The following is a 102,446-nucleotide window of genomic DNA, read 5'->3' on the forward strand; positions in this document are numbered from 1 at the left end:
CCAGTCTTTGGAATGTTTATTTTCCATTCCATGTATCTATGTTCTAAGAGACTAACTAGATATCAATACATCCTCGAACATGAAGGGAAGCAAATTATCATTTTTTTTTTGAGCAGTGCATTTTGAAGGGCATCAAACAATTATTCACATATTGAAATGTACCTACAGGTAACAATAACTCTTCGGACATCCGATTTCATGCTGCCATCTCAGTCTTATACAGAAAAATTCATCAGATCTCTGTAGTTACCGTAGTGAAATTCAAACCAAATTCAATAAATCCGTTTTTCTCATATTTCATGTGTTTTTCCAGGCCGGCCACGCCGAAACAACGAGGAGCAACAGGCGGAGAGAAGCAGAGATCACGTTTCATAGCTGCGGGAGGCCGTTGCGAGATTGTTGCAGCTCTAATCCCTCGGGAACTCTGATACATCAACCTAAAGCAGGCACTTCCTACGGGCGGCGTTTGCGGTCTGTCTCCTGCTCGGAATGGGATGTTGGGTCTTGTTCGCCTTGCAGATTCCGTGATTTAGTGGGTGTAAACGGATTCTGGCTTAACTGTACAAGTGTTTCCACGCCATAATTTCCGTAGAAAACAGATTTCTGCGTTGCACTTGCGGCGTAGACATATCCTTCATTCAATTTTATTTTAGCAGTCGGTTGGCCATGGAAATTTGACACATTTCACTCTGTATAGTACGAAAATGTGAGGTTATGACGCTTGTCAAAACATTTTTGGGTTTTAAATCAACGCTATGTTGCCCGTTCTACGTAAAAGTTTCTGTTATTACGTATTTTATCACAATGTCGAATCTCTTCGGAAAATATGTGACGAACATAATTGAAGTTTATACAAACTGATTGAAGGCATACCAAATCCAGTTATTTGCATGGAAAATACAAGAGATCAGTATAATACCATAATATGCACTAGCTTGAGGAGAGTTAATGTTCGTTATCTTCTTTGGATTATATCATTCGTAGATTTCAAAAATATTTACCCGAAGATGCATATGATGCAGTGGTTGGGATGGTTATCTCCCGAAGGAATTAACAGATAATTACAAGAATGTTAAATTCTTCAACAAAAATCATCATGCATCAATATAAGTAAAAGGAAATAAAGGAAGTTTCAATCAAGAACTTCACCTTTGAACAAAAATATCACATGAATAAACAATTAGCAGGACAACTGGCGCGTATTTGTGGCTGTTCATCTTAACAAATTGATGTAATAATAATAATTAGGTATTTATTAGTACCTTAAGACATTTACATTGTATAGGACAAGTCAAATGAAAAATAGAAAAATCCATTTTAGGGAACTTATTCTCCGATAACATTTATCGAAAATCCTGTAGTAAACTTTTCGCATTAATTCACTCAAACATAAAATTCTCAAATGCCACCACTTCTCCCAATAGAAGGAAATTCTTTGTCATCCTCTTCATTCACAATCTTTCTGATTGTGGAAATATCCATCTGAAATATAAGTCGTTTAGATTCAGATGAAACATTATAAATTCTCTTACATTGAATATGTTCGCTAGCGTCTGACGTATTGTGGATTTCAGAATATCAGGGTATAACTATTAGAATGAGCGGACCTGAATTCTAAATAGCACTTTCTGAAACCCTGTTTCATTTTTCAATCACTTTTGGCATTTTCGTAATAAAAATTGATATTAGTTGTGGCAACGGCGTTATGACATTAACGACATTTCATGAGTGCCAACCTAACTTCGTTCTAGTTACAAAAACTTGAGAAAATTATTTCATGGCCAACCGACTGCTAAAATAAATTTGAATGAAGTATACGTAGTGTTCAGTTGTATCTTCTCTCGGCGAATGATTCCCTATATATATACAGGGTGTCCCAAAAGTAGTTACAACGTTAGAGTGGACCAAATACTATCGAATGACACCAACATCAGTTCAGCGAAAATGTACCGTTTCCAAAATAATTGTAATTTTATAAAAATACCTAAAATTGCCGATTTTCGTACTAGTTTCTTCAATCACAGGGTCAGTTGGTGATTAGGGAGAGCGATTTTAGCTCATATTAATCCTAGATTTTTGCAGTAAAGTAGATTATCGAAAATTTCAGTAAATGTGAATTAAAACATTTTTTTCTCTACACAATTCTTATTACGTAGAGTAAACCCTCCCTACAGGGGTGATAATACAATAATCTAGGATTAATATGGGCGAAAAACGCTATCCTCAATCGCAAATTGACCCTGTGATTGAAAAAAATATGTCAAAAATCGGCAATTTCAGGTTAGGTTAGGTATTTGGTCTACTCTGTCATGGTGTGACGTTCGATTCACTAGTTTTGGGACACCCTGTATATTCTCTTGAAAAGGAGCATAACGATTTTCACTTATTTATCCCAGAAAAAATCCATTCCTTCCTGTGAGTGTAGTGGATTGTAAGAGATGAAACTGTTAACAAAATGAACTGAAATATTTTATATTGAAGGGCATCTCGCACTGCACAAATTGATCCTTTCTTTGAAGAAAAAGAAAATCCAGGGAGTCTCCCCCAAGTTACCAGAAAATGTTATCTGAAATAGTAAAAAACAATAGCAGAAAAATGTGAGCTAATAAAAGTATTTTCTATATGTCAGATTGATCTGAAATTTACAACCCAATTCAAAAAGAATCGAAAACAGCTTGAATAGCCCTAAAAACATCTTGATATACCTATATAAATAGAACAATGATTAACCAGATGATTTATGGTTTCTTCTTGTTCCCCACATTCACAACTAGGGCTCTCAACTGAATTCCATCAGAAAAGCATACTATTGCAACGTCCGTGACCTGTTCTTATACGATGCAGAATACAAAATATTTTCCTGGGAAGATCAAAACCAGGAACTCTATTCGAGGAATCACTAACTAATTCTTGATTGACAATAGTGCACGTATTCCATTCAGACTGCCAAATGTCCTTGTCCTTTAGGCCCGTTTGTAACAATTTTCTGGTGAATTCTCTACAAAATCTTAGCAAGAATACCCCAAGATTATTCTGTATGCAACTGGAAATATTTACCATTACATGCACACTTTCGGTAGAATTCTCTGTTCAGTTGCATACAAAATAATCTCTGTCGTTTTTTTGCGAGAATTTTGTAGAGAATTCTCCAGAGAATTTGCAAACGAGATTTACATTCGAATTGAGAAAAGGGTTGGACCATAAGGGTTTACGCGATTTCAGTCTTGGAATCGTTTTTTCTGGAATATGAGACATAAATGGGAATGAGTCAGGAAAGGATAATGAAAAAATGAGTGAAAATTATTCCAAGAACACTCTGTCTACGAATATGGGGCCTTACAATGTTTAAAAGAACTGGTAATCATTGAATATAGGTGAAGATCTAATAGTTCCAGTAATAATTCTCACAGAAAGATTCAGCTGTTAACACAAACAGTGCAACAATATTCAGCAGCCGAAAAAACCAAAGCTATAGGGCTGCCCTTCGAAAATGTTCTCATGAAAGAAATACCACCTAGTTTATGCAGGATATTATTCCTAGTTTTCAACTATAAATATAGGATTGAAGTTATTGTTCATACATAATGTCTCTAAAAAATTATTTATTTATTATTTTATTTATTATATTATAATTTATTATTTATTTATTTATTTTTTACTGAATGAAAGATGCAAGTACAACATTTCTCTCGATTTCTCAAAGAGTATTTCTCCTAGTAAAAAATCTCGAAATTTCATCGACCACAGTGCAATCGTTAGGTATTGACGAATTCTTAACTAACCCCATCTTTTTGGGTATTTATTCATGAAATTTTTCAAGGCAAATAGGTCAGTAAAGGTGGATTTTCTGGCCTTAGTAGGCATATTTATCTGGTAGATTCCAAAAAAAAATCTACAATCAATTCGGCGCTTTTTTCTCTTCGTCTCATTTCGTTTCGTTCACCCCACGCCGAATATCATTAATCGCCAAAATTAGCCCTCCAAAGGCTGCCGCAACCCCAACCCCTTCGGCTATCTCACACGTAATATCTCACTCCCGTTTTGAGTCCAGAAAAGGGCATTAATATAATAACGGCTCGTGGGAAAAGTAATATCGGGTTTAATACAGTAGAACACGAACATTTCTGGCGTATTACGAAAAAAGCGGCGTATAGAACTAGAGACAGGAGACATTAAGTAACCGCCTATATATCGATGCACGATCATTAACATAATGGATACGGGGTTTCGTGTTCTCTGGGAAACAACCGATGGACGACATATATCCGTGTTGGTTTTTCCGCTTTTCCTCTGGATACTCGGGAAAAATTAGGCGTTGTTAATGAAGGACGTAGGGATATTGGCTAGGTACGGAGGAGGGTAAGAATTGTTTGATCTGCGGAGGGATTGAGGATAATGCATCATTAAAAATGTTATGTTTAGCATCACTATTCTATCGATTATAATACATGTATATAGATAGGTCATATTGAGAAAATAGATTCTGTAATAAACGAAATATATCAACTGTCTATAATCTATTTTTTTCTTTTATGCCTATTGATACTCTTTGTCTGTATTATATTTATGTAATATATCTTAATTTGTATGTATGGTAACCCTTCAACTTTTTGTCACAGTGCAGAAGAAAAAGTTAAGTAAAAACGTATTATGAATCTGAATAGATTCATTCGTTTTTTATTCAATCATTGTGTTCCAGAGAGCTTACTACCCCATCTCAAATAGTTTCCTCATTTTTAATTTGATCTTTCCATACAAAATGATAAAAAATGAAGGAACGATTTTTCTGAAAATTGTGGATTTTTCATACCTGGCATAGAAATATGCATAGCTATTCAGGAGTATTCATTGACTATTCAGGGTTGAATACTAAATGAATTTGACGTATAAAACTATATAAAAATATGACGTATAAAACTATATAAAAATATATTGACATCATTAATCGAAAACAAATCAATTCCTCATTCATATTTTTTAACCGAGTCAAATCATCTGTTAATGCTTTTGCTTTAACCAAATTTTTTGTGACATGAACATGTCAAACAGAATATATATTTTAATATCGTCAATTTGAGCATTTTTTTATTATATTTCGAAAATGAAGAGCAAGATATTCAAGAAATGTATCTCAAAATTTTAATCCTGAACAAAAGTATTTATTACTCTCAGGAGGATTACTAGATAAAATGAAAAAATAACTGAAGAATCAGTGTAGCCCATCTAAACACTGAAATATTAGTTTAGGCAAGGTGGCGTCATCTTTCGACCGTTCATCAAACTTGGAACATAAAATACAAAAGGTGGGGGATAGTTCTTCCTCTCGATACGAATAGATGTCCCCACCTTCGTTCTCTTTGCCATTAAAAAGGATAGATGTCGCATCCGTCGTCAATTTGAATGTAGAATTTCACAAAATTACAGTTTTATGAGTATCACCCTTGTATGAAGGCTAACTTTCAAATATAAATTTCCATCTTTGAAATGGCATCTCCCTTCGTTCTGATTTTAAACTCTTAAAACCATGCCCTGCTTTATAAGCACGTTTTATAGCTGAAAATTGATGAATACGACGAAAATTACACATCTCATTCAATAATACGTATATGAGAATGAAATTTATAGATTCAAAATTGAATTACTCAATAAATTACAGCGCTTAGCTTTGAATATCTCTCAAAAACTGAGAGGACCATCGTCTGATAGTATATAGACGCTTCTTCTTTCAATTCCAATCAATACCATTTCTTTGAAGATTGAATCACATAATTTATAGACTGAACTATAAATACGATGATTTTTCATTTTTACAGCTACATATCTCTCTCAAAACGATTTCATATTCTGATTCTCTTACTTTTTTCAAAGGATGTTTAAAATTATGATAAGTTCCAAAACATTTTGATGAATATTATTGTTTCACAAGGGAAAAAATATCCAGAATTTCAGTATGAGTAAAAAATATATTCAGTGCCGAAAACAACACAATACAAACATGTAATAAAGGCTATCCCATATCATGCACATTTTCTAGTACAATCATATATTAAGGGTAAAAATGTTGAATTTGAAAAGCGAATATCAATATGGTAAAACTGAATTACAGATATTAAATAACAAATGTTATAATGTCAGTAGAAACCAGCAAGAATGAAATTAAAACAACAAAAATAAGTATATATTATATGAAAATGAAGTGATGCATTTAAAAATAGAGCTGTAGCTAGCTACAAGCCATATCCCATGACATTTAGCTCCTAAAAATAGTGGATGATCTGTGAATCTGAAAAAAATGTAGCATAGGTAGGATTTCATCTCGAAATGTGATTCTTCATTGAAAATCACAATAGGAAATGAAACATATTTTTCAATTATTGAGCTGAATCAACCGCGGGGAAAAGTGTATCAAAAATATAGCAGAAAAAAACGCTATATCGTTTAAAATTGAATGAAAATGTGTTAAAAATTGAGAAAAGGACGTACCACTTTTGTACTACTAGTTGTTATGTATGACTGTACCGTGTTTTACTTTTTTTCTCTCTTTTTCTTCTCTTCCTCATCATCATCTCTTACTGTAGTGTTTATGGTAAGGTTACCAGCCAATGCCTGCGCCAGTATCTGATGGATAAGAGCCTCTGCGTAAAATTTTTGTTGTTCACATCGGATTATTCTGAATTTCTCAGCCAAATTAATGCCCATATGTTCGTATCGATCACAAGTTCTCATCCTCTCAGCGAAACAAGAATGCTTTCGTTGGGTGGTATCTTCTGGACCTGTGTATGTCGTTTGTGTATCGGCAGTATTAGTATTTTCAGATTCCTAAAAAATCTACTGGTCAGTGTCCCATTCACTAGCTCAATTATGACGTCATGGAGTATTTAATAAACTTAAAATTATTATTTGCATTTGAAAATTTCTTGAATTTTAATTATTCTTTTCCTAGTGTTGATTCTTCAGTGTAGTTTTTATCAGGGGAACTAGGAATACAATGAATATTTTCATCCAATAAAGAAAATATGCCTAAACGACTATTTCTTCAACAGATATTAAAGTAAGGATTATATTATCTAGAATCTAGTGATACTTGCCTTTGTAAGCGGTGTCAGCACGCTTACAGCATTAGATGGAGTTGCAGTAGCGGTTCCTTCAATTTTGTTAACCTGAAATAGAATGATTTTGTCGTTCAGATTTCTTCATATATTTTTTTATCATATTCAACAGGCGTATTTCCAATATCAGGGCTCAACAATAAAGAACCAAGAAGTATCCCACATTTGGGAAAGTAAGAAAAATGCCGCATTTGAACTGCTAAATATTTTCCGTATCTGAAAAAATAAATAATGAAAACCCGCATTTGGGAAAGGAAAAAAGAAGAAAAAATAAAAATACAAAATTTTCTGTTGATATCCACTTGATTGTCAATTGGAAAAGGCATATTGACACAAGGTAAAGTTGATACATGCTAAATAAGAGACAAAATTGAAAAAAAATCAGAGTTTGGAATATCAAAAATAAATATTTTTGATATGGAGGAAGAAAATTAATAAAAAATAAAAAAAGTCATTGATACTCACATTTCCTGTAGATTCAGGGGGTACAGGGGTATCTGATGATGAAAAGATCACTTGGCGAGTCTGAAATAATCCATTTTTTAGTTCGCCGAGTGTGATTTTTGGTATTCTTACCACGCGAGTTAAAGAACAAGAAGAGGTAGGTCTGTCATCATTAGAGATGCATATCTTCAAGGATTCAGTATTCCCAGGCACTGCCGTCCCACTAGTAGAGGCACCGATATTTTTGGATGGAGAACATACTATCACACCTTTATGATCATCCTAAGAAGTTATTAATGTGTTAAAAAATATATTCTTTTAAAGTTTTCTCGAAAAATTTTCATATCGTAAATAATGCTAGGGATTCAAGTTTTTAAGTTCTCCGACATGTTACTGAACGAATAATATATTACTACAAGCAAACTAAGCAAGACAAACAAGTCTAGATACGGATTATCAACATTCAAAATTTCATAGCCAATTTGGCGACGAATATAGGATACCCAAATAAAAAAGCAAAATGTAGGAAAGATGTACATATGTATTAGAGTAGATTAGAGATCATCAATTAATTATAGAGATACATTATTCCAATTAGACACATGTGAAAGATATATATTCACGAACCTTTTTTCCAGACGGTGGCGTTGATGTGGGTCTGGTCAAGGCTTGTAACAGAATTGGACTTCCAGTACCTACAGTTTGGCTGCCGCTCGGTTCGGTTATCTCAATTGGCTTAACATCAGAGACACTTTCCTGAATTAATGGAAATACAATAAGCACAAATGAACAGGAGGAATTGAAATCAATCCAAAATGGAAGATTGTAAGCCAATGTTTAGCGATAATTTACAACATTTCAGTAAAGAGGGAATGGCAAGAACATAATCTTCCAAAGTAGTTGCTTCCAATGGTTTTGGTCTTATTTGACCTCACTAGAGCCATACAACTCCCACCTCTATGAAAAGAGGAGCGGAATTGACTGACATCCAATACGAGGTGGCACTAGAAAGTACTGAAAACACACCCAGCAGATGTCGTTTAAAATATAAGTATTGCATCCCCAATTCCATGTATAGTAAGAAAACCACGAGTTTTAAAATCTGAAAAATCTTGATTCTCGTATCATAACTATAGTTATAATACTTACTGTAGATCGGTTTCCAACAGACCTGTCTTCGTTCGATTCGGAAGGGTCCAGGTACTGAAAATGTTGTCAAAATTAATGACACTATTAAGTTACTACGAAGATTGGTTGGGCCAACGGAAACTTTTCACTTCAACTCTGATTTTTCGAATGTTTTACTGAAAAGTCAATGATTGAATGATGGCCAATGAGATTTGTACTTACCGCATCCAGGTCATCATCTACTGAATTCTCAGCCTCATCGGTAGTTTTTTCTTTCGTAGAATTGGCACTGGCTCGCTATAAAGAGAAAAAAATTCATAACTTGTTAAAAAAAAGTTTGGTCAGTTTCAAAAATGACAGATTTCCGCACTAGTAGCATTTGAAGGTCGAGGTTCTAAAATAGATCCATATAACATGTCATGAGACTTTAAATAATGTGAAGTTTTTGTGCCCATTACTGTAAACGAAATACTCGTATGTTTATTGAAAAAAATTATTTTCGATTTCTTTTTTCGCTCAAGAAGTTGTTCAGCAAGATATGTTCATTGAAAATAATGACTTCATCGTACAGAACTGAAAATTTTACTCACCCTTGTACTCTTCCTCCTTTCCCATTTGTTCTTGGGCGTCTTGGTATGAGGTTTATTTGGCTTCGGATTCTATGGTGATAACGACAAATTTAGGTGCATTACTTATGTAGTTATCAATTTTTCAATAAAATTTTTGAATTCTGAAGATGCTCTCGAAAAAACAAAACAATAGAATAAATAATAAATTTCATTTATATAACAGTTTATTAATTATTCAGAATAGAAGAAGATGAAATGAATCAATTATTTGATAATTTAAATTTATTTTCAACAATTTCCTTATGTACCAATGTATTTTTATTGGTAAACATGACAATTTTGTGTTTTTATAAAATTATACACAGTTTTTTTTTTGTACAAGACAAATTGAGACTGAAACGGTAATGCCTCTAAAGGTATTTGAAAAACTCACCATGTTTAGACGTTATTGTACTTTTTTATTTTCTTGATAGTATTTTCAATTGTTACAAATTCGAAGAAGTCAATTGAACCTTGACCCACACAATGAAAATAGACGATCAAAACCGACAACAATTAATAGACGTCAATAAAAATATAACAAAGAACACGAAACTATTCATCTCCTAGGTATGGAGAAGAGAAGTGAAATACTGAAAGAAAACAATAAAATATGGGTTATGAGTGAAAAAAATTCAATATGAAAAAGTTGCTGAAGATAATACCAATACGACCTTCATGAAATTATGCACTTTCTGCTACTGAAAAAACAAACAGATATTCTGTGAAACCTTGAACGAACAGCGAAGTCAAAAATATTGTTGTACAATTCTTCAGATGAGTTATTTGTGGAAATATCATATTTTAATTTTTCAAATCGGCTGACAATTCATTATATTCGTGAAATTCTCAAATATGTCAAGAAAACTTTTCTCGGAGTTGTTCATCAGTTTCCCAAAGTGATGATCACCACTGTGTCAAAATCTAGAAATAAAATGATGCATAAGCATATTTTATCAATTAAGTCGTAATAATTCAATAAATAAGTCGGCTCAAGGCCTTTCTGCGCCCTGCATAGTACCACCATTTGGTCAGGAAGTTACAAATGATTATTTATCCCTAAATTCTTCGGAATAACCTAATTTGAAGGTTCGAGAAAGAAGAAAAAAATATTTTATTCAAATTCTCATTTATTCTCAAGAATTTAGGCTTGATCACATAGAAATCTACCAGAACTGTTGATTCAGATTGGTTTTGTGATTTGTTTTGATCCTCCAGCGTATATTGTTTCATAGTGTTTCCAAAAATGAATAGGAAATGAAGTCTAATTTTTCGTGAATGCTCTGTCACGATTGTTCTTAGTGGCTGGATAGCTTGAAAATGGAGGTATTATGTATGCATCTCTGCAGTAATTCATATTCAACAGGTTAGAGGGGATTTTTCAGAAATCAAACAATTTTTTTTTTTATTTTTTTTTTTTCTGATTCCACATTGCAATGTGAGTCCAACAATTTCGATGAACAATAAAATACAAATCATTATATTAGGTAAAAACATTTTTTCTTTACATCATTGCTCATTGAAGGAAATAATGATTTACATGATTAAAAACCTAATGAAGATATCAATATACTGAAATATTAACATACAATTAAACAAAACACAACAATCTCAATAATCACAAATTATTTAAAATATATAGAAGAAGATAATTAGAATGATGAATATTCGCATTCAACTCGTTGTAAACATCGAACAGTGCTCGTTATACTATAGTGAATCTCGGCCATATTTCCTCTTAGATTTCGAAGACCTATCCTTTTCCTCTTTCTTTTTTTTGCATTCTGACTTATGGGTTATAAACCTTTTTTCGAATTTGTAAACTTTACCACAGGTCTCACAGACGAACTGAAAAAAGTATAAAAGTATATGTAATCAAACCGACTAAGGAAAAAATTAGAAAAATATTCAAAAAAGTATATTCTGCTAGTACTGATCCTTGGAAATGTTCCACTTACATTGTTGATGTTTTCTTTCTTTTCACTATGGCTCTTTCTTGGACTAGTTCTCCTCATAGATTCAGCTGGACCTGATTGACTCCTTCTGGAGGAATCGGTTTTGGTGGAACGACGCCGTCTGGTGTTCTCTTGAAACAGAATCTGGTAGGGCTGATTTATTGGGTGAAAAATTAATAAATGGCACAGAAAAATAGGTGGTTTCTTATGTATAAAGTCTATAGTCAACAAATTTGGCACAGTTGGAGATTACGCATTATATTTACCTCGAATTCAAATTCGTTGGAATTTGAGATGAGTTAAAAAAAAACAGCCTTGGAAGATTGTAATAAACACCTACGACATACTCACTTCTGGTATATTGCTCATTAAAGGAATAGACGTTGGATGTGCTTCCTGTACTGGCTCATGCAGTTGGTACATTTGTGCAATTTCGGGATTTACATAGCTTGACAAATGTACAGCTTGTCTGGATGATTGGGTAGATCTCTGGCTCTCCTAAAATACATTTAATTCGGAACTTTTTACTTGAGCTACATGCAATAGATTCAAATGAATAGTTCAACACAAGAGATGTTTCCAGAGAAAGTAATGCACTCATTTTTTTTGTGAAAACAGACGATAACACAAAAACTACTCTGTAGATATGGTTGAAAAAGTTACCGCTTCATAGGAAGCGAAAAAGAACGATAACCTAAGTTGAAGAAATATCTTTTCTGAATATTTGATCTTACCTCAAGATTATGTTGTTGAGCATTATATTCTTCTATGGGATATTGGTAATTGGTCGATTCATGAGTATTAGAAGAGAAGCTTGTTGAAGGTCTGTCTCTACTCGTATATGAACTGACATTACTTTCAAGATCCTGGAATATGTGAGATGACTATCAATTTCATTTCAAAAAATTTGCAATATCGGACAGATGATTTATGAAAAAATGATCATATACTATTCAACATTTTTTAATTGATCTGTGAAAATTGGAGAAATCAAGATCGAAGAGGAGAAGTAATAAGTTTGATTGAAGAAGGCAATACGTACATAGGTATAGACAAGACTTCGGAGATGTTGTGCCTGAAATAAATAAATGAAAATCCAGTTGAAAATCCGATAAGAAAAAACATTGGTAGGTAAATTATTTTGTTGCTCACTTTTAACACTGTTTTTAACACATTGTTTCAGTTTAAAGAGAAGTCATACTTACAGTCTCGTCTAGGTAGTTTTGAAGGTGTTGTGCCTGAAATAAATGGATGAAAATATAAATTGGTGTACAAATTTGAAGAAAAAAATCGGAGGAAATAATTTGGACATTTTGAGCAGTGTTAAATACTTTGATTCTGATACAAAAAAATTGCCAGCTTTGAAGTGATCGAGGAAAATAGAGATCAAAGTGAAATTGATACTTATCGACAGCTCACAGCAAAAAATTTTAATAAAAGATGTCCAAAAAATCTCTAATTTTATTTAATCCAGCTAGATTTGATCCTTCAGAAAAAAAAACTTGAACAGACTTTCATATTGCCCTGTCCATAGCAATCCATTTTCATCTTACAGATTATACAGAAAAAAGTTAATTTAATTATCAAAAAGTGGCATATAAGGTAAATTATATTCCAGTGTAAATCTGTAAATCTTACCGGAGTTAACTGTGTATTACTAGCTAAGTCTGCACTCTGTGTTCCATATATGTTTGTATCGAACTCAGGTGGCATGACTGTTGTGGCAGTGGCCTAAATTCGAGAAAATCTAAACTCAGCATAAAGACAAGAAAGACAACAAGTTTATACGTCAAAATTGACGAGAATTTAGAAAAAATACAATTTGAAAAAACACTTACAACATGGTCCTGATAGTTTTGAAGGTATTCAGTCTGAAATAAATAGATGAAAATCAAGATAAAAATCCAAAATCGACAAATCTCAAAAAAAGTGGCAACTTTTAGCACTGTTTTAAATTAAATGGATTATGTTTGCTCGAATAAATATAATGAACTGAACTATTTGGATATGAGTAATTGTTTCTGCGAGGATAGTAAAAGTCCAAAAAAATATTGCAAAATGTGAAAAAGTTTGATCAAGTATCAACAAGTCGCCTCACCGGAGCAATTTCCATATGTGAAGCTTCATCTGCTGTTTGTATTCCATATAGGTTTGTGGCTACCATTGTGTCGATATCAGGTTGTACGACTATTGTAGTGGGAGGGTCCTGAATTTGAAAAATATAAAATTAGCAGAAAGAAAAGGTAGCCAACAAGTTTATATCTCGAAATCGACGAAAATCTAGATGAACATCCAAATTAAGGAAAAGTTCCTAAGCTATGTGTTGATCACTTTAACCTCTGACTTCCTTTCAGTTAAAAAAAAATAGTACTTACAGTCTGGTCGAAGTAGTTTTCTTGGTGTTGTTCCTGAAATAAGCACATGAAGATCATATTCCAGAATGCAAAAAAAAATCGAAAATTATAAGTTAGTCAGTTAACCTTTAACATAAATAGGGTTATAACATTGATAGCTTTGGAGTATTAAGAAATGAACATAGTTTCCTTCAAGCAAAGTAAAGAAATGAATATAAAGAATAAAAGGTAAAAAAATGAAGATTATACATAAAAAAAGTTAACTTGAGAATCATCAATATAACCACTTATATTTAATTCTAAATCAAGTTATCTCACCGATGTTAATTGTGTATTGTTAGGCAAGTCTGGACTTTGTATTCCATGTATTATGTTTGTGGCGACTCCTGAATCCAAATCAGTTGTCATTGCTGTATTGGTTGCAGGACCCTAAAGAAAAGAAAATCTATTATAAAATCAGGCAAAAGAGGGGCAACTAGATTACATCTAAAAATCATTTTGGCAAACCCAACAATGAGTTTTCACTCTGACTTGCAACTTGAATGTGGAATAATGTATAATAATTGCATATCGAATAATACTAATGGCTAATATACGAAATTGAACGCATTCATCTTACCGAGGTGATTTGCGAGTAAATAGTTTCTTCTGCTCTTTGCATTCTAGATGTGTCTTCTGTAACATCCGTATCAAAGGGTGCAGTCGACGAACCTTGACTCTGCAATTTCAAAAAATCTTCAAGGAAGAGCCGAACTAATGTATATTGTTTATTTTCTTGAGAGTTTCAGAAGATGAAGAACATTAGCCCATCATTCAGCTTCAAGATATTTTAAGCCCCAATTATGCAAAACTTAATTAACACAATACTTTGCTATGAGTAAGATGCCATATGATTCAAAATAATTCACCCAACGTAAGGGTTCTAAGCGCTTTCCTAGCTTAGTTGTATTTTGGATGATGTAGAACAGCGCATGGTTGAAAGACTTGGATCTCTCGACTAGCGCATGTCCTAGCTAGATCATCTCATCACGAACAAGTTTGTCAATCGAATAAAGGCGCAGTCACTAAGGACGCAACTATCTCACCGCAATCGTTGGTTCATGCGTGTCTTCAGTTGAACTTCTTCTGGAACCAATACGAAGATCTAAACCAGATAAACCTGGTGTTGGAGCCTGAAAAATAGTTCAGAATATATAGAGAGAATAGAAAAAACAATGTTTTTACATAATTTCACTCTTTTCCTATGACTAGAAAATAGTTTATTAAATACCATAAAGTTTCAGAACAATGGTCATAAAAGACTGATATGAGATGAAAATAAGATAAATCTATGTATCTCACCGGGTTTAGTCGCGGGTTATTGGAACTATGTGCAGTTGGTATCCTAGAAATACCCGCTGTATAGGGTGCATCTGACATGATTGGTGAGTTTGAGTAACTCTGAAATAAGATCAAATTCACAGTAAGAAAAGAAAATGTATTTTTCAAAACATAAAGAAAAAAACAATTTGTGGAAAAGAGATACACTTTTTCATGGGTTATAATTCATTATTGGGATATACAATGACAGTGTTAAATTCTCCATTTTGTTCAATGAATAGGTTACAAAATCAATATGAAGTCATTTAGACATGATCTATCTCACCAGAGTAGTATGAGTCACAGAACGCCTCTGATTGCTTGGTGTTCCACAAACAAGATGAGGTGAAAAACGCTGAAAAAAAATCCATATCAATATGCAGAATGAACATGGTACCCATTTCGGAAATTGAATAGTATAAACCGATACATAACAGACATAACACCCGCGGGTTGAAAATTGGAAACACCAATTCAACAAAGTTCATCAAGTTGAGATTAGGTGCCAAATCCTGGTTTAAGTGCCAAATTCATGATGTCCATATATACACAACAAAACCAATTCGATCAACTGAGTTGAAGTGTGTAATGGTTAATCGAATATTTTTAAATCTGTCTTACCGTGATTGGTTTACGACTATGCGTGCTTGAAATTTTCAAGCAGCATGTCCTCCTGGGAACAGCGCCTGTTGATATTGTTGTGGGCACTGAAGAACTCTGAAAGCATCAAAATAAAAGTCTGTTAAGGAGATACCATCAATTAAGCCTCTCACAAAGACAGAAAACAGTTCGAAAAAAAGATGATATTAAAAGGGTATAAGTATTCTCTAAAGAACGTAACTATTATTCTACAATTAATCAAATGATCTCACCCGTGCCCTATTTGTACTTTGGGATCTAGATGTGCTTGCTGCACCACTTCTTGACAAGTGTGCAGTGTCTGATCGTAAACCCTAAAATTCGAATTTCAACTTTAATGAGAACAAATACCGAATATTTCGATCCTGAAATTTATTCTTTTTTTCTCAGGGTTGTACTGAGTTATCACATGATCTCAAGAAATTAAAATAAGTACAACAATTCAAATAGCTTTTCAACTCTCACCGTAACAGACTGCCTAAGGTTTTTGTTTTTGTCCCTCTCATAATTAATGAAATAATCATTCACATAAGCTCTCAAATCCTACAAATAAAAACATTTCAGTTGATCTAAACGAGGGGTGGGCTCAAAAGGAGTTCTTCAGTCAAATTTGGTATATAATTTCAACTCACATCGTACGACATTCTTGCTACTTTTGCATAGTTTGTGGAACCTAGATCTTCAGTAGTCAAAATTTTCTCCACCTGGAAGAGGGAAATCCAGGATTGTAGTGGCTTAGAGAAGTAATCTATTTGGACGAACTACTTTCAATTTTCATTCATATATTTATAAAAAATTCCTTCATTCAGGGTACTTACGAAACTTGCACGATAGCTGCATGGTACTGTTTCCTGAACAAAAAAATGTATACAAAGTCAGTAAAAAATAACCCACATATCTTCGGTGTTCACAAATTCTTAAAAAATGCTCGAACATTTACTGCAACCACAAAACTTACCGGGTCGAAAGGCGAAATAGGTACACTGGTCAGACAATCAACGAGGGACTGTGCTCTAGATTGACCGTCATTTTCTGGAGGATTTTCATTCTGAAAAATTTTGATGAAAATGTCAACTCTCAATCTGGATCTAATTCAATCTAATCTGTCGCAGAATATTCAAAAAAATTACATCATCGGGAGACCAACAGAAAGTTAACACATAAATTTTTACTCATCATGTCGAATTTTCAGCTTACCGGATTGTCTTGCACTAATGCAAATGGTGCAATCTGTTCCAGGACTGGACGAGGCGTCACAGGACGCAGATCGGAATCCTGAAATACAGAATGTTTAATTTTTTTTCAATATGATCTTTCGAAAGCCTTGTTGATGATAAGCAATGAGCTTATTTTTTTAAATATACGAAAATGCAAAGAGTTTAGCTATCTTCACGTTAATATGAACAGACTTTGTTATTTTTGCCACTAATCTACTACATTATTTTGGATTTTATTTTGGTTTTTCTAGAATTACCTACCTAGATCTACCTGACTATTTCGCTGTCAGAGATCATAATTCTACATGTGTATTTTTATGTGGAATATTTGAAATTTCAGAACACGATGATTTAATTTTTCATCGATTTAAATGTTCAAAAAAATATACTTACAGTTGTTTGAGCTAACATTCGACGAATGCCCATCTGAACCGCCCTTGTCTGAAATCGGTAAATTAGACAATTACATCAAAGTTCGAGAGTCGCAACAAAAAAGCATAACATACATTATATAGATGTGCAGGCAGTTGACATTTGCATCTGGGAGCTTTGTTAATAAAGCTTCTAGCTAGTCCAATGAAATGCTGAACTGGCAGTCTCTGCAAAATAAAGGAATATAGTTTGAGGAATTGGGAATTTATTCAATATGAAATTTATGAAAAAGGACATATGTGGAACATAAATTTTTTTTTCGTCAAAAAAAGAATTAAAAAAAAATGGCCAACTGCTCACCCTAAGCCTATTAGTTAGTCTGAGAGGTGCCCCAAGTGGTGGAACATAACTCAACGCTACCTAAAATAATTAACTAGGGAATTATCTGTCATTAAATTTAATGGGAAAAAATTACATTTTTCAGATAATATGGTGGTTCATGAACTTCAATGCCAGGAAAACTCATTGTTCTTCTCATTCCAGGGGGAATCTGCAAATATCATTTTTTAGTGCAACTTGATTTTTCTCTTCGGTGTCGTAATTAAAACTGATAATGAATAAAAAATTTTTTTGTAAAGTACTATCGATAACTTACCTCCATATGATCCGAATTATTAATTGGCAAACTTCTTCTCCTCCTTCTTCTTCTTCTTTGAGGGGTCTACATAAAGAAAAATTATAATCAGAGTTAATTCGACATAATTTTGGGTTTAGTCTTACATCTGGAACTTTGAATTCCGTAGAAGCCTGTAATTAAAAAACAAATTTCATTTTTTCCTCATATTTTATTTATTTATTTATTTATTTATTTATTTATTTATGATATGATACGGAGATTCGTTTTGATTCAACAGTCTGACGACAAACTCAATTAAAATATGAGTACGACTAAACTTATGATATACACATTTTAATTTTTCAAATATTCCTAGATGAACATGACCACAGAAATGTCACGAAAAAAATTGAGAAAAAAACCGACTAACTCACCACTCGTGAAGGACCAGGTCGACTCTGAAAAATTCAATAGAAAACAAAGATCATGAAAAAAGTTGAAATATGAGAAAAATGAAATAATTAGCTTTCAAATGATAACACCGTTCATAATCTTTGTATCCGAATTTTGAATTCAAGTGAATAGTTTATTATTTTGAGTTTTTAGATACTTCAAAGGATATCGGAAATAGTAGTTGGTACACTGTGTTTCACGTGGATTTTGTGACTTATCCATTCAAGAAAATTGAATATTGAATTATCAACGTCTTAGACTATTTAAAATTTTGCTCATTGTGTAAGTTACAAGATCCCTAAGTGAACCAAGCATCTACTAATCAATAAGTACCTCAAACATCTATATTACAATATGATAAACATTTTAAATCCTCTGTCACAAAGTCATCCAAATATTTTGCTATTTTATATATGTGTAAAATATTTACGTTTGAATATGGAGATACGTTGCAACTGGTACTACCCGATGATCTAGGATGTACTCTCTGGAAGAAGATATGAAAGTATATTAAAAACAAATTTTAATAAAGAAGTTGAAAGCCTACTTCTTGATGATCAGGTTCCGGTGATATTTCCATGTCCATACTTCCAGCAGTAGAATTCGCGCTGCTCTGTGAAGGGAAAATAAAAATATAATAAAAATAAAAAAAAATGTTTTTGGGAACAAGTTTGAACTCACATGCCGCTGATTCTCTGGAGAAATATCCATCATTGCACTTCCGGCAGAGGGTGGTGTACGAATCTAAATTCAAAGTAGATAGACGTAAAATAGGATTATGCTAATTGAAGAACATGACTTACAATCTGATCAGATAGTGGCGAAATATCCATGGGTACACTTCTAACAGAAGAAGGTGAAGCCACCTACAACAAATCAAACTATTTCATCAAAACCATTCTTCAGTGCAAAAAGATGATAACACTCACATTCTGCCGATCTGCTGAAGATAGATCCAAAGGTGTACTTCGAGGAGAAGCAGGGGAACCACCCTGCAATAAAAACGAATTCAAAAAATCCCTATAATGCCGATTTCAAATACATACAAGTTGAAGATTTTCGGAATCTATTTCTATACTTCTACTGGTACCAGAAAGTGGTGTAGAAACCTGCAATAGGTCGAAAAAACATAATTTTCAGATTCAAGGTTAAACAGAAAGTTTCGAAATTCATAACGTACTTGTTGCTGCTGTGCTGTCGAAATATCCGTACTTTGATCAGAGACGGGCCTGATAATCTGTAAAAATAATTTTTTTTAACGAGAGTAGAGTACAGGTTTCAGGTGAATACTTTCTACTTACAAAATGCTCGTGCACGATGATTCTGGGAGCATTAGTTGTGGCAGAAGGGGGTGTTGAACCACTTTCAAAATGTTGTTGCTCTGGAGGGCACTCAACCTGAAAAATTTACAACAATTTTATTCGTCAGGACCTAAGCAAATGTAATCAAGGAAGGTCTAGCACTGAAAAATGTTGAAATTTTTTTTTGCCTTTCTTACTAACGATACATACAAGGTGGTCCCAATACAAACAATGGTGGTTCAGTTAGAAACAAAACGATGGTGCATGAAAGGGACGAAGTGAGGGACGTGGCTGTCTTAGGTCATGTAGCTATGGGTTTTATACTTACATGTTGCTGCTGACGCTCAATGTCCACGGAAGTAGCTCTAGAAGGAGGAGGTGTACAAACCTGCAACTAATTCACCAATAAATTACATGCAGAATGAAATCTTCTGTCAATTTTACTAACGTTATTTTGTTGGCCCTGCGAATATTCGTAATATACACTAGATGAACCAGGAGTATCAAACTGAAAAAAATGATTGATTCCATTACAAAATCTTATGTGAATTGAACTGCAATACATACTGGTGAATGATATACAGGCTCTTCAACAGTGTTTGCAGGAGAAAATGGTGGGAATGTCTATAAAAGAAATATAAATTAATGGTACATTAACGCGAAATGAAATCAGTATTGAGTGAAATGGACTACGTACATGAAGCTCTTGTGGTGGTGAATTGATCCATTCATATATACTACCAGCCAAAGCAGGTGAGCCAACCTGAAAAACGAAAGTTACTCTGGATTGAAAGGGATCTGACACAAGCAAAGTGTCTACTAACATGTTGCCCATCTGCTGGAGGGATTCCAATTGATGAAATTTGTTCATGAACCTATAAAGAAAAGAGAAATTATATATAGGACGTGAATTTTCATACTTTATAGGAGTTACGAACATAATACTGCCGTTGAAATTTGAAATATCGAATATGAAAAAACATTTGAAATTATATTAACAGATTAGGAATAACTTACATGATGATGATTCGTTGTAGGTATCTGATGTGTTGTAGGCATATCATATGCTGTAGGCATTTGATATGTTGAAGGCCTCTGAAATGTTGTAGGCGTCTGATATGTTGTGGGCGTCTCATATGTTGTCGGTATCTGATAATAATATGTTGTCGGTATCTGATAATAATATGTTGTCGGCATCTGACAATAACATGTTGTCGTCGGTATCTGATAATAATATGTTGTCGGTATCTGATAATAATTTGTTGTAGGTATCTGCAATGGAGCATTTCCAGTAGAAAGAAGGTTGGGATCCTGAAATAAATGAATTATTGTCATGTGCGTGAAATGAATCCAGCAATTTCAGATTTTCGAAAAAATATTCTATGCTGAATTTGTGCTATTTCGTTCTTTTTCTTTATTTCAATGGCACAAAACATAGGCTAGCACAATCCAGCACAAAAAAATGCCGGGCCAACTTCTCTGAAATATCAACGTTTGAAATAATGAAGCCACTGCATGACAAATGCATGTTGCTGTTGCATTGAAGAAAAATATATTCTTACACTTCTAGAAAGAGGAACTCTGACAAACTCTGAAATTCAGTTTAGGTTCAATTAGGCTAATTTATACATACATATTGCTGTTGCTGTGCTGATCCACTGGTTTTCTTCGACTTGATGATCATTTCGTACTGCAAAGATTTAATTATAGTGTTTGAACTTTGAAGAGACAGTTGATTATGATTTACCAGTGCAAGGCCAAGTCCTTCCATCACAACTTTTACTGTTCCTGGAGGTGCTTCTTCGTTTTCGTTTACTACCTGCACAGACCGTCAATATTAATATCAATATCTATCAACAATCTGCTAGAAAAGTGTCGGGTTGTTTCAAAACTACTCACGTAGTAAAAAGAGTTAGAAGAATCGTCCATGTCTGCATAGGTTCGGTCTGATGCCGATGTTCTCAACTGTAAAATGAAATACCATAAGAATACCAGAAATTCCAAGACAACAACTCTTAAAATTAACTAAATTAATACAAGTCTGTTTAAAAAATTCATAGATATGTATTGTCACTGATTTAGCTTGTTATTCTGTAGGATGGCATAGCTCATTATGAAAACTCAAAATTCCTTAGACCTCAAAAATCTACCGCTATATAATAAGTCAAAGACTCACCCTGTATATTGCGAGGTATATTGAGGATCAAAAAATTTTTTCAGCAATCATCAATTAATATCCTCTGTAATTATTCAGAGTAGAACACTTATACCGAAGCAACATCGGAAAATTCACAAACTTACCGGTGGTGATTGTCTTGTTTGATGTCTTGGAGGGGTGCTTCTTGGAGTACTCGGCACAGTCTGAAATTTAGAAAATTGTATAAATCACCGGAATATCATCGTCATCATCAGGTTCTACTTACCTGAGATGTCTGCTGTGGTGTTTGCCCCTGGAAGAATAAAAAAATATGAATATCTGCTCTATAATTACGTTATTCGTTCAATAAAATCTTGGCACATTTTCAAATATCGCACATCATTGATATCAATAATATTGTAGAAGAAATAAAAATCAGCGATACTTACAGATTCTTGTCGTTTTTTCCTGTTTTCCAACATTTCTGCCTGAAAAATAATATCGATAATCAGCTCAGAGGGTTAAAAAAAATTAAATACTCACTAATGCCGCAGCAAGACCTTCATATGGTGGGAAAATGGCCGTTTGGTGATTTGTGGACTGTAATAATGATACTATGTATATAGGATTTACTGAAGAAAAATCAAATTTGATTTCAGAAGAGTTCATTGTTTTTCTCAACTTGAATTGAGATATAACTTACTGTTGAGGATTGTTGAATCTGCAAAAAAAAAATTAAAATCTTTATTCACGGTTACAGAATTCAAAATATTCATAACGCTCAGCTTTATGAATTTTATAGGCAATATACTACTCAAAAATTGAAATGGTTGATCTTGTTCTTGCACTTCAATCAAATTTTCAGTATTGCTGTACCTATATCTCATGTAATATTATGATATTTAGTGAGCATATGCTACTTGATGCGTCATATCGGAAATTTGGTACATGTTCTATAACATTTTCTAACATAAATGAAACGCAATTTGACCAAACTATTAACTATAAGGTGTTAGCTCCTTATGTCAATTGTTTACCTCCGTTATAAGGTTCTTGAATCTTTTATTCATATGGATTTAAAATCAAAATTTCGAATTTTCAAAAGTCTAGAAAATATTTCAATCATCAGTTTCAAACTACTTCAGTGAATTCCAAATGAAGATATACTACTATTTTGAAGGGAAACAGCACCATAATCGAGTTTGATTATAAATAAGAACCATTCATACTCACTGCTAGTGTCCGATGTTTTCGATGTTCTTCTTCCAAACAGTTGGCAGAAGTTATTCCTGAAATTTTCAAGTATTATTTATCTGATTAATTATTACCGACTAATTTCATAGTGAGATTTATGAAAACTTCGAAAGCGAAAATCACACCAGGTTGACATGACAGTTTTTTATGACTTCTTCTTGTATTTTCATCAGTAAAGTAGTAGAATCTGATGATTAAAATATTATTAATGTGTACTAAAAATTAACACTCACATCAGCTTCATTCCTATGTTGACTTCCTGCAGCAGAGGAACTTGGGGTTGGATTCTGAAATCGTACAATAGTTAGAAAAAAGAAGAAAGAAAACGTATCGAGAAAGAAATATTTATGTTGAACAATCAAAATATTTAAAAGAGAATTTTACGAAAACCAATACTCATTTTTTAAATGAGCATTCCATCATATCTTATGCTTGCCTCGAAGTGAATTCTAACAAACCTACAATTGTTCGCAAGTAACAAAAGTGTTCTTCAGATCAATTTGTCTCAGATGAATTCATGATGAGTCTGTGATATTAATGTTACAAACTAAAATGTTAATTGAGATAAAATTTTAACACGTACCACTCTTGCATCAGTTTCTGATTGACTATGTGTTGTGGGTTGTTGAGTAACCTCCTGAAAAGATATGCATTTACTGTATATTATTTTAATTGTTGTTCGAAACGAAAATTTTGTTTTAAAAAATTTGAAAGAAATTTATGGGAGAAATATATGGATATGGATGTATAAATATGTTACCCTAGAGGTTGATAGTTTTGAGCAAATCATTATGGCGATGATAATCACATTGAAAAGTGAAGGCCTACCTGTCTTTCTCCAGGTACTGGTTGACTTTCTTCACTGACTTCTCGAGTGGGATGCTGAAACAGATTGGTCAGTATCGAATGATATTAACAACATAACTGTATTCTTCAAAATGATCAAATTATTTCTTTATATTCAAGAATTTTCAGAAACTGTTAGGTTAAGATTTTGAAAATAGTGCTCAGTATGAAAGATAAATACATACTACTCTTCCTGCAATATTTGATTCATTTCCAACGTCAGGAGGATGTTGACTATGCTCCTGGAATTAGTTCCCAATTATTCATAAACGGAAATTAAAACTAGGAAATATAAGTTTAATACCAACTAAACAGGGCACAAAATGTATAGAGGAATATTCCTGGCTTCAAAATGATTCAAAGTATAAGAAAAATTGCAAATCTGCAAATATTCCCGGTTCTCAAAGTAAAAATACTGAAATACATATCATACATATCATACATAATATTGATTAAAAAATGAAATGAATACCTACCTGTATTCTTCCAGGTTCAGATTCAACACTATCTCTTATAGGTTGCTGAGTGCTTTCCTGAAATGGTTACAGTTGATGAATTAATGAACAAATAGTAATAAAATAATTATTTCAGGATTAGAAAAATGATTCTCAATAATCATTATTCAATAAGTCTTAAAAATTGTATATCCAAAACCAGAATATTTTCGATATCATCAGGATAGAAACCTAAAGAGCAAAACATTATTATCTTTTCGTGTGTGGAATTTTTCGGATGTTTCAATAAATTGATCAAATGTACACAAGTGTCAAGAAAGTTACATTGAGCTGTGGAAGCCATTCCATAGAAATTATTTGGGGTCAAATAATCTCCAAAACGTTTTATGCCTGTTTTTTTTTTTCAAATTCTTTAAACTATTCTCTCTTTATTCCACGAAGAATTTTTAGAAATGAGAGGAATATTCAGGATTATACTGAACAAGCAAATGATACCTATATAAATTAAAGAAAATAGACACAAATTGACCACTTACCTCTGTTTCTGTCCTTGATTGATCCCTTTCTGCAGATCTTTCAAGGTTCTCCTGAAACGTATCAACTTAATAGTATAATTACTTTAATTTAACACTACAGCTTTCCAAAAATATCATCTTCTCAGGTGATTCATAATAATAGCTCTCAAATTATATCATATATGGTAGAAATAGTAAATTGAGATTAGTCACTTATTATTATCTTCACCTCCTTATATGTTCGATATGTCTGATTTTAGTGTGAATGTTGATAATTTACCTGCAATTCGAAATCTTAATTACCTGAGCAAGGGTTGACAAACGTCTGACCAATTCTGGATATTGTTGTTCATTCTGGAAAAATGAGAATAGAATAGAATAGAATATGAATTATATATATTCATATATAATGTACGAAATTGAATATATATGGAATTTATATCCAGGGTGTGGCGAAATGAATGGATAATATGATACCACTGAGAGGACGTTAGGACATCTCAGAAAAATAATTTTCTAAGTTCAGTAAAAGTTCCTGGGTTTTTGAGATATTCGACATTTTCGAAAATAGAAAAAATTACACTCTTTGCCACTCTTTTAGGTGAAAAGATTCCGAAAGAAGTAATTTGAGCAATCTGTTTTTTGAATAGTATTCCAGGATAGATGCGCTATCGAATGTAATTTATGATTTTCGAGAAGCATGCATATTCTTTTTTGAAAAAAAGATCAATGACCTATTCACTACTCTTTCTCTCTCTCAGGATGTTCCATTAGTGTCTCCATATCCTAATATAGAATGGATAGAATTTGTTTTGAAGATTTTAGAAAACCAAACAGTTGATGATTCAATAGAGAATTGCACTCCAGAGGGCTCTTCGAAGTCAACTCGAAAATGAAAAGTGAAAAAACAAAAAAAATAATTTTCTCCTAAACTAGGCCAGATATTTGAAATTTTGGTATGAAAATATAGGTTTTCGAACACGCTGAATCTATTGCGAGCAATTCCGAAAGCTTATCTCGCTTCGTTTAGATTTTCGTCTCGGAATTTTTCAAAAATTGCAATTTTCAATCTGCGATATCTCCTGTTATATTCGTCTGATCCAATTGGGATTTCTGGTTTTTTGATCAGCATTGCCAAGGCTTCTACCCAAGCACAAAAACTCGATTTCGAAAATCTTGATTTTTGGGGTCAAAAATGAGCAAGGGATTAGACCCCCCAAAAATGACATATTTGCTACTCTGTCTGAAAATCAGGATGTTCTATTACTCTCTAAGGATATGGAGTGCATAGAATTTGTTCCAAAGATTCTAGAAAATCAAAGAGTTGATGATTCAATACAGAATTGCACTCCAGAGGGCTCTTTGAAGTCAACTCGAAAATGAAAAGTGGAAAAACAAAAAAATTAATTTTCTCCTAAACTAGGCCAGATATTTGAAATTTTGGTATGAAAATATAGGTTTTCGAACACGCTGAATCTATTGCGAGCAATTCCGAAAGCTTATCTCGCTTAGTTTAGATTTTCGTCTCGGAAATGGAATTTTTCAAAAATTGCAATTTTCAATCTGCGATATCTCCTGTTATATTCGTCTGATCCAATTGGGATTTCCGGTTTTACAATAAGCATTGCCGAGGCTTCCATCCAAGCACAAAAACTCGATTTCGAAAATCTTGATTTTTTGGGTCAAAAATGAGCAAGGGGTTAGACCCCCTAAAAATGACCTATTTACTACTCTGTCTGAAAATCAGGAGGTTCTATTACTGTCTCAGGATATGGAGTGCATAGAATTTATTCCGAAGATTGTAGAAAACCAAACAGTTGATGATTCAATAGGGAATTGCACTCCAGAGGGCTCTTTGAAGTCAACTCGAAAATGAAAAGTGGAAAAACAAAAAAATTAATTTTCTCCTAAACGAGGCCAGATATTTGAAATTTTGGTATGAAAATATAGGTTTTCGAACACGCTAAATCTATTGCAAGCAATTCCGAAAGCCTATCTCGCTTCGTTTAGATTTTCGTCCCAGAAATAGAATTTTTCAAAAATTGCAATTTTCAATCTGCGATATCTCCTGTTATATTAGTCTGATCCAATTGGGATTTCCGGTTTTACAATAAGCATTGCCAAGGCTTCCATCCAAGCACAAAAACTCGATTTCGAAAATCTTGATTTTTTGGGTCAAAAATGAGCAAGGGGTTAGACCCCCTAAAAATGACCTATTTGCTACTCTGTCTGAAAATCAGGAGGTTCTATTACTGTCTTAGGATATGGAGTGCATAGAATTTGTTCCGAAGATTCTAGAAAACCAAACAGTGGATGATTCAATAGAGAATTGCACTCCAGAGGGCTCTCTGAAGTCAACTCGAAAATGAAAAGTGGAAAAACAAAAAAATTAATTTTCTCTTAAACTAGGCCAGATATTTGAAATTTTGGTATGAATATATAGGTTTTCGAACACGCTGAATCTATTGCAAGCAATTCCGAAGGCCTATCCCGCTTCGTTTAGATTTTCGTCTCGGAAATGGAATTTTTCAAAAATTGCAATTTTCAATCTGCGATATCTCCTGTTATATTCGTCTGATCCAATTGGGATTTCCGGTTTTACAATAAGCATTGCCAAGGCTTCCATCCAAGCACAAAAACTCGATTTCGAAAATCTTGATTTTTTGGGTCAAAAATGAGCAAGGGGTTAGACCCCCTAAAAATGACCTATTTGCTACTCTGTCTGAAAATCAGGAGGTTCTATTACTGTCTCAGGATATGGAGTGCATAGAATTTATTCCGAAGATTTTAGAAAACCAAACAGTTGATGATTCAATAGGGAATTGCACTCCAGAGGGCTCTTTGAAATCAACTCGAAAATGAAAAGTGGAAAAAAAAAAAATTAATTTTCTCCTAAACGAGGCCAGATATTTGAAATTTTGGTATGAAAATATATGTTTTCGAACACGCTAAATCTATTGCAAGCAATTCCGAAAGCCTATCTCGCTTCGTTTAGATTTTCGTCCCAGAAATAGAATTATTCAAAAATTGCAATTTTCAATCTGCGATATCTCCTGTTATATTCGTCTGATCCAATTGGGATTTCCGGTTTTACAATAAGCATTGCCAAGGCTTCCATCCAAGCACAAAAACTCGATTTCGAAAATCTTGATTTTTTGGGTCAAAAATGAGCAAGGGGTTAGACCCCCTAAAAATGACCTATTTGCTACTCTGTCTGAAAATCAGGAGGTTCTATTACTGTCTTAGGATATGGAGTGCATAGAATTTGTTCCGAAGATTCTAGAAAACCAAACAGTGGATGATTCAATAGAGAATTGCACTCCAGAGGGCTCTTTGAAGTCAACTCGAAAATGAAAAGTGGAAAAACAAAAAAATTAATTTTCTCTTAAACTAGGCCAGATATTTGAAATTTTGGTATGAATATATAGGTTTTCGAACACGCTGAATCTATTGCAAGCAATTCCGAAAGCCTATCCCGCTTCGTTTAGATTTTCGTCTCGGAAATGGAATTTTTCAAAATTTGCAATTTTCAATCTGCGATATCTCCTGTTATATTCGTCTGATCCAATTGGGATTTCCGGTTTTACAATAGGCATTGCCAAGGCTTCCATCCAAGCACAAAAACTCGATTTCGAAAATCTTGATTTTTTGGGTCAAAAATGAGCAAGGGGTTAGACCCCCTAAAAATGACCTATTTGCTACTCTGTCTGAAAATCAGGAGGTTCTATTACTGTCTTAGGATATGGAGTGCATAGAATTTGTTCCGAAGATTCTAGAAAACCAAACAGTTGATGATTCAATAGAGAATTGCACTCCAGAGGGCTCTCTGAAGTCAACTCGAAAATGAAAAGTGGAAAAACAAAAAAATTAATTTTCTCCTAAACTAGGCCAGATATTTGAAATTTTGGTATGAATATATAGGTTTTCGAACACGCTGAATCTATTGCAAGCAATTCCGAAAGCCTATCCCGCTTCGTTTAGATTTTCGTCTCGGAAATGGATTTTTCAAAAATTGAAATTTTCAATCTGCGATATCTCCTGTTATATTCGTCTGATCCAATTGGGATTTCCGGTTTTATAATCAGCATTGCCAAGGCTTCCATCCAAGCACAAAAACTCGATTTCGAAAATCTTGATTTTTTGGGTCAAAAATGAGCAAGGGGTTTGACCCCCTAAAAATGACCTATTTGCTACTCTGTCTGAAAATCAGGAGGTTCTATTACTGTCTCAGGATATGGAGTGCATAGAACTTATTCCGAAGATTCTATAAAACCAAACAGTTGATGATTCAATAGGGAATTGCACTCCAGAGGGCTCTTTGAAGTCAACTCGAAAATGAAAAGTGGAAAAACAAAAAAAATTAATTTTCTCCTAAACTAGGCCAGATATTTGAAATTTTGGTATGAAAATATAGGTTTTCGAACACGCTGAATCTATTGCGAGCAATTCCGAAAGCTTATCTCGCTTCGTTTAGATTTTCGTCTCGGAAATGGAATTTTTCAAAAATTGCAATTTTCAATCTGCGATATCTCCTGTTATATTCGTCTGATCCAATTAGGATTTCCGGTTTTATAATCAGCATTGCCAAGGCTTCCATCCAAGCACAAAAACTTGATTTCGAAAATCTTGATTTTTTGGGTCAAAAATGAGCAAGGGGTTAGACCCCCTAAAAATGACCTATTTGCTACTCTGTCTGAAAATCAGGAGGTTCTATTACTGTCTTAGGATATGAAGTGCATAGAATTTGTTCCGAAGATTCTAGAAAACCAAACAGTTGACGATTCAATAGAGAATTGCACTCCAGAGGGCTCTCTGAAGTCAACTCGAAAATGAAAAGTGGAAAAAGAAAAAAATTAATTTTGTCCTAAACTTGGCCAGATATTTGAAATTTTGGTATGAAAATATAGGTTTTCGAATACGCTGAATCTATTGCGAGCAATTCCGAAAGCTTATCTCGCTTCGTTTAGATTTTCGTCTCGGAAATGGAATTTTTCAAAAATTGCAATTTTCAAACTGCGATATCTCCTGTTATATTCGTCTGATCCAATTGGGATTTCCGGTTTTATAATGAGCATTGCCAAGGCTTCCACCCAAGCACAAAAAGTCGATTTCGAAAATCTGGATTTTTTGGGTCAAAAATGAGCAAGGGGTTAGACCCCCCAAAAATGACCTATTTGCTACTCTGTCTGAAAATCAGGAGGTTCTATTACTGTCTTAGGATATGGAGTGCATAGAATTTGTTCCGAAGATTCTAGAAAACCAAACAGTTGATGATTCAATGGAGAATTGCACTCCAGAGGGCTCTCTGAAGTCAACTCGAAAATGAAAAGTGGAAAAAAAAAAAATTAATTTTCTCCTGAACTAGGCCAGATATTTGAAATTTTGGTATGAAAATATAGGTTTTCGAACACGCTGAATCTATTGCAAGCAATTCCGAAAGCCTATCACGCTTCGTTCAGATTTTCGTCTCGGAAATGGAATTTTTCAAAAATGGCAATTTTCAATCTGCGATATCTCCTGTTATATTCGTCTGATCCAATTGGGATTTCCAGTTTTATAATCAGCATTGCCAAGGCTTCTACCCAAGCACAAAAACTCGATTTCGAAAATCTTGATTTTTGGGGTTAAAAATGAGCAAGGGGTTAGACCCCCCAAAAATGACCAATTTGCTACTCTGTCTGAAAATCAGGATGTTCTATTACTCTCTAAGGATATGGAGTGCATAGAATTTGTTCCAGAGATTCTAGAAAATCAAAGAGTTGATGATTCAATACAGAATTGCACTCCAGAGGGCTCTTTGAAGTCAACTCGAAAATGAAAAGTGGAAAAACAAAAAAATTAATTTTCTCCTAAACTAGGCCAGATATTTGAAATTTTGGTATGAAAATATAGGTTTTCGAACACGCTGAATCTATTGCAAGCAATTCCGAAAGCCTATCACGCTTCGTTCAGATTTTCGTCTCGGAAATGGAATTTTTCAAAAATGGCAATTTTCAATCTGCGATATCTCCTGTTATATTCCTCTGATCCAATTGGGATTTCCGGTTTTATAATCAGCATTGCCAAGGCTTAGATCCAAGCACAAAAACTCGATTTCGAAAATCTTGATTTTTTGGGTCAAAAATGAGCAAGGGGTTAGACCCCCTAAAAATGACCTATTTGCTACTCTGTCTGAAAATCAGGAGGTTCTTTTACTGTCTCAGGATATCCAGTGCATAGAATTTATTCCGAAGATTCTAGAAAACCAAACAGTTGATGATTCAATACAGAATTGCACTCTTAGAGGGCTCTTTGAAGTCAACTCGAAAATGAAAAGTGGAAAAACAAAAAAATTAATTTCCTCCTAAACTAGGCCAGATATTTGAAATTTTGGTATGAAAATATAGGTTTTCGAACACGCTGAATCTATTGCGAGCAATTCCGAAAGCTTATCTCGCTTCGTTTAGATTTTCGTCTCGGAAATGGAATTTTTCAAAAATTGCAATTTTCAATCTGCGATATCTCCTGTTATATTCCTCTGATCCAATTGGGATTTCCGGTTTTATAATCAGCATTGCCAAGGCTTCCATCCAAGCACAAAAACTCGATTTCGAAAATCTTGATATTTTTTGGGTCAAAAATGAGCAAGGGGTTAGACCCCCTAAAAATGACCTATTTGCTACTCTGTCTGAAAATCAGGAGGTTCTATTACTGTCTTAGGATATGGAGTGCATGGAATTTGTTCCGAAGATTCTAGAAAACCAAACAGTTGATGATTCAATAGAGAATTGCACTCCAGAGGGCTCTCTGAAGTCAACTCGAAAATGAAAAGTGGAAAAACAAAAAAATTAATTTTCTCCTGAACTAGGCCAGATATTTGAAATTTTGGTATGAAAATATAGGTTTTCGAACACGCTGAATCTATTGCAAGCAATTCCGAAAGCCTATCACGCTTCGTTCAGATTTTCGTCTCGGAAATGGAATTTTTCAAAAATTGCAATTTTCAATCTGCGATATCTCCTGTTATATTCGTCTGATCCAATTGGGATTTCCGGTTTTATAATCAGCATTGCCAAGGCTTCCATCCAAGCACAAAAACTCGATTTCGAAAATCTTGATTTTTGGGTCAAAAATGAGCAAGGGGTTAGACCCCCTAAAAATGACCTATTTGCTACTCTGTCTGAAAATCATGAGGTTCTATTACTGTTTTAGGATATGGAGAGCATAGAATTTGTTCCGAAGATTCTAGAAAATCAAAGAGTTGATGATTCAATACAGAATTGCACTCCAGATGGCTCTTTGAAGTCAACTCGAAAATGAAAAGTGGAAAAAAAAAATAATTTCCTCCTAAACTAGGCCAGATATTTGAAATTTTGGTATGAAAATATAGGTTTTCGAACACGCTGAATCTATTGCGAGCAATTCCGAAAGCTTATCTCGCTTCGTTCAGATTTTCGTCTCGGAAATGGAATTTTTCAAAAATTGCAATTTTCAATCTGCGATATCTCCTCTTATATTCGTCTGATCTAATTGGGATTTCCGGTTTTATAATCAGCATTGCCAAGGCTTCCATCCAAGTACAAAAACTCGATTTCGAAAATCTTGATTTTTTGGGTCAAAAATGAGCAAGGGGTTAGACCCCCTAAAAATGACCTATTTGCTACTCTGTCTGAAAATCAGGAGGTTCTATTACTGTCTCAGGATATATAGTGCATAGAATTGGTTCCGAAGATTCTAGAAAACCAAACAGTTTATGATTCAATAGAGAATTGCACTCCAGAGGGCTCTCTGAAGTCAACTCGAAAATGAAAAGTGGAAACACAAAAAAATTAATTTTCTCCTAAACTAGGCCAGATATTTGAAATTTTGGTATGAAAATATAGGTTTTCGAACACGCTGAATCTATTGCGAGCAATTCTGAAATCCTATCTCGCTTCGTTTAGATTTTCGTCTCGGAAATGGCATTTCTCAAAAATTGCAATTTTCAATCTGTGTTATGTTCGTCAGATCGAATTGGAATTTCCGGTTATAATCATACTTACCCTTTGTTGCATTTCCTCTTCTTCATTGACCTGTGGAATACCTTCTTGCTGTTGCTGAAATTGCGAGAATTAAATTACTCGCAATGAATTTATGTCTTTTCAAATCTTACCGGAAGATTTCTCTGCTCTGGACTTCTCTTCTCTCGACTTTGCGAACTCTGAAATTTCAGATCATTATTGGACTTGAATCTATTATTGCGAGCAATTTCGAAAGCCTATCTACTTCTTTCAGATTTTCATCTTGGAAATGGCCTTTTTCAAAATTGCAAATTTCAATCTGATGTGATATCTTCTGTTATCTTCGTCTGATGTAATTGGGATTTCCGGTTAAAATCAGACTTACCCCCTGTTGCATTTCCTCTTCATCATCGTCCTTTGGAATATCTTCTTGCTGTTGCTGAAATTGTAAGAATTAAATTACTCGCAATGAATTTATGTCTTTTCAAATCTTACCGGAAAATTTCTCTGCTCTGAACTTCTCGTCTCTCTACTTTGCGAACTCTGAAATTTCGGATCATTATTGGACTTAAAAAATAATAAGTATTATTCGGAAATTATGTTTATTATAAATATAGCTTTCCCAATTAATAAGTCTCATTTAGTTACCTACCCCTGCTGTTGGTTGTGGTGGTGGGCATTGCTGTAGGGTTGCAGTGGATGTTGCCGTTCTCTATAAAAAATTAAGTATAAAAGAAGGAGAAGAAAAACGAAGTAGAGAAAATAACAAAAGTAAGTATATTTCATTTCGGATAATCCTCATATTTTGGAGAAAATATCAATCGTTATAGGTACCTATATTATTTCAGGTTTTTCTCGGCAACCTCAAACTTTTAAATTTGAACAAATTTATTTTTGTGTATAGAACAAACGAAAATATTCGTTTTAAAATACGCGTATTTACTATGAATCTAAAAGGAAGTCAATTGATTTTTATCGAAAATTACAAAAAAAGTTGAATTATATAATATTCCAGTGAGAAAAAATGAATAATTCACATCTTCCAACTTTCGACACTTTATGGGACAAATCAAAGAAAATATAAGAAAATCTCACATCGAAAAAACATTTTCGATTTTCTCCTAAAAATTTTCAGAATTGAACAAAGTATTCTCTGTTTGTTCAAACCGTGATGCAAGAAGTTTCACTAAAAATTCAACCACATGCAACATATGACAAAATAAAAATATTAATTCAGATTTAGGAACTTACCCTTGGGGATGCTTGTGGGGTTGGCTGTTTCTGAAATAAAAAAATTTGGTGTACAAAATTTTTTTATTTTACTTATACGGAAATTGTCAGAATCGATTAATGAAATCGTAAACTAGCTTCAAAACAATTGAAGGTTTTACTATAATACTTTGTTTGATGTTCCTCTATAACTTTATTTTGAGTAGATACTCACCGATTTAGTTCCTCCTGTACTAGGATCTTCATTTTTCCTTTTCCTTGAAGAAGACGGTTGTGACGTATTCATCTGCAAGAAAATAAGTGAATCGTTATATCTATCAATACATAAAATTAGTGTATGCATCATTATAAAGGACGTCGAGTCAAATCCAAAGATTAACTTGAGCATTATCAAAGAGAAAATGTGCTATAGTAATACTACTACCACTACCATTACTTTTTTATTTCCTACTATTAACTGAAGCTTTTGAAAGCACCCCCGTATATAGAAACACTTAGTTAATATAATGAAATCTTGGAGTGATTGTCTTTCAAAATTGCTTACATTCAATTTTCATAAGAGATTATTAAACTTACTGTTGTCACAGCATTATCTCCATCTGTCGGCTAAATAAAAGAATTAGTTTAAAATGAGCACCTGGACGTGAAATAATTTTTCTTACTTGTACATATCGAACTCTGATTCCTGAAGCCTCCTGGAAAAAAAAATTATCATAAGACTCTCGTAATCGAGTGAACAGATTATCTTAAACAATTTCATTGGTGCTCTTGCAGTAGCATCAAAATGAGCAACTAGTCTTATTTTCTTTAAATGCGGTTTTATCTCAAGGGCCAGGAGTTTCTGGACCTCAGGCTTGAAGGACTGTCTCTCTTTGAAAGTAAAATTTTCTGTTTAGATGAGCAGTATTACTTCATAGCATTACCAGAGCTTTCATGAATTCTCCTAATGAAAATGAGTTAATATTTTCCCCAGAATGGAACTTCGGGGTTCTTCAATGTCACATCAGCATATGTAGATGTTCTTTCTGGAGTTTGCTTCACGAATATTCTCCAGCGTGTAGATAAGAACAGCATACAGTTCATTCTGCACTGAGTACTCTCCTAGGCTGAAACGAACTTCCATAATCTCCACACCAGTGCTGGTGGTCATCAGAGAGTCATCAGTCAACTAACTGGAACCATCAGACACGAGAAGCCTGATCTCTATCTGGAAAATTACTCTGTAGGGTACAATAGAATCATCCAGCTTCTTGGGAGCTCTCTTGTACTCCCTAAACAGTCATCTGTCACGCCATTGTCTCCTTTCGTAGACTATCTTCATAGCCACCTCCGCAATGGAGGGGTGTACAAGAGGTAGACCTAGCAGATACTCCATTGCTGCCGTAGGGGTAGGTCTCAGAGCTTCCGTAGTACTCAAGCAGTATTACACTGCCATTCAGTCATAATAGCCCATCATGTTATTCAATCCAATTTTGTTGAAATGAAATGCTACAATTTCTCAATAGTGCCTGCTCTTCGACCTCAGTCGAGTGTAATACTTTATTATTGTTTACGTTTGTTATAACTCTCTGTTGTTGAAAAAATTCAATGCGGTGTTCATTATTATTATCTGTATAAACTTACATACGAAAAGTTTCCTAATCTGCGTTTGGCCTGAAATAAGAAAAATTATTCAGAAAAAATTCATTCACAAAAAATACAGTAATATTCTTCTATACAATTTCATTCAAGTTTATTATTTTTTTACGTTTCACACATCTTCTACATTCACTAAATAAAATGCGGTTATAAAAATTATCATCTGTACGGAACTTACCTCTAAATTTAAATACGCCTGGGATGGACCACCCTGCCGAGCCTTGAATAAAAATAATTGAGAAATATTTCATAATTTAAGTTCACTTGAACGCATATAGATATATTGCTGAAGAAAAAATATTACCTAGTTCTTCGAGTTGATTTTAATATGATGCGGGTTGAAATTAATTATTGAAGAACACGAATTATCAATTCTGATAATGGATCACAAAATATATAACAAAGCAATCACAAAATATTTTTACAGAGCCATAACAGGAAACATATTCAAATATAATGTTGTTCATTGGAAATATTTCAGAATTTACATATCCACGAAATATTCAGTAGCGAATTTAAAACAGAAGAACACACCTTATCAACATATGACGAGTATTTTTTTGAAAAAACTTCAAAATTCCACCTAATTACGAGGAAGGTATGTTGATCATTTCTACAGTCTGGCAACGATGCTAATAAACGATTCATGATGTTAGTGTCTTCCTCAAATAATCAGACAATGCCGATTGAAAAATTTTCAAATATATCAAATAGAAATTACTGTCATCAAAAGCCAGAAATCACGTACCGACTCATCATTTCAAAAGAAAAACCACACTATGAAAGTCTTTATTCTTAATTCTTACCTTGGACTTACAAAATCTTGGTGGGTTCGTTCTTCGTGGCTGAAAAAAGTTCAATTGACTATTAGTTAAAATGGCCGACTGCAAAAAAATGCCAGCTTGATATACAGGGTGTTCCTAAATTGGAGGTACAAACAAAGAGGGGAGGTTCCCTCAATAATTTTTAGAGAAAAAGTCTCATAAACATGGGATCGCAAACGTTTCGTTTCTGATTTACAGGGTGTTGAGGTTTGTTTCTCAGGGTATCTACACTTCACAACATATTCAACTGGAATTTGGCATAGATATTACAATTGAGAGTTAATCTTCATTCACCACATCTTACTAAATGAATTTTTTATGACAATTTGGATTTTTCTGAGGATTTCGAGAGAATCAGTAGCAGATACGACAAAACTACTAGCTATCATAAAGTTAAGTATAACAGCAAAGCTTCATTTCGGCATATCACAAGGTGTAAACGATTAATTATTATATTTACGCCAATTTCAGTTGAGAATCTTGCAGAGTGTAGATGCTATTAGAGAAAAACTTGAAAAATTGAAAAAACTATACAGGAACATCGTGTATAGAATTTTGCAAAATACAATTTCTGAGAGTTGATCTAAGAGCCTCATGGGAACAGATTTTCTACACAAAACAATAATAATTTTCTCCATTATCATCTACGAATCTTTCGTCAACAAATCGAGAAAAAGAATGTTCCAATATTCACTCATATTGTGAGTAAAATTCAGAAATATGCAACGATCTGTTCTGCTCAATCTAGCAAACAAACAATTTCACATTGAACAAAAATGATTCAATTGAAGAGAAGCTTTATAGCCATTCGTTTCAGACACAAAAGCAGAAAAAAAATAAGAGAAACAAAAAAAAACGAAAACCTCCACTGATTGAATCAATTTATCTCTATAAAATTTTGTTTTCTTTTCTTTGTTATCCCATTGGTCCTGCAACATAGTTCTACTAATTTCGATTACTAATATTTCCGACCATAAAACACCCATTTTGACAACAAAGAGACCAGTCACCAGTCAAGCAGTTTATTCTATTTGAAAAATAACTTACCTTCGGAATGGTAAAAGCTGCTGGGCTGTCCTGTAAAAAGAAGACTAGATCAATCCATATGAAATATAAGGGCACTAATTGACAAACGTTAGTGAATCAAATGGTGTATTTTTCAGTTTTCAGACTTACCCCTGCACTGCATATTCCTAATCGATTCTTATACTGAAATATTAAAAATACTATTGAAATTCGAGAAAAATATTGGAGCTTACAAAAAAATATTCAGAATTCAAATAGGTCAAGGAAAGAAAAAATAATTTCTGAGTTCCAGCTTACGTCCAGGTTTGATTTTAATGAATGAATGGATGAAAATAGTTATTTTCCTATCAAGTGCGGAAAGTGATACTTGCCCGCACGAAACTGCCGTTGCCCGAACGATGCGAAGCAGAGTTCGGGTAAGCAGTTGAGTGCGGGCAAGACACTTTACGCAAGAGTTAGGAACAATATTTTTTTCTACAAGCGCTTGAAATATATAAATATATCCATTTCACGAAACAGATCATATCTCATTTGATTAATTCATATATAATGACAGACGTAATTCTGCATGTCATTACTATGGGTTTCTCATCGTTGACGTTCTGTGCATAGAAACATGATTGAATTTAATTTATTCTATAAGATTTGCGTGCGGGAAAAACCCCTGCTAACCCATTCCCGCACGCAAATGCGTGCGGGAAAGAAATAGCAGGCGTTTTTCCCGCACGTTTTGGGAAAGTGAGTCTTTGCAACTTGGAATGCGTGCGGGAAAAAGGTTGAACGCGCACGCTTGTAGAAAAAGATTTATTTTCTAGATGTTGGGATGCAAAAATTGAATGTTATTTTCACAATATCATCAGCTTTCAGTCGTAAATGAAACAGTTATGGCAATTTGAGGGAGGGAAATAACACAACACCCAATATTTGATTTCAAAACTCACCTTTGGATGGACCTTAGAAGATCTGGTCTGAAATGAAAAAAAAATTGACACCTGTGCGGTCATATATTTTGAAGATACCTGAACTTACCGGACTACTCAGTATGGAAGCTGTGATAGGGTGTCTCTGCTGAATAGGAGTCGACTAAAATGGATAAAAGCAAATTAACAACATAGAAATAGAAGAAATGGGTGCACAAAATATAATTTTATTTTCCTTTCATTACTCACAAAAACACGTGGCGTTCGGGCCCTAACATATGCCTCTAAATTCTGCGAAAATAAGAGGAAAGTTACTTATCAATAAAATCATGATCGATTGAACAAAGTTACCATTCCTTGGTTAGGTGGTTGAGGTCGGGGAACAATCTGTACCTAGAGAAGAAGATCAAAATTTTTAAACATGCTTTTCGATACATACAAATATAAGGGACAAGATATCAAAACATCTTGTCTTCAGTAAGTTCGACGAAAAAAACCTGATGAATATATTATTATTTCAGATAATTCCAATTTAATTTCAATCCCTTTTAGTTTAATCGTTTTACTTACTCTAACTCGATTAGCTGCAAGGCGCTGAAGTAGCTGTGGGTCCTACAATGAATCAATTATTATTTTGTATATCGTAGCTCATAAACGTAAACATAAATAGATAGTTATGTCTGAATTCTTCAACAGGTTTCTCATGATGGAAAACCTCTTTTTATTTTATGGTAAATGGAGGGTCTTTCAGACGCTTACATATATGTACCTAACAGTTCTTGTCATGGAATGAAATGACGATTTCATAATTTATTCTAATTAGTAGGAAGGTACATTTTTCTCTATTTCCAAACATTGACACTATGAAATGATGATTATACCTTTTTAACAATTTTCAGCATACTTACTCCATATGAATAATGAATGGGATTAATTATTCCAATAATTAATATTAAAATTGAATAAATGATAACTGAGAGTACTCACAATTATTGAACTGAGACTATCGAGCGGTAGTCGAGGTAGTTGAGGCCCCTGGAGTATCTGATAATAATACAAACATTGAAATTAAACTTACATTAAAACCTCTCAGATTGTGAAAAAAATTTTTTTTATTATAAATTGATTGTTAAGGATTACTTACAGGTATATGGCTCCGTGGTAGAGGATGCTGAAACGACCAATCTTACTTATATAAACAAGTTCCAATTAGATGAAGAGGAAATTGGTTTAATTGTACCTACATCTTCAGCTTGTTGAAGAGCTGGGGGTATGATGAAAGGCTGCAAATAAATCAGATTTTAGGATGGTTTGAATCAGAACAATCTAAAGATTAGGAGGCTGTGATTGAACGCTAATTATTATCTAATACAAACAAGGCGAGCCAATGGAGCTTTGCCATATGAAATATAGAGACTCGTACAAATATTTTAACAGTAAATTCTCAAGGTCAAAAGAAACACTTTTTCTTATACCATTTTGTCCAATTCGGTCCTGATAAAGAAATATAGCCATTATAATAATGAGCTGAGCCATCCCTGGAAAAACAAACCTTCGGAATAACCAGCTAAATATGTGACACTACACATCTGTGGATCTTTTAACCGGAGTTGCATTCAGCCGAAGTCACAAATTTTCTAAATGTCAGAGATATTTTTTATTTTTGGATATCAAATTGCTCGAAAACGGCACATTGTATATTATTAAACGTTCAGATATTCATAAGATAGCGTCCAACTTAGTTTCAAGAGTTGGTTTCTTTGAATTTTAGGTATTTTTATGGTACGTAATGTCATAATGAGAAATATGGAAGACGTGGATGATATCTTGGGTTCGAAAAAGATTAATCACATAAATTAAAAACTGTATTCCGAAATTCATTTTATTCGATAAAACCGTTTGTGAGATAGAACGAAAAATAATTTTTTATGTTTTTTCAACAGCCTGCATCTTTCAAACCGAGCCGATTTGGGAAAAATGGTAAAGGAAAAAAGTTTTTCTTTTGACCCCAATAATCGATTATTAAAATAGTTTTACGAGTCATTTAAGTAGTGTTTTCTTAAATTTCTGTTTTATTATAACTATGAGATTATTTATCGATTCTATTGAAAATTTGTTTTTTGTTCATTTTTTTTTTAAATCAATACACCATGATAAGTTTATATTTTTATTCAAACTCAAAAAAAAACGCGTATATAGTTTTTCATTCATTATGATTTATTGTAAATTTATATTCATATGCAATATAATGCCAACCAAGCAATTCAATTTTCTGTTATAAATTAAATCAAAGGGCGCATGGAAAAATAATGATTAGATTGAACTGCTTACCTGTGTACTTCCAGAAGTGCTAGGTTGTGGTATCTGAAATTGTTCAGGTTGTTTAATGCTTAGTATCTATTTAGGACAATATGAATGAGTTAAAAAATAATTCTGGTACCTACATTTTCGGTATTAACATGAGTCTGTAGTGGGGTAGGTGCCTGTAAAAAAATACATGTAGCGGGAGAATAAAAGAACACCAAAACTCACATTCGCAGATCGGCTCGATACTAGAGTTGGTACTCGTTGATCCTGAAAAAAATACGGATTTTTCCTTAATTTTTGAACAAATGAAAATTTTACCACTCACCGTTGTTGGAGGCGTGTTTTCATCTGAGAGGTGATGAACCTGAAATTATATGTAATATGGATTGGATGAACTTCCACATCAAAATCTTCATTACTTCAATGATGTCCTTATTGATTTATTGGGCAAAAATGTTTTTGAGTTATTGTGTTCGCAAAATAAGACAAAATATATAGTGAATTGTAGATAGTAAACATCAGTATTTACAAACAAAATGGGGTTTACTGAAATATGGAATAGATACAGTTGTATTTAGTAATACCGAATTTAACTGTAAGTTCAAAGGAAATTCACAGTATAATGAGCTTTCTTGAATCTTCGCGTTAATCAGATTTCTATACCTATCTATTCCTGGGTGGCTTTGAAAAATGATAAAATAGGGAAACGTGAAAACAAAACTCACACTACTTGCTGCAGAGCTTGTTGCTTGATTTTGCTGTTGTGGACCCTGAAAAAAATCGTGGAAATTATTATTTGTTCAATTTCCCAAGAATCTTCAAGTGGGGTAAATCTCATCTAACTCACACATCTTACAGTGGTACTTCCAGCCTGAATGAAACTCATCTGTAATGATAATATCGACTTGAAAAGCATCATTCTGAACCCATTTTCATCTTCAATACCCGTTTTAATACAAATAATTTCAACTCCACGTTCACAAATCTATTAGATATTTATTCAGCTTACAATTGTTGAAATTGCATCAAGTTTGTGATATTCTTGAAATACCGAGTATTTTCTTCCAGATAGTCAGATTTTCTGGCCTCTGGAGAGGTTGAGATTCAGAAAAATAACCAACAGACAATCCTATGTGATGAATAAATATTGAAAAAATAGTTTGCGAAAAAAATAATTTAGCGGATGACTGCTTATGGACAAAGTTCTCATTCTCTAACCTTTCAACATCTCAGAATTTCAAGTATACTTCAATTACAGGATTTGATGCGTTTATATGCTTCTCTCGTTTCCCAAAATTTTTTTCCAATTATAAATCGATTTCAAGTGATAAACAAGGCATTGAAATCCCTTTTTATTTCAACTTTACTTACAGCGGCATTAATTCTTTCTCTAATAAATGCGGCAGGATGAGTCTGAAAAAAAATATATCACACTTTATATTCATGCTGAAATAGTGATCATCATGCTTACCCTTATATTACTTCTTGGATAAGGTAGTCTGCTCATCTGTAATGATAAAAATTTTACTCATCAATTGAAGTGAAAAATGGAAGATGTTCATAAACTTACAAATTCCATCATTTCTGCTGTTGCTCTATCTTGCTGAAAAAATGATTTTATAGAAACTGAATATAAAAGTACGCATTTATAACAACGACTTTTCTCCTTATACTATAAATTCACTTACATAAAAAAGATGGTGTCGAACTTGCCTATTTTCTGATACCTGGGGAAGGAAAATTTAACTTCAGGATATAAAATAATTGAATTCTTTCGAAAATATTGTTCATTCATAAATATATGCAGCATACTACAAGCAAGTAATTTTTTACACAAGTTTACTCACAGAAGCTTGATTTCGCTGAGCTGTGGCATTTTCTTCGACCTGAAAAAAAAACCTTTTCTTATAGAGAATGGTGGGAAATAAAAATTCCTCATTATCTGCATATTCTCTGACTTATTTACTTACAGGACTTTGATTCGCATGGGCTGTAGTATTTTCTTCAACCTGAAAAAAAAAACTTCGATTTACCTACAGAAAAACTTGAGAAATAACCATTTTCTGCTGTATTTTCTATAGTATTCTTCCAAAGGATTCACTTACAGTTGTTTGACTTTCCTGTGCTGGGGTGACTTCTTGCACCTAAAGAGTGAATAAGTTTAATAATTAGATAGTTCATGGCCATTTATTTCATTGAAAATTCTGAGTAATAGTCAATTCATTATTCTTTGTTGCTTTCATTTAATTTTTCATATTGAGTTCACTTACAGGTGTTTGATTTTCCTGGGCACAACTAATTTCTTCCACCTAAAAAACAAATTTCAATATACTCAGAATCGGAATTCATATTTCATTCTTATTGATAAGAAAATCTTTCAGTCTGAAATTTTTATATTTTTTAGGCATTGAGAACTGAGTGTTTCGCAGAACTTTATTTTTCAAATATTTTTATTGGGAAATTTTTTACTCTTTTGTTTGTAGTGTACTCACCTCGACTTTGCTTGTATCTTCTGTTTCTCCAGGCGGCTGAAATTTAGATGAATAAACATTATCCGTTCAAAAGTGTATTGAATTAGATATTATTTTCGTTTTTAGTAATTTTTTCAAGGAATTATATGTTGATGAGCTTTCATATATTCACAATCATTTTCGTTTAGTCTTTTTCTCTTTCTTGAACATCTTTGAAAATAAAATAATCTCTTTGTCTTCGTATTATCATCTCCGTTTAAAAAATTAATTGACTCTGTAATACTACTGGGTAATTTTGCTAGATGATTGTTTCGGCCTTTTTTAGAAAAAATCGTATTTAAATAGTATATTTCAATGATATCAATTCAGATTTAATGTTCCTATAATCCAGATTCAGTTAATTCAAAAAGTGTCTGTTGTACTTGATATTGCTTCCACTACAGTTGTGCTTTTGAATGAATAAACAATTCATACCGTTTCTGAGATGCCAAGTCCACGTTGGGCCTAAAAATAAAAAGATAATTTATAATGAATGCTTGCAATTTCTTTAATGAGATGCGTCTACAACTTGAATGATATTTCGATCTCATTACAATGTCTAGCACCCTTAAATGTCAAAATGTAGTTATGAACCAATATGTCAGATGTTCTAAGGCTGATTTCATCAAATACAAAATAGAAATTCAAGGTAAGAAAACACGAAAGTATGAGATTTTCAAAAACGTTTCCACTTTCGAAATCAGGGACACATTTTTTTGGTGATAAATTGATTTTGACCGTCGTTTTCTGAATTGTCATTACTATTTTTGAAATTACCTCATCTTCGGAGCTCTGTTGATCGTCTGTGGACTCCTAAAATGTAAGAAATGCTGTTTTAGTTTCAGATAAAATTTTATATATTTTAACTATACCAACCCTTCTTTGAACAGGTGTCTCTTCTGTCGGTGATTCCTGAAAAAATTCATAGTTTTTCAGAAGTTACATTATCGGAGACTGAATGTCTTGGAACATTCTGTTCAGAATCGAAAGATACTTACGGGATTAGTAGGACTAGTAGGGGGGTTAGTAGGGGGACTATCAGGATTTTCAGGACCTCCCCTTATTGTCACATTGTACACTAGGTAGCTTACAGGTTGATGTGGTATTTGTTTCGGAAAGTAGTCTTTCTGGAAAAATTATCCGTAATTTCCTAATTAAATGACCAGAATATTCTCACCTTGGGTCGATATAGGTCGAGTAACTCAAAATCTGCATCCTGCAAAAATTGAAATGCCATAGATATACAGGTGACTGTAAACAAATGCGAAGGATTCAGGGAGATGATTCCTCGATGAAAATGAGCAGGGGTGGTTCCTATAAATTTTTTTCGAAATCGACCTCCCTTCCAAGATACAGCCTTTAGAAGGCGATGACGAATTGACCGTTTTAAATTTTTTTTACGCTAAGTCTTAAAACTATACATAATATGAAGCACTACGTAGATGTTACTCACACAATTTTGTTAGATTTCATAACTTTAATGTTAGGGGTTGAAAATAACAAGCCCTTATGATTTTCCTTCAAAAATTGTTTTCTTGGGATATATTTTCGAAAAATATTATTTTTCATCGAGGAATCATCTCCCTAAGTCCGTCGCATTTGTTCAGACAGCATGTATATTTTGATTCAATCCAAAGGGTACGATATATTTGAATTCCAACACTTTTTGAAAAACTCCTGCAGAAAGTTAAAAGCACTTACACAATCATTCCAATACTTCGCCAACAGAGGTTCAAACTTCGCAATTATTTTTATGACCTGAAAATTTTGAGTGAAACATCTGATTTTTTCACCGATTTTGAAAACTCACTCGATATAATATTTTATTTCGTACTTTTTCCTGAAAAATAAGAAGTGGTTTTGTTAACATGCAGAAGAAATATTCGTTGAAATAATGAGATAAATTTCTTGACTGAAAGTATTTATTAACAAGAATATTCGAATGGAGTTTGTTTATTATTTCAGTTATTTTTAGTTCCGATGAACGACTTCACTATTCTTGAGATTGAGAAAGCCGTTTTTTTCAAATTTTCCGGTTGAATAATTTACATCCAATTCATTTATAACTTAATCTCCACTATAATTTGGTTTTATCATTGAATTGTATGTGATCTTCCGCCTCAAAAATTTTTCCAACATATTTTCTTCCAGTCACAAAAGTATATTTAATTCTTATAAACTCACCAGAATTGGGTTTTCCACATCGTTCCGAATTCTTGCGTCCTATTTGAAGAAAATGTGTGGAAATTATTGAAAATGTTAGAGGGCTAAACAATTTATAGTTTTTTGACTCTACTATTTTTCATTTAAACCGAAGAAAAATAATGAAGAAATATTACCAGTTCCTTCCACTGTTTAGCTAGTTTAGGATTCACCTTCTGAACTATCTTGTATGCCTGAAAATATGAAATTTTTTTTGCTCAAAAAATTCAAGTGATTTTTTTTTTCTGGCTCATATATTATAGCATTTAACTTACCTCATCTAATATAAAATTCCTCGCTTCTGTCTGAAATGAAAATATAGTTGGGTTACAGTGCTCATCATTATTAAAGTAATATATATGTAAAATAAATAGAAACATTTGCGCTTATAATCAGGAATGAAATATTTCCAACAAAATAAGTAGTTCTGCTACCAAAGTTTATTTCTTTTGTTGATAGAAAAATGAAACTTACCAATGCCTTTATTCTTCCCATGTTGAGTTCAGCTACTAACTGAAATTCAAAATTATGGCCTCTGATGAGAATGTCTACTTGAAACTACGTAATTTATATTATTAAGAACTATTCGAAAGTGTTTGAGGATATACAATCAAAAATTGTTGTTTGTTTTTGTTATCTGGAACATTTTCTATATATGCGTTCTTTTAGGAAAAACTGAAATATTTTATGTAGTTTTTTTTTCACTTTATCAAGCTCCTGCCCTATGAGATTAAATTTAGTAGGCTGCAGATGATGTCATAAAAACCCTATGGTATTTGTTGCAAAACCTGCTGAAACTTTCTCTTTTGAATGCTTAAGTTCGATTTAATTGACAATTGAAGAAATGGAAGGCATTATAGATACAACAGTCATGCCTCGAAAAAAAAAATGTTTGAGACGAGCTCGTGGGCGACCAAGCAAGTACTAGCTTCAGCCGGAATTTCAATTTTTTTTTGCTGTTATTCAAGCCTATAATTTCCATTTTTTTTTCTGTGTTACTCTTCATTTTTTCATTCTCATCTAAAAAAACAGAAATATCCTCTAAGCTGACTCTAGTATCTGATCAGAATAAACATGTAGAAGCGAAATGAAGGTCAATTTTTGAGCATTGTATTATTTAAACAATTTTATGACATAGATTCAAACGCTCAAAAAACAATGCCCTTTCAAGTAGGTGAATACAATCGAAAGAATTTCTTTCGATTTGTGATTCGTATCATCGGCAACAAGCATTCTGGAATATTATGTAGTTTTATACTCACAGATAAGAGAAACTTCCACTCTGGAGGCTGTAAAAAATATGTGATTATTTATGAGAGTGCGAATAAATAATTTCTTCATCTTACAGGAGTCGTAATCATCGATGTTGTAATTGGATTGTTCAGCATTACTGTTGGTGTTTCTTTCTGAAACATCAGAATCGAATTGAGTATTCAGTAACCTTGTTAGGTCTCATATATTAATTACAGATATTTTGTAAAAATTTGCCTAATGAAGAAAAAGCCTTTTGGAATAAGAATCATTCAACTTACGATTAGGTTCAATAAAGCACTCAACATTGGATTTTTCTTCTGTAGGTTGGACTAGGAAAAAAGTATCTAGTCAATATGTATATCTCTTTATTTCGAACAAAAATATAGTCTTGAGAAATGATTGAAAGAGGAGTGTAGATTTTCAATACAAAAAACCACAAATAATCAGTTTCCACCTACCTCCGATATATGCATTTTTACCTCACTTCCTGGTGGTACATGCTGGAAAAAGTCGAAAAATATTACATCTGATAAGGTTTTTGAAAGAAATCTCATCAATTAGGTAGCGTTATTATAGGTTTAAATATTTTCGTATAAGTCAGTGGTGTCCCCAGCGTTTTTCGGAAAAAATTTATTGGAAAAAACCTATGTACAGCAGATTCTGTATCCGCAAGTCACTCTAGTAGTATGAATTCTTGTGTTGCTTAAACATCATTTTCATAAAATTCAGCCAACTAACGAAGCAAGTTAAGAACATGATCATGTGAGTAAAATATTCTTATGATCGTTTATTTATTGGTTAACCTGAATATTCGAATGAACTGTTTTGACGATATTGTTTCCAGTTACGTGCATAATAAAAAATTGCAAAATATTAATAATTTTATGGTTTCGAATGTTATGAAACGTTCTCTTACCAATGGAAATCCACCAAGCTTGTTTACATAAGACTTTTCTGAGAAATCCTAAAACACAAACACTTCAATCAGAACTAAGTATAAGCTCCCTGTGCAAATTTATTACAAAATGATCAAATGCAGAAAGATATCGATAAAACTTTCAATAATTCGAAATGTCAAATTTTCACAAATGAATTGAATTATTTGATAGGTAAGACAACAATTTTATTCAATGATTTTCTTCTTATCAACCACATGAAAAATAAAAAAAAAATTATTTTCTAATTTCAACACCACCTATAACATACAAAATATAAATATATAATGATATTGATAATGTGAAATGAAAAATACCGAAAAATACGCATTCGATTATTTATAATCAACTTATATTCAACTCAGCAAATCACTCAGAGAAATCACGGAATTTCGCTTTTAAAAAATTCTCAAAGTGCCACCTATTTTGGCTATAGACCCCCTTTCTTACTATAGCCCACAATAACTTTGGAACCAGTAAACATTAACCTATTATTTAAAATCCTTGAAAATTGATAAATCGTTAAAAAGCTGATTCAATTGAAAAACTGTATCATGATAATTATCCAGAAAAAAATGTCTTACCAATGGAATGACCAAGCGTCCGATAAATTTCTGAAAAATTATCAAATTTCTATCAATTTTTCTGCAAATTTTTTTTCTCAACTTACGATTTCCTCCGGTAAATGCAAAGCATGCCCAACCTGAAACGAAAATTCAGCTAAAATATCTACAGGGATCAAAGTGATTCGTATCAACTCACGGTCGTTAAGTCTTCTTCGCTTGGCTTGAACTCTTTCTGTTTACCGTTAGTATGTCCGTTGGAAGGAGTTTTCTTATGTTGATCGGTATCCTCCCAAAGAAAAAAATAAGGAGCGCCTCCGGCATCAGGAAAGACTATGTGGAAAATCTAAAACAAAAAACGTATCGAATTCATTTGAAAAAAATCAATCGCATCCAAAGGTTGTCCGTTTTTTAATGATTTTTTCCTCCACTCGAAAGTTAAACTTACCCCTAGATCTACTAATGGTGATAAGGCCAAAGGTATAACTGGTCTTGTGGTTCTATCATTCTGCAATTTAAAGAAAAGTCACACTCATTTCATAAGATGATTTTGCGAATAGACAAGAAAACGGTTCACATCAATTTGATATATTTTTCTACTCAATACAACAATATGACGATTCCTAAAGCTTATGAGGTCCTTTAAAATTTTTTCATAAAAATTATGATAGGTTAAAAGTGTATCTACATTATGAGTTTTGATGCTTTGCTGTATGAAGAGGCTCAGTCTTCCTTACCTCCACTGAGAAGCTTCTATTGAGAACAAAATACTTCTACTTTTTGTGAAAGTAATAAATACAAATCTTAATACATACCGCTAAGCGATAGGCGTTTTTCCTAATTCTTTCCACAATATTGCCAGCATGCCGGTAGAGCTGTAATCAAAGGAAAAATTCCTGAGAATTCTAAGATGGTTATAGTTCCGATGGATTATACAGGGTAAGTCATTACTCGTACGAATACTTTAACACATCAAAAGAAACACTTCTTTCCCATACCATTTTTTCTGATTCAGCCCAGATCTTTCAGACAGAGTTGTATTCAGCCAGAAACCCAATTTTTCGAATATCACAGACATCAAATTACTCAAAAATGGCGCATTAGACAAGAAAATATGGCGTATACTTTTATTTCACAAAACTCTCAAATATTCATTAGATAGCTTCGAACTCAGTTTCAAGAGTTGGATTCTTTGAGTTTTGGGTATTCTATAGTACGTAATAGTCATAATGGGAAAAGTGGAACACTTGGGTGATATCTTGTGTTCGAAAAAGATCAATCAAATAAATGAAAAACTATATCATTCGATAAAGCCCGTTTGTGAGATAGAAATGAAAATAACATTTTTTTTATTGTTTTTCAACAGCCTGTATCTTTTAAACCGAGCCGATTCGAAAAAAATGGTAAAGGAATGGAGGGTGTTTCTTTTGACCTCTAGAATCTACTATTAAAATATTTGTACGAGTCAGAGATTCACCCACTATAATTGAATACACAAGAAGTGGAAATTTGTTGAAAACTTTACTACTACGAATGTGTAAAAATCACGACGCTGACGCTAATGTGAATTTCGAGATGAGATGATTTAACTAACTAGCCCGGTAAAGTATCCGTTAAACGCATAAAAGCCAAAAGTCACACCCTTCTCATCACAAATTGTGGTTTTTCATTCAAAAATAGAGAAACAAAATTTATCAGTTCTAGTAGGCTGGTGTCAAAAAATAAAAACAATATTCTTCCTAATTATTTGTTTTTATTGGTTATATTTTATTTTTTCAATCTAATTTTTTTGAGTTTTTTGATCTCATAAAACATCATAACACAATTTATTATTGATGATTTGTTCATGATTCGCAATAAAAAAAGATGAATCTATTACCTTGTCAGTAACGTATCATTACAGAAAATAGAGATTCTATGTACATGTATGACAAAAATTATAATTGAATATTACAATTACATATCATATAATTAATACAATTTTACGTCTGAAGTTTGTGGTCCTCATCTTCGGCAATCTTTTTATAATATTATTCTTGAAAAGGAACTGTAGATTCATTCATCTCTAGCATAAAAATGAGGAACCCTAAAAAACAAACATAAATATAGCGAGACCGAAAGAGCTATTCGATCAATGCATAAAAAATTAAACGTTCCTCCATATTTTACATTGATTGGTCTCTATGTGCATTTCATATGACTTGTAGCCTTCAGAAATATGGGATAAATAGTTAGCATCTCAACAGTCAATATCCAATTACTACCAGAGGGTTGAAGTTCTCTTCTATTCAAGCGTACTCTTTTCCACACCACCCTTGAGGTAGAGCACAAAGCGCGTTTTTTTTATTGTGGTATCCCCTATAGGCCTAGTCCACATATTTCAACCTTCTACCAAAATATTTAGAAAAAAGGAAATCTACTAGTTGTTTTGAGCTATTCACACACGTCTCATATACTTCTTCGTGAAATTCAAATTTCAATAATTAAAGGGTTCCCTCACATAGTAAATGACATATTATTTATATACTTCAGTGTCTCCTTCATTATATCCGTTAACTTCCTAATATAACTGATAACTCTTTCAAGACACAATCTGAAAGCTACAATTCAATGAAATCCACATTTCTCTTCATATTTCGATTGACCACATACGTATTCAAATAAGACTCACCTACAGACAAAATTTTTCATCTTCTGATTCGGAAATTTCTATATGAAAGACAACCTCTTCATCTCAGATGTTCTCGAACAGATTATTCCTTCAATTTATTGCATTCAGTCGAAACGGCAAACACATACTGAAAATTCAATTGTTTCCCTAAAATTTCAAAAGAATTATTTCACTAGATTAATAATTTCAAGAAAGTTGAATTGAGAAGCCAAATTGTGTTTCACCTGAAATAAAAATTTTGTCTCATAGACAAATAATTATCATGATGAATACCATTTTTTTGAATGAGTGGACAATTCGTTCCATGTAATAAAATATAATTTTCTATACTTACTATTTCCTTCATTTTAAAATTAAAGCACTGAGCACTTAGATATATTTTGACTTCGATAATTTGCAGCTGTCAGAATTATTAGGTGATGTTGTGTTAGTTTAAATTTATCGAGATCTTACATTGCGTTACCAAAAATAATTGAATAATTTACAGAAATCTGTGTATTTTAACGTATGGAATCTTGAAAATAGGTATTTCAATTTGGTAACGCATATATATCTTCGTTTTCTGTAGGAATATCGTAATATTGAATAACACTTACCGTTTTGGTAATATCGCAATGTCTGAAGTGTGTCATACCTGATTCCATGAAAATAGTGGACCCCTGAAAAAATATATAAGATAAGTTACAAGAAAAATTAAGTGTCTATAGGTTCGAAATTCTCCTTTCTTATCGTTTGAATTATGGACAAGTAAACTTCTCTTTGTTACTATAAAAAAATTTCGCGTTCAATGATTATTGAAAAATAGTAATTTGCTAATCAAATTTCTTTTTATTGAACCGATCATTCACTCAAACTTTCTCCTCATCCTATTGTGAAGGACACACGTAATAATATTTGTATATTCCAATTAAGTCAAAATAGGTAATAATAAAGCATAGTTCACTTACTTTTTCGAGTGGTTGCTGGAAGAAGGAAAATATGATATATTAAAATCAATTCAAGAAAATTCGCCATTGAAATTTTATACTACATCGGGGCAAAATTTGATTCCAACAGTTTTATGTCATTTTTTGAGATATAAAGTAACCATCAATTTTATCATTCTCAAAAACTCAAGAATGTTAAATCATTCTTTCCCATCATTCACAAAGAAATAACATAGTATAAAAAATTCTCTGGTGAAAAAATTAAATCGAACGAGTCAGTCACAAAAAAATCTATTTAAGCCAACTCACCTCTCTGGGGATTGAATTATCCTGAAAAAGTATTTGAAGTAAGTATTTCAAATGGACATAAATTATGGAAAATGAATACATATTATGAGTTTTTTGAATCACATTTTTTTTAAATCTTATGAAATTATCGTTTTAGATTTTTTTAATTATTTGAATTCAACTCTATTCCCATATCTGGTTTTATTTTTTCTTGAAATGTTTTATACTCGTGATATGAAGGTATACTTACAACTTGTTTGGCTTCCTCATGTTTCTGAAAAACAAAGAAACCAGTTAAATGATTGACGCATCCAAATAAAAGAATAAAAATTCAGGAAATATACTACATTTCTCCTTTATGTTCATTACAAGAATGTCAAAATGTCAAGAGACCTACCCTGCTAGCCGTCAAACAGAACAATTGCATATTTTGTAATATTTTTTTGCAATTACGCGTTTGGTCTGTTTTATTATATTTCGATTCAAATTTTATTAAATTTTTCTATTATTATTACCCAACATCATTTCCTATGCCCCCTCAAGATTTATTCCCGCATACGTCTGTATGTAGCGTAGCTTGATAATGGATACTGGATTATTTCAATAACTAATTACAGTTCGAAAAAAAAACTTACCTTCAAGAGAGCCTCATAAAGATCCTGAAATATCAGAATATATTAGTTAGCATGAAAAGAATTTTAAAAATAACGGTTACAAAAGAGTATTTCTATAATAACGGTTAAAGACATCAGGTAACAGTGTAGATTTTTAAAGTTTTCGTTACACCTATTACTATGATGATCAGACCAAAAATAATATGCATTGACTTTGTGAATAACGTCTATTGACTTCAATGGAAATACGTTTGATATTTTGAATTATTGAAAAAGAATATCTACATCGAAGGATAGCAGATGCTGGCACTTGTTTCGTACTTTTATTCAGAGCAACGCCAAATTTTGAAAATAATAAAATATAAAAAATATTAAATATATTGATATCTACATTGAAGGAATTTTCGCCTAAATTCAGCACTATTACTCAAAACTGAATTGAAATATTAGATAAAGAACTCACCCCCTTGTCGCCTTCCAATACCTGAGAAAAATGAAAAACAAATGAGAGAAATAAAAAGAGATAATTTGAAATTTATAACTCAAATGCAAACTCCAATTATTTTCAGGAGAAATTTATGAAAACCATGGTAAATTAATAAATTTTATGATGATACTTACAACATCGTCAGGAAAATTATCATTCTGGAAGAATATATAAATTTCAGTAAAACATATTCATCAACATGGCATTAAATCAAAAAATATCTGATATTTTTACTTTCATGAGGCGAAATTGTTGAAACCCATAAATATGTGCCTCCTAAGAAAAGTATTCTGTCTTGACAGATGATAAAACACATCGGAATAAATGATTTCACCAAAAATCCCTCACATAATACATTCAATATGGCGGGCTTATCATCTTTCAAAATCGAATACGATTCTGCGAAATTTCGTATGTGGTACTGGCATATTTTACTCACTTTTTCTAACAAGCTGGCCAACATTGGGTTGCGTTCTACAGAGTTCTGGAAAAAAATTATAAAAAAATTAAATTGATGTTTGAGCATTTGCTCATTTTTCAGATGAAAAGCCAGGATGCGGTGAACGTATAAGGTACAATATTCATATACTAGTTTAGGTACCCGCACTAAAACACATCACTCTTGTTTACTCACAAAATTGATTTTTCAAAATTTTATAGCCTCATGATAACTTTTATTTAGGCATATCTCCACTTGTATATGAATATTGTATTCGGCATTGATTTATCAAAAAAACAACTCACCGGAGATAGAACATACCTCGGTGCAAACTGCAAAATAAAGTATAAGTTAGCTGGTTTTGTTCCTGAACACAATTTTCTTTAAACATTTCTCTATTTTGGATTACATATTGATTATTTAGGAAGTACTCTATAAATATCAGTACTCACCATTGCTTCATCCGTTACGGGAATACTCTGTAAGCAAAACGCATCTTTGGAACAATTTTCGAGCGATTTTTGAATATTTTTTTTCAATTGGTTTTATGAAACATGAGTCACACTCATACTAAAAATAAGAAACGTATTCGAAGACTAGTCGTATACTCACCACAGTACCATCGCTTTCTCCCTCGCCTTCAAGTGACAGGAGCTGCAAAATATATTTTCAATTAGCACGGTTTCAGCAGATGTTAATGGGGCCAGATATTTGACTCAAAAAAATTATTAATGCTTTCAAAAAATAGAATCCACCTACTTTTGGACAAGTGAATGGACCTGAAATTATTACAAGAATGCCAAATATTCTCACCTGGATGGTTGTTGCATCATCACGATATCTAAACCGAAGTTCCTCAATTGCCTGAAAATTTTATTGAAAATAATTATTTTCAGCATGTAGCATAATTTTCATTTTCAAATTCAAAATTTTCATTATAATGAATACTAGTGCAAAATGATTGAACTACTTATGGTACGGTATTCTGAACAAAATGAAAAGCCATAGGCCATTGATATAATGAATTCTTAAATCCAATTTTTTTCGATAAAAATTATTTTCATGAACTACAAAACACGATATCTACTTTCAGCTATATTATCATTTATCAGTTCACATCAAACATACTGTAAGATGTTCAAGTGGCTAATTAGTGTAAATGCATTATTCATAAGCAGAAAAAAATTCTGAAATATTCCTTAAAAAATCATAAGAAATCCATTATAGAGCATAAAAGGACCTCACCTGTGTACCAGAGGTTGCAGCTTGACCACTGTGCGTGGAAGATTGCTGAAAATTATCATAGAAACACTATAATAAAGTTCAATGAACGAATAAGATATTCATTATAAATTCTTCTATCCAATATTTTCTTAAATAAGTTTTAAACAATTTCGGAAGGAATTCTAAATATTGAAAGAGTTCAATCAGCTCTGATCTACTATATATTTCAATACAGCATTTTTCCAAGTACTTAGATTACATAAACGTAAAAGGGAATTACAAAGTCTGAACTGGAGAAATGGATAGGAAATAAAAATCAACTTACCCCTGAGCCAGAGGCTTCAGTTTGTGTTGATGGTGCAGATGATTGCTGGAAAAAGAAATAATAATAAGAAACAATGTTCCAACCCATCAATAGACACAAATATTTCACTCCCATATGAAAGACGAGCAATACCCATCCAAATCTATCTAATCGCCCTACATCTTGGAATCGCAGCATTTCAGGACAAAGGCCTACAAGAACTTTTCGACTCCGAATGACTCAGAGCTTAAAATCCGAATCTGTTCGCAATGTTTATGAAACACTCTGTATAGAGACGGAAAATATACCGTGTGTTCCTCCTCTAAAATCTAATAATTAGTTTAGACACAGTTACTGATGGCAATTAGAATTTGACGGATAGTTAATGGATTTACTCAAATTATTTAACTTACGTCTTGACTTGATGAGCCTGCTTGATCCGATTGAGCAGATGCAACCTGAAATATATTAGGACATAATGATATATAAAATTAACAGGAAGATTTTCATCCTTTTTATTTATTTTATTTTACGTAACAGAAATATTTATATTTTTAGACTTTTTTCGAGCAATTAAGGAATTTATAGTTCAATTTCATTTAATACTTTTAATCATGAATTATATTGATGTTCCCAGTGTTCGCCAGTGGAAATAGGCCATATATAATGAGAGATGTAGGGAAAACTTATCACTGCATAAATTTTTTGAGAGGAACTTACCCTAGCAAAAGCCTCGAAAACATTTGAAACTTGAAGCGAGTTATTGAGCTGAAAAGTGCAATTTGGGTGAAAAGTGTGACAACTAAATGATACGGGGGCCCCACAATAGATGATCAATGTGACCACAGAAAGAAACTGAATTTCGATGTTCCGATTAGTAATTTTTGACAATTTATGAATTGTTTCGATTTGTCCAAATTGATGATCTTCTTATAAACACCCTATACATTTTCGGCTTGAAGAGCAAATATTGTTATAATACTATACATAATGATAGAATTTACAATAGATAACTTTTCCTCCAAAAAAAAAAAGTTCACAGCGGAAATATCGAAAAAAATATGACCCCCTGTTCCCACAATTTTTTTCATAAAAATCTCAATAACTCATAAACCGTTGACACTGGGGGTGCCATTTGAAATAAGAAAGTAGAAGAAAACAGCTCCGTAGGTCTAAAAATATTTCAGGAAAGTTCATTGTCGAAAATCCCAACATGCAAATTTTGAGCACAAAATTGTAATTAGTTCTCTATAAACGAATAATAGGCCATCAATCGTGGGACACCCCGTATAAAAATATATAGACTCATTTCATATTTGTGGTTCCAGTGAGAAACCACCTATAATACAATTTTTTTTTTTTCAAATTTTTTTTTTGAACAAATGATCCATACCGATTATGATTTGGATTTGACAATGGTTTGCATCCCACAAATAATCAGCGGAGCATTTGAATTTTCCTTTATAGTAAAATAATAAAAATAATAATTCCGAGAAAACAATAAAATTACAACAATACAATATCAAATACTGAAACTCACTCTACTAGACGATGGCTGTTGGAAGCTCTCGATTTCCTGAAAAATAAAATTTCATTTCATTATTACATACTTTTAGCGAGCGAGTAATAAAAGTTAAGCCATATATGGTAATACTCACCATAGGGCTTGGAGGATGCATTGTGTCTGACCGAGATGAAGTTCCCTGAAAAAAAATCGAGTAAATTCTTCTGAAACAGCATTAAAACACGAGAAGTGTTCAAGCGCTCTTTGAAAAACCATTCAGATAACAGACAGACTTACCGTTCCTAATGTGTCGCTGAGGTTGGAATTGTCTTCAGGATTCACTATCTGCGAAAAGTAATTTTATTTATATCGTCAGAAAAATGAACGAATCAATTATAGTAATCCAAGCGAATATAGGATAAAAAATATATAATAGTATATAAAAACATATTTTCCAAGCTCAAATATGAAAAAAATTGTACATATAACGAAGAGAGAAAATGGCTTTTATTTTTTTTAAATAAAAAAAGTGATTATTTTGGCACACCAAAGTTCTTCATTTATTCAGCGTATCAACTTTTATTTTGCATCAGATGTACTGATTCAGTTTCGATTTATAATTAAACGAATTTTTTCCCACTTAGGTAGAGGCGTTTTTATACCTGTGCTGGTTCTCTAAAGCATGTTCCATCATCTGACGACGAACTCTGAAAAATAAATTTCGGTTACTTTTTTGTTCATCCATCGTTAATGCTTCAAAACTCTTGCACTCCAGAAACTCGAATACTGAATTACCATTTCTTGCTCCATTAAAGTAACTCGTTGTGCATGTTGGACAACAGAGAAGTAGTTCTGAAGAAAACAGAAATGGATGAATTTAGTATGATATTATTGGAAAGAAGAATGTAAAAATTGACTTACCTCTACTAAAACTGGGTGTGCTCTCGGTCCTATCCATTGTACATCCTGGAAAAAATATAATTACAAAGTCTATAAATGACTTTTATATTTATGACTTGTGATATTTGCATCAGAAGCATCTCAGCAAGTTCCAAAATGGTGGCTACGGCGAGATGTAAGTTTGTATTTATTCCGAGAAAAGTATCGACTGTATCGCAATTTTTCAAGATACTTTTTCTCCCCAGCATCGAATGGGAAACCATAAGAGAATTTTATTTTTCGAAAATCTATCCCATCAAAAAAAAATTTTTGAAGGAAAATCATAAGGAGTTGTTATTTTCAACCCCTAATAATGAACTTGTGAGATCTAAAAAAATTGTGTGAGTAACATCTACTTAGTGCTTCATACTATGTATAGTTTCATGACTCAGTGTTTTCAAGATCCCGTAAAAAAATTAAAAACTGTCAACTCTTCATCGCCTTCCATGCAAAGGCTGTATCTTGGAAGGGATGTCGCTTTCGAAAAAAACTCATAGGAACTACCCCTGCTTATTTTCACCGAGGAATCATCCACCTAAGTCTTTCACATTCGTTTACACACACCCTGTATATTTACTGTAAGTATAAAAACAAACCGGAAACAAGTCAGTGTTTCTCAGACTGCTTGTAGCTCAAGGGCGGTTACAGTGGATGGGCCTTGGGGGCCATGGCACCCCCCTTTGAGAGCTTGAGAGTAATAATCATTCGAATATCGAAAAATGATTTCATTTCATTCTCCAAAACAGAATAATAAGCTTCAATGAATTCTGAACAAGTATAGAGAAATAGAATATAAATGAGGGCCATAATGCAAGTGAAATACTTTCGAGTATTCGGTGGTTTTTAATTCTGGATTAAATGTTGAAGGACTTACCGGAATAGGTTCTGCATCGACCTCTACTGCCTCCGCATGTTCATGATTCCCATCCTGCAAATGTGAATTGAATTCAAATAACCTCAATTTCGAATTTTGAGAGTTTGTCGTTACTGATAAGGACAATTCAAGAATCTTACTCGACATGGCTCGAATATGGCTTTCAAGGCATATTAACAAAAGTCAGAAACCAAAATACTTGTACCCTTAAGTTGAACTGAAAATTTGATTTTTTTTCAAATTGGCAATTTCTGCAAATAGATCACTCTGATTTTGACTAAAAATTTATTCTCGTGTGTAACATAAATCAACACATTTTTCAGTGAAAATTATGTTAAAAATTATTCAATCCTTGTTTTTGTGACAGACTCATTTATGAACCCTGGTTAATTGTTCTAATGGAAAAAAAAGAAAAAACAATTATTGAGAAATATTTCAGCTCCTGGTTATATTTCACATATTCGAATTTTGAAGTTCGCACACCGTTGAGAATGCCAGATTTTTTTAATTTTATTTTTGGCCGTATTCATTCGGAAAATATATAGTGCATCTGCTACATCGGTTGAAAAAAAGATATCTAACCGATTATGCTAATCACGTGTTATTATCTAGAATAGGGAATTATTTTTAGTAATTTAATTGACTTAGATATCGAACACTCATAACGAATCCTTACTTTTAATCTCTGATTAAGATTTTTCAAGTTAAGAATTTTTCGAAAAATCAGCATGTTTCAGTTGCTCCCAAATTGAATTCAATGAAGAACTAAAATATATTGGTTATACGAGGGTCCTAAAAAATTACTTTTCGTGCTCGTTTAATCCAAGGATTTGAATATTCAATATTAATTTTAGAAATATGACATTACCATTTCTACATTCCGGTGAGGGTTGATACCACCATTTTCAGGATGTATCATCCCATTGTCGTTTTGGTTATTCGAACCATTCATCATTTTGGAAAACGGTACAACACAGTGGTAACTCACAAAAAATACAATAAAAAACAAGTTCACACAAACGAACACAAAGAACTAATGAGGATTCAATAAGAACACATTAAATCCAAATTCAATCAGCTTATGCGCAATCGGTCCTTCAGCAAACAGATGATGCAAAAAAATTCAGTAGCGTAGAGTGGGGCAGGCCTTGGTATTGGGATCTTTAACAAAAATATGAAAAACATCCCAAGGGTCATAACATTAAGTATGATATATTATATTATTTATAATTTCTAACTCACTTTTCTAAATTTTTTATATGTATTTCAATGTTTTTCATATTTTTGTTTTTGTTTTGGGATAATTCAATATTGAAACCATGTTGTGCTTTAAGATATATATATTTATAATTTTTTTCCAAACGTAACGATAACAATATTGATGAATATAGAACATTTTTAAAGTTGACCTTCAATAATTTCTTAGACATCAGATTTTTCAAATTCATAACAATATTGCATTAAAGTTATTCAGATAGTTTACAACTCGATATTATTAGGTATGATTATAAGCAAAAGAATAAATCAATGCTTGAGCTGAAAAAATAGTGGAAGATTAGATGAATAGTATCAAATATTTATACTGGGTATAATTATAGATCATCAACATATATGACTGCACATGTATGTGATGACATAAAATTAACACCAAGTATATTGAATGTAAACCTCTCTAAGAATCTCCCATATTCTTCCAGTTCAACTATAAATATGCACTAAAAATTACAAATTCAAAAAGCTCCAACCATTGAAATTATGTATAGAAAATTATCGCAGAAATCATAGCTTTTTCAACAATAAAAATAAAAATTTACAAAAAGGGTAATCACAGATGATTCACTGGTATTCCAATATAAGAATTCCTTCTCCTCACAAAAATATACATGTTCTATGTTCTACTTGAATATAACTACGTTCGGGCTTTTCGTTTTATTCCATGATTTCCATAAAAAGAGCATATTATGGTATGCTTTTTCATGAATAATAATTTAAGTTAGAATAAGGATACCAACCATTCTGCATCATCAAATTATTAGTTGCATAATTGTGTGGAACACTTGCTTGGGGTTGGTCGTACATGCAATCGCTGTAATTCTGCCCATTATAATAATACTCGGCCGTCGAAGGTTGCTGAGGACATGGAGGAGGAACCATTTGTTGCGCCGGCATGACGTTCATCAAATTTTGAAGAGGAGGCCTGGTATTACCGTTACGTTTTTCCTTCATTCGCTTATTCTGGAACCATACTTTTATTTGGCGCTCCGACAGTCCCAGTTGGCGGGCCAAGAACGCACGACCGGTTTGGTCCAAGTACTTCCTCTTGTGGAACTCCCTCTCAAGGCCGGCGAGCTGGTAAGGGGTGAAAATGGTCCTGAATCTCTTTGGTTTGGGTTGTGGGGCTGACTGAACTGGTGCTGTAAAAATAATAATATTAATTTCTGATTACGACATTGATTTTAGAGGTTATGCCATAAAAAAACTGTTTAAACATGATTTGGTTAAATTTTGAGCATTACTTTCTACTTCTACAAACGAAAGTGACTATTTCCCTGATAAAGGATGTTTCCAAAATTATTTTTTCAAGTTCTCCGATGATGATGTATACTCCATCCATAATGAATATTTTTGAATTTAAATTTGCGTGATATCGTTAATAGTTAATAAAACAAGATGTCCCGGAATTTCTGTAGCAAAATTTGGTCTCAGATTCACGGCACCAATTTAGCAGGCCCGTATTTATAATTTTTGCCAAGAGGCCCCTCTTTCGATGTAGCAGCCCTCTTAAATTTCACCCTTAAAAATGATTTTTTTTTCATTTATTCAATAGAATGGTCTTTCCAACAGTTTAAAAACTTTCATGGCATTCAAATACTAGGCTTCCTGGCAAAAATAAAAAATAGTGGTCCCCTTACACCCGTATATTTCCTTGACAACCTATGCAAAAAATTGATAGTGAGGAATGACAAGATAAACATTACTGAAAAAACTTCCTTAGCAAGGAATGAATTAATGACGATTCAGCAATATTTAATTTCTGAAATATCGATGCGAATGATGGGATATATGAAAAAATTGGCAGACACTTCAAATGTATACAGGGTGAGTCTTTGACATTATTTTCCTATCCTACAGCTCTTTTGAGTTTCCATAATGATCTATGACACCCCTAAAGAAACAGAATTACCTTCAGGGTAACAAGCTAAATCTATAACACTACAAAATTCAGCCAAATTAAGCAACTTTCCAAATAATTATTTTTAATTTTTTCAACATAAAATTACTCGAAAACGGCGCATTATACGAGGAAAATTGAGGAATACTTTTATTTTACCAAACATTCAAATATTCATTAGATAGAGTCCAACTTAGTTTCAATAGTTGTGATCTTAGAATTTTGGGTATTTTCATGGTACGTAGTGGTCATAATAAGAGAACTGAAAGACGTGGTAAATATCTTGTGTTCAAAAAAGATTCATCGAATATATAAATGACAAACACTATTTCGAAATTCATTTAATTCGATAAAACCGTGTGTGAGATTGAATTGAGAATAACATATTTTATAGTTTTTCAATAGGGTGTATCTTTCAAACCTAGCCAATTCGGAAAGGAAAAAAATGTGTCTTTCGAACTCAAGAATGTACTGTTGAAATATTTGTACAAGTCAAAGACACACCCTGTATACTGAACGTGGAAATGAACATTTCTGATCGAATTAAAAATTTTGAAAGATTAGATACTCAACGTATTCCGCTTGATAAAATGTTTCGAGTGAATATCAAAAAACTATATGATTCCTTTTCGGATTTTAACAGATTTATCAAATACCAATCAATACTGCCTCTATTAGAACTATGAACTACCCGCCATTTTTTCAAATGATGTGTTTAGACAGGATCTCCAGAGAACGGATTAGACTATTTTTGTAAGAACTTCCAATTCCTTTATTTTTCTCTACAAAATCAATATCAAGTGGAATAAATTTTCTCAATATTTACCATTAAGTTGCTGCACATTAGTGTTCTGCTCCAAATTATTGTTCTGCTCCACATTACCATTCTGCTCCACATTGATGGCCGCCAAAATTTCTTCCAAACTTGGCCAGTTCTCTGCCTGAAGAATAAAAAAAAAAATTTTATTCAAATATCTTTTTCGGAATAAACGAATAAATTTATCAAATTTCAAAGCCAAGAACAAGCTGTCAAACTCACCTCTGTGGTAATGTTATCGAACGCCCAATCCAGATCGAAGAAATTGTTGGTACCCTCCATTTTTCTGCACTCACGCAACACAAGGAAACACAAAACGAAGATTCGAATAATGAAACGAAATACTCGAAAGTTATTCGGATGAGTTTGAATAAATATATTTCATTCAACACTATCGGATAACCTCCCTGCAAATACTAAGTGCTGCGAGGGTTCTGGTCGATTTATAAAGGATTACAGGGTTTCCACCCCTTCTTTTTGGAAAAGATGATGTCATTAGAAATTAATTCCTGGACTTCTTACCTGAAGGTCCATAATGGCATCAATTTGGTCGAAACGAAATCCTTTGTCAGCTTTTTGGGAATTTTTGATCGTGTTCCTCTATTTTTGAAATTTCTTTTCTTTTATTTTTCTTACTTATTAAACTTTATTATGTTGTTATAGTTTCATAGATATATTAAACAATGATACTATTTTGTCATATTGACGCATATATTGCTTTTCCGGATTCCACGATATACAGAGTGAGTAAAAAGTAACGGACAAAATTAAAACCTTACTATAGATTATATTTTCATATATTATAAATTCCGAAAACAATATGGAGTGTCTCCTAAACATTGAGTATTATTCTAGTAGTGATCAATTTCATCAATGATTTCGAAAACGCTTCGCTATACAGGGTGAGACTTTGACTCAGACAAATATTTGACTAGTAGATTCTTGAGAGCGAAAAAAATAATTTTTTCCTTTAGCATTTCTTCCGAATCGGCCCTGTTTAAAAGATACAGGCTGTTGAAGAACCAAAAAAATATTAGTTTCAGTTCTCACAAACGGTTTCATCCAATGAAACGAATTATGAATTATTTGATGAATCTTTTTCGAACACAAGATAAAAGCCACGTCTTTCAGTTTTCTCATCATGTACCATAAAAATACCAAAAATTCTACCCAAATTTTGAAACTTAGTTGGACGCTATATAATGAATATTTGAACGTTTTGTGAAATAAATATTAACTTCATATTTTCTAGTAAATCTCGTATGATGCGTCGTTTTCGAAAAATGTGATGTTTAAAAATAAAAAATTTGGTACTTCGAATGCAACTCTTAAAAGATCCACAGATGTGTATTGGTGTCACAGATTCGGCTAGTTATTTTGAAGGTAATTTTGTTTTTCCATGGGTGGCACAGCTCATTATGAAAATTTTAAAAGGCTATATCTTTTTATCGTCGCCGAATCAGAAAATATGTTAGAGAAAAAAGTGTCTCTTTTTACCTCCAGAATCTACTATTAAAACATTTATACGAGTCAAAGACTCACCCTGTATAGAAATGAGATTTGGTGAGAAGGATCACTTCATTTGTTGCTTCTTTTACGTTGAATACCACGTCTTTGGCAACTACAGTGGTGTGCGTACAGGCATTGACAATTTCTGGAAAAAAATAGTGCGACACTGGCTTTTTCTAGAAGGAATTCTTGAATTCAACCTAGAACAAGAAGGATACCTTGCGTTTCTCGATAGGGGTTCGAAGGAATTGAGTTGACTGTTTCATAAGAATTCAGAAATCATTTCCAAATTACAAGAATTGTTAAATTGGTCGTTCTCATCTGAAATGCAGGGATCCAGTCTTCTTTTTCTTCTCTTATCTCTTTTATCTTAAAACCAAAGCATTTCCAGGACCTTTCCGACTTCAATTCATTCGGAGTATTCATAAAGTAATTGACTGCGCTGTGGAGTCAATCGGTTCTTGGAAAGCAAAGGCTGCTTAACTCTCCCAAACTTTGCGTCCTTATAATCATTAGCATTGTACCTGAAAAATTGTCATCTTTGGGCCATAAAATTGCTTCCGTACCATGAATCAACGTAATTTAGGATTTTACTAAAAGGCATTATGATTTTGACTGATTTTATAGAAATTATAGTATTATACAGGCTGAATAAGAAGTAACGTATATACGAGATCTATATTATCCTTATTCAGTGTAAAAAAAGTGGTCCAATGGGCCAATTTTTATTTTAAAGTACGCAACTTTTATGTATATTCAAGGAGTTTTTCATTCATCATTAAACAGTCGACAATTCTCTAAAGAATTTAATCGAGAATTCATGCGCCGTTAATTCTTTACAGTTACATACGCACTTTTGGTAAAATTCACTGTTCAGTTGCATACAAAATAATCTCTGCCGTTTTCTTACCGAAATTTGCTAGAGAATTCCCGGCTGTTACAAACGGGCTTTACACAAGAAGAAAGAGAATTATTGAAAATGCCAAGAAAATCATTGTACCTAGCACGTCACTCGCAATAGATCCAGAATATCTGGATCTCTCTAGAAAATTCTAGAAAACTAATCATTGAGGTTAAAAGCAGTCTGTAAAGTTCGATTGAGTCATTTTTGCGTATCGTCAACATAACTCCTTTATTTTTTATGTTTCAGGAAAGTGATAGAATGTCTTTATTTTCAGAGAGCAAAAAATGGTCCTTTCAAAAAAATGGTCCTTATAAATTAGAAGGTTTCACTTTGACGAAAATAACAGTACATATCTTTGAAATTGCAATTTTCGAAAAGTACTCGATCAATTTAGAAGGCTCTATAATACAATTTTTTTTGAAAATCACAACTTCTCCACTTTGCATGCCTATATCACAAGACGATGTTGTTGAATACTACTAATTTCTGTCCAAAATAATTTGAAATTTGAAATAAGATCTCATATTCTTATATGAAAACCTATATGCTGGCTCGAAATCCGAACACAAGCAGAAACAAATTTTCTGCATTTTATTTCAATCCATTCAAATCTTTCTCGCTATAGTCTTACAATCAGTGCGATATCAGATATAATTTATTCTTTCAAAAAATTATTGTTCATGAGACACAATCTGTTTCTCCATTTTTTCAATCAATTCTTCGAAATAACATTTCATATTGAAATCGGCTGGCTTTTTCTACCCCCTCCAATTATAGGAGGATACTACCAAATTTTTTTCTGATTGCCTTCTGGCTCTCATACAATGTCGGCTCTATTTAATTTCCGTCAGTTCTCTGCTTTCTAAGAAAAAAATAAAATTTACAGTGACTATATACCCCCCACAGTGGCGACATAGGCTGCGTCTAATTTTCTTTTGGTTGATCCGCCATGTTTTGTCGGACGTCAAAAGAACGGGTATTTGGATAGAATTTCTAACCTATGGTGTTATTATTTGTCTACGTCCTTGACAAAATGGTGGATTTTTGACAGTTTTATGACCCGTTGTCACCACTGTGGGAGAATAAAGACACTGTAATAAAATGGCTCTTTAGGTACCATCTTTAGGGAGCTGTAATTAAACAAAATTTTATGAAGCCGCTCCCACGAAGGGTACACGTCGGTCCCCATAGATGGCAGGGTGAGTAAAACCAAGAAAATCTTGAATAACTCAAAAATCACTAATGTGAACAGTACGAATAGGAACCAATGGAGTACTAAATAATTCCGTATTTTTTAAATTTTTTTTGCGTATTTCAAGCTTTATCAAAAACAATTAGGAATAATCGAGAACCAAAAGTTATATTGCAGTAATTTCAACAGGAGAAATTAGAACAAATTCAGGAGTGATTATTATCATTGAAAATTTTTTGGAAATCAGTAAGTGATTGCGCTGAGTATAAATTATTCAAAAACTGTAACGGTGTTATGGAACAAAATACGAGAAATATTTTATACTTCATTCGTGAATTTCTTGATGCTCAAGTCATAGCCTATCGATACCATGGAAAATTGAATACTTTTGTTTAGTTTTTCCGTTTTTGTTTTTTTATTATTCAATATGCCGAAAATTGATTACCAATCATGTCGCTTACTTGATGAAATTGATAAAACATATGGGAAATAATAAATCGCATAATTCAATTCAAGACTCTAAATTTGGACGACTGATTATTTCGTCTTTGATAGAAGTCAGGTTTGAATAATCGCATTTTTCAATAATATGAAATTTGAAAAAAATTGGCAATATACGTTAATCACATTAAATATTGATTACTTCATTTTCCTGAGGACAGATCATGAAACAAATTCAGTAAGTCCAAATTAGTTACGCCTTCAACCCCCCGTCGTTCTGTGGAAGTTATCCTTACCTTCTTGGCACCTTATTATCCTGTGAAGTTAGAGAATATTACAGTAATTAAATCCTGTCATGTTATCTCTGAATCACAATTTACACTTATACTAATGATGGATTTTTCGAGACCCAAATCTTATGTGTGAAAACTCATTAAATCACACAAAGAGGGATATTGTTTCAAAATTTTGGAATAACATATATTAACTCCTACTATTTCGATGAAAATGGAAAGAAAAAATCGAATTTATTTTGAGTGGTATTCAATATTGATGATATTACTGCGGATACTTAGATTTTTTTTGCTTACGTTATTATGTGACGAAATGGTAAAAAAAAATTAAGGCACAATTACAAGGATATTCAAAATTTATTATTGTAAGTATGGCATAAAGGCAGTGAGTTCTCAACTAGAAAGTTTTACAATATCCGATGTTTCTGAAATAAAAAAGAAGAAAATTTCTGAGAATCATCAACATTCTAATTACTCCTTCCGAAAGTAGGTAACTGTGGTACCTATTGTGGTATCTGGAGATAAAGATCTCGAACTCAGTTAATGTTGGCTATATTTAAATAGTCGTAAAATTTATCTGCAGCCGTATTCAAGATTATGGGCATATTCGAGGAAAGGTAAATGAAATTATCCGCATCATTAACAAATTACAAGTAGGCAACTACCTAAGAACTTCCACAGAACACAGATGAAGAATGACCACGTGCCTGACCCTAAAGAAACAATAGCTAGCTTGACCGTGCAAAATTTAATCTGGCTTTTGTTAATATTATTATATAGTTCAAATTTATAACCGGATTGCTCACCCATGCAGGTACTGCAGTTAGACAACGCTTGTACCTCTCAACATTATTTCTTGCATTGTAGAAGTTGTAGTAAAAATTTTTCAGTAGATCAGTGGTGGTTACAGGAATAATTGGGGGTGGGGAAAAATTTTATATTTGAAATTCTCTAGGGTTATTCGATATAAAATAGGCATATATTTATAATTATTATATAAGCTGTATGTTTATATTTGAAGAGGAGACTAATATCATTTTTCGATGTTCAAAAAAATTTTTCTGTCAAATTCTCAAAGAGCAACTCTTCTTGAAATAAATCGAGAAATTTCATAGAGTTTGGTGCAACCAAACCCACCTTTTTCACAATTTTTCGAAAGTCAATTTTCGACACACGTATCACCCAGAAAAATCATTGTAAAGCATAATGTGATATTCTGAAAGAGGAATTCCTCGAGTAATAAATCTGGAAACTTTATCTACCTTAGTCTAACAGTTTGGTCTTGACGTTTTTTTGCGTTACCTCATCTTTTTCGGGATTTTTCAAAGGTCAATTTTCGACACGCGTATTTCCCAGAAAAATGATGGCAGATCAAAATTTACACATTCTAAAAGAGCAACTCCTCTTGCATTAAATCTAGAAATTTTATCGAGCTCGTTGCAACCGTTCGGTCTGGACGAATTTTCAACTGAATCCATTTTTTTTTAAATTTTGCGAAGGTCAACTTTCGACACTTTTATCTCCCAGAAAAATCATCGTAGATCTAAATATGATACATATTCTGAAAGAGCAAATCTTCTAGTAATAAATCTCGAAATTGCATCGAACTTGGTGCAGTGGAGATTCCAGGAGGGATGTTGGGGGTAGGGATATAATTTCATATTTGAACTTCTGTGAGGTGTGTTCAATGATAGAAATACATAGATATAATTGTATTATATGCTATATGTCTGAAAGAACACTATTGTAAAGGGTTGATGGGTTGAAGAGGTAAATGAAATCATTTTTCGATATTCGAAAAAATATTCCTCTAAAATTTCCAAATGAGGGGGGGGGGCATGGACATTAATAATTAATATTAAAGGCTCTGGCTAAAAATCGCCCTGAAAATAAAATATTTAAAAGTTTCCACATTAAAATGATTATTACAGATCACAAAAAACAGGGTGTCCCAGGGTGGATGGGCTGTTAGACGTTTATAGAGATCTTATCCCAATTTTCTGCTTAAAATTTCTTCCTAAAATATTCCCAGACTTCTGAAGCTTCCGGATATACCGGAAACAGCCAGGAACTATTATCTCATTTTAAATGGCACACCCAGTAAATCTTTGCATCTTCAGATAGTTGATTGAATAAATAATAAACGGTGTATGAGTTATTAGGATTCTAGTGAAAACGATGGGGAAAATGGAAGATGAAAAGTCAACGGACTTAATTTATGATATAAATGGTGAAAACGGGTTTTAATTTTTCTAGATTTTTTTTGATTTTTTTTCGAAAAAATTTCATCATCTGTGTTGACTTTCAAGAGGTATGACATATTGTGGAAATTGCTATCTAATAAGCTCTCTAACCATAAGAAGGGGCTTGCCATTTGGAATAAGGAATTAGCAGGCTTTCAATCCTTTATTTTTTAATAAACCATAATCAAACTGTAACATCCATTGAAGTCGTGTGTTAACTCGACCCACAATTCAACTTCACACGACTGAATTGTTGGTGTAGAAGAAACAATCAGTTGCAAATCATAAAGATCGGGATATTTCAATTGGGACACCCTGTATTTCCAACATCGAGCAAAATTATTCACTGATGACTCGAAAAGGAATTCCTTTCAAAAGTTGCCTCGTAGCAAAATTTCTGGGTAGAAATAATTCAATTTGGAAATTTACTGAAACATCCAATTAGTTAATAACTCTACAAATAGGATATTTTTTTTTAGTATTGTAGATGCATTGATGCCGCAAATTACCTTAAACGATTCACGTGGACTTGAATGAAAAGTCAGCATTAACAGTAACTTCTGCTTCATTGAAACTTTTGAAGGGGTAGGTAATTATTAAATTTGTTCATTACTAAATGAATCGTTGGCTTCTTGTGAATAGGTTCTTGAAATTTTTTCTATTCATTCATTAGTTAAGTGGTGAATAATGGAAAAATGTGTCTATCCAATTTCGAAAAGATGATAAGTTTCAATGAGATGGAATTCCGACAACCCCAAACTGAGTAATTTTGCCAGAAACTATTCATTTTCAAAATTATTGACCACTTGAATGACTGGTTCGATGTATATTTCGATTAGTTGAGAAAGTCTTCCAACTTTTTTGCTTCCAAGAGCCCTTGAAATTCAAATGATAATAGTTTCAGTATGATATCTGAACTATAAAAGAATTTAACAAAATGAAATTTGACAAATAACGATTGCATAAAGAAGTTTCAATTTTTTCATATTTTTATATATTTTTTGAAACCAGGATGCCTATATGTATACCCGTATAGCATATCGGATTTGAACTTGATATTTCTATCAAAACTAATTTTTCGTAAATAGCCTTAAAAATTCTCCGTCAATCAAAATAAATGATGATTGATCCTATCATCTACTCTTCTGATTTCATTATAATAATTATTAATTTCTTCGTTTTATAGGAAAAGGTGACAAGAATGACCACTGATGGTATGAATATTGGTCTGAAAGGATTCTGCAATCTTCGGTCATAAAATATTAATTTTTCTTACCACGTCTCAAATGACAAGAAATCATTTAATTGGCCTACACATTTATGATACAAATTCTGTCACCTCCAGAGTTCACTTATTAGGAAATTCATAATCACAAGCAAATATCTATAATCGCCTTTAAAAATTATTATTTGAATCATTTTCACCCATGAATGGATGGACTGATTATAATGTAATTTGAAGAAGCCATTGTTTAATTTATTTTCATTACGTGATACTGATACCTTCATTAATTTTATCTTATTATAGCCAAGCGTTAAGTAATTGGCACGATGTATTATTTGGTTCATCTTAATATTGTTCTTTAGAATATTGAGCATGTGAATATTTGTGAATGGCTTCATATTTCAGTTGAATTCTAAAATAGTTCGCTACCGACTTAAGTTTTTCAATGTCTGTTTCCTGATATGTGGAATTTTTCGTATAGGATTCTGTTCGACTATTCAACTGCCTGGCCAGTTTGACATAACAGCCTGATGAGCTTATTTTTGAAATTCCCAAACAATTATTTATACTTTCCTGAGGTGGAACATTTAAATATATAATATGATTTATGAAGAGTAAATATTTATAGACCCCATTGTGAAGAATTTTGAAAATTATCAGGAACCATAAAAATATTACGGAGATAGTGTGTGGTTATTTCCAATAAACAAAACCTTTTGCGAGCCTATCTCCTATTGAATTATCTTCCGAAAAGATGTATACAACACGAAAATAGATAAATTCCCAATGATTCAGCTGAAGAACAAGTTAGGTAGCTGTATCTCGCCTTTTGAATAATAACTATCTCAAATATTTTCCATGAATATATAAATACCGATACTGTCGCCCCACCAAATGTTTACGAAAAAAAAACGACTGATATTTCAAGTATCTTCCTTCGTATCGAAAATATTCGAATAAAAAGATAGCATATATTGAATAACTGATAATAACATATATGTTATGCGTTGACATTATCTTCTCCAATTCCTGCTGAGATGAATGAGATGTTATTTCACCACCAGATTTACTTAGACAAGGAATGCGCATTGAGCAATCAACAATATGAGGGGTGAGTCTTTGAGTCGTACAAATATTTCAACAGTAGATTCTTGAGGTCAAAAGAAACACTTTTTTCCTACACCATTTTTTCCGATACGGCCCTGATAAAAAGATGAGGCCATTTTAAGTTTTCGCAATGAGCTGTGCCACACCTGGAAAAACAAAATTACCTTCAGAATAACTAGCTAAATCTGTAACACTACACATCTGTGGATCTTTTAAAAATAGTTCCATTCGGTCAAGGTACCCAATTTTCCAAATTTCACAGATATTTCTTGAATTTTAACATCAGGTTACTAAAAAACGGCGCATTATACGAGAAAAAGTGAAGAATACTTTTATTTCACAAAACTTTCAGATATTCATTAGATAGCGTTCAATTTACTTTCAAGAGTTGGGTTCTTTGAATTTTTGGGTTTCTTATGGTACGTAATGAGAAAACTGAAAGACGTAGGTGATATCTTGTATTCGAAAAAGATTCATCAAATAAATAAAAAACCATATTCCGAAATTCATTTCATTCGATGAAACGGTTTGTTAGGTAGAACTAAAAATAACCTTTTCTTATGGTTTTGCAACAGCTTTCATCCTTTAAACCTGATTCGGAAAAAATTCTGAAGAAAAAAAAAATGACCTCAACAATCGACGTTTAAAATGGTTTGTACGAGTCATCAAAGACGCACCCTGTATACTACAATTTTTGACACTATTCGACCACGGGTTCTGAACTCACCGAACATATAAAACTTTTTATACAAGGTGTCTGTAAACAAATGCGAAGGACTTAGGGAGATGATTCCTTGATGAAAATAAGCAGGGGTAGTTCCTATAAATTTTTTTCGATATCGACCACCCTTCCAAGATACAGCCTTTGGAAGGCGATGACGGGTTGACAGAGTTTTTATTTTTTTACGGGTGCTAAAAAACACTGAGTCATGAAACTATATACCTAATATGATGCACTAAGTAGATGTTAACCAATTTTTTTCGATCGCAAAACTTTATTATTAGGGGTTGAAAATATTTCCGCATTTTTTTACAGACACCCTGTATAGTCCGGAGTTTAGTGAAAATGAAAGGAGGTACTTTGAAAAAGAGAATTCCGTAGTAAGAAGAGATGAAAATTTTTTAAATTGAAATAACAAGCTGAAATCTACAATCTACAATGACCTTTCAAACTGAAGCACTCCAGTATCAATACATTTTTAAGGAGTGATTCACTGGCTTTCAAATTATTTGTGGGTTATTTCTGACACTAAAACATTCAGCAGAATTTTCTCTTATGAATTCGAAATGATAACTTCCTGCGGGAATAATGAATGGTGCCAGAAACTTTTTCATTTTCTCTGTAGATTTCGAATCTAAGCACACATAGATATGATACAGGAGGAATTATTCATTCAAAACCTTAGGCATGAACTGTAAAGAAGGGGTGTTGGACATTCGTATGTGGCATTTTGCAATTATATTGACTATCCCTATAACCCCATGAGTTGTGTCAGTTTCATGACCGGACACTCTGTATATCCCGAAGCACTCTGATACGTCATGATGCCTGTTGGGGAACCCTGGTTCACCTACTTTTCTTGCATTTATGAGTTTAAATTTTTATGTGGCATCCATTTTATTATTCATCAGGCGGCAAGCGGCAATACACAAACATTTCGGTATGTTTTGCACACAAATATAATGCCGTCTGCTGTCTACTGCAATTACATTATAAAGGTACAATAAATATATTTCCATAGATCTTGAGACCCTTCCTCGAACCCTGTTCTTGGGCGGAAGGATTATCTGATACCTATACCCTTCTTCGAAACCAAACCTAATGTAGTAAGGAATTATGGTGACGGGTTTTCACTTCTGTTGCCGCTGTTGGGACAGATTTATAAAGAACCGAGAACTTCCCGTAGGAGATAATGTCAATAAACGTTGAAGCACGAATTTTTAACCTAGTTAGGAACTCCGATCTTCTGTGATGAATATGGAGGGTTATATACTTTGGACCCTGTAGAGTACCTCTACCAAAAATTAGACCTGTATATTATTGTTATCATCTTCAAACTGTCAGATTAAGAAAACCCCCCTGATTAGTATCAGATTAATTAGTCAACACGTCTGCAACACCGAGATTAACCATCTGTGTGAAAATCTGAAACGCTCGAGTATGCATTTTTGCATTTTCAAAGGACAGCTGTGACCTTGCGTCACGTTCTAATTGTCAGTCCCTTGAAAAGTAGCTTCCTTTGGGTCCAATTAATATATTCTCTGAAAATCTGACAAGCTCTAAAAATTTTTTTTTACCATTTTCAACTCTTCCTTACGGCTAGCCCCACCACGCAAACTGTAATTTTAACATGCATTTATTATCAGAGACGCGTAGGTCATACACAGTATCTCAATCTGACACTCTCGAGTTCATGAAAATGAAAGGAGGTACTTTGAAAAAGATAATTCCGTAATAAGAAAAAATAAAAATTTTTGAAATTGAAATAACAAGTTGTAAATGAAAAGTTGCAACAATTATCCTTTATCCTCAAAGAGTTTGTTGCAGCTGTCGGACCTGAATGAACCCTGCATATCATCTGAGGGGTTCTCGTCGGTTTTTTTATGAACAAAAACAAAATATTAACTCTGTTATTCACCACATCTCCTCCAACAGTAATTTTCGATTCGGAACAAGTCATTCGATCTAATTTCCCTGAATTCCTCATATCACCTGATCTGCAAAAATTTCATTTCGCAGAATATCTAGATACTAGAAATTACCATCAGTCTAGAATTTTAAAAATTCCAGCGTATCCGCTATCGATAGCGAATTTCGGTGTCTAGGTACTGGAGGCACCTTAATTAGAAAGCATTTGAGAAATGATTTATAAATTGCTCAATTAGAAACTAAGTGGAATATTTTAAATTGAGGAACAATGGAACAAATGAGGAAGGTTGAATATTCACAATGTCACAAGTGCAGCTGAAAATTCAGCTTTCGTTTCAGGTGCCAGAATACCTTCAAGTCAGCATACCTCATGCGTTTAGAAATGTTTGTTTTCTGTCTCTTCGATGAAGTCATTAAGACGAAAATTTACTGGAAATATTATGTGAAAAAATTCCGATATCTCCATGGCCAGTCGAATCCCTTTCGTCAATGCAGGACATGATTTTGGTCCCAATAATAGAGTATACAGGGTGACTCAAATTCGATACCCTGTTGAACAAAAAGAGCTAAAGAAATCAGAGAAGAAGATGAGCCAAAGAATGGTCAAAACCGTAGCCTCCTAAGGCGACTCTTTTTTGAGTTATTAGTAACAACTTTTACGATTTCGAAAAGTACACAGTGATTGTTTGTCTTTGAAGTTAGATATCTGAAATTTAAACCTTCTACAGGTAATTTTTTGGTTGAAAAATATCGCATTTTAATAAAAGACATCCTCTTTGATGTCATCGAAAACAATTACGTATGATGAGCATAAAATTTGATGCATAAAGACAGGGTGTCCCGAAATTATTGCAACAAAATTTGGCCACAGATTGTCGAGACAAAATAAGGAGACCCCTCTTTTTGATTTTTGCCAGAAGGCAGATATTGCAGTTTTTTCATGAAACGAAAAATTTTTGAGAAAAATCTTAATATGTGATTGAATGCATCTCGAGATTCGTATGCAATTCTACTTGATTATCAGGTTCTTAGATTTTTCTCAAAATCTTGGGTTTTTCGTTAAATCCTCAATTTTTGACAATATTTCAAAAACGAAGCATCGTAGGAGGTTTTCACCATTATTTGTTTCTCTAGATGAGAACTCAGGAACTTATCATTTGTTTCGCTCTAGCTGCTCTTCTTCCTCGATCCCCTCCCAAGAAGTCCAATTTGGGTCACCCTATACATGAACTGATCCTCGAGATTTTTCAGATTATCGGAAACTTACATTGGTTAGGGAAAAAATACCATGTTTTAGACTAGTATTCTAGAATTATCTTCTTTCAAATATTTCTATGCTTTTTCGCTATGTAGAGTTTAGAACACTTTATCTGGTCCATATCACTACACATACAGGGTGGTCCATTTTCTGCGAAATGTCTTTGAGAGCCTAGAAAGAGATTTTTAGATTTCAACACAAATTAAACCAAATGAAAAATTAATATAAATGCAATATGAAGAAGGACATTAACAAGTAACGAAGCAAGATTAAAGAACAATATTTTTCCCTGGAAAATTCATTAATATATTGTGGTTGACAAGATATGGACTGTTATTCTAGAAGAAATTTCAGCATCTTGTTTATCTGGGGACATTCCTCTTCTTTCTTTTCTCGAAAAAATGAGATTCCAGGGTAGCTCTGGAGTCTGGCATATGCCTTCACAATCAGATGTAGACAAATTCAGTTATTCGTCATTTGGTCCAATGCTTCATATGTCGGTAATTACCAATGACTAAGGTGAAAAGTAAGGTGCAAGAACTGGGATGTCAAACAATTGGAGACAGTTCGGCATGCTTCCGGCTTCCTTTTGGCGTCTCCTTCAAAGTACTGTGAATAAGTTTTTCGTACATTTTGAACAACAACACATTATGAAATTTTTCCAGTTCTGAAGCCAGTTGATTCCGACAAACGATAAGAATTTGATTTCTATCAGCCTATAACTGAGATGCTGTAGGAAAAAAGGGTGCTCTTGAGAAAATATACCAATTGTAAAAGAATAGTACTTATATACTATGGTTGAAATTTGCTTACTCTCGATTCCAGGATTATTATCTACAAAAGCAGGATTACAGCTTCTGTTCTCTTTCTCAAAAATTGTTTTTACTCTTTAAAACTAATGGCACACAAAAATAGAGTTGTTTGTCGTTTTTACAAATTTTTTCAAGGGGAGATGATTTTTGAATTCTATTCAACAAAAATTTATTATTTGAATCAAGAAAGTATGGTACAGAAAAGTTCCAGAAATAAATGGAAAGCAATAAAACTATGCCTCAGCAAAACAAAATTCAATAACAGTTTGGCATGTTTATGGGTAAGATAAAAGAAAGAAGGAAACGGTTTTCGAAGAATGCACAATCTTCTTTAAATATTTGGAACAAAAGAGCAATACACGAGAGAATGAAAACTCTGTACAGAGGACCCTGGAATCTTATCTATATTGGGAACATTTACCTACTGTTCGGCACCACAGAATTACAGGTAATTATTATTGTTCAGAGCACCACAAAACTAAATTTTTATGGTGCCAATATAAAATGGTTTTAATCTCATTCAGTAGGATGCCGACAAAGAGTATATTGGACGAAATGTAACGGAAGGGTTCTATTGAGGGATATTTTTCTGTTTCTGAATTCGCAAATTTTCAATCCGCCATATTGTATATAGGGATTATACTTTTGGGTTTGAACCTGGTACTCCTATTTAAATGAGGGTTCAGAACTGGAATATAATTTCTACCCCCTTTTATTCTTGTGAGAACAACTCGCCGCGTGTAATAAAAAATAATCTGCGCTAAAATCTACAATCTACAATGACCTTTCAAACTGAAGCATTCATCAATACATTTTTAAGGAGTGATTCACTGGCTTTCAAATTATTTGTGGGTTATTTCTGACACTAAAACATTCGGCAGAATTTTCTCTTATGAATTCGAAATGATGATTTCTTGCGGGAATAATGAATGACCCCAGAAAATTTTTCATTTTCTCCGTAGATTTCGAATCTAAGCTCACATAGATATGATACAGGATGAGTTATTCATTCAAAACCTTAGGCATGAACTGTAAAGAAGTGGTGTTGGACATTCGTATGTGGCATTTTGCAATTATATTGACTATCCCTATAACCCCATGAGTTTTGTCAGTTTCATGACCGGACACTCTGTATATCCCGAAGCACTCCGGTACATCATGATGCCTGTTGAGGAACCCTTGTTCACCTACTTTTCTTGCATTTATGAGTTTAAATTTTTATGTGGCATCCATTTTATTATTCATTAGGCGGCAAGCGGCGACACACAAACATTTCGGTATATTTTGCACACAAATAAAATGCCGTCTGCTGTCTACTGCAATTGCATTATAAAGGTACAATAAATATATTTCCATAGATCTTGAGACCCTTCCTCGAATCCCGTTTTTGGGCGGAAGGATTATCTGAAACCTATACCCTTCTTCGAAACCAAACCTAAATGAACATTTCACGAATTATGGTGACGGGTTTTCACTTCTGTTGCCGGTGTTGGGACAGATTTATGAAGAACCGAGAACTTCCCGTTGGAGATATGTCAATAAACGTTGAAGCACGAATTTTTAACCTAGTTAGGAACTCCGATCATCTGTGATGAATATGGAGGGTTATATACTTTGGACTCTGTAGAGTACCTCTACCAAAAATTAGACCTGTATATTATTGCTATCATCTTCAAACTGTCAGATTAACAAAACCCCCCTGATTAGTATCAGATTAATTAGTCAACACGTCTGCAACACCGAGATTAACCATCTGTGTGAAAATCTGACACGCTCGAGTATGCATTTTTGCATTTTCAAAGGACCGCTGTGACCTTCCGTCACATCCTAATTGTCAGTCCCTTGAAAAGTAGCTCCTTTTGGGTCCAATTAATATATCCTCTGAAAATCTGACACGCTCGAAATTTTTTTTTACCATTTTCAACTCTTCCATACGGCCAGCCCCACCACGCAAACTGTAATTTTAACATGCATTTATTATCAGAGACACGTAGGGCATATACAGTATCTCAATCTGACACTCTCGAGTATGTACACCTGATGGTTTTTTTTCCATCTTTGAAAAAATGCAGACGCTTTCCCCACCGCTGAGAGTGCTTACATCAGCATTTTTTTTCTTTCTACCATCTAACCTCCAAAGTCCACTATGTCTCCACGACGCTCGAGTAAATCCCGATTTAGATTATCGCACATACTCAAGACAGTTCCTCATTATTTTTGAAAAAAAAGTGCGACAATTTGCGACATCCCGGGTGTGCCAAAAAATTCTAAAATTCCTTATGCTTTGAGCTCACTTCTCTTCACTTTGTGAATTTTTTTTTCGAATTTCCAAACGATAAGATGTAATCGATAGAACCTGAATAATATAAATCTAATGATATATTGATTACTTCCTCAACCTCAAACCAGTCGCTGTCCTTAGAAAGCACACTGAGAAGTCTCACGTTTATCTGAAAGAATGCATATGCATATGAGTGACCGGTCTCGTAACTTTCATTCTGATCCAGAAATATCTGGATCTGGAAGTGCTACACTTTCAACTGTACATTCGAAAGAAAAACAACAATTTTTTCAGTAGGGATAGTACTTATGGCGAGTTTCGTCTGAAACTTTTTATGGCGTTGAAACTTGGAAGTTGAAATTTTCAAACAAAAATGGCCAAAAGTAAATAGTAATATTTTCTCATCATGATCTTCATCCATATTTTCGATTATCGCAACTCATTTCACATTAAATTATAAGTATAGGTATACAGGGTGTTCCTGAATTGAACGTACAAACGAAAAGGGGGAGATTCCTTAAGTGAATTTAAGAAAAAAAAGTCCCATAAACATGGGGTCGCAAACGTTTCGTTTTCGAGATACAGAGTATTGAAGTTTGAATTTTTTTCATTTTTTTTTCTCATAGTATCTACACTACATTCAAAAAAATAAATAGCCACAAATGCACCCACCTTCACTTTCTGAAAAAACAAACGTTCAATAATTTGATGTGTCAAAACTGGCACTGAATTCATTCACCACAGATTACAAACTGGCCTTCCTATCATAGTTACGAGAATTTCGAGAGAATCGTTCAAAATTTTTTTTCTCGAAATCGTTGGTAGATACGACAAAACTACAAGAGACCGAAAAGTTTAGTATAAAAACAAAGCTTATTTTCACATTTTTTCAAATTAACAGTTGCTCACCAAAAAAAGTTCTGCAGAAGAACAGGTGGCAGTGTTCCAGAAAAAATATCACCCTGTAGATCTTCTATCGAAATTGTCATGTCACGCGGTGAGAACTCTAAAATGTAAAATCTATGCCAAATTCCAGTGTAGATACTATGAGAAAAAAAACTTGAAAAAATTCAAACTTCAACACTCTGTATCTCGAAAACGAAACGTTTGCGACCCCATGTTTATGGGACTTTTTTTTATAAACTCACTTAAGGAATCTCCCCTTTTCGTTTGTACGTTCAATTTAGGAACACCCTGTATACGAGGATGTATTGCTATCTAGTTAGCCTAGACCAGTTCCATGCATGAAAAAAATTTTGCGTTACCATAGCAACGAACAATAACTCATTAGAAGTGTCAGTGTGAAGTTTGAGGTCAAAAAAGTAAACCAGAGTTACGCAATAAATTAAAAGAAAGAAGAAAATCGAAAAATTGGAGTATCGGGCCATCATCAAGTACCTGTATTTAAAAAGGTTAAGATGTAAGCAAATTTACGAAGATCTGCTTGATACCCTTGTTGATCCAATGACGGTGAAAAATTGGACTGCAAGCTTCAAAAGAGGCTTTCCGATCCGGAAGGCCAATTTCTGTGTTAGTCCCCGAAAATATCGATGCAGTTCATGACATAATTTAATCAGACAGTCGAATTGGTCTAAAACGTATATCTGAAGCACTGAAGTTCACGTCAATTTGGATATGAGAAAAATTGCTGCAAAATCGATCCCCAAATGTTTGAATGTTGACCAAAAGCAAGCAAGGGTAGAAGCATCGCGTTCGATCTGTGCTCGATTTGAAAATGATGTAGACTTCTTAAATCGAATTGTTAAGATGGATGAGACTTGGGTACATTTCTGCGATCCAGAAACAAAGCAATAATCGATGGAATGGCGACAATCTCCAAGACCTAAGAAGTTTCCTTACCAAAAATCTGGTGGAAGAGTTCTTACTTCAGTTTTTTGGTATTGTCATGGAATAATCATGATTGATTTTTTGGATAAGGGTAGAACGATAACCGGAGATTATTATTCAACATTACTGACCAATCTACGGGAAAAAAATGAAGAGAAAAGACGCGGAAGGCTATCCAAAGGTGTTTTGTTTTTGCAGGACAACGCCCCTGCACACAAATCTCATGTTGACATGCAAAAAATTCGTGATTTAGAGTTTGAATTACTAGAACACCCCCCTTATTCACCAGATTTGGCTGCATCAGACTATCATCTCTTTCCTCAACTGAAAAAAAGTTTAAAAGGTCGTAAATTTTCTTCCAACGAGGAGGTAATGAAAATCTGTGGAGGTCTGGTTTGCAGACATTTTTTTGAAAGGTCTAGAGATTTTGCAGGTTCGCTGTAAAAAATGTATCCAATTAAGAGGAGAATATGTTGAGTAATAAAATATTTTCACATTGAAATTTTGTTTGGTTCTATAGTAGGCTAAGAATTTTTCAATATATACTCGTATTCGATCAATTTTCATGGCATGAACTAGTTCGGTACTTACAGCTCTGTTGTCGACATATTCTTTTCCCTCCTATTCCATTATTCATTCCTCATTGATTATACTGGGTGGTCTGCATAAAAGTCTAAAGCCGGATATTTCAGTTTGAGATTTTATGGAGAACACCGAGACTAGTCGATTTAATTTGTAGTCTTTTGATTACAAATTCATGAATGTAGGATCATCCCTCTAAGAGGTCCCTCGAAAATCTGAAACGAACATGGGGGTCGAGTGTATCATTTTGAAAATTTTCCAATTCTCCATATGAACACGTCAAAAAGTTTCAGTTTGGCCCTCGCTCCGATGAGAAACTCTCTCAAAGCGATGAGCGTAATACAAAAAAATTTCAGCATGATCAAATTATTTCACAAAAGCATCCCTGGAGACGACTGGCGAATGTTGGTCGAAAATGATGACAGTAGTCCAATGAATCCTTAAATTCCCTCCATGAACTCTTCAAATTTGATTTCCCATATGAAACTTGATTCCTTCATAAACCAGGTTTCAGCCAGTTGATTCTTTTTGCAATCCCATTATTTCATGAGGAGAAACTCTTCATTTAATTAATTATACGGCATTTATGGATAGAATTTCTTACTGAAAATTAATACAAATTATTATTGTACTTGCGATTCTCATTTCTGATAGTTCATCAAACACTACCCTACGAAAAACGTTTTCTATAACACTTCGAAAATATCAATCACCCCTAGGGTATATATATTTTTGACCTCAAAATAAATACGAAGCTCGATACGAAGTATTGAAAGATGGCAATTAATGAAAATTAATTCGATCCCCATAATATAATTCGATAAAAAAACCAGTCACTGACCAAATCATCCGAAGAAACAGAAGGTCATAAACTCCTGGCACAAAAATTTTGTTCTGCCATATGACAAAAAACTCAACTTTTTTCCACCCCTTCTAGAAGGTTCAAAACAATATCCTAAAACATACCTATATACATAATTCAAAATAAAAATGGACGTCTTGTAGCATTTGTCTACAAATTAGTGAATATCGAAGATATGAATTTGGGTTTTAATTTTTTAGATGAATTATATAAGATAATATAATAATAATAAAAATAAAATTATATGGAGTAAATTTTCTGGATGATGCTTCATTATTTAGTATGTAGAAAGCAAGTTTGTTTCTTGGTATACCAACTCAAATAGGAAACCCTAGGAACTCAGTGAAACATACTGTATAAGTTACTGTTGGTGCTGTCAATTAATTTTAGAGATCTTGAATTTGCCTACCTATACTCCAATTACCGTTTGCACCATGTTAACCTTCTAGGGAGTTTCTGGTTTGCTCTGATTTCATCCACTGGCACATGCTCACATTAAAATCCATCGATGTACAACCGAACGAAGGAAGAATATTGAACTGCTTCTTCATTTCGTGAGCCAAAAGCTATAAAGCCTAGTACAAAATTATCTTCTCATTGGCGATATCTGTACCTAATGAAGATATTGCAGATATTTTAATTATGAATAAAGACTGAACACATTAGTTTTAATGCTTTGCTCTACTATTATAAAATACTTCAACAACACTCTGAGTGTAGTTTTCAGGCGGAGAAGAGTTTGGATGCTGAAATTGATGATCGCTCTTAATTGAAATATTTATAAATATTCATTTTTATCCATATCGCACTGCATCATGTGGTTTATCATAAATAACAAATCCATATAAAAAATTATCCAGCCCTACAAATTTCAAATAATAGTCGATTTGACATTTTTGCTCAAATAAACCTGAAAAAAAAATTGCCATTACCCAACAAGAGTATCCATTTTTCAGTCCATTATATGCCCCATATAGACTTATTTTTACCGCTCACATCTTAATGTTGTTAAACATATTTGACACGATTATAGAATAAAAAACTAATATCATGTTGAAAAAAAATCGATCACGATAATTTTCGAATAAGTTTGAAACTTATGAAATTTTTACAGAAAAAAATATTTATCCAAAAATAGTAAAAATTAATTTTCAAACAAATTTAAGCCCACGAAAAATTTGAAAAAAATCTGATTATTCAGATGGTGGTGGAGAAATTCGAAAAATTCTGCAAAATACATTTAATTTCATGTATAGGGTACGAAGCGAAAACCTTTATTATGAAGAGGCAGTAAAATCCCAAGTATCTAATATTCTGCATTCTCTTACTACACACCTGCGAAAATTTCGAAAACGATAAAAGAAAAAATTGCCAGTATCACTGTCACTTTCCATCAACTTTGACGAGCTCTTTCCTAATAAGAAAAAAAACCTTCCGTTTAATTGAATTTTCGTAACTGAATTTTTTTTTATGTTTTCAAACATCACCCACACGAAATATTTTCAATTGTAGTCTTCTGTTCTAATTTCTAATTCTATAAATTATTGATTTATGTATTTCATGTATTTTCACATTTTCTTGAGAAAAATCTTTAATGTATGAAAAGCATTTTTCGACATTTCAAAATAATATAGAAAATCGAAAAAAAAATTAAATGAGAGAATTCAAATTATTTCTATATGTACTTATCTTTTTAGTCGGCTTCTTTTGTAATTTTGTTAAATCCATTTAACTAATTTTAAACTAATTTTATAATGAATGTATGAATAAGCAAACAACAAAAAGGTATACTTGCTGACAAATCATTCAGGTTTCACTTGTTCTACGAATCCGAGGTGATTAAGGGTCAGGGTCATTATATATAAATACCATATCTCCGAAGAACCCTCAACCATTTCTCAGTCGTCCAAGCTCAGGCTCAGATAGATACTCTCCGTTTGTTCTCTGTGAATTTTGTGTCAGTACGAATTTTAGTGAGTTTAGTTACGATGGAAGACAAAAATACAAAAGTCGTTCTCGAAGATAACACCGGTGTCAGTGTAGAAATAGAACCAACCACATATCTTGAGAATAACGGTGTGAGCATAAGTCCGCAAACGAGTCAAAGGGGTAGTTTTGGAAGTGATTCGAGCACCAAGGATTTAACGGGCTTCAATTTCGGTGAAATACAGGAAAATATGAACAGTGTGCCATCTTTACCACCGCAAATGTTAACAATAACACCAATGTGCGGTGAATACAGCGAACAGTATGTCAATCTAGATGAATATTACGATTACAATCGTAATCAATCTCCATCGCAGCAGCAGCAGCAACAACAACAACATCAACAGGTAAGAGTTTCGATTTAATCAACAGTTTGCCGTAGATCAAAATAATTTTCATTGTTTTTTTCTAAAAATATTTTTTTTTACTTCAGGTTGCCAATTGGAACTTGGCGAACTACAAATATAACGACTACAATAATGTGCAAAAAGAGGATAAGAATCTAGGTAAGTCTACAATTTTTATTGAAACACTAGAGAAGTAGTTATAATTTCAATCAATCCCTATTACATTAAATTCAATTAAAACTTCAAAATCCGGCAATAGGAGTAAAAATTTAAAATTGGTACCCGTTGTTCAAGAAAAAGTTTTATCTTTTTTATTCATAAATATGAATTCTCCGACACAAAAATATTTTACTGATTTAGTGAATGGTTGTATCAATTATTTCACCAATTCATTCTCTGGATTTCATGAATTTCAACTCTGAAGTTTCACCTATTGGTATTGAAATTGTTGAAAATAATTTTTTAAGGGATTCTTAAAAAAAAAGTTAACTCAACTCATTGTTCATCTGCTTGCCTGAAAAAATTAAATACAGTCGGTCGGTGTTCTAGCCTTAGCGTAAAATTTTTTTCCCTTTAATTCTGAATCAGTATAGTTAGAAGTTGAACATTTCTACCAGTAAAAATTTAGGACAGGTTATAATTTTTTGGTAGTCGATCTCAGAGGTTCGATATTGGAAATAGCCATCCAAAATTTTAATCCGTATTAACGAAAAAAATCATAAAGCCACAGCGGAAACCTCAATCTACCTTATGCATAAATTCGGCGGCATCAGTTATTGAATGAAATAATTTCTAATGGAGATTTCACCTGAGCAACTGAATAATATGTACAAAAATATTGATAACTTTTGATAATTATTTTTTTAATTCTTGGTCTGTGTGTGTATTTGCAGACTAGAACTTGATTCTCTTGATGATGTCTTCTTCATCGTGGTTTCTCTCTTTAATTTCAGATTATTGTCAGTAAATTTTTCTCTCTCTGTTTTTCCTCCAGATTTTTTCCCAATCTGGTCTCACGATTCTTCGTTTTCGTCATAGTTTAACTTTTATCTTATACAACTGTTTTCATGACTTTCCATTCTTTTGTAGGCTCTTTTTGCCACCTGTCTCCCCTCTACGACTAAATAGTTTCTCTGAGAGTTATGTTGTGTATGGTTTCCAATTTTTTCATTAATGAAATTTCACTTCCTTATGTGAAAGTTGGTCTACTCATTACTTTGAAAAATCTGACTTCAAGTTCTTTGTCCATTTTGCTCTTCCGGTTCAGAGGGGATATCCTTTGATTCCTCTCGCTTTTCTTGGTGTTTCGTCTGTGTTTATTGATATTTAGGTTTTTATCCATTGTTACACCTAGATATTCGACTTCATTTTGCCATTCTATTTCCCAGTCATTTAATTTCATCTTCATCTCTGGATTATGTTTCTTGTTTTTTCATTCGAACATTTTGCTTTCATTGATTTTCAATCTCCATTTGCGTTACCATTTAGTCAGTTTGTCGAGGTGTATCTCCAGCTTTAAATTAGTTTATAATAGCAAGAAAATATTCCTGGATATGGTCCAATAAGAGCATATCAGAAAAATACGAAAAATAATCAAATAGAATCATCCTAATTGACCTTTTTTTTCAGAATACATAGTTACCCAAACGCCTGTTCAGGTCAGTACTGCGCCAGTTTTACCTAGCCAAATTTCCCCCAACAATTCAACCAAAAGGGCCCGTACCGCCTACACGAGCAACCAGCTGGTAGAATTGGAGAAAGAGTTTCATGCCAGCAGGTACCTATGCAGACCCAGGAGAATCCAAATGGCGAGAGCCCTGAACCTATCGGAACGCCAGATCAAAATATGGTTTCAGAACAGGCGAATGAAATACAAGAAGGAGCTGAAAGCCAAGAATATCTCGCCGTCTTCCACCAATCCCAATTCCCCAGATTCGCCCCAGGGTACTGTCGGCGCCCTAAGGACGAGGTGCAACGAAAGAGTACCTCCTTCTTACTCCGAGTACGTTCCAGTCAATCATCAGCAGCTCACGCACCCCTACGGCGCAAGACCGACTCCCTACGGGTCCAGAGGATACAACAACTGGAATAGGGATTGCTATTCTGAGGCAACTATGTATCCCCCAATGAATAATACGTTGAATCCACCTTATTACCCCGGTCCTGGAAAAAATTATTCGCTCAGTTACATGCCGAATGGACAAATACCAAATGGAATCATGACCCAAGTGAAAGAAGAGAATATTTCAGCTCCCACCATGACGGCCACAGAACAGGTGATGAACATCGTCAATGGAAACTGGCTGGAGCACAATCTACCCCCGAATTACTCTATTTTGGGTAACGAAACAACCATTACTGAGCTTTAATCTGAATTGATCAATTATAAACTCAAGGAATAATACCACTGAAGAAAAGTTATGCTTAAAGAATTGTGAAATCCTTCAAATCTTTATACACAAAATTGTAAATATGTTCATCGCGATATAAAATCCCTAAAAATAATTATTTGAATCTTTTATTTGATGTATTAGTGCTGTCATTCGAAAATGAATTTTTTAAATGTTTGTTCCAGTTTTAAAATTATTTTAAATGTAATGTAGAATCGAGTTGTGTAGATATTTTATATAAATATGTAAATACACGTCTTAGAAAAATATGAAATTTATTTATTCAGAATCCTACCAATTCCCCAATATTAATTTGACTTTTGGTCGATATGATACGGCTAAAAATAGGTGTGAGCATAAACTTAAGATTAGCCGGCTAATCTTAAGTTTAGCTTCGGGTATTTGCTAATGTTAGTTTCTCCTATCTTTAGCCGGCTAAACTTAAATGTAACCACAGCCCATCGGCTAAAAATGTAGAAGCTACAGAACTAAAATATTGGCAAGGCTTCAGGGGAGGAAATTTTCGGCAATTGAAAAAATGTAAAGAAATAGTAATATAATCAATTCATTAATGCAATGCATTTTTTGTATGAATTTTATATATTTTTAATAGCACAAAACATTCTGTGAAGCAGTTGAGAAATTGATAATCAACATAGGTATACTGCATTCACATTCATTTTACCAGTCGGTTGGCCATGAAATAATTTTCTCAAGTTTTTGTAACTATAGCGGAGTAAGTTTGGCACTCATGAAATGTCGTTAAGTCATAACGCCGCTGCCACAACTTATATCAATTAATATTACGAAAATGCCGAAAGTGATTAAAAAAGAGACAGGGTTTCAGAAAGTGCTATTTAGAATTCAAATCAGCTCATTCGAATAGTTATACCCTAATATTCTAAAATCCACAATACGTCAGACGGTAGCGAACATATTCAATGTATAGGAGAATTCATATAATGTTTCATCTGAATCTAAACGACCTATATTTCAGCTGAATATTTCCACAATCAGAAGGATTGTGAATGAAGAGGATGACAAAGAATTTCTTTCTATTAGGAGACCCAAAAAAGTGGTGGCATTTGAAAATTTTATGTTTGAGTGAATTAATGCGAAAAGTTTACTACAGGATTTTCGATGAATGTCATCGTAGAATAAGTTCCCGAAAATCGATTTTTCTATTTTTCATTTGACTTGTCCTATACATTGTAAATGTCTTAAAGTACCAATAAATACCTAATTATTATTATTATATCAATGCATTTAGATGAACAGCCACAAATACGCTTCAGTTGTCCTGCTAATTGTTAATTCATGAGAAATTTTTGTTCAAAGGTGAAGTTCATCTTGATTGAAACTTCCCTTAATTCATTTTACTTATGCAAGATCATTTTTGTTGAAGAATTTAACATTCTTGTAATCATCTGTTTTCCTTCGAGAGATACCCATTCCCAACCACTGCAACATATGTATTTCATCTTCGGGTTAATATTTTTGAAATCTACAACTTTAGCCAAAGAACATAACGAATATTTACTCTCCTCAAGCTAGTGCATATTATGATACTATACTGATCTCTTGTATTTTCCATGCAAATAACTGGATTTGGTATGCCTTCAATCAGTTTGTATAAATTTTAATTATGTTCGTCACATATTTTCCGAAGAGATTCGACATTGTAATAAAATACGTAATAACAGAAACTTTTACGTAGAACGGGCAACGTAGCGTTGAACTTGAAAATGTTTTGACAAGCGTCATAACCCCACATTGTCGTACTATACAGAGTGAAATGTGTCAAATTTGCATGGCCAACCGACTGCTAAAATAAAAGTGAATGGAGTATATGTATTTGTTTCTACTGTGTCTCAACGCATTCTTATTAGCGCATATAAAAATCTAAACGCCTGATGACAAAATTCAAGACCTCGAGAAGAATATGCTCTTTTGAGTGTGAGGGAAAACTTTCATGTTGTTACTATTCATAGTTTGCGAGGGAAAGGAAAGACCAAAACGAGAGAATGATGGCAAGAATGATGCCGCGAATTTCTTCATCAAATTCTGGAGAAATATCAGTAGCAGTGAGCCATCTTGTTTGTAGCTAACCGGACTATTTGGCCGATAAGCTTTACGATGACTGCACTTGAATCCTCCGGGATGATTCATGAAGGGTTGCGACAGGCCTTATTTTGGAATCCGTGTGGTCAATGACTTGGGAAGAAATCAGCTAGAAAAAAGTTTTCAACATTTTGCATGTTCATAGTTCATTTTTGTTTTTTCTTGCAACTTTATCAAGGTTGAAAAGAAATTGCAACATTGCATGGAAAATTTTTCCATAAACCCAATTATTGAATAGTAGGGAAAATATACTTTTGTTCATAGAAAAAATACTGTAATCTAATATCTGATATTAAGTTTCCTTCACTATCCACGTTCATATTGTCTTGTGGAAAACTGTTTATCTAACTTCTGTATATTATCAAATATGGAGATTCTAATTTTGTAGTCAGATTTTTCCTAATTTCCAGTGTTTCAGAGATGCGATAGTCAACTTTTTTTTTCTAATGGACGCCATATTGATGCTCCTTATGGGGTGATGAAGAAAAAAATTACGAATTTAACAACGTATCACACTCCACAAAAATATGGAGCCTACCTACGGAAATTTGAACTTTTTTCAATTTTTTTGTTTAAGTAGTAGGCTGGTGTCAGAATTGTCAAATAACTTTTTACTTTGTTGACAGTCGTTATGTGACACTAAAATTTTGTGAAAACCTGAATCCTGTTTGATAAGTAACGTCCTATATAAATACATAATTAATGAAATATTCGTTGTCGGAAAAACAAGACATGTATGATACTTACATACGCGCATATAGAAACTGCAGAATAGCATCTGAACGTTATTTACAACAATATCCAGAAAGAATGCAGCCGAATTGTACCATTTTCCAAAAACTGGACAGATGTATGAGGAAAAATGGTGGTTTGGAAAAAACAGGCAAGTATCACATAACCCCTATACATATTGAAATAATTGTGCTTGTTTAAGTTCATATAAACGCAGAAACATCTACAACTGCAATCGCTAGGGAATGTAGTATGTCACTGAGAGGTGTATCAAAAATTCTAAGAAAGCTTAAATTTCACCATTAAAAGTTTACCATTGTACAAGGGTTACAAGAGGGCGATCATCAAAACAGGTAGAATTTTTGTCACTGGCTTTCTCAGAAATTAATAGAAGATCCCCAATTCTCGACAAAAGTCTTGCGGTCGGATGAATTCACATTCGCTAAACAATGGTGTATTTAACCGGAAAATCATCATCACTGGGCAAATGCTAACCCACATTTGAAATACGAGTCAAGACATTAGTGTTTAGTGTTAATTTTTATTGCGCTATATTGAATTACCAGATAATTGGACCCTACTTCATCGAAGGTACTTTAAATGGACCTAAGTAAGTACTTAGGTCCAGGTAGAATATCTAAGTAGATAAAGTAGAAAAAAAAATTTAGCTGTGACGATTCATATTTTTGTAACGTGTGATGCACTGTTGAATTAGAAATTTTGTTCTCTATTACCCCACGAGGAAAATCAATATGGCGTCCGCGTCCATGAGAAAAAGAAAAGTTGACTGTCGCGTCCCTGAAACAATAAGAAATGGAAATAATGTGATGACACCAGTAGAATCGCTATATTATATATTGACTACAAACCGAATTTCGTGAAGATATCTCGAAAATGAGTTGTAAAGAAAAAGAGAAAATCTTGATTTTCAGTTTCTTCGAGATAATTATAATTATAAAATGAATGTATGAATAAACAAACAAGAAAAAGTATACCTGCCGATAAATCATTCAGGTTTCACTTGTTCCACGAAGGTGGTTAAGGCTGAGGGTCATTTTAAATACCATGGGATAGGAAAAGATTGAAGGATTCATAAGGTTTGAAAAGTGTCACGTAAATAAGACAAAGATTCCCTATACCAATATGGCCGACCTCGAACTATTCAAACTTTGGATTTTCAGTTGTTTTTGCTTCATTTCACTTCGTTAGTGGTGATTTGTTGTTCATTTCGTAGCTCTTAAATAAAATGGTTTCTGGTTCGGTATAGTATTTTAATGCATCCAAAGATAATCTTAAAAAAGCTGGAGATACATTTCACAAGTGAGTTCCCAACTCTTTTATACTGTTGTGTGTTGAATAATTAGTTGTATGTATATGTATACAACAGGCTGAAATTGCTATTTATAGTCCGCTATCGAATCTTCCTGCTGGAGATTTGGAATACAAGATACCAGTACCTCGAAAATCCAAAATAAACTAATACCTTTTTGTCTACTTATTTTTGTAGGTTTAATCTGAACTCTGAATGAAAAGCCCTGTGGATCCAGGCAATCTGGAGAAATTGATTACCATCATCTCATGCAAGGATTTGTTCCATTTATTTCAAGGAAGATGATATCGATAGTGTAATAATAGAGATAATTAGCTTACAAAGCTTTTGTCAATGGCTGGTCAATTGCTTCCCTTACCTGTCATTGATTATTTATTATGAATTAATTTGAATATTTAAAATTTCAGGTTCTTAGATCTACCATCCATAAAATAGAAGCTTCACCTGTCGAACCATTCACATTTGAGAATTCCATGGTGATTGAGATGATTTCATCAATCTCACAGGCTCCATAGATGAAGTTGCACTTATGGAAGTGGATGAAACAAACGTTCTAGAGAATACCCCTCCGCAATATAAATCACTAATATACCAAATGACAATACATATCATATTCCAGGGATTGTGAAGTTAGTCGAAATATTGTATGTGTTTTGAATAAATTGTACATCTTGTAAATTATTTCCTGTTTATGAGAAACAAATTTAATGCTGTTGTTTTCATTGTAAAGTAGCTTATATTTTTATATAAATAAAAAAGAAGGGGGTGAACTATAGAAACAAATTTCAAAATCTAAATTGGTGCTTTTTGAATTATTTACATTTTATTATGAAAAAAGAATGTCAAATTTCTCACCTTACATAAAAAATATATCGAGTAGTACATTATTGAACTCGATTTTAATTGTCACAATGGCATTGATAACGAAATATAATCTTTAACAACAAAAATAAATGGTCTAAAATTTTGAAAACATAAATCATCTTCGTCTCAGGAAAAACGTATTTTTCATAATGGGGAAAGGATGGCACCACAATTATGAGAACAAATTTTTCAATCTATTAGAAATTCAGCCCATAAATTCATTCAACAAGCTATCACTTTAGGCTGGTACTTTTATTATTTCCCGCATAATATCTGAATTAAATTATTATTAAAACTGAACCGAAGAAACTTGGAATTGAAGAAAATCAAATAAACCAAATTCCCGCCACAATTACCAGATACCAATATGGCAGAAACTATGTACCACTTTTGTTACAAGGGAAATATTTAATTTGCTCCCCCCCCCTTTTTTACCCCAATGATAAATACCACTTTCGGAAGAACCCTCACACATTTCTCGTCCAAGCTCAGGCTGAGATAGGTACTCTCCGTTTGTTCTCTGTGAATTTTGTGTCAGTGCGAATTTTAGTGACTTTAGTTACGATGGAAGACAAAAATAGTAAAGTCGTCCTCATAGATAACACCGGGTTTAGTGTAGAAATTGAACCGACCACATATCTTGAAAATAACGATGTGAGCATCACCCCGCAAACGAGTCAAAGGGGTAGTTTTGGAAGTGATTCGAGTACCAAGGATTTAACGGGCTTCAATTACGTTGAAATGCCAGAAAAAATGTGCGGTGAATACAACGAACAGTGTATCAATCTAGATCAATGTAACGATTACAATCTGCATCAACCTCCATCGCAGCAGCTGCAGCAAGCAGAATATGCTGATGTAAGAGTTTCGATTCAATCAACAGTTTGATTTTATCTAAGACCTAAATAATTTTTATATTTTATTTCTAAATATTTTTTTTTACTTCAGATTGCCAATTGGTTCTTGGCCTACATCGACGATAGCGCCTTCGACTATAACGTGCAACAAAAGGATAAGACTCTAGGTGAGTGTGCAATTTTTTTTTTAAACACTAGAGGAGTAGTTATAATCTCAATAAATCCCTATATTACATTAAATTCAATTAGAACTTCAAAATACGGCAATTGGAGTGAAAATTTAAAATTGATACCTATTGTTGAAGAATAATTTCCATCTTAATATTTCGATGATTTTTTGTATTAGAAATCTTAACCCTACAAGCAGTTAGAAAATGACAAATAAAATTTTACTGTTGAATATAATATTTTGAAGGGATTCTTAAAAAAAATGTATAACTTTACTCATTGTTCATCTGCTTGAAACAATAAATACAGTCGGTCCGTGTTCTTGCCTTAGCGTTAAATTTTTTCCCTATAATTTAGAATCAGTATAGTTAGAAATTGAACATTTCTATCAGTGAAAATTTAGAAAAGCTTATAATTATGCATAAATTCAGAGGCAACATCTAATGAATGAAATGATAACTAATGGAAATTTCACCTGAGCAACTCAAGAATATATTGATAACTTTTGATAATTACATTTTTTTTTCTTGGTCTATGTAGGGAAAAGTCGGGTTATACCGGACATGATATATACGGAAAAATATTAAAACTTAATAAAATGAACATAAATCGTTCAAAGAAAATAAAGTGAACATTTTGATTTTCTTCAAGACTAGAGGGTAACATCGGACAAAATTTACACTCACAACCATGCAGAGACATTCTTGGTTGTCTCTGCTCACAAGACTTGATCCAATATTCGTGTCGTCGTATTCTCGTGTTCTTTCTACAACTAGTTTCGAAACATCTTGATTTAAACTTTCGTTGAAATATTTTTTACTACTTTAGCCTCATTTTCATTTTTCCCTTCCAAGTCATTTATAATGGAGTGCAAGTGAGCACTTTTTTCAAGTAATTTTTCTCAACTATTTTGTGCTCTGCAGCGTTCGGAACTGGCAAAATTCCTTCATTGTTTGTGAATTTGTTTAATCGAAAATATATTCTTTTTGACCATTGGTTTTTGCCTTTGGTGGATTTTGCTGAGCATAAAGTACCTTGTTCATTGATATTTGTTGGAGTATTTTGGTTTTGAGGAGATTTTCTAGAACTTTTCGACTTCCAATTTTTATAACGAAATATTGAAATTATTTTTGTCCGGTGACACCCAACATGCATCTTGCAATCAATTACCCATTTACAGGGGAGATATTTGAAATGCAGGGTATTCGTGCACGTTTTCATTTTCACTACTCATTAATGCTTGTACTATGTCTAGTAACCATCTGAACACCTACCAATCAAGAGAAGGGAGGCCTCAAAGTTTATTCTGTCCATGTGTCAATCACAAAAAATCAAAATTTCACATTTATTTCCCAAACGGGTCAAAATATCAAGGTCAACTAAAGATATGTTTGCGCTTGCCATAGAATCAGTTCGTTTGGCCATTCAAAGGAGAGGGTGAAATGATGAATCCAAGAAAACGATGAATGTCTGTTGATACCCGCTGTCCGGTGCTATCCGACTTTTCCCTATTTGCAGACTCTGATTTGGTGCTGCTCTCTTCTTATTCGTTTCCTGTGGTTTATCTCTTTCATTTCAGATTATTCTCAGTCAATTTTTCTCTCTCTGTGTTTCCTGAAGATTTTCTCTCATCTGGTCTCACGATTCTTCATTTTCCGTTTTCGCCACATTTTAACTTTTCTCTTATACAACAGTTTTAATGACTTTCCATTCTTTTGTAGGCTCTTTTTGCCAGTTCTGATATGTGGCCACTGAGTGTTGTACTTTTTGTCACCTGTCTAACGCTTCTCATTTCTGCGACTCGCATGTTCTCCAATTTTTTGAGTTGATTCTTATTGATTAGGTACTGAAATTTCACTTCCTTTTGTCAAAGTCTGTTTAATTATAAGTTTGTAAAGTCTGACTTTAAGTTCTTGGTCCAGTTTTTAATCCATTGTTACACCTAGATATTCGATTTCATTTTGCCATCCTATTTCCCTGTCATTTAATTTTATCTTCATCTCTAGATTACGCTTCCTGTTTCAATATTGGAACATAATCCTTCGAATTTTGCTTTCAATGTTTTTCAATCTCCATTTCTGTTACTATTTAGTCAGTTCGTCAATGTGTCTCCAGTTTCATATTGTTGTATAATAACAAGAAAATCTTTATGGATATCGTCTAATTAGAGCATATCAGAAAAATACGAAAAATAAAGAAACAGAATCCTAATCGATCATTTTAGTTTCAGAACACATAGTCACCCAAGAGCCTCCTAAGGTCGTTACTGCGCCAGTTCTACATAGCCAAATTTCGCCCAAAAAGTCCACCAAAAAGACCCGTACCATCTACACGAGCCACCAGCTGGCAGAATTGGAGAAGGAGTTTCAGGCCAGCAGGTACTATACAAACAGACTCAAGAGAAGCCAAATGGCCGAAGCCCTGAACCTATCGGAACGCCAGATCAAAGTATGGTTTCAGAACAGGCGAATGAAGTGCAAGAAGGAGCTGAAAGCCAAGAATATCTCGCCGTCTTCCACCAATCCCAATTCCCCAGATTCGCCCCAGGGTACTGTCGGCGCCCTTAGGACGAGGTGTAACGAAAGAGTACCTCCTTCTTACTCCGAGTACGTTCCAGTCAATCATCAGCAGCTCACGCACCCCTACGGCGCAAGACCGACTCCCTACGGGTCCAGAGGATACAACAACTTGAATAGGGATTGCTATTCTGAGGCAACTATGTATCCCCCAATGAATAATACGTTGAATCCACCTCATAACCCTGGTCCTGGAAAAATGTATTTGCCCATTCATACAGCGAAGGGGAACATGTCGTTTGGACGGTTGACTTGGGAAGTACCAAATATGTCAGCCCCCAACATGACACTCGCAGAACAGGTGAGGAATTTGGTCAATGAAAACTGGCTGAAGCACAACACACCCCCAAATTAATTTATTTTGAGTAGCGAAACATGAAACAATCAAACAGAGCCTCAATCTGAATGGATTAATTATAAACTCAAGGAATGAAACCAGTGAAGAAAAGTTATGCTTGTATAATTGTAAAATCCTTCAAAAAAAATTTTTATACACAAAATGGTAAATATATTCATAAAGATATAAAATCCGTAAAAATAATTATTTGAATCTTTCATTTGATGTATTAGTGCTGTAATTCGAAAATGAAATTTCTAAATGTTTTTTCCAGTTTTTGAAATAATTGTAAATGTAATTTGCAGACAAGTTGTGTAGATATTTTGTAAAAATATGTAAATATACGTCTCAAAAAAATATAAAATTTATTTATTCAGAATCCGATCAATTCCCCAATACTAATTTCTCTTTTAGAATCTATATATCTAAGTAATTCTATAACAGTAGAAAATATTCAAAAGAGAAATTCAACTGCAGTTTTCGAAAATCGTATATACCTGGGTCATTACAATAAAATGAAATTCCAAATTGAAAAAAATTTCATGAAATAATTTAATATTCAGTTCCTGTTCACAAAGTAGTCGAAGTGTGTTTGGCTTCATTTTTTAAATTCATTTTTTTAAATAATGATGATTCTATTAGAGAATGAAAGAAATTCAACTTGTAAAATGAGTACAATCAAAATGATAATTTTGGTAAGTATGCTGTTCCTAAATAACTTAGTTCTATATAGCACATCTACAGATTCAACATGTTTTTATTGCTGTCCCATCATATCCTCAAAAGTTCGTGATTTTCTTTGGAATTCAGAAGTAGGTATAGAATTTCCTCTCCTATAGTCGACGAGAAAAACTGATGATGGAAAAATCATAGAAGTATCTATCTGGCTATGAATTTCCTCTTTAGACGGCTGACGCGGTGCAAACGGAAATTGGAGTATAAGTAGGCAAATTCAAGATCTCTAAAATTAATTGACAGCACCAACAGTAACATATACAGTAGTATGTTTCTAAAGTTTCCTATTTGAGTTGGTATACCAAGAATCATACTTGATTTCTACATGGGAAATAAGGATACATCATCCAGAAAATTTACCAAATATGAATTTATTTTTATTATTATTATATTGTCTTATATAATTCATCCCAAAAATTTATGTATTTTCACATTTTTTCGAGGAAAATCTGCAATGTTTGAAAAGCATTCGTTGAGATTTTAAAGTAATATAGAAAATCGAAAAAAATTAAATGAGAAGATTTAAATTATTTCCATACCTGTCTTTCAACTCGGCTTCTTCTGTACTTTTGTTAAATCCCTTTGAATAGTTATAAAATGAATGTATGAATAAACAAACAAGAAAAGTTTACCTGCCGTCAAATCGTTCAGGTTTCACTTGTTCCACGAATCCGAGGTGGTTAAGGGTCGGGGTCATTATAATACCATGGAGGTAGTAAAGGGGCCATAAGGTTTGAGAAGCGTCACGTCAATATTATAAAACAAAGATTCCCTGTACCAAAATGGCCGACTTTGGATTTTAAGTTGTTTTTGCTTCATTTCACTTCGTTGGTGGTGATTTGTTGTTCATTTTGTAGTAGGAAGACATACAGCTATTAAATAAAATGGTTTCTGGTTCGGTATAGTATTTTAATGCATCCAAAGATAATCTTAAAAAAGCTGGAGATACATTTCACAAGTGAGTTCTCAACTCTCTTATACTGTTGTGTGTTGAATAATTAGTTGTATGTATATGTATACAAAACGCTGAAATTGCTATTTATCGTCCGCTATTGAATCTTCCTGCTCGAGATTTGGAATACAAGATACCAGTACCGCGAATATCCAAAATAAACTAATACCTTTTTGTCTACTTATTTTTGTAGGTTTAATCTGAACTCTGAATGAAAAGTCCTGTGGATCCAGGCAATCTGGAGAAATTGATTACCATCATCTCATGCAAGGATTTGTTCCATTTATTTCAACGAAGATGATATCGATAGGGAAATAATAGAGATAATTAGCTTAAAAAGCTTTTGTTAATGGCTGGTAAATTGCTTTCCTTATCTGTCATTGATTATTTAATGTAAATTAATTTGAATATTCTAAATTTCACGTTCTTAGACTACCATTCATAAAATAGAAGCTTCACCTGTCGAACCACTCACATTTGAGAATTCCATGGTGATTTAGATGGTTTCATCAATCTCACAGGCTCCATATATGAAGTTACACTTATGGAAGTGGATGAAACAAACGTTCTAGAGAATACCCCTCCGCAATATAAATCACTAATACACCAAATGACAATATCCTATTCCAGAGGTTGTGAAGTTAGTCGAAATATTGTATAAGTTGTGAATAAATTGTACATTTTGTAAATCATTTCCTGTTAACGGCTTGTTTAATTATAATAAATATTAAATATTTTTATTATCTGTGATTCGAAAAAGTTGATAAACTGTGAGGGAAACAAATTTGATTTTGTTGTTTTCATTGTAAAGGCTTATATTATTATATAAATAAAAAAGAAGTGGCTCAACTATATTAACAAATTTCCCAATCTGAATTGGTGCTTCTTGAATTATTTACATTTTATTATGAAAAAAGAATGGCAAATTTCTTACCTCACATAAGACATATATCGGGTAGTACATTATTGGACTCGATTTTAATTGTCACAGTGAAATTGATAACGAAATGTTATCTTTAGCAACAAAAATAAATGGTCTAAAATTTTGAAAACATAAATCATCTCCTTCTCAGGAAAAACGTATTTTTTATAATGAGGAAAGGATGGCACCACAATTATGAGAACAAATTTTTCAATCTATTGATAATTTAGCCCACAAATTCATTTAGCAGGCTATCACTTCAGACTGGTACCTTTATTATTTACCGCATAATATCTGAATTCAATTGTCATTAAAACTGACCCGAAGAAACTTGGAATTGAAGAAAATCAAATAAACCAAATTCCCGCCACAATTACCAGATACCAATATGGCAGAAACTATGTACCACTTTTGTTACAAGGGAAATATTTCATTTGCTCCCCCCACCCTTTTTACCCCAATGATAAATACCACTTTCGGAAGAACCCTCAGACATTTCTCGTCCAAGCTCAGGCTCAGATAGGTACTCTCCGTTTGATCTCTGTGAATTTTGTGTCAGTGCGAATTTTAGTTACTTTAGTTACGATGGAAGACAAAAATAGTGAAGTCGTCCTCGTAGATAACACCGGGTTTAGTGTAGAAATTGAACCGACCACATATCTTGAAAATAACGATGTGAGCATCACCCCGCAAACGAGTCAAAGGGGTAGTTTTGGAAGTGATTCGAGTACCAAGGATTTAACGGGCTTCAATTACGTTGAAATGCCAGAAAAAATGTGCGGTGAATACAACGAACAGTGTATCAATCTAGATCAATGTAACGATTACAATCTGAATCAATCTCCATGGCAGCCGCAGCAAAAAATACAATTCGAACAAGTAAGAGTTTCGATTCAATCAACAGTTTTATTTTATCTAAGACCAGAATATTTTTTTATTTTATTTCTAAATGTTTTTTTCTTACTGCAGCAAATCAAATGGTACTTGGCGAACTTCGGATATAACGACAACAATATCGTGCAACATGGGGATAAGACTCTAGGTAAGTGTACAATTTTTCATTTAAACACTAAAGAAGTAGTTATAATTTCAATAAATCCCTATATTACATTAAATTTAATTAGAACTCCAAAATCCGGCAACTGGAGTAAAAATTTAAAATCGATACCTGTTGTTCAAGAATATTTTCCATCTTTATATTTCGATAATTTTTTTATTAGAAATCTTAACCTCTAAACGCAGTTCGAAAATGACACATAAAATTTCGATATCAAAGTTCAGATTATTATCTCTCGATACATCGATACAGGCTTATAATTCAACAAATTTCTCCCTTTTCACAAACCTTTTAGGGCTTTCACTCCCAATCTCTGAAACAAATTAGTGCAAGAATTCACGCAGGAGTGAAAGCCCTAAAAGGTTTGTGAAGAGATGCAAAATCCTCCCAAAATAAGTTTCAATCGATATCTGAAATTTCTCCCTTATTTGAGTGAATTCTCCAGCAGAAAAAAATTAAACTGAATTTGCAGTATTAATTATTTGGTTTTACTTATTCAGTGTATAGTGTTATATGAATTATTTTAGCAATTCATTTTCAGGATTTCATGAATTTTAACGCTGAAATTTCACCTCCACCTATTGGTAATGATACTGTTGAATATAATATGTTTGGGATTCTTAAAAAAAATGTTTAACTTTACTCATTGTTCATCTGCTTTAAACAATGAATACTGTCGGTCGGTATTCTTGTCTTAGCGTTACATTTTTTCCCTATAATTTTGAATCAGTATAGTTAGAAATTGAACATTTCTATCAGTAAAAATTCAGGAAAGCTTATAATTATGCATAAATTCGAAGGCAATATCTATTGAATGAAATGATATCTAATGGAAATTTCACCTGAGCAACTCAAGAATATATTGATAACTTTTGATAATTACATTTTTTTTTCTTGGTCTGTGTAGGGAAAAGTCGTGTAATACCGGACATGATATATACGAAAAAATATTAAAACATAAAATTATCATCAAAGTTTTCCAACAAACTTAGTTTGAAAAGATTATTCCACATATACTTCACATGTCCTGAAAAGGTACAAACATACACTTCATAAAATAAACATACATCGTTCAAAGAAAATAGAGTGAACATTTTGAATTTCTTCAAGACTAGAAATCGGAAAGAAGATCGGAAAAAAATTTTAGATAATTGGAGCATTTCAGAAAAATACGAAAAATAATGAAACAGTATCTTTATCGACCTTTTTTGTTTCAGAACACATAGTCACCCAAGAGCCTCTTAAGGTCAGTTCTGCGCCAGTTCTACCTAGCAAAATTTCGCCCAACAATTCTACCAAAAGGACCCGTACCTCATACACGAGCCACCAGCTGGTAGAATTGGAGAAAGAGTTTCATGCCAGCAAGTACTATATAAGCACACTCAGGAGAAGCGAAATGGCCGGAGCCCTGAACCTGTCGGAAACCCAGATCAAAGTATGGTTTCAGAACAGGCGAATGAAGTGCAAGAAGGAGCTGAAAGCCAAGAATAGCTCGCAGTCTTCCACCAATCCCAATTCCCCAGATTCGCCCCAGGTTACTGTCGGCGCCCTTAGGACGAGGTGTAACGAAAGAGTACCTCCTTCTTACTCCGAGTACGTTCCAGTCAATCATCAGCAGCTCACGCATCCCTACGGCGCAAGACCGACTCCCTACGGGTCCAGAGGATACAACAACTGGAATAGGGATTGCTATTCTGAGGCAACTATGTATCCCCCAATGAATAATACGTTGAATCCACCCTATTACCCCGGTCCTGGAAAAAATTATTCGCTCAGTTACATGCCAAATGGGCAAATGCCAAATGGAATTATGACTCAAGTGGAAGAAGAGAATATTTCAGCTCCCACCATGACGGCCACAGAACAGGTGATGAACATCGTCAATGGAAATTGGCTGGAGCACAATCTACCTCCGAATTACACTATTTTGGGTAACGAAACAACCATTACTGAGCTTTAATCTGAATTGATCAATTATAAACTCAAGGAATAAAATCACTGAAGAAAAGTTATGCTTAAAGAATTGTAAAATCCTTCAAATCTTTATACACAAAATTGTAAATATGTTCATCGCGATATAAAATCCCTAAAAATAATTATTTGAATCTTTTATTTGATGTATTAGTGTTGTCATTCGAAAATGAATCTTTTAAATGTTTGTTCCAGTGTTAAAATTATTTTAAATGAAATTTATAGAGGAGTTGTGTAGATATTTTATATAAATATGTAAATACACGTCTTAGAAAAATATGAAACTTATTTATTCAGAATCCTACCAATTCCCCAATATTAATTTGACTTTTGGTGTCGATATGTTACGGCTAAAAATAGGTGTGAACATAAACTTAAGATTAGCCGGCTAATCTCAAGCTTAGCTTCGGGTATTTGCTAATGTTAGTTTCTTCTATCTTTAGCCGGCTAAACTTAAATGTAACCACAGCCCATCGGCTAAAAATGTAGAAGCTACAGAACTAAAATATCGGCAATTGAAAAAATGTAAAGAAATAGTAATATAATCAATTCATTAATGCAATGCATTTTTTGTATGAATTTTATATATTTTCAATAGCACAAAACATTCTGTGAAGCAGTTGAGAAATTGATAATCAACATAGGTATACTGCATTCACATTCATTTTAGCAGTCGGTTGGCCATGAAATAATTTTCTCAAGTTTTTGTAACTATAGCGGAGTAAGTTTGGCACTCATGAAATGTCGTTAAGTCATAACGCCGCTGCCACAACTTATATCAATTAATATTACGAAAATGCCGAAAGTGATTAAAAAAGAGACAGGGTTTCAGAAAGTGCTATTTAGAATTCAAATCAGCTCATTCGAATAGTTATACCCTAATATTCTAAAATCCACAATACGTCAGACGGTAGCGAACATATTCAATGTAGGAGAATTCATATAATGTTTCATCTGAATCTAAACGACCTATATTTCAGCTGAATATTTCCACAATCAGAAGGATTGTGAATGAAGAGGATGACAAAGAATTTCTTTCTATTAGGAGACCCAAAAAAGTGGTGGCATTTGAGAATTTTATGTTTGAGTGAATTAATGCGAAAAGTTTACTACAGGATTTTCGATGAATGTCATCGTAGAATAAGTTCCCGAAAATCGATTTTTCTATTTTTCATTTGACTTGTCCTATACATTGTAAATGTCTTAAAGTACCAATAAATACCTAATTATTATTATTATATCAATGCATTTAGATGAACAGCCACAAATACGCTTCAGTTGTCCTGCTTATTGTTAATTCATGAGAAATTTTTGTTCAAAGGTGAAGTTCATCTTGATTGAAACTTCCCTCATTTTGCTTATGCAAGATCATTTTTGTTGAAGAATTTAACATTCATGTAATTATCTGTTAATTCCTTCGGGAGATACCCATTCCCAACCACTGCAACATATGCATTTCATCTTCGGGTTAATATTTTTGAAATC

The 102,446-nt window shown here is 33.2% G+C and overlaps 5 protein-coding genes across 13 annotated transcripts; 2 read left to right on the plus strand and 3 right to left on the minus strand.

The window, feature by feature from the left end:
• Positions 1-5,943: 5,943 nt before the first annotated feature.
• LOC123319321 lies at positions 5,944-9,897 on the minus strand. Its single transcript, XM_044906221.1, has 10 exons — positions 9,684-9,897; positions 9,272-9,340; positions 8,904-8,978; positions 8,703-8,756; positions 8,181-8,309; positions 7,686-7,835; positions 7,575-7,634; positions 7,089-7,160; positions 6,484-6,819; positions 5,944-6,283 (listed from the first exon to the last, which is right to left on the minus strand). The coding sequence occupies exons 1-9, from the start codon at positions 9,684-9,686 to the stop codon at positions 6,526-6,528; spliced, it is 906 nt and encodes a 301-aa protein (XP_044762156.1). The 5' UTR covers positions 9,687-9,897; the 3' UTR covers positions 5,944-6,283; positions 6,484-6,525.
• An 870-nt stretch (positions 9,898-10,767) lies between these two features.
• LOC123319434 lies at positions 10,768-59,479 on the minus strand. 9 transcript variants are annotated; one of them, XM_044906403.1, is made up of 140 exons: positions 59,289-59,478; positions 58,421-58,474; positions 57,529-57,573; positions 57,403-57,459; positions 57,270-57,314; positions 56,905-56,952; positions 56,762-56,806; positions 56,644-56,679; positions 55,824-55,871; positions 55,517-55,561; positions 55,125-55,169; positions 54,821-54,865; positions 54,389-54,439; positions 54,188-54,229; positions 54,028-54,054; positions 53,881-53,907; positions 53,576-53,620; positions 53,271-53,294; positions 53,113-53,133; positions 52,671-52,694; positions 52,286-52,309; positions 52,057-52,077; positions 51,769-51,783; positions 51,418-51,480; positions 48,966-49,025; positions 48,599-48,658; positions 48,350-48,496; positions 48,258-48,290; positions 48,172-48,201; positions 47,569-47,616; positions 47,111-47,152; positions 46,931-46,981; positions 46,745-46,804; positions 46,661-46,687; positions 45,873-45,911; positions 45,674-45,703; positions 45,536-45,592; positions 45,381-45,419; positions 45,007-45,036; positions 44,898-44,954; positions 44,374-44,412; positions 44,195-44,323; positions 44,073-44,108; positions 43,974-44,009; positions 43,632-43,661; positions 43,179-43,214; positions 42,957-42,995; positions 42,792-42,830; positions 42,657-42,695; positions 42,534-42,572; positions 42,375-42,413; positions 42,257-42,289; positions 42,158-42,193; positions 42,058-42,099; positions 41,534-41,572; positions 41,412-41,456; positions 41,012-41,050; positions 40,912-40,953; positions 40,824-40,862; positions 40,711-40,743; positions 39,624-39,662; positions 39,524-39,550; positions 39,367-39,423; positions 38,950-38,991; positions 38,731-38,772; positions 38,629-38,670; positions 38,489-38,542; positions 38,401-38,427; positions 37,610-37,642; positions 37,481-37,510; positions 36,416-36,454; positions 35,788-35,829; positions 35,595-35,624; positions 34,634-34,666; positions 34,548-34,577; positions 34,186-34,257; positions 33,993-34,022; positions 33,394-33,453; positions 33,237-33,284; positions 33,127-33,180; positions 32,894-32,941; positions 32,784-32,837; positions 25,066-25,116; positions 24,784-24,834; positions 24,269-24,325; positions 23,978-24,034; positions 23,775-23,828; positions 23,530-23,583; positions 23,180-23,233; positions 22,396-22,413; positions 22,236-22,292; positions 22,142-22,180; positions 21,979-22,005; positions 21,857-21,916; positions 21,455-21,520; positions 21,303-21,374; positions 21,189-21,245; positions 20,573-20,866; positions 20,380-20,430; positions 20,253-20,318; positions 20,123-20,179; positions 20,004-20,063; positions 19,884-19,949; positions 19,556-19,651; positions 19,435-19,491; positions 19,301-19,363; positions 19,184-19,246; positions 19,058-19,120; positions 18,936-18,998; positions 18,802-18,867; positions 18,685-18,741; positions 18,236-18,259; positions 17,966-17,992; positions 17,841-17,906; positions 17,661-17,735; positions 17,546-17,605; positions 17,320-17,412; positions 17,207-17,254; positions 16,794-16,871; positions 16,555-16,644; positions 16,415-16,447; positions 16,229-16,300; positions 16,062-16,139; positions 15,830-15,910; positions 15,579-15,674; positions 15,244-15,312; positions 14,940-15,038; positions 14,684-14,770; positions 14,218-14,316; positions 13,917-14,027; positions 13,620-13,652; positions 13,343-13,450; positions 13,083-13,115; positions 12,883-12,975; positions 12,450-12,482; positions 12,287-12,319; positions 11,979-12,110; positions 11,596-11,742; positions 11,248-11,397; positions 10,768-11,137 (listed from the first exon to the last, which is right to left on the minus strand). In XM_044906403.1, the coding sequence occupies exons 1-140, from the start codon at positions 59,373-59,375 to the stop codon at positions 11,000-11,002; spliced, it is 7,758 nt and encodes a 2,585-aa protein (XP_044762338.1). In that variant the 5' UTR covers positions 59,376-59,478; the 3' UTR covers positions 10,768-10,999. The 9 variants fall into 9 exon arrangements, with proteins under 9 accessions (XP_044762338.1, XP_044762339.1, XP_044762337.1 ...); XM_044906404.1 differs by having other exon boundaries at positions 41,543-41,572; positions 56,905-56,961; XM_044906402.1 differs by having other exon boundaries at positions 56,905-56,961.
• A 329-nt stretch (positions 59,480-59,808) lies between these two features.
• Positions 59,809-62,691, minus strand: LOC123318385 (homeobox protein Hox-A3-like). Its single transcript, XM_044904994.1, has 3 exons — positions 62,632-62,691; positions 62,419-62,533; positions 59,809-60,834 (listed from the first exon to the last, which is right to left on the minus strand). The coding sequence occupies exons 1-3, from the start codon at positions 62,689-62,691 to the stop codon at positions 60,395-60,397; spliced, it is 615 nt and encodes a 204-aa protein (XP_044760929.1). The 3' UTR covers positions 59,809-60,394.
• A 20,743-nt stretch (positions 62,692-83,434) lies between these two features.
• LOC123319240 (homeobox protein Hox-B5-like) lies at positions 83,435-86,606 on the plus strand. Its single transcript, XM_044906111.1, has 3 exons — positions 83,435-83,949; positions 84,036-84,108; positions 85,579-86,606. The coding sequence occupies exons 1-3, from the start codon at positions 83,605-83,607 to the stop codon at positions 86,316-86,318; spliced, it is 1,158 nt and encodes a 385-aa protein (XP_044762046.1). The 5' UTR covers positions 83,435-83,604; the 3' UTR covers positions 86,319-86,606.
• A 5,344-nt stretch (positions 86,607-91,950) lies between these two features.
• On the plus strand, positions 91,951-95,342 carry LOC123318386 (homeobox protein DLX-3-like). Its single transcript, XM_044904995.1, has 3 exons — positions 91,951-92,244; positions 92,335-92,410; positions 94,636-95,342. The coding sequence occupies exons 1-3, from the start codon at positions 91,951-91,953 to the stop codon at positions 95,340-95,342; spliced, it is 1,077 nt and encodes a 358-aa protein (XP_044760930.1).
• The last annotated feature ends 7,104 nt before the right edge of the window (positions 95,343-102,446 follow it).

The sequence above is a fragment of the Coccinella septempunctata genome, chromosome 8, assembly GCF_907165205.1.
Source record: "Coccinella septempunctata chromosome 8, icCocSept1.1, whole genome shotgun sequence".
In the NCBI taxonomy this organism is placed as follows: domain Eukaryota; kingdom Metazoa; phylum Arthropoda; class Insecta; order Coleoptera; family Coccinellidae; genus Coccinella; species Coccinella septempunctata.

Coding starts and splice junctions, on each gene's coding strand:
- LOC123319321 (XM_044906221.1), bottom strand. Junction 8,757..8,903: donor TAGATGATGACCTGGATGCG/GTAAGTACAAAT, acceptor CAACATTTTCAG/TACCTGGACCCTTCCGAATC. Junction 7,635..7,685: donor CTTGTTCTTTAACTCGCGTG/GTAAGAATACCA, acceptor GGATTATTTCAG/ACTCGCCAAGTGATCTTTTC.
- LOC123319434 (XM_044906402.1), bottom strand. CDS start 59,375: ATGATGAATGGTTCGAATAACCAAAACGACAATGGGATGATACATCCT. Junction 33,454..33,992: donor CCCCACAAGCATCCCCAAGG/GTAAGTTCCTAA, acceptor AATTTTTTATAG/AGAACGGCAACATCCACTGC. Junction 18,260..18,684: donor ACGTATCTCCATATTCAAAC/GTAAATATTTTA, acceptor TGAATTTTTCAG/AGTCGACCTGGTCCTTCACG.
- LOC123318385 (XM_044904994.1), bottom strand. CDS start 62,691: ATGGAGGGTACCAACAATTTCTTCGATCTGGATTGGGCGTTCGATAAC. Junction 62,534..62,631: donor TCGATAACATTACCACAGAG/GTGAGTTTGACA, acceptor TTTATTCTTCAG/GCAGAGAACTGGCCAAGTTT. Junction 60,835..62,418: donor TAATGTGCAGCAACTTAATG/GTAAATATTGAG, acceptor TTATTTTTACAG/CACCAGTTCAGTCAGCCCCA.
- LOC123319240 (XM_044906111.1), top strand. CDS start 83,605: ATGGAAGACAAAAATACAAAAGTCGTTCTCGAAGATAACACCGGTGTC. Junction 83,950..84,035: donor AACAACAACAACATCAACAG/GTAAGAGTTTCG, acceptor TTTTTACTTCAG/GTTGCCAATTGGAACTTGGC. Junction 84,109..85,578: donor AAAAGAGGATAAGAATCTAG/GTAAGTCTACAA, acceptor CTTTTTTTTCAG/AATACATAGTTACCCAAACG.
- LOC123318386 (XM_044904995.1), top strand. CDS start 91,951: ATGGAAGACAAAAATAGTAAAGTCGTCCTCATAGATAACACCGGGTTT. Junction 92,245..92,334: donor AGCAAGCAGAATATGCTGAT/GTAAGAGTTTCG, acceptor TTTTTACTTCAG/ATTGCCAATTGGTTCTTGGC. Junction 92,411..94,635: donor ACAAAAGGATAAGACTCTAG/GTGAGTGTGCAA, acceptor CGATCATTTTAG/TTTCAGAACACATAGTCACC.